Source organism: Mya arenaria, chromosome 7 (genome assembly GCF_026914265.1).
Source record: "Mya arenaria isolate MELC-2E11 chromosome 7, ASM2691426v1".
NCBI classification, from domain to species: Eukaryota; Metazoa; Mollusca; class Bivalvia; order Myida; family Myidae; genus Mya; species Mya arenaria.
The window spans coordinates 10,136,166-10,258,758 of NC_069128.1; the positions used below are offsets into that span (position 1 = coordinate 10,136,166).

The following is a 122,593-nucleotide window of genomic DNA, read 5'->3' on the forward strand; positions in this document are numbered from 1 at the left end:
TCTTACGAAAATAAAGGGGGATGGCGAGCGCCGGATGCGCCCTCACCCGCAGGAGGTAACCTACAGATGTAACAACCAAACAAGACATGTCTGTTTAAGTGATTTAATTACCGATAGGCCACACAAAATTGATGTTTCGTTGTACGCGTCTATCGCATCTTTGTTTTAGAAAATGCAAAACAAATATAATATGCGGAAGTCGGTGACAAGTATATAAAATGAAGATATGTGGGGTATTAACCTTTACTTACACTTCGTACGGTTAAAGATGTTGTTACTATTCAGGATTGTCATTATAAATTCACACGCTTTTGATTTTGTGCGAAATGGAAAATAAAAATATTTATGTCGACCGCTCGCTTAATGTTAACTCGGACGAAATCCGTAGAATAAAATAGAATTGCTACCGGTTTCCGAACTTGCCCTAACTTCAAATAATTCGATCATGCAGTTATACACATGCAAAATACTTAAAAGCTTTACAGAGATAGGTTCTATCGAACAAAAACTTTCTTCTTGATCATAGTTACAAGCATGTCTTTGTCACCGTGTGCCTAGCCTTGAATTTCTCCTACCCGTGTAAGGAACATCTACACAAACTTGCATTATACTACTCTTCAATTGACGCATTTGCGTGCCACTGTATGCCTTCTTGAATTATCTTACATGGGTTTACGGCACAGATGAGAAATCTGACCAAAAGACATACTGATAACAAGGCTTGTCGGACGTTTTAGGCGTTTTTATCAACATTAATACGAAATGGTTTTCCGAATTCAGGTACAATAATAAAGAGGTATTCCGGATTCATTTTTTTTTTTTTTGGGGGGGGGGGGGTACCTCATTTGTTGGCCATAATTTTTGTAAAATTAAAAGCTTTATTAACGTTATGTTATGTGTTATGTTTATTTTGTTTAATGTTGTTTGATGTTATGTTATGTTATGGTAAACCGATATATTGTAATCCTGAAAGGGTTATGATATGTTCTGTTTTGTTAGGATACTGAAAGAAGCGGTATGTGTCAAAACGAAGTGACAATAATTTCGATATTTCCTGGTGCGTTGTGCGACACATCTAATGCCCGTTTTGAATGATAATGATGATGATGGTTTTCTGATAGCTGTAATCAATGACATATTTGTAATACGAAACAATCAACTTGTATACAGTAAATGACAACAGTACACTTTCATCAATTTCATTCGTCATAACATAATTATTGTGAACAGCCTGATGCATAGTAAAGATGTTAAGCCAATAAAGACAAATAAATGCATATCTAATATATCATATTGACGTGTTATAAAATAGAAAGTGAAATAATGGCAATATGAACATAAATACTACATTCAGTACAGGCGACTATTCATTTTAATTTCAAACGGTATATGGCGATATATGTTGTGCTTCGATTATATAATATCGTGATGTATCGCATTTGCATCGTGGTATGCATACATTTGTGCCAATAATACCAAAATCACAACGTTTTATTAGCAATTTCTGATCAGTACATTACCCTAAACAAATGGAAACTCACTTCCTGTGTTTCCCTGTGATATCATTTCAGATTATGTTTAATAGAAACATGAGACATATAATAGACATATAATGATTAACGATATATTATTTTAACTTCACTGAAATGCAAAGCCTTTTATTAAATGATATTTTGTTAGTATGCAATATTCATGGTTTGTTTTAAAAATACATTTCTGAACTATTTTTCGGATATTTGAACTTCTACCACAGCGAAAATTTCGACGTAAGAAACCAAATTAAAAGAAATGCGATAAAAAGAATACCCAACACAGAGCGAGCAGAACAGGATCCAACAAAGGTAGGATAGCATAACTTCACTAAAATGTATCTAATCTGAAGGATAATTATCTAGCAATAATGTTAATCATATAACAATGAAAGATACTAGTATATGAAGGTACTTCATTTTTTTTTTCACAATGTTGAATCAATAGAAGTAATGTCAAATAAATAATTGAGAAAAACTATTTTAAAAACATATAATATGTTTAAAAGCAATTCTTACCTAAAGGAAATATCCATATAACAGTACAAGATGTATCATTTTTATAACTTTCTTTGTCAATGAAGGACCTCTTGCTACTTGAACGACCCTATTCGCATAGTGAGTGAAGTGCAGACACGAAAAAAAATCTTGCACAAATCTAGGTCAAAATTGTAAAGATAAAAGCATTTGCATGATATCAAAATGCGCAGCAAACTGCACTGAAATTACATTGTATGTAATTGTCCGACATCTTGATACTTATTTTATCTAATAAACCGATGTGAAGTAGATCAATAAAGATATTTGTACCGGTAACTTAAGGTCCCGCTTAACAAATGAGTTAAATGATTTAACACAAACACAACCAAACAGTTCATATAAAATGTGCATGTTTGCGTGTGTGTGTGTGTGTGTGTGTCTGTGTGTGTGTGTGTGTGTGTGTGTGTGTGTGTGAAAGTTTATTAATTGCTCTTTCCACATAAACTATTTTAACCGCAATACTTCTGGTCCTTTTCGCTTCAATGTCAGTCATTTGGCACGTATTTCAGCATGGCACGTTGTATGACTTTCAGGAACACAACAGATTCTAAAAGACTCCAAAACGAAAGACAAAACTAAAGGAAAACATCAGATATTGCATGGAGATATGTGTCAAGTGTTATAGTATAACAATAAAATATGGTGTGAAACCATGACTGGGCTTGATCAATGTTTATTTACTTGTTATTTTTATTATGCTTGTTTTGGACAATGATGCCTATGCACTTTGAAAATTTGCACCGTATTTTATAAACACTATTTCCTAAGATATCAAACGGCCGATCTTATCATTGGTCGTTCATATGTAAGCATCAATTAAAAAATGTTGTGTGATATGCACCATACTGCTAATAGAACTCGAAAGGTTTTCATAATATATTACATAAAGTATAAAGAAAATCAAAAGTCAGTTGTTTAGCCAACACCAAACCAAAACACTTTATAATGTTGCGTTTAGTTTATTAACGATTTTTCTACCAATTCAAATGATAACGAATGAATAAAGCATCACCATTCATCAGCTTTACTGATTTCGGTAAATTGCACGATGAAACGTTATTTTAATTCCGTTGTACATTTACAGCCAATGGTATACAACCGGTTATTTCTTAAGTCAGGCTAAAACTTGCCAAAAAGTTTATCTATGGGTCAATAGTTACTTTATAACGAAAGTTTAACAGTCAAATTATTCTATTATTAGTACGAACTTGCTAAAGATAACATATGGCTAACAAATCCAGGTTTATGTACTTGGCTACTGATTCATAAATTGTCGCCGATTTATGTCAAACAGTCTTTAGCACTCGGAGCTTAATCAGCTCAATAGCACCCAAAACAACATAAATGGCTACGTTTTATGATTTGCAAAACAGTTAATTACCATAAAGCAATCACAACCGAAACAAAACTAAAAAAATATCAACTACACTCAAATCCGTTAATTTCATTAAACATATCAAAACGTGTGCATAGCAAATACATAATGTACAACAACAACAAAAAACAGTATGAAATGGAAACAAACGTAAGAACATCAAATTAAAAAACATTAAAAATATTATAATGCATATTGTTCACCTAAATCAATATCGATGTAAAGCTATCAGGACAACAGCAAACACATTTTATCTTTATCACTTCAAAACATATCGATGACATGAAGGGATCCAAATCCATAATCAATGCTAAAATCTAAAATATGCTTAATTTAAAGCAAAAATCAATAATGTATACATGTAAGCAAATGATCCATTATTGCTTATCTTAAATATAATAATGGATATTTCATTTAATATCTATATGTATATAAAGAACTATATAAGATGGTATTATATGCAACAAATGTACACATTCATACGGATTGTTAAGTGTTTATCGTTGAAGAAATATTTATAAAAATGTTATTAATCTATCTCCGCTTTTCCGGGAGGAACTTTTTATAGTGTTTTACTGCGTCTTTAACATGTTTTTTTTCAGTTGAATTTGGGTGTTTTATAACAAAGACCGGGTCAATTCTATTTATGACAAGATTTACTAGCACAACTCCTATTTCAAAATACAAGACTCACAGTAGTAAATTTCGAATCATGCTGCCGAACATAAATTATTCTCTTATTTTTCTTTGTCATTATAAAACTACTAATTTTGTTTCCAGGACTAACATACAATAGTGTTTTAGCAATTTTTTTTTTAATTTCATTTTACGACAACTAAACTTTAAGTTTCTTGAGTTTCAGCTCGCAAAACATGGCGAATTTATACCTCCTTACAGAACTTATAAAACATTTATGTTTACCAATATTTATATTGACAACACTTATAATCTAAAAGTATCAAACACTGTCTGACGTGAAAAAAGGGAAACAGTATTTCTTTGTGCTTGACAGCAGTATTAATAAGTAGTTGAACTCTCTCAATATATCTGAAACATCGGTTTGGAAAGACTTATCAAGCTTGTTCGTCTGGCGTAAACAAACGTCCAACAAAGCGACCAAAGCATTGTCCAATCGCTTTGCCAACTGGCCTAGCTACCGCCGGTCCTAAAATTATTACAATTACAATACCAACACATCCAACAACTATGGCCCCTTTGTGGCCAAATAGACCCCCTATTTCATATCCTACCAATGCAAACAATGACCCTCCTGCACTAACCCCACCAATTGTTGCTAAACTACCGAGAGCACCTTCACACGTGCGTTCTGCGACTTTGTTGTTAAAATCCCCCTTTGATATTTTTCCAGCATCTTTAAGATCTTTTAATTGCAAGATATCTATACCAGTTGAAAATATGTCTACTGTTGCCGTACTTATGTCGCCGCTAGCAGTCCCTACTTGGGTGATTAGTTTTCCAGTTTTTGTTTTACTAAACATATTGGATAATCTTCGATTTTTTCTGCCGATTTTGGTGTTTCAAAAACAACATGGTTCACAGATTCTTTTTCAGTTTCTTGTAATGCTCGCTTCAGTGCTTTCCATGCAAATGGTTTGTTAACCTCTTTTAAACCTCATACATTCGATAGAACTGTAGAACCTATAACTTTATCGAATAACCTTTTTGTTTGACAATAACTAAGTTCACCCGTTTTGCAAAGTGCTTGCAATTGTTACTGAACGTATTGTATCATTTTAGTTTGTCAGAAAGTTGTGTGCCCTTAGGAAAATACTTTCGGTGGATTTTATTAAGTCCATGATGCAAACAGATAAACAGAAAAAAAACCGGTTTTTATAATTGCCTGTTTCTTCTTTCAATATTTTGGTACGTCCGTCTTTTCGTCCTTGCTAACATGAAATACTTTAATACTTTTAGACTTTACGTTGGTAGCGTGATGAATATGGTATAAGATTTTTCTCATCCGATATGATCACCTCGTTGCAGTTTGTAAATGTTTTGCACCATGTGATCACTGGCTAGTACAATGAATTCTCTTGCAGACTTTTCATCCCTGTTTTCCAAAACATTGTCTCTGCATATTTAAACCTAAACACGGTAAGATCTGAAATAAAATTAAAAAAAACTTGGTTTTTAAACAAAATATGAATTATCATTATTTTTATTTATAGCACTACTCTTAAACTTAACTACCGGTGTGATGAGTATGACGATGGCCATACCCATTGTTGGCAATGTCACTTCGTTTATAAACAAAATATGAATTATCATTAATATTATTTATAGCACTACTCTTAAACTTAACTACCGGTGTGATGAGTATGACGATGACCATGCCCATTGTTGGCAATGTCATGTAAAACGCAAAAGTGCGTTAATAATCAGATAGAAGCATTTCTTCAAATACCTTGCCCCGTTCAAGCGATAAAATTACTATTAGAAGTAAAGCATCCTATAAGGCGCGCAATTTCGATTTTTTATTCCAAAATCACATATTAAGAGTGTATTTTGGTTGGAAGAGTTAAAACTTTAGTGTCGAAGTGTAGGAGGTGAACCCATCAAAGCAAAGGTTTTAATTTCATCTTCTTCACCAAAATACAATATTGATTGTTCTTTAAAATTCCATGGAATGATTTAATTTTTTAGAAACCTCGTTTGAGACTTACTGCAAACACTTTATACGTTTTTTTGTACACATAAAACTATATGAATTGTTCCAGTGCAACAGTTTTGAAAGGAATTATAAGAATGAAATATGCAATTATGGAAACTGTATTTATATAGATAATCCAGAACAAGATGTGCCGCTCAGTCGAAAGCATTGTAGATGATTGAATAAAGATGTTTTAAAATAAAACGAACAATGAAATAAACATTTAGGGTAAAATCTTGACAAAAACGTTTCCAACCTTCACCAACCGAAATAAAATGCGATGGAAAGTATGACCAACAAAGATCGACCTTTAAAGAGATAAAAACTATCTAACTTTAACAAGAAATTATGATTTATATCAACATCCAATCTGTGTGTGGATCTCAGGGCGACCCATAGACTATCGCTTTGTGAACTCCTTTCGTCAGCCAATCAGTAGAGTTAACAGGTATCCGATATTCCGCCGAGATACTAAACTATTAAGCCTTCACATTAAAGCACACGTTTAACTTTGGTTTGTGTTATCTTGAACAGCAGATTTGTTAGCGCCTCCGATTATAAAGCTTAAGGACAATTACGACGTCACTTCGAATATCACAAGAATCATTATTTGTTTTAAATGATATTTTTCTACAGAAAATTATTTAAAAGAAACTTTGTCAGCCAAATATCACACGGTTATTGTTTACGGCGGATGCCTAAAGTAAATCTAGTTCAAAATACAAAGCTAAACAATGAAACTGACGTGAACAAGTTCATTGTTTAGGTTTGCGACCCAATTCCTTCATATGCAAATGCGTTAACTAGGTTTTATTAACCTCCAAACAGCAAACCACAACAACAAATGTTTATGTACCTTGACACCTGATTATTATTATTATTGTGGTACTATAAAAATGAAATCTAAATGTTAAAAAACAATTGATTTATTATGTCGAATGCCTGGTGCATACCTGATGAATTATAAAAAATGTCTTGCAGATCTATTCAACCGAGTAACCATTTCGGCATGAATTTTAGGCCCAGTTCAATTATCAGAATATTTTTATATTGATATGATTTATAACTAAATTGTTGTAAGGAATTATTTATATTTTCATAGGAAACCGCTTATCGGATTACCAAAAGACAGTTTTGTATATCTATTCCTATTTTACGAAAATGTGTGTGAAATACCTGCCGTAATGCGCAAACATAGGTATATTCATGTTTTTAAACATCTATTTTTTGACATCTGAAACATTAATATTGACCTTAGAATATAGTTATTTTTATTTGAAGTTATGGTATTATATAATTTCCTGTGTTATAAAAGGCAACATTTGGCCTGGCCTAATTTCTCTAAATGTCTTAAGTCCCTTATAAGAGACTTGAGCTAATCTAACTATTTTTGTGTGGGTATGGTTATGTTTTTTTTCTCATTAAGACGAGTTTTGAGACACTTGATAAAAACATAATATCATATTAATCCGTAAAACCAAGATTAGGTAACATGTTTGACCAAGTGATTTTGAAACGTTAGTCTGGCATGCCTAATTTGTTTCTGGATATTAGGGTAATGACACATGACCGACGAATAGGAAACCTTTCGTGCAAGGTCAAATTGAATATCACTCGTCATTATACAAAGATGTCTTTCTGCGGCATTTTGCTGTCACGTTTGTGAAAAATGAGGACGATTTGATAATATTTTTACCACTATCATTAGTTGCTTTAATGTCGACCATGATTGCGTATTATGAGCTAAGTGTCGCCATTGGATCATTATGCAAGAAAAGTAGGTCGTGCGTTTCAGTCATGTGTCTCAAGAATATTTTAACACTGTTGTAAAAGTTTAAATTAAATTCAAAATAACTAAAATGTATTCACAACGTTTATTTCACTTTATCATTACAATAAGTGTTGTTAGGTAAACGATCATGTTTATATAAATAAACAAATGCCGAAGTATAACTTGTAAATTAGTATAATAATCCAAACAAAGTTAGAATCAATTGTTGTCAATATATTAAGGTAAATGCGCAGTTGAAAACCATAAACCTGCCACGATCTAGGTTAAAGAAGTTCAGATTTATTCACAGATTAAATTGCTCAACAAGATAAACTAAAGAGGTTTCTTTGCAAATATCATTGATTGGCAGCATAAATACATACTTTATCTGATTATATGCAAGGTAGCATATAGCATGGTGTCATTCCTTATCTGCCGGGATCTAGGTCAAAATAGTTCAGCAATATAAGACCTTGCAGATTAGATTGCGTTAGAAGATGATGTGTTTTGTCATAAATTGATAGCATGAATACATATTTAATCGGAGCATATCTAGAGTTGGCAGATACCCCAAAAACTTAAATCGTCTCGACAAAATTGCCTTACAAAACATATTAGTGAGTAAACATGTACACAGACTCGGACAATATGTTTCATGATTCATTATACGTCAAGGCCCTTTAAAGCGCAGTATACACAAACAACTTGTATTCCACTAATCGGATGCGTATTTTGTCGGGACCGCTAACTTCGACAAGAAGTTTACCTACTGAACTCAAAATTAATATTAGTGATAAACATGCTCCAATTTATCGAAACTTCTTAAGTCCTTTATAACAGGATTAAGCTTAGCTCACACTTTTTGTCTTTTAATAATTTCCGTAACATTTAATATTTCTTTTTATTTATAACACTTAAGATAGGAATTATGTTGATGATAAATACTATAAACCATTTTTTATTAATCAAAATCCAACTTCAGTATGTATTTTGGCTAACTATAATAAGCTACTTAAACCTGTTAAGCTTAAGAAGTTTCGAGAAATTGGGGCCATGGTCTTTGGCGTGCCACCGACAGATACCAGTTTTTGAGGCATCGCCCCCTGAGTAAAACCAATGAGCATGTTAAGTGTGACTTACCGATTATGCTATGTCGTGCATTTGTCTGTATGTACGTGTTTGTGGTATGTTTGTCCGTTTTGACACTCGTTGATTGTAGTTTTTGTCCATGCTCTGTGCCTCCAAGCAGGGGTCATTGTAACATAAAAGCGCTTTTTGTTCATAAGGAGGACTGTATGCAGGTATATGCAGGATATCGTATTTTACATTGTTTTAGGAAACCACATTTTAAGCCTTGTTATGCTCATAACATGCAATTTTAAATGACGTTGCCGGGCACTGTGCATACCAAAAAAATACTGGTGCTAGTGTTATTGACTATCAATTATTTTGAAGTGTAAGCTATTTCAGATGACTGTGAATTTCGCTTTTACTACTACTGAAATGTAATTGCAATTTATTCATATCCGACTATTAGTCAAAATAAAACTAACGTAATTTAATTTAGAATCGCTGCGTATATACGATCATCATTGGTCTTAAAAAGGCGCCCTTGTAAATATAACAGTGTATAAATACATGGGGCTTATTTGCACGCCAAAATAATTTTGGCCTATGTAAAAAGAACTTGCTGGGTCCGGGAATCAATCTATGCTCTTACCAGTGACCTTTTTATTGTTCTTTTACTGAATATTTTATTTGATTCGATGGTAAAGCCCTTATTATATTATGGAGCCGAAATTTGCAGAACATAACCTTCTGATATTCTTGAGCTTTATCATATTGTTATGATTTTCACGAAGTGTATAATACTGTTAATGATTGTGTTGTATTCACATAATGCGGCAGGCGTCCGTTATGTATTAATCATCATGTTCTGGAGCAATCTTCCACGTAGGCTAAAAAGGTTATTTAGGAAATGCCCTCGTGATTGAAACTCTATAATTTTGGAAATTATAAATTCAGTTAACCATTATTTATCATCGGTATACCTCTTGCGAAAGATGAATAATCCCTTATGTTACTTTTTGCGAACGAATATGGAAAAGGTTGTGGTTAAAATGGTCCAAATACGAATATAAAACGCTATAACGTTATTGCAGTTACCACCACGCTTAAAACTTTGGTCTATTTACTACACAATTATGATACCTTGACTTAAAACTCACTTTCAGCAGATTGCGTACCCACGCCAATAATTGCTTTCAAGAAAAATCACGTTGTCTAAAGTTCACGAACATATGTAACTACGCGGACAGTGGACAATAGCTCGTTATCATCATTTAAAGTCCCTATATTCTCTTTTTTGTATTTTAACTTTAAGTTCTTCATTCATTGAAACGCTTTATCACATGAGTTTATTCGTACATTATAACAATATGTGTACGTGTTATCAGTATTTTCCTGATATTTTTAACAATACGCGACTGTCAAATTTGGGCCGTATGAAACCAACCGACTGATAATGTGAAGGAAATTATGCCCTATAAAGCGAGCATCATCAATTAAACAAAAAATGAAGTGTAACATAACTTGACTTAAAATGTTTTTAAACTATATGCCAACTCATAAAACAATCAAGAAATGAAAAGTTTCTTAATTTAACACAAATGCGAACTTTTTTTTTTTTATTTCAAACAATTTTAAAATACAAATCCTACCTGTAAATAAACAAAGTCCAGCTAACAGCGCAGTACGAATTGTAATAGCTGATGATTCTTTGTCAAGAAAGAACCTCTTGTTACTTGAAGGACCTTTACAAATTGTGAGGAAAATGTAGACCAAAAAATCGTAATCTGGGTTAAGCTTTTTAAAGATAAAAGTATTTGAAGATATTAAATTGCGCAGCTAAATCCACTGAACATATATTGCGTGTCCTTCTATGATTTCATGATACCTAATTCATCAAATAAACCTACGTGAAGTGGAAAGATTTATACATTAAAGCATGCCGCCTTCCCTCCCCAGAACCGGCTAAATTAAGCTTCTGTTTAACAAACATAAAAAATGAGTTTCATTAAGCAAAATCCAAAATGAACCAATATCTTTATTTTAAAATGTATGTATGTGTCCATTTGTGTTTGTGAGTAGGGTATGGCGTGTACGTGAGTACGAGTGATTGTTCAAGGTTCATGAAAATAAGACCATATGTAAACATATTAACAAATCCTAAATATCAGATTCAATACAAGATGCTTTATATTTCCTGAAGGGCAGTATAAAAAACACGCAATGTCCGTTCATTTGTCGGTCCCTTACATATGATTTCTTGGCAATAATTTATGACTCAGATAAAGCTTTTTTACTATTATGTGAATGAAATAAATTCTTAACATATTTAAGTGCACTATCGGTTAAGATGTGCCGCGCATTTTATTCATGCTCAAGCTCCTTTAGAAGGATTACTGAGCTTGACATGCGTACACTCATCTCGAAGGTCAAGGCCACGCTCATTACCGCACAATAATTCGTAACTCAGTCATAGCTGGTAATTGATTTGTTGATTAGTAAATGGACAATGGATGGCTTAGTAGAACATAACAAAGAATTTTTCCTGAGTTATGTAGATATTGGAACAACTGTTCCTATGGACTTTGCAACCACTGTGAGTATTGCCCCAACACGATCACTGCGGAAAGTTTGCGCCTTGCAACATCCAAGATGAATTCACCAAGTACAGTTGATTGGCAATAAATGTAGCTTCCATGTGGGTTACATACCAATTATATTAAAACATCAGACTGCGGTCCTTCAAGGGGAAAACATGCAAGTGACCTGCATTTTTCAATGACGTATAATATAGCAAACGTCCATTGCAAACGCACCAACAACAATCCTGAATAAATTTAATCACAGACGAATGAACAGCATGTAAAACAAACATCATGTTTTGGACATATTTGCAACTAGTAATGATCATAATTTACAACATATTACTAGGCTCATGCCAATTGAGATTTAACTATTATACGATCATGTATTACTCGACAACATTGACCTGATCCTGATGACCTCTATTGTTCGTGATTATTATTATAACAAAACACGTGATGAATAAATAAACACATGGTCATTAGTATAAATAGTATTTATAGAAATACTATGGTCTGGCATAAAAGCTCGAATGATAACGAGCTTATCTATACGCAAACGCAGTTTTAGCACCCGAACCAACCACTGACCTGACCTGTCCACATCCCCCAATCCCATCGCTTTCCCTTTCTCACCCTTCGTATGATTTCCATATTATCGCTTCCTTTACTGTAGCATTTTTGCCGTCATATCAATCAAAACAAAAAAACGCTTTGGTATGATTAACTAAAGATAATGTTATCGCATAACTTTGTTGAGTGGTTTTGTCGAGATAAAGGATCCATAAACGTGCAGACTACCTGTTTTGCAATTACTGATTGTAATACTTCCAAAATGAATGTTTCTATTAATAGGTTATATATCATTCAAGGCCAGGATAAATCTCATTTCTATACGTGTATAATTTGCAATGAGGTCATCAAATTGGTTTTCGCTAAAATTAAGTTATGTCTCAACAGAAAACAATATCGAAAACATGTTTGTAGTGAACAAGAAAAGGAAATCAATCGGATTTCCTCAGTTCCTATTTTGCGTTTTTATAAAAAAAATATACACAAAAGATATGTATGATGTCTTAATGAGGTTATAAAATATGCATGGAGCAATTAATACGGCTGCTTCATTTTCAAAACGTAATATAGTTTGTTTTACCAAACCTACTCTGTCATAATACCTACTAGCTATCTACCAGCTACGTCGCGTCAATACATTACCCTTCATGCGCAAAAAGATTACGTCACGCCTTGCATATGTAAAAACGTTTCTTTGGACTTGACACATAGCAAAGGCCGATCAGATAAAAGTGAAACATGTGGACAAATAAGAGCAGACAGAATAGTGTCACTTTATTGCGTTAAAATATAAGTATTGGTAAAATCCCCTGTAAAACCTTCCTTCGTCAGAATTGCTTATGACGGACAGAAATATGATATTGAACCATTAAAGTTTATAAAATTAGATTTTTTGTAGTGTTGGTTATGCTTTTCGCTTTATTCAGGGTACGTAACACAACAAATATAGTTGTTTAATATAAACCGTAGTTACCTTCCCTAGACTTAAAGACGTTTGAAAAGTCCATGCATATTAGTTTCTGCTAGTTATAAATATATTTTATGTAATAAACACATTAAACAGTGATATTCTAACTGTTTTTAATTCTCTGATATAAGTTACGTTCTAAAAGTGAGGCTAATGGCGATTTTGCCAGTGAAAAATATTTTATTCTGGATGAATATTGTCTTGGTTTCCATAAATATGTAAATAAAGGATACAATAGGAAGACCTTGCTTTAACGTACAATTTCATAGGTATACATCACGATGTGATTGTTCCTATGTCTGATATTAAATTAATAACTTTTATATCAAATAACCATTTTTAGCCAACAACTGTTCTTTGTTCTTCCCGTCCACCACGACTTCCTTTTCTTCGCTTGCTTTTGGCAACAAAAGTTTCGAATTAGTCCCTGATATCGTTTTCGTTATTCGCGTCATCTCCGTCAATCGAGATCAATTCCAAGCGGCGTGACTTGCTTGTCGGTTCATCATCGAAAGTAGCCTCGTCTTTCAATGACCTTTTCCCCGCACAACTCATTTTAACGTAATTGCAAGTTATGAGTGTCCGTAAGAAAGGCTCCGCAATAGTCGAACGAAACCATTGCGTCGTTGTTTTCCACATTTTGAAGCAGAGTACAATTGACTATCCTGTCCTAAAAGAGGGTTGCGTTATACAATGGACCCATGTTGATCAAAGTGATGGTTGCAACGTCTCTTATGTCGTCTTATATTTGCGTGCGCATTTTCAGTTATTCAGGTGTCAAAATTACGAAAAGTTAACCGTATGGTATAGTAACGGCTTCTTTGAAGCATTTTACCAAATCCTGCAATTTATTCGGACTCATATCTCTAGATAAAGTCATGAACTGTTAATTGTCCATGGGGTTTATTAGGTAGGTACAAGTGCCTCGTTGCGTTGGAGGTTAGTAAAAGACAAGTTCTGTTTCAATACGATGACAGATAAATTTCTATGACGAGTGCCTTTCTTAGACAGATCAGTCACAACCGGATCTTTAGCGCTTTTGTAACCACATCATCCAGCACAATAACGTTCCGCACAAAGGTTGCCAAAAATCGTCGTTTTCCTGATTCCAACCAACGCCCTTCCTAAATTCAACTGAGTGAAACACTGATATGCCTTCGTAGAGAAATAAAGCTCGTTATTAAAGCCATATGATACAGTGTATGGCGGCTGAATCGTTTGCACATTTTTATGCATGTCTGATAATTATGATGCTCTGCAGCACGCGGTGGGTTCAGACACGATGCACTTAAACGGAGGTTAAAATGTGAAATGCTTCTGCTGCTGCTGTTGCTGCTAGTGGTATGGTGGCTAGTGAGTTAATGCTGTTGGAAAAGCCGCTCCAGTCCCTGTGGCGGTTGTTTCTGTTGTTACTGCAGCTGCTGATGCGGCTGTTGCTGCTGCTGTTGTTGTGGTAATATGGTTGCTGATATAGTTGTTCATACATGTTTGTTGATTGTATATGCTGCTTCTGTTGTTGCTGTTGATGTAATTGTTACTGTTGTGTATACGGCTACTGGAATAGCTGTTTCTGTCATTGTGGTGATGGTATCTGCTTTTGCAGTTGTTGTTGTTGCAGTTGTTAATGATGCTGTTGTTTTTGTTATAACTGCTTCTACTGCATACAAACCAAACCTGTCGAACAATGTCTTAGACATTAATTTACATTTGTTTGTTTGTTTGTTATTTTTCTTATAAAAAATATTTAGTTAAAGATCAGGCAACTGTGGGTATCCTTGCTTTGTTTCCATTGGTTTTGTTCTAACATACATGTGTAACGCTGTCTGATATTTATTGCATGGTATGCTATTTCGTTAGGCTGAAACCTCCTTACCGGTACATGATATTCTCAATAATCAAGACTCAAAAGCTCGGTATGTGGTACGCAGTTATCACTGCATATCATAATTAAGTAGTATTTGATACGCAGGATTTATGTATAAAATGAAGTATACGGTGCTTAATGGGAAGAAATTACACAATCTTTACAATTGTCTTATTCTTTTAAGGTTTTGTTATTGACGTTTTCGAAGAATTAATTGTTTGCAAAGACAATAATTATAGACATAAGAAACATGATGTTATAGTCAAACAAACATGTTATAGGGTAGTTTATCGCTAACATTAAATTGCAAACTCGGTTTTGATTTAATACAGATGATATCGTTCCCAATAAGACATGGTCGGTATTGTTTTATTGATGTGTGCTTCAATCGTTTATGTTCACGATTTACAACTGTCTTTCTTTCTGTGTATATGTGCAATAAAGATACGTTGACTTCAAATCCTTGTATCCGGGTAAACCCTTTATTACCTTATCTCCCGGTCTCAACTTTAATAGAATCTTACATTTTACTGATTTATCACAACACAGGGGCCTTCTTTCAAACACTGATTTATATTTTTATCAGCTGGGTTGTCATTGAAAGTATTAGATTCACGAACGACTACATATCAGGCAAATGTGCTTTCATGTATGACCTTGTTATTTATGAGTCACAATATACATACAAATTTTGTTGAGAAATAAATACCAGATCGCTTGGAAAAAAAACTAAATTATTTAAGATATGTAAAAAACGTACTTCTTCCAAATAAGGTTAAGCATATGCAAATGTACGTGAAAAACGTCTAAAATCAAACCCGGAACCTTGGTAAGAAACGAGTTAATTAGACACCGTCATTGCCGCCTACAGATATTTTGCTAGTCACAAAATATATATATCAAAACCTGAGCATAATACTGTTTCAAAACATTACTTTAGTGTGAATGATCGGTAGAGTGGTTCCATTTTCCCGATATGCCAACACTAATATCAGTATTGATTTGTCTCAAAACAGGAAATACTCAAACGAAAAATGCAGTGAAAATTATTTGAATGTTATTGGAATTGACAATAGCTTCTTTCTCACAACTAGTCTTTTGCTATAAATTTACTCATTTTCCATCCATGCATTACTTAATAAACAAAGATAACTTGTATCCATATGTGTTTGCTTATCGTCAAGTGAATCAGTGAATTTAATTTTCAGTTCAACTGGTGCCTATAGGTTTCTTAACAATGAAACAAATAAACTCGCAGATGTTCGAAGACGATGTAGGTTAACATAGGCCAAAATGTATCATAAATTCCTTAATTAATTGCGAATTTTACTAGATATAAAGAAAAATGATTCAGAAATGCATTTATTTTGAGGGACTCAGAAAATGTTCGTGAATATAAATTGCACACCCTCAATATAACTCTAATAGTATACTGTTTTAGAACCTATCAATGGAATTAAACATATTAAGACTTACATTTCTTCATTTTTGCGACTTAAAAGAAGTTCATGTTCGTTTCATACACTTGTCCAGTGTTCTTATTAATGAATTTCACAATAAGTTCTGTCTCCCCGACAATAAGCTGTGTCTCACAATTCCAATAGTTTGGCCACCCCTCGTGCGGCGGTTTAATGACGAACTTTCCCATCTTCTCACAGAACTGGTCCTCTATCCCCAGCAGCTCGCTGCCCTCCTTGTCAAGGCAGAAGCGTGGGTTCGAGTGGCAAGAACGCCAAAGTGCGGTTTCCCTTGGTACATGTTTATTGTGCATATCTACTGCTGAGTAGTGTCCCTCCCATGTGAAGGTGTCGCCATACTTCACCAGCTGATTCTTCTCTATCATCTTCACGAACACCCCCCTACACATTTCTTCACCATCATTGATCAATCTTAATTCCTTCGGATGCTCGCCCGGTAAAAATGCCTCGTTACAACAAAACCCATATGTGAACCGGGACCTCCGTTCTACGATGTTTCTCGGCTTGTATCCCATCATAACGGTGCCTTTCAACACGGCCAGTCGCGAGTCAGAAGGAAGCATAATTCTGAAGTTCGGAAATGCTGACTTGATTTTCTCCCTTACGTACTGAGACTCAGCGTAACCTCCAACGAGCAACAATGTTGTGATATTGTCTGTTTTACAAGATTGTACAATATGACGTAATGTCTGAATGATTCCGCACAAAGAATGATCGAAAAATTGTTCCATTTTAGATCTGTTGATAAAAAGTTTTCCTAGATTGGTTTTATACTCAACACTGGCACTGTGTTTACATTTAGAAACTATTGAACTAAACGTTTCATTTGAGGATGTTTCACACAATGAAATAAGTGACGGTTCTAATTTAAAAATTACATTTGTAGTATCCATACGAAATTCTCGCTTTTTAGTTTCAAAACATAGTTTGAAGTCACAATAGCACGCCCGATGTGTTTTCTTAAACTCCTTCCAAACTCCACATCCTACAACGTTTGATATAAATATTTCAAACTCCTTGTTCACCGTATTTCCCCCGAAGTCTCCGCCTGTGGCCCTGTACAATTCCCTCAGTCTTCCTGCGCTCATGATCTCGTGAACACAAATGTCCGCCGTGCCGCCTCCAAGGTCAGCCAGGATGTACTTGTGACCAACCGGAAGTCTATCTAATGTGTTCCCAGACGCCACAACTGCGTGCTCTTCACAGAAAAGAGAGGCCGCCTCTGGTTCAAGGACGAGTCGTAGGTTTTCAGGACGCATGCCGGCGTCCTTTGCTGCCTGACGCATGAAATGTTTGGCTGTGTCTGACCAGACAGCTGGAATGCCGATCATCCACTGAATGTACTTTTCATTCAGACCATGTGTTGACAGGTCCACTGTTTCCACTGCAAGATCTCTAAAGTACTTGAATGCTAGAGAGAATAATTGTTGTGCATCTATTTCTTTTTTTAAAGTGTCCTTTATTCTTAAAAAGTGAGAGTGTGAATTGTGTTTGATATCTGAATCGATATATGTTTGTAGGTACTTTGGCCACTGGTTATAAGGAAGCTGTTCCAGCTGCGCCACATCCTTCAGCCCCATCTCCTTCACGGCCCGCAGGTTTAGTGTGTACAAGTTCACCGTGGCCTTTCCGTGCATGGTCTCGTACAGGAACATCTTAAAATTCTCAAAGTAAAAGTAACGTGGTCTCACATCCACAGAAAGGCCACTGTAAGTCTCAATGGCATCGTACCCGAACGAGTTAAACGTCTGGTCGGGGTTGAGCAGTATTACCGTCGGAACCCGGTCCTTTGGAAGTCTGCCGCCATGCTTCTGTGTGCTGATGACGTCACGGGAACCTTTTAACGAGAAAGCGTATCCGGAGTAAGATGTTCCAAAATCAATTCCAGCAACAACTGCAAGTCCGTTATCTTCATTCCATCTATCAATGTTATCAGTTGTCATCGAATAAGCGTATTTATTTTCTGTGTTCCGATTTGCCGAGGCGCCAGCTCCCATTTTACTGTAAAATACAAGAATGCATGTGCCGTATAAAATCTTATCAGTTACAGTTAGTATATAATAATAGGAGCGCATGTTATTTCATTTGTATTTCAAAGTGTGAAATCCGCACAGGGAGAGGTTGTTGCCAGGGAGGGCTCGTGGGTTCAATCCCAAGTAGATTCAAATAACAGCTTTTGCACTATTTGAAATTTGTAAAGGGAGCATGTTTCAAGAGACATTGAATAAAGAAGAAAACAAAATCATTTTCACTAACAGGACCGCCGCTAGCGTTTACTGCTTATCCTAAAGTTATTGTTTACCATCTAGTGTCCCATCTATATCTTTTGTTTGTTTGTCCATTAAGTATGTGTATATGAAACATATAGAAGAAGTCTTTAAGAATATACAGGAGTGTGTGCATTCCAAGCGCACAAACGAACATACATGACAATTACTTATGCCGTGACTGAAATATATTTAATTCCATCTATCGTTGACGTGAATGGAGATAATCGTTTCAGTTGGGTATGTGTTTATTCTTAACATCGGTAGAGGAGCTCATGTAAAAGACGTTAAATACAGCGATATTTGTTTAGCCACTGTCTATATATCGCCAAAACAATCGTCATTTTTTTAGACTCATGTGTATGAATTTGTATTTGCGTTTTATAGATTTATATGAAGAGATGAGTTGTTGCATAAGACAACATAAACTTCTGATCTGTTCTGATGTTTTTTATTACAAGCTTCAAATTTCAGAAACATCACGATGCGTTTATTTAAATGAATGGTATACATTTATAGTTTTCCTTTCATATATGTATGTTTGTGTTACCTTTAACATTGAATTAACTCGAATAAAACGTCACATTTGTTCCGACGGTCATAAAACGTACTGACTGGTCAAGCTATCATATACCTACATTTTACTTTCCAAAAAGGATAACATATATTAGTACGATTCATACAATTACTGAAGACGAACATGTATATGTCTTTTAAAGTTATCTTAATTAGTTTACCAACTATTTCATCTACAAATGGTATGTGCAACTGACATGCAATACAGTTAGTTACCATTACCCGGAGTCTACTGCTTGTGTTCTTCACTGCTTGTGTTCGAAATTCGACATTTACAATTATGCGATATTTTCACTTTGAACGTTCCAGTGTTATCCTGTTCTTATGGTAACCAAGTAGAATGGTTTATGAGTTATATTCATACATATATTTACACATTTTTGTTACACTTCCTATCATCTGCATATCATATCTTTCTTGTCATCTTTTGAACATAGTATTCTAATATTTGAACGGTTTGAAAGAGAGTTAAGGATTGATAAGGGATACCTTCGACAAGCACTTACTGAAATTCTAATTTAAAACCGTAGTTTAAAAGATATAGAGATTTACACACCTCAATAATTCTTTTTACCAAAATGACATTTTCGAGGACAAATCCGTTGAAATGTTTCAATCTCATGCAAAGGTTTTTTTTCTCTCAAGTACTATTGCGCTATAAACATAATTCAAAATGTTAATTAAGAAAATATCTTTGCAAATAAGGATTGAAAATCGACCAACATAACCGAGTATCAGCAAAAAGGTTTAGAGGAATATTTTCATTTTTCATTTTTATAATAAAAACAGGGCATGCATAAAACAAAAAGCATACTTTTCAGGGAAGGTTCTTTCACGAAAAAAGCAAATTATTACCTAGTAGTATTAGTTAGTGTATCAAATGCTTCAACTTTAAAATACAATTCTTGTTGTGAATATGTGAACATTTATGTAACTTTATAATGTTTATAAACATTTAATTACTGACTTATAAGAATGAACTATGAAAGAGTTACATTATGCCAATGATAAATCTACATATTTAACTTTTGACGGTCATTGAGAGAGCACGAGTCGTAAGGGTTTAAGTTTTGGGTTAAAAACAAAAATGTTATGCGTTTCAATAGAGCAATAACATCATTTAAGTAAAACAAATCAAACGCTCAATTTTACAGGACGGTTGTTTACAAGCATAAAATGAAAATAATATTATGAAATTAACAGTTGTTGTTTTATTTATTTGCACAGCAACCTATTACCGCATCGTAACACTTAGTTTAAACACTATTTATTTTATAACAATTATGAGGAAAAGTTAAAATGACTTATGCTTAGTCACTCCTACTGGCATATTGTTGCGCGAGAGAGTAATCTTTTTTTATTTACCGAATATCCATTCAGCGAATGTTGTACTAGTTCAATGACACAATTATAATCGGAACGGAACAATTATTAACCCTTAGGCATATTGATATGTTTATGTTTATGCCACTCAATCTATTTTTAAGATTATAAGATAGATGAATTCAAGGTAGATATAAACAAAACCTATGGCATAGACTAGCCTTATATATTAAGAAACATGGGAGTATTTTAGTTTAAATTTATGAAATTTACGATGAAATTTATTTATTAAAAAATGTTTAGAACGAATAAAAACGATAATTGGTACTCGTAACTATCATTGATTTAGTTTCGAAGAAATTTTGTTAGAAACCTTATTGCCATCTGTTGTCTTAGTGCAGAATTGGGATCACGGTGAGAAATTAAACTGGAAAATAATGCATAGTAAGCTGCCTATCCCCGACAAAAACAATTGACAATAAGTGAACGTTAGTGCACAATATACAAAACATGATGAATATATTTGACTATTTCAGAGAGGGGACATATTTTTGGCAAATTGTTTAAAATTAGTTTCATACCACAGGATAACTGATGTGGGATTATAAATGATTCAAAATATTTGTAATATGTTTGCCTTTTGGTGTTTGGCGACATAATCGCGTTGTGAATGATTACAGTTTAAACGAAAGTCGTGCTTCAGACGTGTTTAATAACGAAAGAAATATGCCATGATACCATATTATATAATATTGAGTAATTGCACACTAAAACAACTAAATCCGAGCGCTAGGGGAAAGCTTAAACTGATATTTGTTTTCAGTTCATTTAAAAACATTCTCCTTGAAAATGTTATATCTGTTAAAAAAATCACAAGAATCCACTGACTAGGTATTTATTGAACGCTTATGTTGATATAGTGTATGCAAATGACTCAAACTACGTCACCGAATATATTTGATATAGATACAATAAAAGATCATCATTGAAAATATTAGTTTTTCAAAAGTTCATGTGTATTTGCATATGTACATGTGTGTTAACATCACTTAAAGGCAGCATGGATTTTCAAAACAGAGAGATTTATTAAATGTAAGATAAACACATTCTCATTCATCAAAGGTTTGACAATCATAAACCTGACGACATTTGCATGTATCAAACACTGTTAAATAAAGCGTTAATAAAGGAGAAGTTATTGTTACTTCCAGACGTTAATACATTAAATGAGACCACTGTATCAGTACTAGTATCAACGTGTGACAAATATCTACCAACACATAACCCGATACAAACAAAAGACTGGAATGATACTATAAAACAATTGTTTTAACTGCTAAACACGAACGATTACAATTGGTGCGACATGGTCGTCCGCGTAATCCAAACGATGATTCATTTAAAAGATTTAAGCGAGCAAAATCCCGTTTTAGAGCTACACAGCGGAGGCTCGCCGAATCATATGTGCATAATGTTTTCGATGAAATCGATAACTCAGAAAGAACAGATGACAAGTTATTCTGGCGCCTCCTTGGAAAAATAAAAAATAAAAACCCTAACAGTGTTTCAAAACTCGAGGTTGATGGCGTAAACTACGAGGGTGAGATGATAAAGGATGGTTTTGCTAGTTTTTACCGATCCGTTTTTGATGTTGGCTATAATGAGCCGCTTTCAGAGTTTGAGCGTGAAGTAAGAGACAGAATTAATGAAAAGAATCGCGAATTTCTACCAGATAACACTACATTTAAAGAAATTTCAGAACATGAAATTAGGGTCGAGATTAAAAGATTAAAACGTAAAAAAGCGTCAGGTCCAGACTCGGTGTTAAATGAACACGTTTTATACGAAGGGCAACCAGTTATTATGGCCCTTAAGGTTTTGTTTAATGATATAATACGCTACGAAGAGTATACAGCGTCATGGAAACGTAGTTACATCATCCCTATTTACAAAGGAAATGGCAAGCCACGGTCAAGTTACAGGCCGATTTCACTTATTTCTACGTTTTGCAAAATATTCGAGCGTGTCATCGTAAATAGATTTGATAAAATGTCATTTTCTAAATTTCCGAATAAACAACAACAAGGATTTCAAAAAGGACAGAGTTGTATAACTGCAGCTTTTATTCTTCAGGAAGAAATTACACAAACTCGCAATAGTGGAAGTAATGTATATGTAGCTCAGTTAGATATGAAAGACGCCATTGATTTTGTCTGGCACGACTCCTTATTTTTGAAATTGTACGATCTTGGCATTCAAGGGAAGCTATGGAAAACGCTACTTAATGGTTACCAAAACCATATAACATACGTGAGGGGGTCTGGTTCAACGTCCGACTCTTTAAATGTACGTAGATCTGTTCGCCAAGCGGGCGTATTATCAGGGTTATTTTATTTAGTGTATATTAACGACTTGCTTAATCGATTAGAAAAATACGGATATGGCCCCAAAGCTGGTACAATTGCTGCAGGGAATCCTACCCTCGCCGATGACATTACACTCGTTGCTTTAACGCCCCCCCCCCGGTCTTCAGAATATGCTTGATATCGTACAAGACTATGCAGTTCTTCACAAATTTGAATAAATCCTACAATGTCCTGTTGCTTGTCGTTCTCCACAAAACGCTTGTCAGTTCCTTTATAAGTAACATTTACCGGACAATCGCTTAGTTACGTCGAATCGTCCACTCATTTAGGGATATTAGTTAACTCTCAATATGGGATGCGGTCTACGACACATATAGAAGAACGGTGCCAAAAGGGCAAAGAAAACATTCCATGCTATGAAAGGTTATGGACTATATGGCGAAGGTCTTAGTGCATTAATTCCGGTTACTCATGTCGAGTAACCGAGGTTATCAACAAGTGAAATGTTAGTTGTTATTAACCGAAGGTCAACGAAGGGTCAATTCGTATGAGTTGCTTATCGCTCTTCTAAATTTCTATTGGTCAAGTAAATTCTCGCTTTACAATTAATAATCCTTTGTGGTAAAGCTTTCTTTCGGATCAAGCCATCGTCAGTACAAGGTGTGTTAAAAGTTATGGAATTAATTTCATCGCTATTTAAAAAAAAAAAATATATATATTACAACTATTTGATATAAATTATATTGCTTCGTCAAAATTAATTTTATAAGTGATATGTCAGTATCAGCAAAATATTTATCGACTTCACATTGTTATTGGTTTTCATATGTCTAGTCACGATCGATATCTGCTCATCGGTTTTTGACAGAGCGCACGTGGTCACCGGTATACTACGTAACTATACCTTAGTTTGTTATTGTAAAGCTGTATCTAAAACAGAATGGTAATGATAGCTACCGCATAATTATCTGAGCTGAGAGGACGCGTTCTGTCATTCGGGTTTTTGTTTTCAATACTTGACTTCAATATGCATCTTTTCAGCTCAAGGGAAATTAAAATTTATAACTGTGTGGGATAAGTATATTTAGTATGCAATAGTGATTTAGTGGTTCCGGCCTTGTCATAAAATAAATATTAACTATAAGAACTGTAAGTGATATAAGCTGTGGTTAAAATAGACTTACTCGCTAATGGTTAATCATGCTGTCATTTTCTTGTTTACTTTTCTTTATCGATTTATTGACATGTCTGAGACGGATCTTCGCGATATCATACACGAGCTGCGGACGGCCAAGCGCGCCAGGATCGAGACGGCCACGCCGGTAACAGGGACACAGTCCACGTGCACACAGATGAACACGATGAACGCACCGCCTGCCAGCCACGTGGCTCAGCCGTCAGGAGCACCGACAAGCGCCGCGACATTTAGTGCCACATCATACAGCGACGCGCTACCCATGAGGTATTCGGACGTGCAGGCCGCCCAAAGCCAGAGCCCGGAGTTTACTACGCCCTTGGTGAATCAGGCACATTGTGAGCAAGGTATAACCCTCATAGCTAATGTACCTTTTGATCAGGATGCAACCATGTATATGTCGCCAAGCATACACAGCCATTTGGGAGACTCAGTATCGGCTTCCATTAAATCTAAGATTATTTCTGGTAGCTTTGTCGATTTTGCTCAATTATTAGACCAATATAAGCCCGTAAACGCCCTAGATGATGTGAAACAATTATCACTAGGCCCGAACGGCGAATTTGCGCTTAGAGCCAAACCAAATACGTCCAAAATATCAAACATTGAACAATGGACCGACGCCTTTTTTGTATATAGCTCTTTATTCTTAACCGTTCACCCTAATAAAACCCAAGAGTTGCTGAAATACGGGCGAGATATAAGGCTGGCAGCTAAGAAATTTGCTGGATTTGGCTGGCTCGAATATGACCAGCAATTTTGAATGCGCCTCGCAATTGACCCATTGAGCTTTTCATTTGGTAAAATTGACAATGAGTTGTGGCTTTTGTCTATGGGCCCGTCACTCGCTGTCGGGAATAATGTAGGAAAACAAAATTCCACCAAATGTTTTGATTATAATTACAGGCAATGTTACAACACAGCATGCAAATATCAACACTTTTGCCTGATATGTAACAATCATCACCCTTCTAGGTACTGTGCTTCGAATGGAAGAGGCTATAGTCACAACAGTGGCCCAGCACAGTTCCGTGGCGCAGCCTATCACGCGCGGCCCGCTTTCAACCGCGGTTAATTGCGCTCCGCCTTAAAGCAGTACTCTCGCTTCCCCCAATTAGGCAGACCACGTTATTGAATATCAAAAGTTAAAATCCCCTGGCTACTCGCCTATTAATGTTGAACAATTATCGGTTTTTCTTTTACAATGCCCAAATAGAGAGCACGCACAGTTATTAGAAAATGGTTTTAAACATGTTTCGAGATAGAATAATATGGAGTGCGGAAATTCTTTGACTCAAAAAATCTAAAGTCCGCTGAAGTTAATCCGGCAATTGTTTTAGATAAAATTAAAAAAGTTAAAGAAATTCAAGCAGGCAGAATGGCAGGGTCTTTCACTGAGCTACCCTTTTCAGATCTCCATATTTCGCCATAAGGGCTCGTCCCAAAATCGGACGAAGAGCACCGTCTTATTACCCATCTCAGCTTTCCGAGAAAAACCGGTGGTATAAATGGGGGTATTAAAGATGAAATCAAAACTGTGTCGTATACGTCATTCGATAAGGTGGTTGATATGATTCTCGATTTAGGCCCAAATTGCTTATTGGCTAAAATAGACATAAAATCAGCATTTCGGCTATTGCCTATTAATCCGTGTGATTTTAACTTACTGGGAATGAAAGTACAAGGGGCAATATACATCGACCTTAATCTTCCGTTCGGTGTCAGCTGCGCCCCTTTCTATTTTGAGATTTTCTCAACATTTATCCATTGGCTTGTAAAAACATTATCAGGACTACCATCTCTTGACCACTATCTAGACGATTTTATTTTCGGCGGGCCCGATGAAACAAACAATTGTGGTATATTACTAAAAACATTTCATACAATTTGCAACGAAATTGGTGTCCCGATAAATGAAGAGAAAAGCGTAGGACCCACAACTGTTTTAATATTCATTGGCCTTGAGATCGACTCTTGCAAAGTTATTATAAGGATCCCACTCGTTAAAATTGAGGAATTGAAGCCCTTGCTGTCACGTTATGTTAACGAGATAAAAATCACATTAGGTGATCTTCAGTCATTGGTAGGAAAATTGTGTTTCTTTGGCCAAGCTATTCGCTCGAGTAGAGCTTTTTTACGGCGCTTTTATGACTCAATTGGATTGGAAATTAAATTTTACAAATTAAGGATAACGCAAGGCATGCGCGAAGACTTTCTTATGTGGCTTGGTTTTTTTGTCAGAATTTAACGGCCTTTGTCCCATTTCTGAAAAGGATTGCAATGAAAATGAAAACTTGCAACTCTTAACCGATAGTGCGGGTAGCGTCGAGTTATTCTGCAAAAATTACATTTCAAAGAAAGGGGGGTGCTTCTTGGCCCACAATATTTCAACCAAGTATCTATTGCAAGATGGCGTCCATTTAACAGACGATGGCAACGAGTTATTCAACCAGAATTTGGCAATTTGTATCAGAAACACGCTTAGCTAAACTCACTGTGCCTGAAATATAACAGTCATATACGAACTGCTGCTTAGTAGAATAATGCTGATCATATTGAAAGCTACTATCTCGTATCAAGAAGGCGGGGCTCCCCTTGTGCTGCCGCCCCAAATTTGTTCTTTGGGGAGATCAGCTCAGATTATCTTCGCTTCACATTGGCGCTCGGCAGCACCTTTCTATCCAAATCTTAAGCAAATTTATCATTAACCATTTTAAAGTGCTTTCCGAACATTGCTTTTCCGTTACGGAATTCACTTACATTTGCTAAAGAATGAATACTTGTAATTGATAGTTGATACTGATTTGCATATTTGCTGAGCTGAACTAAATTGTATTGTTTAACTGCTGCAATAATTGATTGCTTATTTTCAACCCCAAGGCTTTGGGGTAGGTCGCCATGGAAGACGCCAATGTTTAGCAGGTGACCAGTTGGCCTTTAATCGGGTCAACATTTTCGGACCATTTTTTTTCAAAATTCATTTTGGGTCAAGTGGGCCCAAAATTAGTTTTTTTGCGCTATGGCCATTTCGGCCTAAATAATTTGTGCTGTGGTCAATTTGGCCCAGATATTTATATATGTGAAAGGGGAGTCTCGCCAAACATCCCAAACCTTTTAAATGTAAATGAACAAAAATAAATATAATGAAATGGACAGCTAAATTGTTTTTCTTCATTTAAGAAATTTAATGTGTAACATGGAAATAAATTTAATAAAGCGCCGCCTTATTCAGGTTTAGGAAGAGAATGGTGTCAAAATTAAATTGGTTTTGGTCAAATTTGTTGATAACTGCCACAAGCATATATAAAAAAAATCATTATCCAAACTATTTTGTATGGAAGCGAATTGTGGAATAACCTGAAGTCATCGGATCTCGATATTATCAATAGAACTTAAAATTATGTTGTCAAAATGATTCAAGGCTTTAATGAATACACTCGTTCCGACATGTGTGAGTCAATGGTGGGACTATATCTTCTTATAAGCTTAGTAAAGATCCGCAAATGATGTTTTCTGCAAAAGATAATGACATTGCCTTCCGATAGTTTAACGCGACACCTTTTTATAGGAAATATTTAACATTTCTTAATCGCCGCACAAGTTATCCAATGATAGGCTTTATTCCTCCCATATGCGCTTTGGTAAACAAATACCGCTTACAAGATAGCCTAAACAATTTCATATTGCATAATGTAGCGCGTTTGAAGTCGAGCTGGAAAAGCTCTATTCAAAAAACCGTAAAACAGATAGAACTGACTTTATGGTGCGAAAGACTTATTAGTGACAGGGATTTTTACTATTAAAAAATCACCGTTAAGAAATTGAGCCATGTGTTGTGTGGCAGTCCGCAAATAATATCTCGGACTTAAAACTTGCGCACTTTATTGTTTACTTGTGGCTAGACAAGCCCTCTTTACTGCACTCCGTATGTTTAATTTGCAAACGCGTCTTCTTTGACAAAACCGAGCATATCGTTTTTGCTTGTCCGTACACAGCAGCTCTACGCGAAAGTTTTTATTGTGATTTAAACATGGTATTTGGTCAACATACAAGTAAATACAAAATGAAGACTGTAATCAATTGCTGTTATGCAAGCTCAGTTTTCGTTATGTACAGGATGCGTTTAATGTATATAATACCTTCGATAGTGTTTAAATAATACTGAAACAGTGGCAGTTGTGCATATATTGCGTTAGATGGTTATGTGTATATTGTATGGTCATACAATTGCTGTTACTTTGCCATTAATATTGTGTTTGACTAGAACCCATTGTATACGTGTTCGTATTACACTCATGCTACTTCATGCATAAAATAACTTTTTTTTACTTACATATTTAAACATGCTCATAAATATAACATTGTGATCAAATCTCCCTTGCGGAAGATATATTGGAATAAATGAATGAATTAATTAACAATAGTAAAAATTGCTTTATATGAGTTGCATACTATATTGCTTGAACAATTGTCCAGTAATAAAAATGAAAAAATACCATATACTTATATAGTTAACTGAAAATATAACATTAAATCCTAGCCGAAATATGATATACAAGATGAGGATGGTTATTGTGGACTTCTTCATTCTATTAATACGTGTTCCTTTTCCAGTGAAGTACGATATCATGTTATATCAACAGGAGTGTTTGAAATGTGATGAATTGAACTGCCTCAGAATATTCGATGATTATGTTTGTTTGTTCTCAAGGAAACAACACACGTTTGTTTCAGTTATTTTATCAGTTAAGAAAGGGCAAAACTTAACAATTAACAATTAAAGAGATACGTAAACAGTTATTTGTACGTATTGGTTGTGTTTTGTGCTCGGACAAAAATGTTTATTATTGCCAAATGTCATGGAATTTCTTAGCGAGTTTTGGTGTACTGTGAGGACATCAATTCGGATATTTTGGTCACATCTCCTTATCGACATTCTATGCTGTTTCATCCAAGACCAAGAGTAAAAATCTCTTAAAGGTAGAGGCGTCGCCGGGATAAACCACAGGCCAACCGGACAATTGTCAAATAATATCGAATAAAACCCCGTCGCCTTCCGGAACCGTTACCACGGAGGCGTTGACGCCCCCCGTTTTTCTCCCCAGTCATAGGAGCCTCTCCCATGGTAGTCCCATTACTCCCCATATCCAATTCATTTCACCACAACCCCGGCCGTCGGCATTTCCCTACGTGCAGTCTCTGCTAGCGGCTTCGACACCACCCCCGCCCGCTGAACAAGGCTTATATTTAGTTATTATGAATAAACTTGGCGAAATTGAATCAAGGCAGAAAACGATCAAACCAAATATAATAATTTTACAAAATTGAATCGGACATGAAAACTATTTCTGCTAAAGTGTCTTAAAGTGAAGCTATGGTGATTTCTTTAGAATCCAAGGTGACTACAAGTTGAATGAAATTGAAGCAAGCCGAAGTTTTGATAGTCAGATAAGTTAAAAACCAAATTAAACAATGTTGAAAAAAAGTTGACCAAAAAGAAAAGATTGCAGATTTGTCTGAGTGAATAAAATCTTTTTTTAAGCATTGAAATTCTCAGTAAAATGAAGATATTATTGATTTCCAATCACGCTCAAGGAGAGGCACACTTTTTTTAACATCACCGAAGAAATCTAATCTGCGAAAGACAAAAATTGATATAATTATAACGTTTTGTGAAAAATTTAGAAATTAATAACAGTTGACAGTTATGAACAGTGTAATACACGCCCAATTGTTGTTAAATTTCACTATTACGCGGACAAACTAACAGTAAAAGAAGAGGCCCGTACGATGCTAAAAGCGACCTGGGGTGCGTTTCAGAGACGATCGTTAAGGCGATCGTTAGCTGATTTTGGTAGTACGACCAAAATTACTGATCGGCACCGTTTCAGAGACGCAACGTGCACCTGCTTTATCGTTAATTTTGCTCGTAAACCTACGACCGGTAAGAGGCACTCGTTAACTTAACGATCAAGATGGCGGATGAAGATTTTCTCCATATCAAAGTATATTTTTACTTTTTATCAACATTTGAGAGTTTAATAATGCGCGTAGCATGTTCGCTGGTGTGGAATTTTCCAACCATGTCTAAAAATAGCTGAAAACAGTACGAAAATGTTCTATTTCCGCCGTTCTATCAAAAAAGGATTTTAACTGTAGAAGATGTAAGCTTTTTGTTATATCTAGTTAATGTGCTGATATTGTGTACATCTAAAACATGGAATATGATGTAGAATTTAATTTGGTTTCATTGCTGTTTAATATGTCATGTAAAACATTTTCTTGAAATTCTTCTATTTCGGATGGTTTTTAATTCGGATAAATAAATGCCTGTGCATATTTTGTTGCAATATTACCGGTCTTTGTGGCATGTAGTCAGTGAATTATTAAACTGTGTTACCATTTTATCATGTCATAATATAACATAATTATTTTTCTTATTTTTACACATCTAAAACCGATGCTAAATATGTAAATATATTGTATAGTAATGTAAACAACACTGTCACAACAAATAAGTTGATTATTGGCACTTTAATACCATGGACACTATCAGGTGACAATGTATTCATTTTGTTTCACCTTTACTTGTAATTGAAATTTGTTTTAGTAAGGTATCATATGGTTTATGTAGAACTTTGTAGTATATGTACATATCTGAGTTTTCAACTGACAAAGGTTAAATCTTGTCTTTTTCAGTCATACCATTTGATGCCAAGTGTACAATAAAAACTGAAATGAAAATTGACAACGGAAGTGTCATGGTCTTGGTGGAAAATGCTGTGTTCTTCATTGAACTCTGGTTTAATAATGGTATGGAAAAGGGAATTAAATTCTAATGTTGGTTTTATGAATAATAATGGAGGTATATCCAACATATGAACACATTGTCATAGGGACTAATGTAGAAACTAAACTGCAAAACCATATTATGTACCTACAGTTAATGCACAGGCTATGTACAGATGCTTATTGATATTCTATGTTTTCATTTTTTTAGTTGGTTTGCTTTTTAAATATTTGTTTTAGTTAATTATTTCAGGCTGGTGATAGAAAATTATCAAGAATGCTTCAAGCTGGCAATGGAGGGAAATGTAAAAGTAGGTAGGAAATGATAAAATGCAATAGGATATAAACCAATTTTATGAATAATACAATAAGATAAATTTTTATATTGATACAATGTTGGGCATCTTACTTTGAGCAGTTAACTTGTATAACATAATTGTTATTTAACTTATATGAACATTAAACTAGAAATAAAATGTGACCAGAATGGTGTTTTTCATGTTTCTTAAAAACCCTACTTATTTTTTTTTTAAAAAGACAATAATTTTCATAAAATATGCAAACTATTTCAGTGGAAAAATGGGAATGTAAATTATGTGTTAGTTGTAGTTTAACCATTAAAAGGCGTTTTCATAAATGTATTATATTGTGCTGTATTAAACAATATTTTATAACTTTTTGTCTTTTCAGGACACTGAGAAATCACAAGGTTTCAAACATCTAGAATATGCTCAGAGTCAGTCTTCAAGATACTCACCTTAATGGTTCCAGTGTGTTTTAGGAGACTTTGTCAGAACAGTACTTTATACCAACATACACTGGAGATACCAGACCCAGCAGATAACTACAGATATATTGACACAGAACATGAAATTAATTGCATATCAAAACACAACATAAGACTTTAAACTGTTAAATAGGCATTGAGGCATTTGTGTGTAACCTTCATTATTTGAAATAAAATTTCTTATATTTATTTAAATTTGACTTTGCATTTAAAAGCCATTAGAGTAGCATTAGATTTTCCAAATATATATATTTTTATACAGTTTCAACTGTGATGTATATCCAGTTGTGCATGTTTCCTGTAAGGATTAAAACACTTTTGAATTATATAGGAAAATTTAAATGATACATTTATTCAAACTTATGATATTATATAAAACACACACTACCATGGTTGATCATGTAAACCGCCATACTATCTTTTTATAGAAATTAAGTGAATCTTTTGATATTTCTGAATACATTTATTTTTACTTTGACTGGCTCATGTTTAAACACAGAATGCTACATAAAGTGTATACTCCAGTGTATACCGTAACATGATTGAAATAGATAATAGATAATATTTGCATGAAACTCTGAACACTTAACCACTATGGCAATCTACACCAGTTAAGACACTTTTTGTTGAACGATGTGTTTTGATGAGACGAGCTTGTAAAATAGCTGTATTTCTTTTAGTCATTTTGTGTATTTGAAGCATGTCTGCAAATATAAATTTTATCATGTATTTTGAATGGATCTGAAATACTGTTTATTTAACTGTTATTACAACGATTGACACAATAAAGATGGATTTATGAATTGTCTTCATACAAAAAATCCAACCAGTCAAAATTGTATTTTCGAACTGTTTCCCAATACAATAACTCTCAGTCACAGTTTTGGTAAATAAACGTATGAACTTTACTTGTTATCTGAACTAAGGCCGGTTGTTGATGATTGTAATCAGTCATCATCATCACCCTCATCATCATCATCCACCACACCCACAACCACCACCACCAACTTCACCACCTTCATCATCATCCACATCATCAATCATCAGCAACATCTACGCATCATCGTCATGCTCATTGTCGTCATCGTCACATCGTAGTTAGTATCATCATCGTCGTCGCATATTCATTATAATAATCATAATATTCGTCTTCGTCGTCGCCGCATTATCACTATCGTCGTCATCGCATCATCATTATAGTTTCGTTGTCGCATTATTATTATTATTAAATCATCATTGTCGTTGTCGTCGCATCATCGTGACCATCATCATCAGCACAACGCTTCACGTTTGCTTTTACTTTACAAAACATACATAATACGCATACTATAATATTTCCCTTATCAAAGACGAATTTAAAGTAAAATCACCAGCCTGAAAAAAACAACGCATTTTGTTGTTGTCCAATTTTCATTTTAATTACACAAATTTTAAAAGGAGCGTCGGAACCCGCCACTGCCTCCATCACAAAAAAATCCCGGATGATGATGTCCTTAAGATACAATTGTAACATAAATACAATACAATACAATACGTTTATTTCGACTTTAAACTTACAAAGTTTATAGCAGTGAAAAATAACAGATGAAAAGTGGTAAACAGAACTTAACAAAGGGATGTTAATATGTATAAAAGACATATGCATGAGATGTTATTTAATTTACATACATGTATATTATTCTAATATAACAGTACAAAAAGTCAGAAGAAGGTATAATTTCAGGTTTAATATTTAATTAATATATTAGGTCGTTGGTAAAATTTCATTTCTTAATTTCATTGCAAAAAATATGTATTTCGCAATATTCATTTGACATTTTTTGATTTGGAGGACATAAGCATTGGGTCTATATACAGGACAGACAAGCAAAAAGTGAAATTCTGTTTCATTAAACAGACTTTACAAAGTCGTTCGTTTCTTGGTGTATTATCATACCTCCCAGTCTCTAGTGCTAGTGTATGTGCAGATACTCTAAATTTTGTTAAGGTATTAGCCGCGTAATACACACTTTTTTAAAAGCTTTAACCGACAACATAGTTATAATCACGGTACACTATGGGACTTTTATCCAAATTTTGAAGATTTTTTACCGTGAATTAAAAAAGTTATTTATGTTTCATTACACCCACCCCCAAACTCCAAGGGCTACACAGAGCGACAAGTAAATATTTTTGTCTATATTTGATTTTTTTTCGCATTATCAGAGATAATGAAATAAACACAACAGTTTCTGGTAAAATAAACTTCAGTTAACAGAAAACTAAAGTTCAAATGAACACATTATTGATACATATGGAAAAACATCATTTTGATTGATCTTATGATTCTTCGGAAAAGAGCAGTTTTTCGATGTTTGAAAATATATAGCAGTTTTATAAAATTCAGAAAAAATAGTTAACTATAAGGCAAGCTGCTGAAATCATTTTAGATATTATCTATGATGTCTATTGAACAATTTAAAAGACAATTTATGATAGTTTACCGTCCAGTTTTGAAGAAAATATACATAATGTCATGTTACCATACATTTTTATAGCCAATAAAATACTTAAAAATCAACCTTTTTCTTGTAAAAATTTATAAAGCTTAATTGGACTTATTCATAAAATGTACTCTTTCAAATAAATGAATTTTACTTATGATACTAACTCAGAATACAGAGTTTAAAACAAATGAGTGTACTTTTAAACTAAAATATGTGAAGAAACAAGAACACTAAGTGGGCTCGCCCCTCCAAAAATATCAGAGTGAAAGTTCTCAACTAATGTTGTTGTTTTCTTAATATTATAACATGTAAACAATCTCTGTGGGTAATTTGATGTCTATCTGTTTTATTTTGTCATTGGTATTCTAACATTTAGTTCTTTTCACAATAATTCTTCACTTTTCAACATGTGCACAGATGATAACTACTCAATGCTGAGTCAATGCTGATTTGGTTTTCATGCACCTTCAGGTACTTTACCCATCAAGAATGTTTAGTGCTGTAAAGGAAAAAAGTTGTACTTTAAAGCCTTTCTAACTAATAAGTATAGATAATTATACTGCCATACATATAGAAAATAAAATATAAACAGTTTAATATTTCTCGACATTATTTTGAAAAAACAACAACAAGCTGATGCATACATGTATATATATAAAGAAAATTATTAAATTTATCAATAAAATTCATCATCATCATCATCATCATCATCATCATCATCATCATCATCATCATCATCATCATCATCATCACCACCACCACCACCATCACCACCACCACCACTTGACAACCACCACCACCACCACCACCACCACCACTTGATTATTGAATACAGTGTGTTTATAAAAACAAAAAACAAGTCAAATATGTTTTATATGAAATACTCACATCATCTCGATCAGATGCGATTGCCTTGTGGATGGACATGGCTGTCAAATCCGCTCTCAATGATCCATCATAAATAAAAATATGTAACATGTACATAAGTACATGTAAAATATGAACATGCTGTCTAAACATTAAGCTAATAAAAATGATTTAAGAATTCCAAAGATAAATTAAAAAACAAACGTTTTTGAACATATCAACGTACAAAACTGCCCAAGGATACTTACATTCAGAGCCCTTTGATACAAATATCTGAATATCCCAGTTCCATGCCGATTGTTGACAGTTCGTTTTTTTTTTGAGAGAAAATCTTCTCTTACGCGTATATTTCACTTATAATCCATGTTTTACTGTAATGACTCAAATTGTTAGATGTATCGTAATCAACTGTCAGCGTGTACTTTTAGTGTTTATTTATTTTAAACGTATATTCATGAGAAAAACATCACACTGTTTCCAAATCCTACGATGTAGAAATTCCATTATTGACCTATGAATAGCCGGGAAATACCTTCTGTTTCTAAAAATAGCAACATCCGGTACAGGCCGAATACGCCCGATGTTCGTCGCGATCTGTTACGGCGAGTGGCAATATATGTCGATGTTACCCGATGTTTCCCGAGTTGTATTACATGGCTAATACCTTAAAACGACTCTATATTTTAAGACAGAGACATTGTCTATATAATTCTCTAACACGAAGGTTTGTTTAAACGTACAATATGACTCTAATGTACGAGAGTTATTTATATCGGCATACCAAGATTGATAATACATATCAGACAATCGTTGTTTTATTTTCGGTATTGGTATATCTATGTCGTTTTGGTTAGTCCAAATATATTCTAAGCCATGCTCTTGTAGTATAATTTTAACTTGGTAAGCCCAGTTGTTGCCACCATACGTAATATTATTGTCTGAGTCACATTTTAACATTGTATAAGTTCGGCGTATAAGTAAATTTTCGTCTGATTTTAGTATTTTGGCCCAATTTTTAAGTATTCGGAGCTTACGGATAACTATCAACGGATCTCTACCAAGTTCACCATATAATGCGGACCTGTTAGTTGATTTCTCAACATTTAATAATATTCTTAAATAGCAGATGGTTAATCAGAATAGAGACCACGAGTTTGTATCATTTGTGTCAATTATTATAAAAAGGAGAGTTACATTAATTGATTCCCTTCAAGAGATTATCATAATTATTATTTTTAGTAGTAGTAGAAGTAGTAGTAGTAGTAGTAGTAGTAGTAGTAGTAGTAGTAGTAGTAGTAGTAGTAGTAGTAGTAGTAGTAGTAGTAGTAGTAGTAGTAGTATAGTAGTAGTAGTAGTAGTAGTAGTAGTAGTAGTAGTAGTAGTAGTAGTAGTAGTAGTAGTAGTAGTAGTAGTAGTAATATTACTATAATTATCATTAGTACAAAAGACAAGTGCGCTTATCAGATTAATATGACGTAACGCCATTTTACTTCAGACTGGGTCACTCACTTTAACGCTGTGCTTTATCGTTAGTTTTTACGTACGACCGGAGAGTTTACGAGACGTTTCTGAAACGCCTTTATGATTATCGTTAAGTTGGTCGTTATTACGATCGTAAATTTACGATAATGGCAGATCGTAAAATCTATCTGAAACGCACCCCAGGTTTCAAAGGCCATCAAGGGCCGACGGAGGAAGCTTATCATGCAAGGAAACACGGATAGGATGTGTCATTGGTATATGACGCTCTATGTAAAGACAGAGTTCGCTACACTCACGACCGCCCCCAGGTCCTATCCCGATGCTACCCCCGCAACCCCCGGAACCAAACGCGCCTGGCCTTCGGAGCGAGTGACAGATTCTAGGATCTCGACGGAAAGCAGCTTCTTTGTCTTTCGGGGAGCGTACACGGACTCATAACTTAGTTAAAGTGATTTTATAAATTTGATTAACAAATATGACATATTCTTTTCTGAAACGTGGAATTCTTAAACTACTAATGTAGACATAGATCATTTTCATTGTTTTTCTTGCCCTCGTACAAAATGTAATAAGATAGCTAAATATAATAGCTAAGGTGTACTTATTTACTATAAACAGAACATATTTTGGTTAAATTAAACTTGTTTCTGTTAAAGCGATGGATAAGTTTGGATTAGAAAAGACAAAAAGTCTTCGGAACAGATCATATTATATCTAGTATATATGTAGTTGCAACATTCCGCCTGAAGATTATTATGTCTATAAAAACATGAATTCTCTATCATTGACAAGTATTGATCAATTTGTTCATCATTTCAAAAATATGTCAAATACATCCCATCCCAGAAATGTCGATGCTAACAATTATCCTGATTCCTGTGAATACTATTTAAATTAATGAATTGGACTGTGATTTCACTGTTGATAAGACATGTAAAATCATTTCAAGTCTGAAACGTAATAAGAGCTGTGACATATATAATATTGTTGCTGATATTATTCATTGATTCCAAAGTATTTATAGCACCATATTTTACAAAAAAATATTTAATTACATATTTCTATCCGGAAGCATGGAGTAAATGGGCTTTTGTCCCAATTTTCAAAAAGATGATCGTTCTGATCCGAAAAAGGGTTGAGTGTTCCGGTGGTTCCCACACTTCGGCCGCTTTCGCTAATCGTTGAAGGCGAGCCGGGTACTACGTCATTTTGGCATAACAATATCTGGCTAGCGTTTGTGATAAATCGCACTCTGAAGCATTTTCGTCGTAGTCTGTTTCTCTCGACAAGGATACTGGTACATAACGGGCCACTGCATCTATTAAGTATTTTGTTTGTAGCTTACGATGAAGTTACAATTTTCAACGAAAATGGTCTTTGTTTACATTTTCGTAGGGCGAACATCTTCACATGTTTCATATTACAGTATAGGGTACTTTTGATTTTTTTCAAATCTCATTTTATGTTTAAGGCAATGTATCATATTGATGATATAAATGTTCAAGTGTGTGTAAAATAAAAAAAAATGTTGAACAGATTCATTATGACTTTAATGAGCATCAAGCCACTGTTTTATGTTATTTAGGTATGAAATTTTCTTATACTGGATATACACATACTGCTGTTAAAATGCTAAATAAACAGGACTGAAAGGCATACAACCATCTACTATATCTTTTTGGTAGATTAACACTAGGTACCAACTATTTTAAATGGATCGGAGATTTAATAAGCATATGATTATAGCGAGCTAGACGAACTCCATTTAAGTTCTGCAAACATATTCTTTGTGTTATACAACATACATCAAACGCCGCCATTTTCCCATTGTCAGTAATCTGTAAAGAAAGGCATTAAAATACGAATCCAAATTCATTCACCGTGTGTTAGCAAAATAATCCAATATGTATCATAATAATAGCATACGTCTTGCAAGAAATATAAATTATGGTACTCAGCAATGTCTCATTTATTAAACAGAATGGGTTTTGGTAGCTTGTTTGTATATTTTAATATTGATCACAATTATTTTTCTTTACTAACCGAAAAATTACGAGAGCAACTTGTTTAAACGTGGTATGATAACTTTCATCTCAACCAAAAATGCAATACTATTGTAGATTCAAACATTTGTTTTTATTGGAAGAATATTTAACGTGTGTCAAAAATGATAAACACCGACAAGAATTGTCAAGATTTAGATAATCTCATTCACTGGAAATAGAGACTGGTCGATATATTAAAATTAACAGAGAAAACAGAAAAAATGTAAACTTTGTTCACATTACACTGTGGAGTCTGAATACCATTTTATACTTTGTTGTATAGCCTATTCAGATCTTAGAAAAAAATCGTATTCAATTTAATTGACAAAATATGGCTTAATATATATGATGTCAGTAAAGAGGGATTTATTTTACAAACCTTAGCTAAGTTTGGATTAACTATGAAATTAAGACAAGAATTTCGAGAAGTTTAGCTGCTTATTTTGGTTATATTTAGTATGTGTCATGGGATATTGCTTTCATAAATATATATGTTATTTCTCCCACCTCAGATAAGTAGATCCAAAATTTTAAGTTACCGTTAAGGACTTCTTTTTTATCATCATGGAAATCTTGTCTTGTGGCAATATTTAGAATGCTAATTAATTATTTCTCGCATCAAATGTCACCATAAAAATGGTTTTTACGCACCTTTCAAGAAATTATGTTTCACTCTCGTCAGAATTATTTAAAGATCGATTTGACTAGGAACATAATCTGAATCACTGCGCGCATATCCATGACAACCACAAATTATAACATTTCCAAACGCATTATTTTCACTAAGCACAAAAGGGTTCTGGCAAATATACGAGGAAAAGTGATTTTATACTGTGTTTGTCGCAAAGATACATATGTGTACATGCATAAAGAAACATTTGGCGATTAATTTTTCCATATGTGACCTTTAAAACCATACATATAGACATATTCTGATTCCTCAACTACTGACTGGCTTGCAGTTGAACATTCGCGAATAATCGACTGGAAATGGTCGAATATCCGACTGGCGAATATACGAATAAAAGTGAATTAAAACAGTAATTGTCGAATCCCCAACTGGCAACTAGCAGGTTGTTGAATATTCGAATCCCCAACTGACAACTGGTAAGTAGCTGAATATTCGAATCCCCACCTACCAACTACCTTTCAACTTTACCGTCATATCTTCTATAGCATCTTACTCGCGCAGGGAGTTTTGCGGAAACTAGGTAAACCTCGTTTCCACAAAACACCCTACGCTCGCGTCGGGATGAACCGATCTTAGACTCTCAGCCATGGACGAAATTAATAGTCATCACATAATTGCGTTATCACTTTTGTGTTTTGGCCATAAATAGATGTTCGTAAATAGCCAAAGGCAACCATGCCAATTCGCCAATCAACTCTTATAAACTCTTGTCAAAAGTGAGAATTATCATTCATTCATACCTTAATGAGCTACCTTGTCTTTGAATATACTCGAAACAAGAATTCATAAATAAGCCCCCTATGCTTTCCTGTAAACCAGTGTTGATTACGAGTCACTATCGAACAACAGAAGTCTGAAATGATAAAAACCGGTTCCCTTGCATAACAAAAATGATTTATATAACACATGTCGTGCATTTTTCATAAAAATGATAGGCAAATGCAAAAACATGAAGACAATGTCAGAGGATCTTGCAACAATAGTTTCGGGCAAATATTTTTGGTAAAGTTTTACATAATTAACATTTCAAAAAGACACGATGTTGGCGAGCATATTTTGCTTGGCTTGAAATCCGTAAGTCTTTTTTGCAGAGTATCGTGATAAAAAATGCTAAAAATATTTCGATTTTAATTTGCAATTTTCATTCACTCATATCACGTTAAAATACGCAGAATACATAATATTTGGTATGCTAAAGAATTAAAGCTGTTTTATGTCGGACACAATGATAACCAGCGAGTGTTATACTTAGGATGAAGTATAAAAGCAACATTTGTACAAAACCATGACCAAACCATTTTATTTGAAATTAAGGCATTAATTTTAGATGAGGAGGTTTTAATCGTGTGCTTCTATCTGAATCGATGTAGAATTTGTCACTTCCCCTGGCCGCTTTGTTTTCCAGTAGTATTTGTCTTCGTAGTCCTGTTAGAGAACACTCATTTTTGATTGATTTTGAAACCCCAAATGTTTCCAACACCGACACTCTCATGGCAAGAGGTACATTCCGGACGCACTTTCAAGACGGTTACTCGCAAATCCTGAATAGAATGTAAACTATGTTTTTGAGCAGTTCAAATTCATATTAAGCAGTCGAGATCAAGTGTGAATATATCTTGAAATGACGTTTTAACATAGTCATATGTAAGTTGATGGTCTGGTTTCCATCTGTCAGAATATACAATACTTATTGGTTTATATCGAGCGAATGCTCACAGTATGTGTCTTGAAGCAATGTTGGCATTAAGTACTAGTGTTGATGATTCAAATGATTTATCCTTTGATGACATAATGAATTGACCTTTTCAAGAAACTTTCGCCTGAATTTTCTGGAATGACACTACTGACGTTATAATACCTCCATTGTGTTAGACATGTTCAGATGCCACACGTCTAGGCCATCAATTGCAGTGACACCCTTGGTATGTCACCTAGCACCTGAAGAGAAAGGGACCTCGGTTCTCCTATGGGAGCAATAGCTTTGTGTTTCATATCTGAACATGACACATTTTAAATGCTTGAAACATAGTGTGCATCTCGATGTTACACCCTAGCTTACATTGGCTGTTACCTGAATGGCATATTAAGCCGGGATAACTATTTAAAAGATATCTGTGACAACTGGTTATCATCGGTGAACTACAGTCTGAGACTCTCAGCACTTGATGCTAATGTATAATCGGGTATCCCTTTTAGTATTTCTTCTTTTCAATACTCGATTTAATACGTTAAGGTATATACCATTAATCGGTTTTAAACTTTTCATAAACATGTACTATTTGTCCATCAAAGCATTTTCCTACTTCATCATAACATCTATCATACTTTGCATCACAACCATTCATTGGTCTCATATCTAGCACTATTTTGGGGGAAATCACTTCCAAAAATATAATAATATCTGCTTACTCCTCATTTATATTCTTCGGCTTATTATTTTCAGCAGTTTGTTCCAATCCTGAGACATCAAAAATCATTTATGTACATCGATTTGGGTCATTTTACATGTCAATATACAATAATCTCTTTTCAATTGACGAGATAAAAAAACAATGCTTCACTATTACTACTGATAATACGAGCATTCTTTTTCAACTTTTTCTTGTGAATCAGTGCATGGTACATGGTTTTTGATAAAATTGAATTTCTTCACACATCCGGCATGCTAGCCGTATTATATTATATTTAGACATGTTTGATTAGAAAAATATCATAAAGGTCAAAATATTCATACTCTTCTTGATGTCTAGTGTCAAGGTAAGCAATATGTTTTGACAGGCTCGAACTCAATGAAATCCACATATATTTTGTTTAAATTTTCCATCATTTAATAAATGTTCAAGTAACTTTGGACAATAATTATATCGTCATTGGCACGATTGAGTTCTCGAACACTGTTACTGTGGTAAGATATCTGTCAAGTTGTAAATAATTCTGAATTTTGCACTGATCGCGCCTCACTTAAACCTTGTACACTTACACTGTACAAAAATCATTTGCAAGCATAAAAACACAAGCATAAAAACACAGCTTGTTATGTTTCATAATTTGCACGAAAACGAAATACTGTAAAACAAACATAAAGCATACAACAACTCAACGTCACTCAAATCTGTTTATTGCATCAAACACACCAAAACCTTCTTATAGCAAATTAAACATGTGTGCATTAACACTGAACATGAATATTAAAACAAGATTGGTACTTAATACATACGATCCATTGTTTATATATTACACGTACCAAAATCAATATCAGCTATCAAGAAAATTAAAATTGTTGTATTTGTAATAGATTTATTTGAAATCTAAAGCAGTTTTCAAGCTAAATTGTATGAGGAAAGCTTAGTATTTCGTCTTGATTTTGTGACAAACTTTTTTTTGACGGTCGGACATTATACGTTGAAACCTTCACTGACGTCATGAGAATATCAGAAAATATGACGTCATCTAAGCGAATATGACGTCACAATATGAAAGAAAGCAAATTAGTTCATAGCATAGTGTTTTTGTTTTAATTCTTATTGGATATCTTAGTAAGTACAAGTTTTCTAAACATAATTAAAATGATTGGTAGAATAAATTGGTCTAAATTATGTCGGGTATTATATTTCTGCAATGCATAGAGCAAGGAAAATGGCGTTGCTTTTTGATATTCGGTTCTTCACTTGAGCTGTTGAAACAGGTAGGTCGTGTTTCCCAAATTTTTTTTTGGAAAAAACATGTGATAAAAAATCTGGCACTCGTTATAAAATAATACACAATTTTATTTTACTCGTCCAAAAATTATGTTAGTAAGCTCGCCTAAGGCTCGCTTTCTAACATGTTTCCTGGACTCGTTTAATAAATTTGTGTAGTATATGACAACTTGTGCCAGATGCCTTATTTATCAAAAGAATCAATCTTAAGTCAAAACTGTTGTTAAGGCTTGTTATAGACATGCTTAATCTAAGACAAAGCACAAAACTTACCATACGTATTTATATAAACAAATTATTCATTTAATCTTTAGTCGTTGATATTATACGAAACATAACAGTATATCGATGGCACTGTTTTAAAATGCCGAACCTACAATTACTTTGGTTTACCGAACACTCATTGGACTGGGATATGATACCAAAACAAACGAACCTACCCTTTGTTATGTCTATTTTGCGGTTATTATTGGTAGCTTGTTTACCTAATAAAGCATACAAATAAACTTAGTAATACAGCTAAACTAAGGTAAGTTTTATAGTTTTAATATTTCTAACTATGAACAAGGCACTGATTAATTTAATGACGATTGTTTTAGTTTTGTTGGGATTGACATTGCATTTTTTCTGCTTCTGGAATGTTTATATAGAAATGTTTTCTAAATGTCTTTAAACACTGTTATCAAATAAAATGTGCTGTTATATATTAGTACTGGTGTCTTGTTAATGTCATATTACTTTTGCCACTGATACCAATGCGGATTGTGTTGGTTCGGCATTTTTCAGACTCAGAAATTATGTTATGTGCTAGCGTCCAAAATCATTGACATACATTTAAATAACATAAAAATCCTGAACAAAATATTTAACTTTACCATCGAGGAAAAAAGGTAGTTCCTTTGTATGACATGAAATTTTTACCGGAGGTTTAGATATAGGGGCATATTTGCACCCAGAGTAGATTCACCACATTGTTGTTTTTTTTTGTTTTTTTTGGTTAATATATAGAATTATATGTTGTTGACCAAAGACCAAAGATGTTGGTTGATATGTTTTACACTTGAGCAGTTAACAACTAAACGCAATGGTGAATAATAGCTTGTCCTGTTAAATACACATGATTTTGGTTCTGTGTTGTCGTTTATATATTCAAACATTTGGTTAATAATAATAATTAATCGTTTCTTATTTGAATGACTTATGGAGTGGTTATTAGCACATCAAACACTTACAATAAGTGACGATGGGGAACAATAAGGTAACACATGTATATTTATAATTGGCACATATTAACCATAGAGTTTAACTTGCCGACAGTGGCATATTTTTCTTCAATATCTCGTTATATGTGAGCAACATAAGACGTTAAGGTACAGACATTTAATGAAATATGATATGCCATAGTATATTATATGGGGAAATAAACTAAGTAACAAGAACGAAAAATAATAAAGCAAACCAGCAGGACAACGATCAAAAATATATTATCTAAGGGCAAACGAGAAGTATAAACATATGCTGAGTACATTTAAAGAAATTATGGCCGCAAATTGTATCCTTATACAATCATTAAGTACCATATCAATATACGACGAGAACTTAATTATTATTTCATGATTATGTAAAAATTTAGTACTTACTTGATGAAATACATTTACATATGGTAAGTTACATAAATTAACATTTAGTTCAATAACAAAACAACATTTTTTTATAAAAAAAAAATAGCTATCACTCACAATATCTTTTATGCAATTGCAGCTAACAATATAAAACAATTTATAAGTCTAAACATTTTAGACGTGTTTCCACCTATTTATGTAGAAAGCCTCAGCAAACAGCCATACAGTAACATATAATATTTATAAGCAGATACATGCTTAAGTGGTTGCAAAACAAGACGTTTACGTGTAGCTAAAGGTTTATTTAAAAGTTGAAGTTTCGTTTTAAAAGTTGTGAAAATGTGTACTTGCAGGCCCTCAGATATTCGAACAAATCACTGTTCTCGTCCTTTGGTACATGCCATTCTCAATCATGTATAAATACCTTGATGACCTTGTGCACAGCGTGCCAATTACAAATATCATTTATCAAGACATTTTGTTAAGATTAATTCACATCATAAAGCAGGTAAGCATTACATTTATTCGTAAATCATTAATCAAACATGTATGACAAGTGTAGCATGATCTGTGATGACGCACGCATCGGTTGATATGAACTTCTGTGCGGTATTACACCATACTACACAGCTGTTAAATAAAGAAATATAACTTAAATGAATAAAACTGGCACATTATATACAATTTACCTAACCGATGAAGCTGCTTGTGTTTTTATATTGAAATTAAGGCTCTAAACGTCAAGTTTTCGCGCAACGGTTATCATGGCAATAAGAGGTTCTAAGTTATATTTTCTACTTTTCGCCTTACACATAAATTTGGCAAGTTTACAGTTGTGGATAATCATTGTGAAGTTGTAAACGTTTAAGGGTGTATAATTCTGATTTTAACATTTAAATGTTAATCATATCATTTTTATCTGTTTGACAATTGAGCTTAATTAATGAAGTATGAATTAAACAATTGTTAAATTGATTATATTCGTTTTGGGATGTTTGTAATTGGAAAGATATTACAACATTAAAGACTTAATTACTATCCAAGAAAGACTTGATATCTATTAGCATTATTGAATTTGTAATGTATTGATATTTATCACAGGACAATTAATACTACACGGTACTGATTGCAGACAAACAAATCATTGAAAAAAGTTTAAGAAAAAGTTAGTTCTAAAATCTTATCAGTGAAATTAACGTTTTCTATCTCAGCTGTGTCGTTGGCAAAAGTTATCCAAATGCAATTGCTTGGGTGATATGTCAGTTATGTTTCCTACAAACGCTGATGGTAACATAAACCTTTGCATTTTATACAATTATCGTATCATGTCAAATACTTTTCAATCGAATTAAATTTTCAATGACATTAAAACATTTGTAGAAATAAGCTGAAGAATATTTTATTGAAATTTAAAATATCAGCTGGTTTATATCGTTTTCATTAACATAACTGATAGCTTTTTTGTCAAATACGGACATTTTGCCAACATATGTGTATATATAAAACAAGAACTTGCTTTTCAAGCTGTTTTATAATCTGTAATCATGATGAAATACGTCTCCAGTTATTAATGTGTAATGTTACCTTGTCGATTTTGAAGATAGCGTTATGATGCTTTGTTTTTTTGTAACTGAGAACTAATGAATTTGAGTGAGATTGTTAAATATGACTTTATTTCTTTCAGACATAATTTCAGCAGTGAAACGTCCGACCCAATCCTTCATCATTTCTTTTTAAATTTAAGAGCGTGTTAACATTTATACTCGGTATTATGTTCGGGATACGTGTTTTCAGCAGTAATATTGTTTGAAATGTTCGTCAAAAGACTTTGTTGACACTTTTATATTTTCGTCTTGTTTGTTCAAATTTTATAATATGATTTAACCTACGATGATATTCTATATTTACATGAAAAATTACTATGTTTATCAGTTTCAATGAATGTGTCAGTGCATGTTTTCTAAATTAGCAAAATAGTTTGTGTTCATTTCAGCACTTTCGATTCATTCTGCCTTGGACCTTAGTTATATACATTTTTTTCTTCAATGATATATTTTTTTTGTTTTTCTTGATTTAGTTGTATGTAGAACATTTCGTCGTCATTCGATCTTAGAAGTTCTTGATAAATTTTAGTTATATCTTTTCAATATTTTGTTTTCTTTTTGTATCGATGTTTTCTTTTTATTGCTTGTGTATAGTGTATTCGGGATCGATTCTCTTTTAAATTATGCATGGTCTTTAATACGGTCTTGATTTTATTTTTGTAAGTCGTAATCTGCAAGATAAGGATTTATTGTTTTTATTTAAAATATCATTGACCTCGAGAACTTATGAGATTTACGTTAAAAGTACATACATCTACTGGAATGGTTGTTATAACTGGTAGTCAAGTACACAACGATTTCCCTTATACGTAGTATTCGCACGAATAAAAACTCCCCACTAAAAATAAATGTGCTGATCAAAATTTGAAGCAAGTAAAGACAAAAAAGAAACAAGCATAGCACTTATATAGAAATGAGGTGTAGTGAAAAGGGTTGCCATATTATTTTAAGTATGCATTTTTGATATAAAGTAGTTATACATTTTATGTATGTATCATTTCGTAATGTTAAAAACTTTATAATGAGGACGATGTGATGAGTATTTATCAGTATCTGAAAAACGTTCTCATTTTGTTGAGCGATTGGTCAAATAACGTACAAATACAACATGAAATCACAATGATCATTGTACAAATAAACAAAAACTGCATCATAGGTAATTAATTATTAGTAATAGAACTATGTATTACTAAAACCTACTAAAAATAAATACAATAAAATTTTCAATCTTGTTCACAATATTTAAGATTCTCAATATACTTGTAGCAACAGACAATACAAGATACTAGAATTTCAGAATGTATAATATGATCAACATATTGTATCAATATATCTATGTATCAAGCATGATACATTCATTTATAAATGAGAGCTAATCATTATTTGCTTGCGTAGGTTTGCATATCTTGGCCGAAAAAGATGACTTGCAAATGAAATATTGATGTACGCACGAACGTACCAAATCTGCATTAGGGAAATGTTTTACTTTAATTCAAACAGTCTATGTTATGTAAAGTTCCGCATTGTGTTCATTCTTGCTGATTTACCAAGATTAAAAAACTAAAGTAAAAAGTGAGGTAAAGTAAATTCATTATATCAATTAAATATCATTCAAATATCATTTTGCTCAAATGTTTTATATTAGTATCTAGTAGTTCTATGTTTATAGCATGTATTTTCACCAGAATTTCAGAACAATCAGGCTAACTAGCCGTTCTACATCTTCTTTAGTATCATTCGCTTGGTATTCAATGCACAGAATACATTTATGAACAATTCATTCATACCTTGTATAATACACCATTCCATGAATATTTTCCAGCAAAGCGTTCTTTTGGCCAATTCTTTCGTATGCTGAAATCAGGATCATAAAGGAAATATGTCCAAATTTTTTTGAGACAAGCACAGGCCTGTCTAGCCGTTTAAGCCACTCAAGGAAATCTGCGGATGCTTTCGTCCATGTCTGAAATTCAACAACTTCCCCGTTCATCCTCATGACCTTGTTACTGTCCATGGTTATCCCATTCCTACGCTGGGCATCATCTGATATTGGAATGACCGGCCGGATGTAGCACTGGAATGGTTTCGACGTTTCGTCAACAGCAACCAGTTGGGTTATTTGAGGTATGTGCCCATCGCTTGCATATACTATAAGGTAAATAACTTTGATCATCACAAAGAATAACGATAAGATACTAATTATATATCTATAAACAATTCTTAATAAATTACGATTTTTGAACATAAGCGAACAATGAAATTTGAGATGTTCTAATAACATCGACAGCAATGCTCTGACAAAGTTGGTATGGATAAAGTAGAGTATCTAAATATTATATCGAAGGTGTATCTAAGTGCGTATAAGCTTGGTGCACATACTTAGATCCGTTGTCTGTATGTCGATATGTATGGGAGAATAAGGAGGAGGCGACACACCAACTTTCATTAAATTTTGCCATGAACCAGGCTCATCCGTAAATCGCCATGAATCAGACTCATCCACGTCATGAAGATATCTTGCAAAATAATGATAAGAAATTTCGAGTTTGTACAGCAATCAAACTCTCACTAAGCACTTAATCTTAACAAACAAGCTAAAACATAATATATGACTTACATATGGGTATAAATTCAAAAAACGCCTAAGTTTCACCAGATGGTTATATTTGCACGTTTTCATAAACTTTCAACAAACAGATTTAGAAAATAGTTTCTATAAAATAGATCAATTTTTCTTCGAAATGAAATCCAAGTTCACGGACCGGAAACAGTATGCGGCGCCAATGAGGCTATCATCGCATCTTAATGAAAAACTACGTTTAATGGAGGATTGGTTAAAAAACAACTCGTTACAATAATAGCTATGTCGCGCTTATAATCATTGTTTGCAAGTTTTTGTTTGGATTTTATAGAGTTGTTTTGTCGATTTATTCTTATTTTTGAAAAATATAGAACAGTAACATGAATGGCTTTATCAGCAAAGCGTCATAAATCTCCATAGCATTATGTTGTTTCAAGCTGTGCTCAATATTATGTACTTTTAAGCGTCGCAAATCAGATGTTTTCAGACGGTACCTTTAATGAATGTTAAGTTTATTTATATATTTACATTATATCCTTATTGTAAAAACCAGACGTAGTTGTTTGTTGTCTGTCGAATACCAGTAAATACCTGTCCATTTGTGGGATTGCAAATGAAACTGTCTTATAAAAGATGCAAATGAAACAGTCTCATGAAAAGAACCAAATCTTTCTGGTTTTGAAAACCTGCCCGTTTTTTGTACCCTTGCTCATTTGTTAGTCATATATTGTAACTATTATTATGAAAGTAGTTATGAATCAACAGTCAGAGTCCACGTGGACAGTACGAAAAACAAGGCTAACTGGCCTTTCTACATCTTCTTTAGTATCATTTGCTTGGTATTCAATACACAGAATACATTTATGAACAATTCATTCATACCTTGTATAATACACCATTCCATGAATATTTTCACGCAAAGCGTTCCCTTGGTCAATACTTTCGTATGCTGCAATCAGGACCCTTAAGGAAAGAGGTCCACATTTTTTTGAGACAAGCACAGGCCTTTCTCGCCGTTTAAGCCACTTAAGGAAATCTGCGGATGCTTTCGTCCATGTCTTAAATTCAACAACTTCCCCGTTCTTCTTCATGACCTTGTTACTGTCCATGGTTATCCCATTCCTACGCTGGGCATCATCTGATATTGGAATGACCGGCCGGATGTAGCACTGGAATGGTTTCGACCTTTCGTCGTCAACAGCAACCAGTTGGGTTATTTGAGGCATGAGTCCCCCGTTTGCATATACTATAAGGTAGATAACGTTGGTCATTACATAGAATGACGATAAAATACTTAATAAATATTTGTAAACAACTCTTAATAAATTAATTTTTCGAACATAAGCGAACAATGAAATTTGGGATGCTCTAGTAGTATCAACACCAATGCTATGACATAGTTTGTATGGATAAAGTATAGTATCTAAATATCAAATAGAAGGTGTATGTAAGTGTGTATAGCCTTGGTGCACGTACTTAGATCCGTTGTTTGTATGTCGATATGTATGGGAGAATAAGGATGAGGCGGCCCCCTCCTCTTCATGAGATCTCGCCATGAACCAGGCTCATCCGTAAATCGCCACGAATCAGACTCATCCACGTCATGAAGATATCTTGCAAAATAATGATAAGAAATTTCGAGTTTGTACAGCAATCAAACTCTCACTAAGCACTTAATCTTAACACACAAGCTAAAACATAATATATGACTTATATATGGGTATAAATTCAAACAACGCCTAAGTTTCACCAGATTGTTATATTTGCACTTTTTCATAAACTTTCAACAAACAGATTTAGAAAATAGTTTCTATAAAATAGATCAATTTTTCTTCGAAATGAAATCCAAGTTCACGGACCGGAAACAGTATGCGGCGCCAATGAGGCTATCATCCCATCTTACTGAAAACTACGTTTAATGGAGGATTGGTTAAAAACAACTCGTTACAATAATAGCTATGTCGCGCTTATAATCATTGTTTGCAAGTTTTTGTTTGGATTTTATAGTGTTGTTTTGTCGATTTATTCTTATTTTTGAAAAATATAGAACAGTAACATGAATGGCTTTATCAGCAAAGCGTCATAAATCTCCATAGCATTATGTTGTTTCAAGCTGTGCTCAATATTATGTACTTTTAAGCGTCGCAAATCAGATGTTTTCAGACGGTACCTTTAATGAATGTTAAGTTTATTGATATATTTACATTATATCCTTATTGTAAAAACCAGACGTAGTTGTTTGTTGTCTGTCGAATACCAGTAAATACCTGTCCATTTGTGGGATTGCAAATGAAACTGTCTTATAAAAGATGCAAATGAAACAGTCTCATGAAAAGAACCAAATCTTTCTGGTTTTGAAAACCTGCCCGTTTTTTGTACCCTTGCTCATTTGTTAGTCATATATTGTAACTATTATTATGAAAGTAGTTATGAATCAACAGTCAGAGTCCACGTGGACAGTACGAAAAACAAGGCTAACTGGCCTTTCTACATCTTCTTTAGTATCATTCGCTTGGTATTCAATACACAGAATACATTTATGAACAATTCATTCATACCTTGTATAATACACCATGCCATGAATATTTTCAAGCAAAGCGTTCTCTTGGTCAATACTTTCGCATGCTGAAATCAGGATCCTTAAGGAAAGAGGTCCACATTTTTCTGAGACAAGCACAGGCCTTTCTCGCCGTTTAAGCCACTTAAGGAAATCTGCGCATGCTTCTTTCCATGTCTTAAATTCAACAACTTCCCCGTTCATCCTCATGACCATGTTACTGTCCATGGTTATCCCATTCCTACGCTGGGCATCAGCTGATATGGGAATGACCGGCAGGATATAGCACTGGAACATTTTCGACGTTTCGTCGTCATCAGCAAACAGTTGAGTTATTTGAGGCATGTGTCCCCCGTTTGCATATACTATAAGGTAGATAACGTTGGTCATTACATAGAATGACGATAAAATACTTAATAAATATTTGTAAACAACTCTTAATTAATTACGATTTTCGAACATAAGCGAACAATGAAATTTGGGATGCTTTAGTAGTATCGACACCAATGCTATGACATAGTTTGTATGGATAAAGTATAGTATCTAAATATCAAATAGAAGGTGTATGTAAGTGCGTATAGCCTTGGTGCACGTACTTAGATCCGTTGTTTGTATGTCGATATGTATGGGAGAATAAGGATGAGGCGGCCCCCTCCTCTTCATGAGATCTCGCCATGAACCAGGCTCATCCGTAAATCGCCATGAATCAGACTCATCCACGTCATGAAGATATCTTGCAAAATAATGATAAGAAATTTCGAGTTTGTACAGCAATCAAACTCTCACTAAGCACTTAATCTTAACAAACAAGCTAAAACATAATATATGACTTACATATGGGTATAAATTCAAAAAACGCCTAAGTTTCACCAGATGGTTATATTTGCACTTTTTCATAAACTTTCAACAAACAGATTTAGAAAATAGTTTCTATAAAATAGATCAATTTTTCTTCGAAATGAAATCCAAGTTCACGGACCGGAAACAGTATGCGGCGCCAATGAGGCTATCATCGCATCTTAATGAAAAACTACGTTTAATGGAGGATTGGTTAAAAAACAACTCGTTACAATAATAGCTATGTCGCGCTTATAATCATTGTTTGCAAGTTTTTGTTTGGATTTTATAGAGTTGTTTTGTCGATTTATTCTTATTTTTGAAAAATATAGAACAGTAACATGAATGGCTTTATCAGCAAAGCGTCATAAATCTCCATAGCATTATGTTGTTTCAAGCTGTGCTCAATATTATGTACTTTTAAGCGTCGCAAATCAGATGTTTTCAGACGGTACCTTTAATGAATGTTAAGTTTATTGATATATTTACATTATATCCTTATTGTAAAAACCAGACGTAGTTGTTTGTTGTCTGTCGAATACCAGTAAATACTTGTCCATTTGTGGGATTGCAAATGAAACTGTCTTATAAAAAGACCCAAATCTTTCTAGTTTTGGAAATCGTCACGTTTCTTGGGTCTTGCTCATTTGTAAGTCATATATAACAAGAGATGTTTGTCAAACATTATGCCCCCCCCCCCCCTAAGCGCCATGTTGTCAGGATTATATGGACAATTGAATGAAATATGCATGGACCGAAATGCTGATTTGTTGCCGTTAAGGCAGTTTTAAGATTATGACTATTAAAGTGTGAGAATAGAGTGTGTTTTGTCCATGACCTTTGATTCTATGAACTCAAAATTCAGAGTCATCAGCTGGTCACCAGAAACCTAAATGTCAAGTTCGAGGGCCATGGGTGAAGGCATTGTCAAGTTATCACACAGACAAGTTTTTTTCGTTCAAGGTCACTGTGACCTTGACCTTTGACCCAATGACCCCTTAAATCATAAGGGGTCATCTACAAGTCAGATGCAACTCCAAGTCAAGTATGAAGGCCATGGGTTCAGGCATTGTTGAGTTATCACTCAGACAACCTTTTACCATTCAAGATCACTGTAACCTTGACCTTTGGCTCTATGAATCCTAAAATCAATAAGGGTGATCTACTGGTCAGGCTTAACATCCATGTCAAGTTTAATGATCATAGGTTCAGGCATTGTTGAGATATCAGTGGGAGAAGATTTGTTAACTTTTTTGCGTTAAAGGTTACTGTGACATTGACCTTGGCCTGATGACCCCCAAACTCGATAGGGGTCATCTACTGGGCAGGCCAAACCTTCATGTCAAGTTTGATGACCATAGGTCCAGGAATTGTCGAGTTCGCTTTCAAGGTCACTGTGACCTTGACCATTGACCCCTAAAATCAACAGGGGTCATCTACTGGTTAGGCCCAACCTCCATGTCAAGTTTGAGGGCCATGGGTGCAGGCATTGTCGAATTATTACTCGGACAACCTTTTACCATTCAAGGTCACCGTGACCTTGACCTTTGGCCCGATGACCCCCAAAAACAATAGGGGTCATCTACTGGTCAGGCCCAACCTCCAATTCAATCATGAGGGCCATGGGTGCCGGCATTGTTGAGGTATCACTCGGACAACCTTTTACCATTCAAGGTCACTGTGAACTTGACCTTTGACCCGATCAGCCCCAAAAACAATAGGGGTCAGCTACTGGTCAGGCCAATTGTCCAAGTCAAGTTTGAGGGCCATGGGTGCAGGCATTGTCAAGTTATCACTCGGACGACCTTTTACCATTCAAGGTCACTGTGACCTTGACCTTTGGACTGATGACCACCCAAAACAATAGGGGTCATCTACTGGTCAGGCCCAACCTTCATGTCAAATTTGAGGGCCATGGGTGCAGGCATTGTTGAGTTAACACTCGGAAAAGCTTTAAAATTATTTTACCATTAAAGGTCACTGTGACCTTGACCATCGACCCGATGACCCCCAAAATCAATAGGGGACATCTACTGGTCAGGCCCAACCTTCATGTGAAGTTTGATGACCATACGTCCAGGAATTGTTGAGTTATCACTCGGACAAGCTTTGGTCTACCGACGGACCGACCGACCGACATACCGACATGCCTGTGCAAAGCAATATACCCCTCTTCTTCGAAGGGGGGCATAATAATTATCATTATAAAATTAGTTATGAATTAACAGTGACGATCCCCGTGGACAGTCGGATATTTGTTGACGTTAAGCCTTGTGAATTGAAAACGATTTCGACAGATAAGAATCACACTTTTTGCTGATCATTTCTTTTTTTATAAAAGAATCTAGTTTGTATCAGTAAGCTACTTGTATGGTATTCAATAATGTAGGATACAACTGTAGGAATTTAATTCATAAATTTATAAGACTTTTCGGAATAATGTTCTAGATAGCACTAAACAATATGTGATTATTGGTCAACCTACTGAACATCACGAGTGTTATCCGGAATGACTGGTAGTATTTTTTCTCCAACACTCTGCCCCATCATATAGCCAAGACAACACCCTCCAAAACCACCAATGACAGCTCCAACGGTCGCTCCAACCGCACCACCAAATGCGCCAATCTTTGCTCCTAATATTCCACCTGCTTTAAAACCAAAATAATCTCCAGCAAATGTTGCTGCTCCACCAACAACGCTTGCAGTGACACGACCTTGACAGAGCCTGTTATAATCATCCTTTGAAATTTCCTTTTTATCAAAAACTTGCTTGTACTTTTCAAAATCCTTTCTCGTTGCTTGTACTTCATTGTGGGCAATTAAACCAAGGGTAAAAATAGAAGAAACAGCATTTACACCTTTGAAAAATGTGTTCCTTCGGCCAAGTTTATTTGCAGTATCCATCGTTTTGCTCCCATTTCTTGAATATCTCGATACAGATGAAGAACCCTTCATGACTTTGCTTCCAATTTTAGTCGATCTCGATACAGATGAAGTCGCTTCCATCGCTTTGCTCCCTGCTCTGGCCGAACTTGATACAGATGAGGAACCCTTCATGACTTTGCTTCCAATTGTAGCCGATCTCGATACAGATGAAGTCGCTTCCATCGCTTTGCTCCCTGCTCTGGCTGAACTTGATACATATGAAGTCGTTTCAATCGCTTTGCTCCCTGCTCTGGCCGATTTTGATACAGATGAAGTTGCTTCCATCGCTTTGCTCCCTGCTCTGACCGATTTTGATACAGATGATGTCGCTTCAATCGTTTTGCTCCCTGCTCTGGCCGATTTTGATACAGATGAAGTCACTTCTATCGCTTTGCTCCCTGCTCTGGCCGATTTTGATACATATGAAGTCGCTTCCATCGCTTTGCTCCCTGCTCTGGCCGATTTTGATACAGATGAAGTCGCTTCCATCGCTTTGCTCCCTGCTCTGGCCGATTTTGATACAGATGAAGTCGCTTCCATCGCTTTGCTCCCTGCTTGGGCCGAACTTGATATTGATGCATTTAAAGACATCGCTTTTTGCCCATGCTTTGATGGATCATGCTTTGCATATATCGCTGTGATATTAACTACACTGATTTGATTGCAAACGGTAAAAGCATGTTTTACCCGTCCTTCTACGCACAGTGTTTGGCAGCAAAAACCTTTCCCTGTTTTACAGTAGGTTGCAAAATGCTCGCAGTTATTTCTTAACAGGCAGTAACTCTGAGGTTCTCTTAGTGCAGCTTTTGCTCTTTCGATAACGATCTTTGCCGGATTTTTGTCCAGTATGGTTTGTGGATAGTTAAAACAATATAGTTCTTTATTTGTTTCGTTTGTGTTCATTATATTTTCACTGATAACATTCATAGATTGATCGTTTTCGTTCTTATCGCATTTTTCCTTGTCTAGATCGTTGCCCTCTTTTTTATGTACATTTTTCTTGCAAATGGTTTTGGTCTTGGTAAAATGAATAACTTCAAATCCTGCTTCATTTACGGAGATGTAAATTGCATGGTGCCAATATCCGATACGTCTCCAACCAATGTGATCGCCCTCTTTCAATTGGAAAATGTTTCGCCCAATAAGTGTACGCGTTAATATGGTTTGATCAGTTTGAAACAACTCATGTTGTTTTTTAAGTTTCTCCTCATTTTCGACATCTAAGTCATCATTTGGCATGTTTGAACTGAAACGTTAGCATAAAACTTATATCTGGCTGATTCTACAGCATATTCTGAAATTCGACATATCAATGTATTTATGTATGTTTAAAGGTCAATATTAAGTAATTTAATTAGTGTATTTTGTTTTACTGTAACTAGTATAAAACATACACATTGCAACTTTTTTCAGCTAAATCAGCAATGTTAAAATATTTAATATCAACTATCCCATTATCGCTTCTTTATTTATTTGTTGTATCAAAATTAAGGTCGGATTAAAATATATATCATTTAACAACGTTACGTATACATTTGATATGTGCCCATATACATGTGATATATACATTTCCAAAAAAAAGGAAAGAAATATGGACTACGCTGACGATTTTAGATAACAACGAATTTTGAAAAAAAAATTGTCAAGAAATAACACACGAAAGAAAATAATATAGTTGTATAGTACGAATATTTCATTATTATATGACGTTACGAAAACCCAGAAAATATCTTGCAAAGCTACTTGACGGTATGTCGTAGATTTCATTTACCAAAATATATTTAATAACAGGAATTTTAACAGTGTTATGTAAAGGTAAAACATAACAAAAATCTTAACCTTTATTTGGCCTTATTTCCTTGTACGACAGTTTGTAAACTGTTTCAAAAGTAAAGTAGTTAAAATCTACGGCAAGTGCAAATTACTGTAAATATTTCTAAGGTAATTTGCAGAGATTTTTTAATCAGACCAAGGAAAAGTGATTCGAAGTTTGTCATAATATTATATTTTTTGATGCGCAAGTGTACAATAAATCTCGTCGCCTTAAACATGTTGACACAGTATTCTTTAAGCTTCAATCTGACATTAAACATATTGATTGATACAATTACAGAGATAACATGCATGTGTGATATGAAAGTAGACATCTACTACAATAGTATGTGCTGTAAGATTTCATCAAATCGAAAGACAATGTTATCATGAATATTTTGGGAAGACATGGAAATGTATAATGCTATTATTGATCACATTTATAAACAATATAGTGAAAATGGAATGGTTTCATGCCTTAATACACATCAGGACACAATTCACAAAATTTATGAAATTAAGCAACATGTAACACTTTGTCCAAAATATAAATGTAAGATTTAACTACACTACGAAGTGTATTTCAACCTTATATTTTATATGGATTTAAAAAGTATGTAATTAATTCCTCAAAGTAGTCTTCCACAAAAAGACACCATTTTCAAACAAGTATATAAATTGTACATTCCTTTCTATCTTCTTTCATGATTTACACAGTAAAATATATCGATTGAGTGCCCCAAAACTGTAGAAACGCTTTTGCATTGAGTGAGGAAACATGCGCTATCGGGTGCTTCTTCCTAACTGGGTGTCTGGTCGAGGCTTTTTGAAAAGCCTTCGTCGCTACCTCAAATGAAAATTTTGAAAAGGATCTAAAGTAAATTGTATTTAACTAGGTAGAACCTCATTTGAGAACAAAAATGAAAATTGAACTTTTTAAACAATCGTAGATAGCTGCCACTGGTGTTATTCGTCAAAACCGTTCTTGCGTTCACAATATTTCGCTCATTCAAAAACTAAATGCAAAGCCAGACACCATGAATTTTGTTTGCGCTCAAAGTTTTACCGTACAAACTGTAAAAACCATGCTTCAAATTTTCACAAAAATGATTTTATCATTTCACACAAAACCTTAATCTTGCAAATGTCGAGATAGAAAAGAAAAGAAAATGTCCATCTACCAGCAAGTCTCAACATTTTCTTTTTAAATCCTAGAACACTCAAGCAAAATCATAAAAACTAACACTCAAACATTTGTAGTTTTGAAATTAAGTCACACGATCAGCAAAATGAATAGAAAATGTAGCATATTACATAGTTTTGGTCACGCATCAACATGCATTCATAAAACTGAAATTCACGACTTCTTTTGCTCTTCAATCAAATTAAAGCCCACTTTTAAACCGATTTTAAAATATTGAATGAATATTTAAAATAATTTCCTCTTATAGTACGTTCCTGAAAAATAAATCATTTTAAGAAAAGCAAGCTACATACTTGGTTTTGGTCTCGCATCATCATACAATCAAAAATGTTTATTTTACAAAAGTTTGAGCATTATGATAGCAAAAAAAATGAAAACGTTAAACATGAGCTTGTATCAAAATGTTCAACATCCAAATAAAAACTTTGAAAACGACATTTTACACAAATCGGAAACATCAATCTTTTTGAAAAGCTTAGAGTTAACTAAGGATCTCAAGATTTTAGAAAACAAAGGCTCCAATTTTAAATAGTATAGGCTACATGCAACACACTTAACAAAAGGCAAATTTAAATAATGCGGACTCACATCCACGCAGTACGACGAAAATGTTTCTGCTTAAAAATACTGAAACAAGCAGGCATCATACTCTCAAGTAACACGAACAGATTTAATTTTCTTCAAAATGCTTATGCTGGCTTTCACATAATTTGTTCATGAACACAGTAAAAAACTTCATGTTCAGTTTTTATTTTGCAAACATTATAGAGTTCTTGAAACTCACTCAAACACTCACATATTTCAAAACCTGAAAAAATGGTATTTTTCTGTGTTTTTGGAAAAGTTTAAATCTTCATAATGTTCCATAGATCAATATTTTGCAGCATATATCACATATGTCACAATCGTAAGCCGTTTGTACAAAATAATGCGGAATAAAGTCCAATCAACCTTAAAAAAGTTTTACGATTGAAACTGATTGTCACATTTTTTCATGAAAAAAAAAACAAATCAACATTTCATGTTCATGGAATATACAGGCAACCATCACATATTTCATATATGAGTCCTTCGTCAAAATTGAGTCATACTCAGTACAATTTTCCTGATATAGGTCTCCTGTCGGAATACCGAAAATTACTAAAATTTAATGAAAAATTAAAATGATCTTAAAACTTAATCAAACACTCACAAATTTTAAAATATTGAGCAATTTGTACAAAAATGCTGCAAATTCAAGTCCATGAAAAAAAACGACTTATGTTGGTCTCATCATGTCAAAAAGCTCGAAAGGCTTAAAGGGACTGTGTCACAGATTTGCACCAAAAAGTGTTTTTCTGTAACGAATATTAGGACCTTTATCTAAAAGAATGTGTTACGCGTTGATGTTATTGTAAAAAAAGTTCCTAAATGTAAAAAAAAGAAAGATTGTGTCGGAGACCGGGTTCGAACCCGCGTCGCCAAAATTGAAGTCCAGCGTCTTCCTTTCTGAGCTATCAAGGCTTCCACTAAACGAGTGACCTAATTAAGCTATAAACCTACCTCGGTAATATCACGTGATAACACCGACTAGCCAATCACGCATAAGGAATGAATTATACATGGTGGACATACTCCATAAACATTTTTAATGGAAAAATACGAAATCAGTGCTTAACTTAAATAAATTGTAAACTATGTAATACTTCAATTAGTAAGTTGCAATGCATTGTACACATCGATGCCAAGTTTATGTCATTATTCGACAATTTTTTTTCTCTATTTTATCATCTGTGAGACAGTCCCTTTAACAATTTTGTACAATTATAATGCAGTGCATTATCTTTGCCATCGGGTATTTAAGCTGCACAGTATCAGTACTCGTCATTTTAGTAGCAAGCTCTTAGCTCAAACGTTTTGTTTGTCTGCTTGAAGACAAAAATGGCAATAACGTTTCCTTGCACTTCTTGATGCTAAGTGTTATCACGTTATCAACTTGCATCATAATCAAATAACTGGAAATGATTTGAAGGAACTCAAAGGCGTATGTACGGAAGAAGGTGTTCACCAACGCTTTACATAATTATATCATTATTAAATAAGTATTTCATATAACTAACTGCAATAACACGTAAAGCGCTCGACATGTTTTGTTATAACGTTTGCTTTTTTCAGACATGCATACAACTAAATCATGCAGTCATACTATTATATAAACGCATTTAAGTTGTTTAGATATGTTGGCACATGGCACAAACATGTTTATATTCGGAGTAAATTTACAAAATATGGTACAGGACTGGCTGACTAACTGACTGACTGACATACAAACTGACTGACAGATATACTGACTACTGACTGACTGACAGACATACTGACAGACATACTGACTGACTGACTGACTGGCTGAATGAGTATCATACTGATGGACAGTCTGACTGACTGACTGACTGACTGACTGACCGACCGACCGACCGACCGACCAAACAACATTTGGCTGAAAGTGATTTCTTTATGAATTATACATACAAATTTGAATATTTTACACATTGTAGTAAATAAATGTTAAAAAACAACATGATGACAAATGATAACATATGATAATATTGAGAAAATATAAAAACATGTAAAAGTATATTTCATCTTTTTATTTTCCTTTAGATCATGCTGATTTAAAACCTGGTTACTTAAAGGCCGGTAACATATAGTTGTGATGGACGAGAGGTTACGATTCGGTTTTGGCCGTGTCAATGTTGACGCTTTTTCAACTTTGTAATAAATTAAATTCATATGTGGAAATATTGAGCAGTAGTGTGTAAAACAAAACAATGTGACATCTTAAAAAAGCTACACATACATAAACATTATATATTCAATTGGTGACCTGGTTTGATTTATGACATTTCAAGCAAGTAAAACTTGATACGTAGTATGAATTTAAACGTACACAACGTTTACTATGATGAAGTAATAAATTCAGGTTGAGTTAAAATTGCTTGATAGTATGACCGACATGTTATTGAAGAGTAATTGGTTAAACGAATTATAAAACTCTTTGCTAGGTCCTAGAATAAGTTTACTTTGTCCGTAAATCATCTCCTTGATTTTTTTTGCAAATACATACCAATTAGTAAGCTAATGTACAGTGCAAGTACTTTTTCATTAAAATATGTTTTTAAGGAAAAGATAAATCTTTCAATAAAGTAACTGCAAACTGTGCACAGAAAAGTCAACGAAACGATTGAAATGCTTTATTTATATGTAAATTTACGAAAACGTCAAAAGAAGTTTGTGGACAACACATGGTTTGTCCGCAACAGATATATTGAAATAAAACTAAATTGAGTTTCTTAAATTAGGTTTGATCATTGCCCTACCTCTCACACGCACAAACTTTCAAAAACTCGAGTCAGTAAGAACATAATGTAAACGTTTGTAAGCATGTACAACGTTTTACCGCTGAAGCTTCTACAACTGCAAAACCAAACCCGGTCATGGTAAAGATTTTGGAAAATTATCTTGATATTATATTTACATTAAAAAGCCTAGCCTGCAATGCTTTGGGAAAAAGTTATATGTACCGCTATAAATAATGGCTGATAATTTAACATTTAAGAACCGTTTGATGCCTCATTTCGTAACCAGCCATGCCCTTTTAACACGTTTCGTAATTAATATTGATTTTAACGAAATGTCCCATATCTGACACTTTAAACCATGCAACAAGACCTGACATGTTTTATAGTTTCTATAGCGGCAAATAATAAGGAGGTACTAAACCATGTTTCTTTTAAAAGTCAATGAAGACCGCATAACATATTAATGTTTTCTCTGAACTGAGAGAAGTTTACGACACATTAACAATGTCCACATTTATGTTGTTGTTTTTTCAAAACAAACTCAAAACTAATATAAATTGTAAGAAAATTAGAAAAGCTGTAATTATCAATGTAAGGATAATAGCCCGTCCTATATTACACATACTGTCCTTCCTTCAGTATGGTTGTAAACAACTACCACAAACTGTTAATATACATCAAATAAGTTAAGATATACTCAGAGTTTTAATTTGACGGAAAGTAAACACATTGCATTTAGATATCGGCAAAAAATAAAACAAACATATTTTAACCTTAACACGATTTCATAATTGTCGAGTGGACTGGGTATGATAACTAGTGATATACAAACACAAACACCAGAAAGGTAACGTGACCTTCCTTAAGCGTAATAGTGTTTACTGAATAAACTTGAAACTTGAATAGGATTGTTTAGGATATTGTATGTATTGTGCTTTTGTATATGTGACATATTGTGATAGTTGTATTCGGACATAATATATTAATTGCTATCTCAAGCACCTTGACGCGTATGGTGCTTGAAAAGTAAACTTGAAATTCCGTGTTTGTAACACTAAGTGTATAACAGCCATAACCCATTCCCCGAAAAATAGAAAATATAAGACACTGTAAACATGAAAATAATCTAAATTGCAAGAGCATGTTTTAGTTTCACTGCAATTGACGTTTATATTATAAAACATTTTAATAAAATAGTCTGTGACATATTCAAATTATTCATTTTAGTCATTTTTCGCTAGTTTTTTTTACAGGAAATGTATAATAGGAAAACAATATGTCACTCGACTTCATATCATACATATTATTATTGAACATGTCTTGGAAATATGGAAACTTGACTTGATCGTGTTAATATGAATTAATTTGCTACAATACTAAACAGGTTGATCAAAACCTAAATTTCAACAGCATAGTAGAAAACATTGTTTAAGGTTTGAAATACTGTACACAAGATCCAACGTACATTACAGTATTTGCAAATATTTGAAAGAAGGTCTATCCAAATGCCGTTCATTTGTCAGAATTCAAATTTCAAATCTGTGTAATGGTCATGGTAAAGGTCATCAGAAGGCAAACACATTTTTTATATAAATTGATTACTGTTTCAAAGGCGTAGTTGCGTAATTCTCATTACGGACATTTTCTGAGCTATCACCCCGAGACAACAATGAATGATTACCTTTATGTTTTAGTAGTGTATTTCAAAGCAAACATAGTATAAATGAAAAATGGATTACGAAATATCGAGCATGCATTTCAACCATCAAGATCAAAGCAAATCTTTCATTTCAACATCCCTTTTTCGGCCTTACATCCTAGTCCTTTTAGTATATTTAGATAATACAGTGTAACATACCTTACATAATGATATATTCCAAGATTTTTATACTAGGAAATAAATTTAATTTTTCATCACTCCAAGAAAAGATGAAATAAACCAACTCCAGTTGCCATGGGTATTAAACAATTGATAATATGTATGTTGGCTCACAGGCATTAACGATCCCTTGACCATCATGACGATTTGTGTTATTGTGTGATCAACTAACATTTAAATCAAATAAATGTTATGTCTTTAACGGAAATCACTTACGTACGGCCGAAGGTGTTCACCAACGCTTTCTTTAGATCAACATAAAATAGGTGTTCACAAAACTCCAATATTACGTTTACCGCTCATCTATTTTTTTAAAAAAACGTTCGCATTTATTTTCCAGAAATGCATACATCTAAATCATGCCGATATAGTATTATATACACGGATTAAAGCTGTTTGGATATAGTGCATGGCACAAACATGTTAAATTACGGTGCATATTTTCAATATATGGTACATTCACACGCTCGCTCGCTCCCTCACTTTATTCAACTGGTCAGTCCTCAATTCATTCATTCACTCTCCATGCAGTCAAATTGTACAAAATCCTGAATGAATCTTATTGTTTTACTGCATAAAACATTTGACAGCCCCGATGTAGAGATTACTTATTATCGCATCTCAGATAAGTAGATCCAATAATTTAACCATGCTAGAAATTTATCTTGCCCACGGGCGAAGACTAAATGCCCGTATGGAACTCCTTTTTAATGGTTACCACATTGTAATTACCTCCCTTGTTGGAGACTGTCGTCTGTAGTATCATGGAAACCTTGTCTTGTGGCAATATTTATAATGCTATGTAATTATTTCTTGCTTAAAATGTCACCATAAAACAGTTTTCAAGCACCTTTCAAGAAATAACGCTTCACTTTCCTTAGAACTTTTTAAATTCCGATTTGACTATTAACATAATCTAAATCTAAGGTTGTCCGGTTAGCGCAATCGCTTCTCACCAAGGCGACCCGGATTCGATTCCCGGCCTGGGCGCATGTGAGTTTGGTTAGTGTTCACCAAGCCGGACAAGTGTGTTTTCTCCGGGCACTTCGGTTTCCCTCACAACACAAGACCACACTCCCGTACAACATCGTGCCAACGAGTGTGATTAATATAAGTCGTAATAGCTTGTTTTACAATTGTTGTAAATTTAAATAAAGTTTGAACTAAATCACTGCGCGCATATCCATGACAACCACAAACTTTCGCATATCCGTACGCATTTATGATCACTAAGCACAAAAAAGTTCCAGCGAAAATAAGTTTTTACTTAATTTTGATTAACTGAGGAGGGGGAGAAAAATCATCTACCATAGCCGCTCGTGAACGATATGTTCATCTCGACCCCCGCGCAGGGTGTTTTGCGGTTACTCGGTAAACCTAGTTTCCGCAAATACCCTACGCTAGGTTCGGAATGAACCTGTCTTACACTCTCGGCAACTTTATTTGTAAATTGTGGCCTCGATGAACGAGTAAGCAATTCGTGACCACGACTTAACATAGTCTTTGGGAAACGAATGAAAAAACTCACACTTGTAAACACTCTGCATTTCCTTCAGGTTATGATTAATTCGGCTTGTATTGTCATGTTAGGCGAAGGCAGTCGGAGAGATACAACAAACGATTTTATTCAACTGTTGCTGAATTAAACACGACTGTTAATATAAATGGCTCTGTTGACGATTATCCTTTCAGACAAAATACTAATGGATGTTGATTTTCATACAAAACAACAAGACACTGTCACGGCTTTCGATTTCTGGTGAAATATTAAGGCACCTTTAAGATTGACGGCATAACCTGATTGAGTATGCTAAGCATTCAATGCGAACCATATTAAAGTGTGTATTTACAAACTGTGAAAACAGCCTGTAATATGGTAATTCAATGTTAAATGCACACAAATATACGTACCCAGAAGTATCCTCACCGCTGGCCATTTTACCCACAAATTTTGACCTGAAATAAATAGACATTATATATCGTAATTTGTATCAATTAAAATATTGATGTGACATTAATTCTGATATCGCTTGTAGCGAAAAGAATGTGTATGTAAAATGTTTTATTTTCTTTTTCTTAATTTGAATAATGAAGGGCAATGACATGGTCTTTTACGCTACACGTATTACATTTGGCTCAGTGCTCACATTTAACGACCATTACAGCAACAACCAAAATATCAACAACAACATCAAACATCATAAACAACAACAACAACAAAACACATGAAACAGCAACACAAATAAATAAATAACAATACAGTTCATTACCTCTCCTAATGCATGTTGTTCACGAGCAGAGCCATGAAATCGTTAGACACGTTGGTTTCTGCAAATGAAATTTTACGTGTTACATAGTGATATACTTTCGCTGAAACGTTTAAGCTTCAGCCTTTTGAATCATTACATTGCGATCATTTAACGTAGAATTAATCCAGGAACTAAACGTCCCATTGGCCGAAACCGAAAAAACCGAGAGCCCTACTGAGATCTTAGTTTTCCTAGGTCTCAAACTTGACACAGGGGGAATGGTAGTACGCATACCTAAGGTAAAGATCTAAACAGTAGTGGGGTATATCCAAAATATCATAGCCAATTAGTCAACTACTCTGAAAGAAATGCAATCACTGATCGGGTCTCTCATTTTTTGTTGCTGCGCCATACCGTTAAGGCGCCCCTTCTGCAGGAGACTGGTGAACTCAACATGCGGTCTAACCAAACCCTTCCATCACATCCGTTAAAAAAGGTCTGTTTAGTTAGACTTAGAATTGTGGCTCAATTTCTTAAGAAAATTCAACGGCGTTTCGGTATCCCATGACCAATTCTTGATAACAAACGGCATCGGAGAGTTTTATACAGTTAGTGCTGGGGGAACAGAGTCTTAGGAATCTACTCCCAGTGCCACTTGGCATGCGCCCGCTGGCCCGAATCATTGAAAAGGTAAGGCGTACTCAAAGATATCACCGTTCTAGAGATTTTCCCAATTATGGTTGCTATTTTTATTTTGGGGGAGGGGCTCAGAAACAAAAAAGTAAGATTCAATTGCGATAATATAAGTGTCGTCCACATCCTAAACTCTTTTTAATCCAAGTCGGATAAAATGATGGATATTCTTCGGGTTTTGACATTAAAATGCCTCAAGTTCAATATTCTTTTGAGTGCGTCTCACGTACCCCATTAAAAAAGCTCAATATGTGATGCCCTTCACGCTTCCAGATCGCGCGTTCCGTCAGCAAGCACCGGAAGCGAACGAGGAGCCCCAACCCATCCCGCCGAATCTTTGACGGAAGCAGACACACTTTTGCAATGTTCGTTAGCAGACAACACACGCAGGACATATATCACATCGTTTAACGCGTTCCAAGCATTCCTGACTAAATATAACTTGAGACAACACATGCCGATACCCGCACATTATTTAGTGTGATTCCGTTTTGAATAAGCGTTTGACTACACACTTTCTGTAGAAATATATATTTTTACTATACAACAGTTGCAAAATAAGTTTTAACATATAAATATTTCTTTTCTTAAATAGCATTTGTTATAAAATATGTCAAAGTATGCATATAACAATTAACAGGAAAGTTCAGTAACTTCTGTAAAATTTAACATTAAGCTTTGAATAGTTACAACTGTACAGTATTGCAGAACACTGTTAAAAGAACATTTGAAAGAAATAAGAGTTTGATGACAATAACAAACAGTTCCTCTGAACACCATTCGACTTCATACATTCCAATTACCCAACTTCTATTATAATAAGCTATTATAATATATTGATTCTCACAAATATTTCAGATTCAAAGAAGTTTGAGTGTTTTACCCTTCATTATTATCATTACGCTTAACAGTGCACTGTAGGACCTTATTATTCCCAGATCATATTCTTTACAGATCTGGAAAAACAGAATCCTATTCTTCACAGTTTCAAACTGTGTAATATATGATTGACCAAAACGTCGGTAAGCAAGAGAATCATATTTTTCACAGATTTTGTCGATGACATTGCTGTGTGATACATTTGATATTTAAAATGTTATAATAAAAAGAAATAAAAAATAATAAAAATAAAATAATAATAACATGATAAAAGTACTACTACTACTACTAGTACTACAATTACGACTACTACTACTACTACAACTGCTTCTTATAATAGTAAATATTATCAGCGTCGGATCCAGTAAGTGTTTTTGTCCTATTATGTTGTTTGCATTGAAGCTAGTCATTTAAAGCACTGTCATATGGGACCTCCTTTAAACGGGCTAACCCTTTATAGACAGTGGTGTTACAAATATTCCTTGTTCGTTATATATGTTGTAAAGAACACCACCAAATATAGATGCAAAATTAATACAAAGTTGGGATTACCGGGGAAAATGATATTTATCCTAGATTTGGAAATAATTACATTTATTTCAATAATACCATCTTATGTGTGAATATCACTGTCATCTTCAACAGCAAAATGCAGTCAATGGTACGGCTCCTTATATAGGTATCATTTGTTTACTTGATTGATATGAATAAATTCTTCTCAATATTTAGGATCTTGTAGTTAGTAAAGACAATATAGTACAATAAAGATTAATGACCTTTTATATGTAAAGTAATTACTTATCCAAACAAAGGAATCGGAAACTAAACGTTTAACAAATTGTCTTGTTTAGTTACGTTAAGTCCAAGAGACACCGAGTGTCTAATTACGTATCGCTTAAACTAGCAGAGTAATACGTAAATATTGGATCCCAGTGTATGTTTTATTGAGTATACTCAGTAAACTTCAGTATAATATTTCACGCAATTCATATAATACACCTGTCATTTACGACCCTCTTTAAAAATAGGGACATGTCAAGGCAATGGTCGGATTAAAATCAAGTTGTATAAAGCAAATAGCTTAAAAATAGTTTTGAAAAACATGCAATGAACCTTATTAAGCATTTTCGAAATAGCCTCCGCATCGTTAACAGTACGTATTTAGCAGCGTTCCGTTGTATCTTTATAAAGTAACACTCAGTACCAAACTGTTGTCCTACAATGATTCTGCCATAAAATGAATACGTATGTTTTGTTACAATCTGTTATTATATATGGAGGATTAATCACTTTATAACTGAATGATACATATTGTTAGCTAGTCAAACGTCAAAAGACACCGCTTTCAGTGCCGTGTTAAAACATATTGTATAGATAATTGCATACCCCAACCTGGACTCTCAATGGAAGAAACGCTAAGATAATTGTATAACTCAACGGAAGAAAACGCTGGAATGTCCCTAAAATAATGATAAGGTGACAATACGCATTATGTATAAATCAAGGAGCTTTAGCCTTAAAAACTACATTACAGCTCTCCTTAATATCGTAACCCGATACTCAAAGTATGTAACCCTGTTTGTATGGTTTTAAGAAAAGCTTTAGTATCTTACAGAAGGTTTTGATAAAACAAATCCACCGGCTTCAGACAAGTAAAATATGTTTCAAAAAACTATGTAATAGCAAATTGTCAATGACTTATACAGATGTCGCTTGTTTACCTTTTACAGAAAAAAACTCAAAACGCTCTCTCTAACTTACTGTTCTTAAGCTAAAAACATAGCCATAGTTCAAACGTAACTACATGATGTTTAAATCACAATGATAATGACAATGATGATGACAATGATGATGATGATGATGATGATGATGATGATGATGATGATGATGATTATATATTTTCTCGGTAACGTGCCAACTATTACTGCGAATTAATTTATATTCATTTAAAATCTTCTTTTTTTTCGATCAGTGATGATAGATCAGTTTCAGTCATAATTATTCATTCAATCTGTTCAATCTGTTCATCAAGTATGTGTTAATTTTACTCTTTGTTTCTGAACACCATCCATTGTTCACGAGCCTATAAACATTTATTTTGTTTAATCAAATACTAGCCAGAGACAACAAAGAGAGAGGAGCCTAGGCTAGATCAAACCTAAATGAATGCGTACTCTTTGAATACCCCGGAGACAACGAAGGGAGAGGAGCCTAGGCTAGAACAACCCTAAATGGATGCGTACACTTTGAATACACCAGAGACAACGAAGGGAGAGGAGCCTAGGCTAGATCAACCCTAAATGTATGCGTACTCTTTGAATACCCCGGAGACAACAAAGGGAGAGGAGCCTAAGCTAGATCAACCCTAAATGTATGCGTACTCTTTGAATACCCCGGAGACAACAAAGGGAGAGGAGCCTAGGCTAGATCAAACCTAAATGTATGCGTACTCTTTGAATACCCCGGAGACAATAAAGAGAGATGAGCCTAGGCTAGATCAAACCTAAATGTATGCGTACTCTTTGAATACCCCAGAGACAACAAAGGGAGAGGAGTCTGGCCTTGATCAACCCTAAATGTATGCGTACTCTTTGAATACCCCAGAGACAACAAAGGGAGAGGAGCCTGGCCTTGATCAACTCTAAATGTATGCGTACTCTTTAAATACCCCGGAGACAACGAAGGGAGAGCAGCCTAGGCTAGATCAACCCTAAATGTATGCGTACTCTTTGAATACCCCGGAGACAATAAAGAGAGAGGAGCCTAGGCTAGATCAACCCTAAATGTATGCGTACTCTTTGAATACCCCGGAGACAATAAAGAGAGAGGAACCTAGGCTAGATCAACCCTAAATGTATGCGTACTCTTTGAATACCCCGGAGACAACGAATGGAGAGGAGCCTGGCCTTGATCAACCCTAAATGTATGCGTACTCTTTGAATATCCCGGAGACAACGAAGGGAGAGGAGCCTGGCCTTGATCAACCCTAAATGTATGCGTACTCTTTGAATACCCCGGAGACAACAAAGAGAGTGGAGCCTGGCCTTGATCAACCCTAAATGTATGCGTACTCTTTGAATACCCCGGAGACAGCAAAGAGAGAGGAGCCTGGCCTTGATCAACCCTAAATATATGCGTACTCTTTGAATACCCCGGAGACAACAAAGAGAGAGGAGCCTGGCCTTGATCAACCCTAAATGTATGCGTACTCTTTGAATACCCCGGAGACAACAAAGAGAGAGGAGCCTGGCCTTGATCAACCCTAAATGTATGCGTACTCTTTGAATACCCCGGAGGCAACAAAGAGAGAGGAGCCTGGCATTGATCAACCCTAAATGTATGCGTACTCTTTGAATACCCCGGAGACAACGAAGGTAGAGGAGCCTGGGCTTGATCAACCCTAAATATATGCGTACTCTTTGAATACCCCGGAGACAACGAAGGGAGAGGAGCATAGGCTAGATCAACCCTAAATGTATGCGTACTCTTTGAATACCCCGGAGACAACGAAGGGAGAGCAGCCTAGGCTAGATCAACCCTAAATGTATGCGTACTCTTTGAATACACCGGAGACAACGAAGGGAGAGGAGCCTAGGCTAGATCAACCCTAAATGTATGCGTACACTTTGAATACCCCGGAGACAACAAAGGGAGAGGAGCCTAGGCTAGATCAACCCTAAATGTATGCGTACTCTTTGAATACGCCGGAGACAACGAAGGGTGAGCAGCCTAGGCTATATCAACCCTTAATGTATGGGTTCTCCCTAAAGGCCCCAGTGACAACGAAAGGAGAGGAGCCTACCCTGGATCCACCCTAAATGTATGCGTGCTCCCTAAATGCCCTTGTGATAACGAAGCAAGAGGAGCCGTCAACAGGCAATTATTTGGACTTATCGCAATGGTACTTAAATGACAATGTTAATAATGTTCACAAATTGTCCGAACGCATAAATGGCGAAAATTAAGAACTTTTGTTATATAATATAACCGCATTAAAGCTGTACCCGCCAAGACTTTACCGGAGACAGTATTCGCGTCACGTGCCATGTTTATATTTTGATGGTTCATACACACTTTTTCATCCTTATGAGCAAATTGTACTTTTATAAATGGAATTTGATCAATTGTCAAATAAAGATAAATTATATTTTGAAAAAAAATGATCAATTGTGTTGAATGGATACTTTCTACTAATGTATTCGGCTACGTGTTTGAATGTACATGTATTTGCAACCAGGGCCAATTGGGTACAAAAGAAAACCATTGGGGACGATGAAACGATGAAATTATGAAATTTATTGGGTGATATTATATAAGGTTTGTTAGTATCTCGTTATATCCTTGGTGATGATGATGATGATGATGATGATGATGATGATGATGATGATGATGATGATGAATGAATTATTTATTATCTGAAATTAAATATTCTGGTCTCGTATTTAACATTATTCAACAGACAATTTAGGTAACACACTTATTATGGACACTGGTTATTTACGTTGCCCTGCCCAATTCATAGATAAGCGAGGATAACTGTGAGTGCGCGTTTGAGTATTAAAAACATTGACGAATGGGTACAAATTTATTCGATAAAAATCAACATCTATACAAAATGGTGGACTGCAACAATCATTTCGTGTCCGGGAAAGTACTTATGTGAAAATAACGACTCTGTTGACAAATTCAGTTTAAATCGCTGTCGAAGATATATTGAACAATTTTGTCATTATCATTCGACACCGATGCATAATAATAACTAAATATCATTTTGCCCGATGTTAAATTGAAGAGCGATGTAACGTTACAACAGTGATTTTTTTAATCATCTTTACCGCCCGTGTCTTGCAAACTGGGAAAAAATGTCGAGTTCGGGAAACATACACAATCATGTCAAAATAGCTAATATAATGGCAAATATACATGTGTTCACTTTTTTATGCATACATTATGCTGTGAAAGAGTTAGTCTTGTCAAGATTTTGTTTATTTTTTCTAGAAATTCGTTGCTTTTTTATTCATTTACGTATACTGCATTTATCAAATTTTGAAAAATTTCATTTTTGGGGGAAAATGGACATTTTTCCGCAAGGGGAAACAGCCTTAAAAGGCACTACCAAAAATCACCGTACAGGGATACACAAGAAATGTCAAAATAATAAAAAAAAGTATCTCTGAGTGCTCATTATTGTAGCTTAAACAGGTTTGTGAGAAAACGGGGTATTATGAAAAGTATTGAGATTGCATTTAGAGAACTATTCGATGCTTGTTTTTGATTATTTTTAGGATATTTTTCCTTTTTGTAATTGTAAAAGCACTTTGCACAAAATAAGCATTAATGATAACGTATGGGACTTATAACAACTGCTTCTCCCAAATTGCCTATGTAATCTGCAGGTTGGCGCATGATTGTAATGGCGTATTTAGCTGACTGCAGTTGTCAAAAATTGTACCAAGCATTAGTATAAGTAGTCGGGCTTGTACCTATAAAAGTCTAATTGGATGACTGTGACTCAGTATGTGCATGTTTTGTCAGATTTATGAACTGTTTGGACGTTCCTGTAAGTTAGATGTAATATCCTTCCCTCATAATAACTGTAGATATGGTGTTTGTTTTTTCAACGTAAATGTCCTCATTACAATTACTATAGTATGTGCCACTGTTTTGTCGGTCCCTGAATAATTGTTTCCAAGATGTGATTATTTTCAATGTTCATGTCCTCAGAACTATAAATTTATACTGAAAGTGTATACATAAATGTCAATGTAAAGTCCGTTCCTGAATTACTGTCCCCATGGGGAGTATCTCTGCATTGTACTTGTCCTTATAAATCTTAGTATATGTTAATATAATGTTCGTCCCTAAACAACTGTCCCCGTGGCGTATGTCTTTGTAATGTACCATTCATTTTACAATGACTATAACTATATTGGAAGCCAATTTTATGTCCATCCCTGAAAAACTGTCGCTATGGTGTCATTCTTTGTAAAGTACATTTTAGAATAAATATTTAAACTATACTGCATGTCAATGTAATACTCGTCTCTGAATAACTGTCCCCATGGTGTCATTCTTTGTAAGGTACATTTCAGAATAACTATTACTGGAGTGTGTGTCAATGTTATGTCCGTCCCTGAATAACTGTCACCATGGTGTGTGTCTTTACAATGTACATGTCAGAATTACTATAACAGTACTATGGTATATGTCAATGTATGTTTGTCCCTGAATAACTGTCTCAATAGTGCAGTGCTATGTAAATATCAGGATAACTATTGGTATATGGTATTTAAGTGTCATGTCCGTTCCTAAATAAGTCTCCCTATGACGTGTGTTCTTGCATTGGTCATGTCAGAATAACTATTACTATAGTGTATGTCAAGGTAATGTCCGTCCCTTTATAGCTCTACTCATGGGGTTTCTCTTAACATGTTCATGTCAAAATAACTAGTACTATAGTGTATGTCAGTTAAATGTCCGTCCCTGAATAATTGTCCCCATGGCGTTTGTCTTAACAATGTTCATGTCAGAATGACTATTATTTTAGTGCATGTCAAAGATATTATTTGTCAACTTAGTTACTTTGATCTTTGATTGGTCTTAATTAAAATTACAAGCGTCGGCTACAATGCAATGAGACACTCTGATTATGAAGTGTCATAGAGATGCTAACTTTCGATAATAGGTTGTGAAGTTTTAAAATGTATTTAATAACATGTGTTTTGATAAAATGTACCTCAGTGTCAGACATGTTTTCATGAATTCAGTCATTAGCTTTCAACAAGATAGTAATTTCGGTCTTCTGTTAATTTGAAGAAGTGAGTATCAATATTAAAGCCTTTTATGGGTTCATTGAGATATATATTAAAGTAATTATTAATTAGCACATTAATTCTTACCTGTCGAAAAATCCTCTATGAAAATATAATCACTAATGCCATGGCCTGTTCGTTTCGTTTTAAGACTTCCTGAACGACCGCGTCTACTGACTTGTTGATAGAAAATAAACACATAAAATCCATTGACTGAGATATTTTATCGTAGATTTAAATACAAATATCGATTAACAGAATAATTGTTTAGACAGTCAATACAATTTAGATGTAAAGTAACAGTAACTTGACGCACTCGTTCAGAAATGTATACAATTTGACGAACTGAAACGATTTATAAGACCTCCTTGTGAGTACGCTTAAGTACCATGTGTTATGTTCACATTATTTCTTTTATGATTAGATGTTAATTATAAATTCTGCCTAGTATTAGCAAGTTAAATATTACACTCAAAAATCTATGGCGTCAAATTCATAGTATCATTAAAGTAGCGCTTCACATGTGTAATTATATCATTTTGAAGAAAGTAATGATTTCACTTGCTAAAACAAAACATGTAGTACAAGATGTGTAAATTTAATTGTTTTTACCATAAATGTCTAATACGTAAATAACGCATTCAAAATGAAAAACAGCAGTGTATTTGTATTAACATATATTGTGCGACTATAACAAAATGAATTGCGTCGCACAAATATTTAAATACGTAATAGGTGGAAGCCTCTCCGGAACGGACAGTCCATGAATAATAATAAAGGCTTTTTCTGATGTTTGTGAAATCAGTTTAAATGACAATTCCGTCACGAATAAAAAACCTCATTCATTTATTCGAACTGTGAGTAAATTAGGGCGTGCTTTACTAACCAAATGATTTAAAATGATGAATCAAAAGTTTCCCTGTTTGTTCATGTAAAGTTCAATTATTCCGTCTGGCGAAAACATTAAAAGCTGACTTTGCGGGTTTATATCTTGCTCCGGTAACTCAAAAACGAATTTCTAAATTAACGTCATTCCTTTAAACCCACCATATTTGTGTCAGACAGTATTTTATGTGTTATATGTTAACCAGACATGCATCAATAGGTTCAAAATTAAATAAAACATCTACGTACATTTAATCATCTCTAGTTTGCTTCTTTTTTATTAAACACTTGTGGGTTTTGTTCGCGTATGTCTTGGTTGTATAACCCTCGTAGCTTGTTCGGATCATCCCTAGTACGTCATGTTCCGATCACCCCTAGTACGTCTTGTTCTTATCACCCTTAGTACGTCTTATTCTGATCACCCCTAGTGTTACATGATAGCTTTATCATCGAAGGGTTATCTGCCCTAGTAAGTTAAATACCTAGGCACAGCCACTTGCTTATCGGTTCTAGTTTAGATATCGTACAATACATGTCGCAATAAATAGTTAGAGCATATTTAGTGTCGTTCTTATATTTATATGTATTCCTCAATAACATAACACATAGTACGTCTTGTTATGATCACCCCTAGTACGTCTTGTTCTTATCACCTCTGTTACGTCTTGTTCTTATCACCCCTAGTACGTCTTGTTCTGATCACCCCTAGTGTGTCTTGTTCTGATCACCCCTAGTACGTCTTGTTCTTATCACCCCTAATGTGTCTTGTTCTTATCACACCTAGTACGTCTTGTTCTTATCACCCCTAGTGTGACTTGTACTTATCACCCCTAGTACGTTTTGTTCTGATCACCCCTAGTGTGTCATGTTCTTATCACCCCTAGTGTGTCTTGTTCTTATCACCCCTAGTGTGTCATGTTATGATCACCCCTAGTGTGTCTTTTTCTGATCACCCCTAGTACGTCTTGTTCTTATCAACCCTAATATGTCTTGTTCTTATCACCCCTAGTATATCTTGTTCTTATCACCCCTAGTGTGTCTTGTTCTTAACACCCCTTGTACCTCTTGTTCTGATCACCCCTAGTATGTCTTGTTATGATCACCCCTAGTAAGTCTTGTTCTTATCACCCTAGTATGTCTTGTTCTGATCAGCCCTAGTATGTCTTGTTCTGATCAACCCTAGTACGTCTTGTTTATATCACCCCTGGTGCGTCTTGTTCCGATCACCCCTTGTACGTCTTGTTTTGATTACCATTGTTCGTCTTCTTCTGATCAACCCTAGTACGTCTTGTTCTGATCATCCTTGTACGTCTTGTTCTGATCACCTCTTATACGTCCTGTTCTGATCACCTCTTTTACATGTTAATCTTATCACTCCTTGTAAGTCTTCTTCTTATCACCCAGAGTACGTTTAGTTCTGATCAGCCCTAGTGCGTCTTGTTTTTATCACCTATTGTACGTCTTTTCCTGATGAACTCTTGTACGTCTTGTTCTTATCACCCCTAGTACGTCTTGTTCTTATCACCCCGAGTATGTCTATTTATTATTCATAAATATTAGTTTTACTGTTTGAAGTCATGAAATTATTTCTTTTGAAAATTATAATGTTTAGACACGTGGCATTGATTTGTGTATACTATTATGTATTAAGACGATATACTATTGTATAAGTCTAATAAACTGTCTGTTCTGTTCTGTTCTTGTTTTTATCACCTCGTGTACGTCTTTTTCTGATCACCTCTTGTACGTCTTTATTATATAGCAATACGCTAAGGTCAAATTTGGTTGATTTTAATCCGAAAAATCTGATTGAATGGTTTTAAATCTGGCAAATCTGACTGAAATGTTTTATTCAAAATGTATCATGTTCAGTCCTTTCAGTCCTTTTATTATCTTGTATACTCTAAACAATAGCAAAGATGGATCAACAAATCGATCAATAAATTATTGGTAATTTTTTCGTAAGGCTACAATTTATTTATAAGACATTAGTATCAGTTACAACTGTAACAATGACGTACTATTGATGATTTACATTTACAATAGGATTAAAGACATCTTTTGTTTAGGTCTTGAGGAACATGCAATCACACATGCGGCGATACAATGGATTTCAAGAAGAACACCATGAAGAAAAATAATCATACAGGATTGATACAGACAATTATAAACGATCGGACCATGCTTCATCGTCCCATGTTCTAAACTATATTACAACCTTTAGCCGCGGCAATCGTATCGTATTGAATGTAAACGTTGTATAACAATTGGTATAAATGCTTGTCCCATAGAGTGTATTTTCATCCAAATCACCAATGTCAAAGATATGAACGGATAAATATAAATTACTAGATATATATAAGAACCAGAACTCGACAGTTAACAATAAATACGTTTTGTTTTCCGTTTTATTATCCAACTATCATACTAGAAGGGAGTCCACAAGAAGCCGTCATCTAAAGTGCCTAAGGTCGACCAAGCCTTGATCAAAAGTAGCATTTCTTGAACAACAATTACAAGCAGTTGTCAACCTATTTTGAAGAAGTAAGAACGATTGTGCTGGCAAGCTGCAGCTCGTTCAGGTGCAGGAGGCTTTAATGTACATACAGACTGCTGAAACTAGTGATCATGTGAGTGGCGACAAGAACTTACCTTATTAAAGTAGCTACACGTAATTCAGGGAGAAACAATGGTAGGAGATGCCGGATACAAACGTTTTAAAAGTTTAAGTATGTACCTGCAATATCAGCATAAATGTTAAAAAAATATTTCGTCAGAAAAAGATATCTACAATTGCGAGAAACAAAAATGAGGGTGTAATATCAAATGACGAATTGAAGGGATTATGCTGTAATGAAATACGGAGTCATATGGCGTTCCAATTTTGGGGTCGCTATTTTAATCTGGCGTTGGGACAGAAGCCGGTTAGGTTTTAGAGGTTTTGGTTGAGCCATTTTTAGCCCGAGCAGCAGGGCAGATTTACGGAGGATTGTTTTTGGGAAGGAAGTTTTTCCTAATACTGAAATCTGTATTGTTAAATGCATGGTTATATATACATTTAATCAATTACTTATATTGGCTTTGAATGTATTTGTATTTGTTAGCTCAAGATAGACAATACATTTTCCGCTTTATTACACGTAAATATTCCATTTGTATTGATTTGAATAGATCAAGTTTAATTCTGTCCTGATGGTAAATAAAGATTGACAATATATTTGTGTCACCAAATGACAATCATTTTGCCGATATCTTATTTCATTTGCATGCCTAAAGTCATTATATTATCGTGAGATTTCATAAGTTAGTAGCTGAAACCATACCAGGTCAGAGCGGGGTCCAGAAATGGCCCCAATATGTCGAAAATACTTAAGTTAAATCTCAAACTCAATCTATACTCATTTTACCAAATAACATCAAAATGTATTGGATTTTTTACACATTTTTAAACCGCATTCTATACTTAAATATGATGATTAAAACCTTTGGTCTAGATTCAAAGGGAAAATATTCTGAAGCCAAAAAATGTACTCGAGTTCAATGTATGGCCTTTTAACAATTACTCAAGTATATTGTTTGCTCTAGAATTTTTTTCTTTGAAATATTGTTTAAATCTTTCAATAACACATTCAATCAGAAAATACGTTTTCAAAAAGTATAAAAACATGCCAGATTTTTAATAATACTATGTTTTTGTGTGGTAAAATGAGTTCAGATTGAGATTGAGATTTGACTTAAGTATTTTCGTATTATTTGGGCCTGCATGCTTCCCACGTATATCCCATATCGGGTCACCTATAAGCCCTGTATATATCACGTAAATACAACCTTCTTACACCGGTCGTCTTATGGTGAAAGATTCATTTATTTACCGGAATCGGAAAAAGACACCATTATGGTATGATATAAAGACTAGTTATCCAATATGGAAAATATGGGGAGTCACCGAGTGATCAGTCCTGGACCAATGGCGTTGCATTATTAGAATGCTTATAATAATGACAAGTTGTTACATATTTGCGCTCTCTTAGTTCATCATTATCATCATCATCATAATCGTCGTCGTTGTCGTCGTCATCATCGTAATCATCATCGTCTTCGTCGTCGTCATCGTCATCATCATCATCATCATCATCATCATCATCATAATCATCATCATCATCATCATCATCATCATCATCATCATCATCATCATCATCATCATCATAAATAATAATTATAATTTATGTTTAAGAATAACGACTTGTGATTTTTTGACTCTCATCAATATAGGTTAAAAGTCACCTAGTCCTTTGACCTATCTTGTAAGTTAAATTACGGCCACAGATCGCTGTCCTGATTAAAAGTATTAAAAGGGGCTTGTCGCGTTATATTTCCTTCTTAAGCCCGACATTTTCTCGCTCCTCGGAGATATTTTATCATCTTGGCACCAATCATATATATTATTTTCGCGGATAATGGATAACTAAACCATAGAACTAACCGGTTTTAGTGTGAAGCCATGAACAGTATTGATTTTGTTGATGACAGCTCAACGTGTGCAAATGATTCAACATTGTAAGACTTTACTTATGGTACATTTTTTATCATACTGGGAACGCAACCGACAGTTCAATTTTGTTGAATGTATGTATGTGAATTATTTCCCCTAACAGAACTTATGAAATAAAGTATCTTTTTAATGTATCATTGAATGATACAGACGTGTATATAGAGAATATTTATTGATTTCAGTGGAAGATCGGAATTTATTTCCCGAGAGTCATGCAAAACATATTTTCACGAGTGGCGAATTGATGTGAAAGTCTTACATTAAATATGCATTTAGAAAATATACTAACTCCAGATTCTTCATTATATGTTTTCTTTGCATTTTCATACACTTATGGTATCGACAATGTTTTAATATAAAAATGCAAAAGAAAAGAATACATCTATACTTGACGGTCGTGATCAAGTGAATTATACCTGGTAATATGCATCCGTGATTTAGAATGTAAATCATAGGTTAATAGCAGGTATTTAAAGGGATTTCCTTTCGAATACTATTGCCACCTGAGTTCTTCTTGGATTAAATTCTTAAAGAAACTTTTATACAGAATTTTATACAGTACTTTTATAATCAGAATAAAATGTCAGAAACGTTTTGTTTTAAATTAAAATATTAGTTTACGACTAGAATAAATTCAATGGGTTTCTACCAAAAGCGATGAAGAACTAGCAATGCCGCCTTGTGGCTATGCTTTTCAACGCATCTACTCATTTTATCGTGTAATAGAATCTTTGAGCATCGCATAGAGAAGACTGTGCTAGGATGTTCGTGTCGAAAACGAACGACTTAGTCGGACACTCCAATCTTAAAAGTCCTCACCATGATTAGTTGGCTTGGGTTATCTTTTGCATATCGTCATAGTTCGGAAACAAAACCTATTTGGTTGCATGAACACTTTTGAGTGTTTACAGGCAGCAAACTTCACTGCAACAGTCTGATTTAGAAAGTATATTACATATATGGACCTAGGGTGAGCGTCTATTAAACATTTGCAGCCAATAAAACTAGTTTATTCTTTGGTTTGGCTAAAGCTAGCCATAATGTTAATTTATTGATTAATGTTTGTCCAATATTAAATGTTTTCAATCAAAATGATCCTTCATTCACACTTGCTAAAATCAACCTGTGGATATCTTATCCAGATTGATACAATGAGCTGCTGATACTTTGTCGACGATCAGTATCAAACAATCCTGAGCATTGCTGAACTTAAAGAGCTAAGTTGCAAGCCAAAACAAAACACATTTTAACGTTGAATTATATTGAAACGAAATGAAATAGCCGTGAAACAAACAAAGCAGAAATGGAAACGTACGCCTTAACTACATTCAAATTCGTTTATTGTGTTAAACATATCACAGCATGTGTATAGCAAATACAGAAACACACAACAGCATCACATATAAAACAGCCCACCAATACTGAATAGAAATACAACAGCATTCAATATACTATGCTCCCTAGTTCACATATATTAAAATTGTTATCAACTATTATGAAAACCTGTACTTTCCACTTTTCATCTAGAAACATATAGTATTATAAAACAAAGTGTTGACATGAATTGACCACAAGTCAAAATCATGTAAACATAGGTTATAAATCCTAACAACAAATCAAACATGGCATACCATTGTATATACAAAATATGTTATCTTGCATAAAACATATTTAGAAGTCATATAATAATTCGACACGCAAATCCAACATAGAGGAAACGAAGATGTAACTGTTACCATCCAGTTAAAATACTAGTATATGATATGGAGTTAAACCATAACATGGTTTCTTTGTCAACGAAAACGAAAAGGCTAAATTATATAGTATAGGCTAGCAGTTGAACAACAAACACACATTTGCCGAAACATGAACTAATATATCTATTTTATTTAGAGCAGTAGAAACAGCAGTTTGATAAGAGCATGTGTTACATTTTATGGCTGATTTTATATTCAAGCATTGATTACAAAGATGTGTATCATGACGTTGGTAGGACATTGTTTTTGGGACAATATTTGGTCAGTAAAACCTTTTTTTTTCTTTCCTAAAATGACTAAAAGGTTTAGTTTCCAAAAATGTTATGCTTTTTATGATGTTATGCCTTTATGCAATATGTATTGCTTTTTCATGTCTAACAGTTTTATAATAAAAAGCTATGGACATACTGGCAAACTGCGATCGTGTCACGTGATGTGTCAGATGAATGGAATGGTCTAGACGTACATGTAGCATGATAAACAATACACGTATAAAAGGAACATATGCATTGTCACTGAAAATAAGCAAGAAATAGTCTGAATTAAATACATTACACATAATAATAAAAGAAATGCATCTATACAACATTAAACGTAATATAGTGATATGCCCCAGCATATGTACGGTCACATCTTGTACAAATAACAGCAATATAAGTGAGTATAACAGTAGTAACTCAAGGAACAAGTGCAATGAAGGTAAGCATATTTCAGGTCAGGCCTGTAACGCAGATGCCTCCTCTTATGTGCGCTGGGGGGTGACGTACAACGGTGCCGGCCGAGCGGAAGGGGGTGCTGACCACATGTGGGACGCGGGTAACCAGACCGGGGCGCCATATGGCTACCACGCGACGGAGTCAACGGGATGGGATGGGTATGCGATATCCAGCTCCAGGAACACGGAAGTAGGCGGTAGTAATTGGGAAACGGACCGGATGTACCAAAGGTCATACGCTCAGCCTGATAGGACACGCGGCGCCCCCTATTTTCGCGAAAGCACTCCGAGGTACCCACCAGTTAAGTTGCCGGTGTTCACTGGTAAAGATGACTGGACCACCTGGCTGTCGCAGTTCGAAGCCATAGCCGGACGTTTCCGCTGGTCCGAGGACGATATGCTAGACCAGCTATTGCCTAGGCTGGAGGGTGCAGCAGCACAATTCGTATTTTCACAATTAAAGCCTAACACCATGAACGACTACAAAGAACTTATTTTTGAGCTTAATAGAAGGTTCAGGGCCGTTGAAACGCCCCGGTCATATGCCGCGATATTCAGCAGACGGACGCAACGACAGGGGGAGACGAAGAGTAGAAGAGTACGCATCGGACCTCAAGCTGCTGTATGACAAGGCACATGGGTTCAGAGACCGGAAGACCAGGGACGAGGACCTCGTGCGGCGGTTCTTGGACGGGGTCACAGACGAGGACATGCGGTTCGAACTTGAATTTAATAAAAAAAACCTAGGACGGTCGATGAGGCGGTGTACTTTGCTGTCAACTGGATACAGATCATGGGACGAGACAGAGCTGACGGAAGAGGGAGTGTTCAAGCAAGGCGGGCGTACGAACCACATTGGGACACGCACGATAGTGACCATTACGGACCTGAGCGGCAAAATACGGTCATACGTTTCAAGGGGCAGGGAAATGAAAACGGGACCGAACTAATGCCAGATGAGCTACAAAATGACCTACTGAAGGAATTTATAACCCGACTTGAGCGTTTAGAAGGTCGAGTGAACGAAGACCCCAAGACGAAGGTCGAGTGTTACAACTGTCATGGGCAAGGTCACTACGCACGGAAGTGCCCGGATCGGAAGGAGCGGAGGACTAAAGCAATGACCAACCGCGACCAGTACCCAAGCGAAGTCGGCGTTGATGACGGCTACACTGCAACCCGAGAGGTTCCGAACGGGTTAAGCAGATTAGACGCCATTAGTGATTCGAATTCGGCAGACACTGACGGAATCTATGACGAGGTTGGGAAAAAATACCACGATGGTCAAGGGGGACATTTAAACTTCCCGGGACCAGCCCTTGTGACCGGATGGTGGTCCATGTAAGTGTGAAAGGTCATGACTCGGATGAGACGATCGACAACACAACTAGATTTAAGGAAGGAGAACCATGTAGCGCAGCATGGGTAAAAGGGCAAGCACCAAAATGGTACATCTAGGGATCTGTAAACGCAACACAGACGGCGTTTGTGGTGGACATTGGTGCCCCCTGTTCGGTTATTTCGATCCGTTTATTTTTGTCGTTGTACGAGTGGAATCGTCCTAAGCTAAGGCAGGTGGGCATTTGCCTGACCGGGGCAGATGGTGTGCCTTTGGAGGTAAAGGGCGTTTCCACGTTGCAACTGGATATAGGTCCTGTGGCTTTCGACCATGATTTCATTGTGGCGGACATTGGGGATGACGCCTGGATTGGTCGCGACGTATTGGTGTGCCATGGAACGGGACCGGTAGACATTCTGTATAGCAAGCAAAAGTTGGTTTTCGGTGGGGCGGAGGTCCCCTTGATTCAGGCCGGAAATTGTAATCTAGTTAGGCGCGTGATCGTCGACGATACAGAAATATTGTCCAAGGTAGATAGACCTGAATGTAAAACGGTAAATAACGGTGGAGCCCCTTTAAATAAAAAGGGCACAAAGAAAAAGTGTGCCAAAACAAACCAGAATAAAATACGCCAACAATCTTGTTTTTCTTCGGCATCGCGCCAATCACGAACGCGCCTACTTGTAAGGGAGAGCCGTCGCCAAGGGAAACATCGCACGCGCAAGGGATGCGCGCTAGCGGTTGCCATTCCCGTTTCACGTACAATGAAACGGTCGAAGAGGACGTCATCGAATGGGACGAGAAGGCAGCACCATTGCCATGGATCACCACGAGGATACCGGACGACTACTGCGATTTCTGCAGTAGTTCCGTGCCGAGACCGGCTATGTATGGGGTCTCCGTGCGGATACGGGGGATGTGAGCGGCGCACCCCCTTTCACGGCCCAGGACCACCGTCAGCTCGGAGCTTCTAACTACTGACGGATCTCGACGGAAACGAAATTCAGGATTCTTATGAAGACAAATAATGAACACTTTACTAGTGATTATTTGTGAACTGATAGTAATTAACAAAAAAGTGATATTGTGCAAAGTGAAATTAATAACTATTGATAAAAGCGACGTTAATTGCAAATAAGTTTGTGTTTAAGCTTTACCGTGGCGTAATTCAATTACAGTATGGTATTAACCTTTAGCTTTGTTGATGTTTAATTGTAGGCAGCGGGAGCTTTGCCTATTTGCCAGGGGGTATTGATATGCCCCAGCATATGTACGGTTGTGTTAGAAAAATATGCACGTACCTTATTCTTTGTATAATATGTATTATTGTTGTTATCGGTCAATGGCAAATCACACAAGAAACTAGCAACGCCCCGACATTCCAGGCGCGCCAGCCTTGTTTGAATTTTGCCACCGCCGAGTGAGCAATCATTCCACAGGGATAAAAGTTATTACAAATGCTACACAAAGCTATCTACATTTATTTTATTCAGATTTCATTGCTCACAAACCTGATAAACTTGGGTAAAGACACAGAATATCAGACGTGAATATCCTCGTGTTCATGTAGAGAAGATTGTTTATTTACTTTTTCAATAGTTCACGATCTATGACGACGCCATCTTGGATTGGCTGTCAGCCAATATTTTTGGGTCATTTGACCCAAATATATGGGTCGTTTTCGGTCGGGTCATTTTCGGTCGGGTCATATGACCATGATTTTCGGTCATTTGACCATGTGTGTATATAAGGCGGGGTTTTCCAGAATCGAGAGGAGACGTAACTTGGACATAGCTTGAAGCACATCCCGTACGATTCGCCCTCGGGCGTTTCGTCCATTTTGGCATTTGGTTTTGACATTTAACTGGAAATAGAAAACGATACCAAATGAAACGATTGTTATTATTTGTCTCCTTGATAAAATCTAAAAAGAATTATATAGGAAATTCGCGGAAAATTAATGTTTAAAGGACTTATAAAATTCAACACCATGGTATAGCGTTTTCCTGTGTCTACCCAGCGATTGCATACTGTACCTATTCTTCTTTTGATGTTTAAATGATGATTTATTCCGCTGGTGTACTGTTTTCCAACGTTTATTAAACTTGTAAACATCGATTTGAGTTGTCTTCCCGGTGAACTAGTTTTTGACACGCAATGGTTAGACTACATACAATTTAACTGCCAGTGAGAGGTTTCGCTACCAGTACCTGAGGGGCAGTCATGAGGGGAACACTTCAAATACTTGGTCACCCTAAAAGGGACAGTTGATAGCGTCGACGGACCACGGGGCTAGGTCGTAACAATAGTATGAAGAAGCTAATGCTTGTATTCTTTTTCATTGCATTATGTAAATTTACATTTTTATTACTCATTTTTGTAAGAATTATAACAAGTCGCCGATTTCTGTTTGACATAAGTAGGCATGAGAAGCTCACCTAGACCTTGAACTATAATGTTTCTTAGCTCAGACTTTGCAGTACAATTGCAAAGAAAAGGATATTTTGATTATATAGCGAGAGAGAGAGAGAGAGAGAGAGAGAGAGAGAGAGAATGTGATGAGAATCTAATTTTGATATTTATTTACTTTCATCAATATAGTTTTGATGTACAAGGTCATTATTATATAAACAAAGTACATAAGCATTCTCCATTTTAAGTTGATTTGGGTAGTTTGCCATGTTTAAAAAATGATAAATTATTCGTTGCGATGACATAGGTGAGTAATTATCTTTAGATTTAAAATCATTAAGTACATACTATAAAACCAAGACTATTAAAAATTTATGATTGGAATGAAATACAGCGAAATTTATATTTGTTGAATTATAATTTACAAACAAGCTTCTATGATCAACAAATATATGATGTATTAGTGAATATGTTTTTCATGACTTTCAACCAAAAGTTAAGTGATCTTTCCTGTCATAGAATTGACAATGGAAATCGTGCCTAAACACATGCTTGTAAAACTTGAGATGTAGCTTATCGATTTCTTTGTAATAAAATACACATCAGATCCATATGCGATTATTGATTAAAATAGAGAATAAAAAATAAATATATTTGCTTTACATCAAAAGGAACTCTACGTAAAATAGTAAATACACTGCTCACTTAAATGTATAAACAATAAATCAAACTGGGGATTCATACTAAAATAATAGTTTACAATAAAGCAATATCATCAGCAAACGTAACATAATTATAGATATAGAATATATTTTAAAGCAGACACTCATTCTAAAGCTGAACTCTCACAGATTGAACGTTTTGACAACTTTTTGTATTTATTTTTTTGTCTTGGAATGAGCCAATTCATGGGAAAAAGCATATAAACCAGTGATATAAGACTGCTGAGATAATACCAGATCGCAGATTTTCATATTAAAGTTAAAAAAATATGTTTTATGCATTTTCTTAAATCGTTAGTAATGCTTTTAGCAACAAACATAAATTTCCGAACGGAAATATGAAAATCTGCCATCTGATTTTTGTCAACAAGTTGTCAAAACGGTAAACCTGTGAGAGTAAAGCTTTAAAATATCAATGTGTCCTTTGCGTCGTTCTAGAGCACTATGAAGAGAAAGGGTTTTCTATGCTTGGCACCTAGCGATACATCAAACAATTCAGAATGAGACATGATACATGGGTCTATTATGTATACTCTAATAGTTATTGTCATACATTCAGCATATATATCATCTTGAAGCTTATACCAAATTTTATTAATCAACAATAATGTATTTCACGCGTTCAATGTCAAACCAAATGTCAAAGGCGGCCAGTATGAGTTTCCGCCGTTTTGATTGGCTACTAAACGCGCTAAATATAAGATTTGAGAAATGGAACATTTTCGTTGGCTTTCGGAACTCGCCCAATATGAGAAATATGCTGGAAATAATTTTAAAGGTGTGCTTCGTAAAACACACTTGGAATTATAAGCCTATTAAATATTTCAACCACAATGTACGGTTTGATTTCAGTATAGTTGTATTTAACCTGTTGGTGAGTTTTACGACAATTATGTTTTTGTACACCAACAAAATAGACGACGAAGGTGAAAAAAGCGACGTTTTCCATAACGTTTTACGAAATAAAAACGAGGCATGCTTCCTTAGACTGTACAGTGCTTTATGCATAAGTATATTCAATGTCACTTAAAGATACATGTCAAAATGAACGAATAAGGGATAGATAAACTTCAAGATGAACTAATGGTAAGTCATTTGAATGTGTTTACCAAAATGTCGTACCATACGTAATAGTTAATAAATAAATACTTATTAATTAGGTGATTTCATATTGGCCGAGTTATTTTTCCTCGGTCAGAGCTCTGTATTTGATAAAGCATTCATTTCAGGTAATCTCGGACAAATAACTTGGGTTATATGAAATCACCTAATTAAAAACATTGTAGCATTATTATTTTTTTTATTTTCAAGTGTATCGATTGTGCTTTATTTAGATAAAGTGTTTTACTTTAATATCTAACTTCCACCTGTTTCCACCTTTTTGTCTATCAACTTCCTTTTCCATATCCTACAGTGAAAATACAGCACGCCGATTTTAAAATTCCGTATCACGATACTGTCGTTTTCAAAACCTACATCAGCATAGTTGCATGTGTTGAGCGCTACCTTTTAAAGACTGATATTTATTTACAATAATTACTTACTATTTCAGGAAAATATTTTGTCTTGAACAAACTATATTTACTGAAGAAAATATTTCGAGTGTAATTTATTGTTGTTTTTAGTTGGTGTTATAGTTTTGAAAAAATGCACTAAATCATTAATGCGATTGATTATAAACACATATAAAAATACATATTAACATCAAAAACTTCCATTCCTTAAATGAACGGCCTATCGGCAATTGCGAATATTTTCCGATGAACTTTTCATATTCGGATACATTTGGATTGCAAATCATCGCGTATTAATATAAATCGAAAATTGTTTTCCTTGTTATTGTTTGTAATGTGTAATTAAACCACAAATCACTTAAATCAACATGTTGAAAAGTGTTAATTTATGGTATGTTAAATGTATTCTTGTCATTGGCGTTTCAATTTTACGTTAAAAAGTGATTTAACATTTCAATTATGAAGCGATTCAATTTTTCCCGCGTTATTATGACGTCATATGATAAACTTTTTCAGATAAAAGTCGGGTCGTTCTTTTTATAGAATTGGTGAATAAACATTACTGTAAAGTTTCTTAAATGAAATTAATTTTGTTAACAGTTCTGGTAAGAACGAATGAAATGTTGGTGTAAATATAATTATGTAATTAATTGCTTGGTTGGTGTCATTATCGGGGATATTAACGCAATTGGGCTGGTTGCAGAACGCGTGAAGGCCTTCCTGAAATGAATATGACTATTATATTTACACATGGTAGTTAACAGAATTATCCACAAAGGAATGTTACGAATTTGAGTACAAATAGAACAAACACATTAACGATAAACTAAACAAGATAATAGTGTAATAGCTTTATAACCAAACTGTTGCCTTACTCTTGTATAGTCATATAAAAGTGAGTAATATAATAACGAAAATAATGCAAAACGATAATTTCAATGAACTTCTAAAACGGATTAAGGTATGAACGACAAAGAAGGACGTCAATATCACATTTTCATAAGCACGTTTACGCCAAAATGACAACTTTGAGGCGCCAGCTAGCCGAAGCGACATATATATGGAAAACAAAGTAGTTCTGGTAGAAAATAGCCTCAATAGTTCACAGACTGTCAAATTGTGACAAAACTTATAAAGCATGATTGCAATTATATGATTACTCGATACGCCCAGGGAATTAAGGTTACGACTACGTGAACTATTTCGTATAACATTGTTATATATGTTTAATGCACCTTAAACTAAAACAAAAGACATAAACATTGACAAATTCCATCGCAGTTACAAAATAGTTTGATCCGCTATACAGATTAACCATCCTTTACGTATACGTCGTCCACATTAGCTAAGTCGATGGGCATTGACTTTTGACCCAGAGTAATTGAATTCGAAAATTTCCGCTGAAATGAAATCTTCTAGGTTTTTAAAGTCAATTCTTATAGTTAAATAGTTAAGCTCATGTCTAACCGATTAACCTCACTTTTTTCAATAGTTTTAGTAAATATTTGGTTATTGAAGAGAGCAGTTAATTGGGATTGAAGTTTCGTGCGTTTCAGTGCGCTATGCTTCTGTCAACTTGTGTAGCATATGGTGGATGAAATGATGCATCATAACATTAAATCGTTTATGTTTACCAAAGTCACAAACTTTGATTAAGACAATGTTCCAGCTTCTTAAAGAAATGTCCATCATGTCAAACATTTACTCCCTGCCATTATGATTGAGAAGGTAAAACGAATCCTGAAATAATGAAACTGTGTTTCTTCTTTCACAGTAAGTGACGTCCCATCAATAAAAAAATATGAGTTTAGAAAGACTTCTCAGGCTTTTTGTCTTTCAGAAAAAACGTCCAATAAGACGACCAAAAAACCGTCCAATCGTTTTGCCAACTCCTCTAGCAACCAACGATCCTATAATCGCCCCACTTACAGCACCAATTCCAGCACCAACTACGGCCCCCACAGGACCAAAAAAACAGCCTATTCCAGCTCCTGCTAACGCACCCACTTTCATTCCTCCTAAATCTCCAGCAATTGTTGCTATACTACCGATAGCACCTTCACACACGCGTTCAGTGACATTTTTCTTAAAATCTTCCTTTGACATTTTTCCGGCATCTTTAAGCTTCTTGTAATTGTAAATATCGTAACCAGTTGAAACTATGTCTACAACTGCTGTTACTACTGCGCCTACAACAGTCCCTACTCGGGTGCATATTTTTCCAGCTTTTGTTGCACCTCCCCATATTCTGCCGGTATCTCTTGTTGCATACTCTATCATGGCTCCTTTTGACGTCGACGCAAACTTTGCTGTTACCTTTCCGCCTACTTCAATGCTTGATTTTGACGCTATCTCGGATGCAGTTTTTTGTGCATCGACTATTGGCCTTTCCGACAATGTTGATGCTCCAAAAACAACACGTTTTGTAGGACATTTCCCCGTTTCCCTTAACGTTTGGTATACAGAAGGTTTTGTATATCGCTCTAGGCCGTCCCTTGCAACTTGTCTCCCAATCTGTTCCCACCCTAATCCAGAAGAAAGAACTTCAGCTTCTTCAACGTTTTTCATTAACCATTGGATTTGGCAAGAATGACTTTTTCCCGTTTTACAAAACGTTGCAAAATGCTCACAATTGTTACTGTAAAGATTGTAGGATTCCTGATGCGAAGACAGCATTAAACATGTTGCTCTTTGGAAAACAACATGCGGTGGATTTCTTTTTAGCACATACGATGGATAATTAAATCTATACAAAAAGCAGTTTTCTGAATTATTTTTTTCTTCTTTCAATATTTTGATACGTTTCTCTTTTTTGTCCTTGCTAAAATGAAATACTTCAATGCTTTCAGACTTTACCTCGATAACGATTGCGTGATGAAATATGATATAGAATCGTTCCCAACCGATATGATCACCTGGTTGAAGTTTGTGAATGTTTCGGCCGATGTGATCGCGGGCCAATAATGTCTGTTCCTGTGCTAAATCCAGATATGGGTTATACTCATCTTCTTCTGGGAATGCTTCCCGTGATCTTCGAACTTGTTTCTGCATATTTCATTGTTTCTAAAAATATATCTGAAATAAAACAAAATTTATTGTATCTTAGGCCACTACTTTTATATAAATTGGTTTACAAAACCGGCGGGTCTAATTTTCCGAAAAGTACAAAAAAAAATAAAAAATGAATTTCACTTTTTTTTCCAAATTATTTTCCCGACCGTATTGATTTTGGTGCGAAACGAAAGAAAAACGAACGGTAAGTGTACGAATGCAGTCGATTTTGACTGGTTTGTTGTTCCGTAGCCGTATTCGCCAATTTATAGTGATATTATGTGAGCCAGTCAACTGTTATGGCAGCGCCGTTGGCAATGGCGGAATTGACGATAGCAGTCATTCTTTGTATGAAATAATTAATTAAAATATGCAGGAGCTGTTAAAATAACAATAGCAATAAACACTGGCAAATTTAACAGCCGACACAAACAATAGCTGTCACGTGATTGTTGTTTTTCCCCGCAAATTTAGGTCATGAAAATATTTTTGTTTATAGATAAAAAATAAAAGTGTCAGCGGCTGCCATCGAATTAGTAGACACAAATATCTGTAAATTATGTGTGAGAAAAACATTTTATAACATTTTATGGTTAAATATCAAATAACAGTGCACTAAGTGGGAATGGTGAAATCGAAAGTTAATTTTCTAAGTTGACACCGGTGACCTAGATTCACAAGTTAGGTCGGTGGTGTTTATGGATTTTAAATCACAAAATGGTTTGGAAATACTTGTCATTGAGTCAATGTAAAGCTTGTGTTTATTTTAGATTACATTTTTATTCATGTTTGGGTTAATAGTAGAGTAAACACAATGAAAGAGTTGAACACATGTGTCAATGCCAGGAGTTTTGTGCAAAACATTTAGATAAAACAACACGGAAAACTATTTTGAATAAGTCCATTTCAATTTGTAATGAACTTGATATTTCACTATAAATGAGATTTGTTGTTGTAACCAAGGAATACTCTTTAAAATGAAAAATAAACAAGCATGAAGTATAGATAGATGCACTGTGAACGCATGTTTACACAAAATGGCGGAGTTGGGAGAAGATGAAAATGTCCTATACATAATTATGGATTTCTCTGTTACTATCATTGGTACATAAAGTTAAGTCACATGCAAGATTTAATATTTTGCTATGTGTTTTTTATGTACTGATGTGGTAATTTGCTGCAAGATTTGAATTTGAAATGGATTTGGTGAACATCCCATGGTAAATATCCCGGTCCGAAAATATCCGGACTTAGCATGGATCGGGTTACACACAACTAGGACCCCTCATGGTATAGGTTATATATACTCAAATCTAGGTCTAGTTTGGTTTTTAGTTTTTCAGGAATTGTTTTCGCAATATTAAAGCTCAAATGCCTTTATAAAATGCTACCTCCTTATTTACAAAATTGGTAATTATTTCACTTTATTGACAAAATCCAATATTGAAATAACTTAAACAATGTTTAGAAAATGTTATATATTGTTTTAATACAGCGCAATTTTTGTGTATTTTAATGCGTAAAATTCGCCTCCTCTTTTTTTCAATTTAATATTGGTAAGTTTTTAAGTGTTCTGCATTTACTTTTGCTTTAGCATACTCTTAAAGCTAAACAAATGTCTTGCTGAGTGATATTCAATGTATCTTTGATTAAAAGTGTAGTTTATACATGTAAACATGTTTTATAGTCAATATCATTGATGTTTTATATGCACAGTATGTAAGATTTAAAATGTGTGTTTAATAAGAACTTTGAAACTTTGAGTGTATTAAAACATGCATTAATAGCAGTTTAAGGATTTAAAATGACAAGTAAATGATATAAATTTTGACTGTGTTTATGTTGTTTTCTGATTTTCACCCTTTAAGAGTATGTTTTGTGACTTTTTTCCTTTTTTTTTTTTTTTTTTTTTTCGACCACCCAGTGGACATTTTTCCCAAAAATTCTTGTAAACCAAAAAATAAAAAAGGAGTGGCCTTAGATCATAACGTACATACTCAATGTAATAAATATTATGATGATGGTCATGACAATAATTGTGAATTTGATGACTATAAATGAAAATAATATAATTATTTCCGTTAAACGCTTTACGCAAATAGCGTTATCAATTATATATAAGCACTTGTTCCTATCGCTTGCCTCGCTATACAGATAAATTGACTATAAAAAGCAATATGAAATGAAGAAAGGCAGGCGTCTTTGAACAATGCTCATAAAAAGCTTAAACAAAGTGATAATACATACTGTTAGTGAATAGTACATTGAAAATTATAAGAGACAAATCCCACTATATTTTTGGCATGTTTGCTTCGAAAACTGTTGTTGTTGTTTTGTTTTCAAACAGATACTGTATTTTTACTGTGTGGAATAATTGTAATTTACCTACACCAAATTTGGATACTAATTGATTTGGCATAGATAGAAAACGTTTCTGTCCAAATGAAGGAGATGACCTTTGCATCATTCCTTTAGTGCATATTTTAGCTGTTCCTTCGTGCACATGAATATTTAGTGGCCAACAGATCTGAAAAAGAGAGAGGTTGTTCCAATGCAAGAGTCTTGAATAGAATAATTAGAAATAAATAATAAAACTTTCCTGATGAAAAGTATACACGTATATAGATAATTCAGAACAAGGGATGTTTGTCAATCAGTATGCCATCAAAGCGCCGTTCTGTCAAAAACATGTGGATGATTATATAAAAATGTTGTGAGAAAATAAGCAGTGACTTTAAAAGGTTTCATTTTTTATGATTGTAAGGACAAATATTTCAAATTTAAATTTCAGTCTAAGTTTTCATGAGACTGTGCTCTTTGATTAGCTGACACCCCGCAATAAATATGGCTTAAACTATTAACGGGCAGCCTAGCACTGAAGTTGTACTATCCTAGGTCACACCGTCATCGAGGTATTTTAAAGACGAAGTTTTCATAAGACTGTTATAAGTGAACTTTGACATACGGAACTCAACAACCATAAAGGTCATCAGCTGGTCAAGAGAAACATACCAATAAACTAAACTGTTCCTAGGTAAAGCAGTTCTTTGATTATTGTAACTTTTAACAAGACAGTTGACTGTGACCTTTATCTTTTACCTACTAACCTTAAATTAATAGAGGCCATCTTGTGGTCAATAGCAACATACCAGTGATCTTTTATAATCCTAGGTATAAACGTTCTGGTGTTAATGTGCGGACGAAACTTTTATAATACTGTTTATCATGACCATTGATCTACTGACCTAAGAAAAGAACAGCAGACATACGTTGGCCAATGGCAACCTGCAACTGACGTTTCTTGCTTAAACTGTTGCTGAGTAATTGTGCCTTCCGAAAACTGTTGATTTTCGACCTACTGCCCTCCAAAGCAATTTGTGTTGAGAACATTAGAGGATATTTTATTTCACCAGTGGTCAAATGAAAAATTTGATCACGAGAGGTGCAACCACTAGTGATTTTCTTTCATATGACCACGAGTAAAATACAAGACGATCACTCAAATCAACACATTTTATGTTAATTTCATGCATATATCGTGCTTTTTTAATTTCCTTCTCCGTTTTGATGACAGACCCTCTGAGAAGCCTCCCCCAAAGGGAAGTAACCACTGCGATGAGTTTGCTTGAATACGTTTGAGCAGTTGGTTTACTAAAACAAATTTGTCCCGGGCTCATTGAAACTGGATGTTTAAATTTATGTATCCAGTATTGTAACGCATCCCACCCGCACCCCCCACCCCCCACCCCCCCCCAAAAAAAAATGATAATAATTAAATAAATAAAAAGCAATAGTACAAAATACACTTTTTAGACTAAAAATTATTGGAACAGGGTCTAACGATCGAAAAATTGTTGAAACACATATTCCGATGGTATTTAGGAATTGCCAACATAGGCCTTTTTGGAGCTTGTCAGAGTTTAGGCTTGAAAAATATATTTTGTTGATAGCAGTGAATTGATTTTGTACATTTACTAAACCCTTATTATATTCTGAGACGAATGCATGTTAGTTACGAGCTTAACAAAAATACCATCTTCCTTACTTGATGTTTAGGTTTTTGTGATTAATGATCATGTTCCAGTTACCCCTTGGTGTTGATTTTTATTATTGTGTTGTTGTTGTTGGTTTTTTTTTTTGGGGGGGGGGGTGTCATGGCAATAGGATGGGTCCATTCAACGTAACTGTCGCCTGTGTATCCAGCCAGATTGAAATGATTGAAACGATTACGGTATCATTCACCAATATTTTCCCTCACACAAGACATATTTGAAATGGGCGCACATGACCCGTGATCAAACTTTTAGAAAAGAAAGGCTTACATATAATATCGAAAATGTAAACAAGTATATTTGTATCAAAGTGTTAACAACTATATCTATAGAACTGTGCTTTAACTATTTTGTCAACACAATATAATAGCATAGCTATGCACTGAATGTCATATATTTATAAAAGAAAAAATACGTCTAATGCTCTTATCTTACTAGTTATACATTCAGGCTAACCTAAATAACTTGACATCTGAGTTATGACAGTGAAGTGAAAATGTTATTATTCCTCACAGCATAACGCAAAAAGTTTTATGAAAGAATAACCGGAAATGAGCTTTGTAAAATATGAAAACGAACACATGATTCAAACTGACAAGGCAGGTCAACTCAATTTCTCTGACATGATCTTGTCAATTTACTATTTTAACGTGTAATATTATGACTTAAAATAAATCTGACAAATAAATGATTAATCCCTCCGGTCACTTTGTCCCGACATTTTATTTAACTGTAATCAACTCAAAAAGCTTTTTACAAAGTATATTTTGTGAAACAAATAGCTGGATCTTTAGTACTGATAGGACAACGAACGCTTTGTTTCCCCCCAAAAAGGCAAATGATATAAGATTATCTTAAAATATAATTAAACATTATATTGGTCTCATCTTAAGGTGTTTCTGTTATTCTGTATACGCTATATCTTGAGATATATTATGATTTGCTAAGTTAAATAATTCAACTTTCAGCACATTTTGTGATTAGCCATAAGGCTCCTTTATGTTTCCATGATATGAAACGAATGTGCTGTTTAACTAAAATGTATTAACGAGTATATTCATCAAGCAATGTTAAATTACTTCAGTCCACATAATAAATACGAACTATTGAAATGTAAACACAAACTAGTTCGCTTAAATTTTCACTTTAATAAGTATTGTCAAATAAACGATGAAGAAAAATACTAAGTTTTAAATATAAAGCAAATCTTACCTAAATTATTAGCCTTAAATAACTTATTAACTCAAAACGAAGAACACAGTTAAAATGTTTAATTTTAAATGTGTCATTTTTCTTTATTGATATGTATAGCTTCCTTTTAGTTAAATGCAACCATGCAATCTATAAATCCATATTTTTTTTACGATCAAGGAAGTCCTTGCATTGCGTTTTAAAGTAAACTGACGGATTTTGCATGCAATATATTGACAATATGAATGCACGTCTTATCTGCACCTATATTAAAGTGTTTCGCTCAAGGTCTTTAAAATGCACTCTTAAGTGTGGCAAATCATGACGAATATTAATACTAAGATACTGAAAACTGGAACCCTTCAACAAGTGTTGAGATTTGCTCAAACTCAACTGTTGTTTTTGAAGTTCTCAATGTTGAAAAATGTTAGTAACGCGATTCAGCAAAAAATGTTGTACCATGAAAAGTTGACGGACATGAACACGTGATGAAACCAATGTCCAGTAATGAGCAGCATCAACATATTGATATTTAGATTGTGTACCAAGCTAACAAAGTGGTTTGGGATAAATCAGGTAATAGAATAGTAAAGAACATAATTAACAGCGAATCAAATTACATTGATAACAAAATAAACAAAACCGCATTCAAATAAGTTTCGGTAATGAATATGCAGTTCAGCAAAGGTATGGGGTTTTTTAAATATCTTTTTTCTGTATCACATTAAATTTTCTCGAACAATGGTTTCAATGCGGCTGAATCTATAAAACAAGGGTAAATATAGGAAAGAAGTTTGAAACACGTATAACCAATAACCTGTTTAAGTTAAAGACAAGATGAGAAGAAGGAACGAAAGTAAAAATGCTACACATGATGATTGCATCCGCCAGGCTCGTAAAACTTCTCGGTCCTCCTTTAAACCTCTACTACATTTTGAGATCCAATTCCTCTAATACATCTCGAGCGATTAGTACTATGTATTAATTTTTGAATATTTTGAAGCGCTTGATTTACCATCTCTTAGCGTGTACGAGATGTTGGCTCTGCTACGTAAGCGTACGGTGGAATATGTTGATAATAACAGGGGGAAATGTACTGAGACGTGTTTAAAAAGAACAATACACCACTGGCCAATAGTATCTGAATAGGGCCGACGTGTGCAATGATTATTTACTTAATTTTGATTAGTTTATTTACCAAAAGAAACCTATAGTCATATTTATAATGCGAATAGCAACTACACAGCTAACACAAGATGCAATTTCTGAGTGATTTGACCCTCCCTAACTTCAACAAACGTGTGACAGATTCATGCATAACAGCGGGTATGGTCTGATCCGAATGTGAATGTGAAAAATTGAATGCACGGAATTGTCTATGAAACAAAGTGTCAATGAAATATTGCAAAGGTCCAATGAGAAACGTTATCACAAATTCACATCTCCAGAGCGTCGACCAATGACTCAGAATAAGTTGATTCCCCAAATAACAGGTTTGGGAACCAACTAAAAAATGGTCATAGAGTACCTTATCTTTGACACAGGTGTACATTAGCTACCAACGGATTTGCAGCAGTCTTCTCTGGTGACAAATTGCCTTTGTCTTTTAAGAATATAGTAGGGCGTTGTGATGTTGTATCGTCTTTATAATCGCCATCTTGCTTGTTGGGGGTATCTCAGGGAAGAAAATTGAATTGTTTGTGTACACTACTACCCCCCCCCCCCCACACACACACATACACACACACCCTGAGCTTTTAGTAAAACAGTGCGTTACTCAAAAAGTAGAAGTCTTCGAAGGCCAACGCCTATCTGTTGTTTAGCAGTCGAAAAACTGCATTACTGAATCAATTTTAGAGCCCGAAATTCGTCTCGGTTCAGTCCGTGATATTTTGAATTAAGATTAGGAGAAAGGGGCATGAGCTTAATTTATCAATGTGTCGGTGCTGACTAGAGTGCGAACTTACGCAATAATTACATCGTCATCTTCGCAGTCCTTATTGCGAGTAGGAGTTTCTACGTATGGTCTGAGAGAAAGAGCATTTTCATCCTTTTCTTGTCATGTTTGATATCATTAAGAAATTTCAAGGAAAGTAAGTAGTATCAATGAACTATTTAATTATTCGCTTTATGGTGAGTAAGATTAAATAATGATACAATCATTTGACATCTGTTGTACGTTAACATTGACTAAATATCTACAAGTTAGGGTTGGACTTTATGGCTTCTGAAGGGAGCAAGATCTACCGTTGTCATTCCGTAAGTGAAAACATGATTACGACCAATACCACTTCTACAGTTGGAAAAATGCCATGAATATAATTGAGACTAAATATCTAACAATTGTGTTGCAAAAAAAAAATCAATCTCAAGTATAACATTGATATTCACCAACAACCCCGTAAGTACGAGCGAAGTACTTCAGCAGTTCTGCCATAACGTATTATGTATACGATGTGTGTTCTCTTTGAAAGAAATAATCATGGCTCCTGTGTCCACAGTATTTGACATGAATACCAAAAGGTTTAACATAAACCAAGTTTCAGTCTTATGAAGTTGAAACGTTTACATTTTTGATGCATGGACCTTTCACTGCTTCGCAATTTCTATAGAAAAAAAAACACTATAGAAATGTTAACAAAATTTGTTTCACTGAACTTTTCACTAAATAAGAAGTGTCCGATTAATAATAAAGAGACATTACACGTATAATGTTTACAGAATGATTACCTGTACAACAATCAAAACAAAGATCACAGTTGAAAGAGGATATTTAGAATGTTTGTTCGATAAGGTTTAAAGCCTCTGTTTAGTTAAATGCACTCATGAACATCATAAATCTACCTCGATCTCGGTTAAGGAAGTATTTGCACATACGCTGCACAACGAATTAAACTGAGAAGTTTTTGTATGTCATCTATTGAAAGCATGAACACATAATTCATTTACGAATATATTAAGTGGGCAGATTTAAGCACGGTATAATTCCTATTTGAACCGGTTCCCGCTGAATGAACATGAGAAGTGAGTTTAATTGAACACGGACGCAATCAAACAGTTTCGTTATGTAGTTATTTACGACAATAAAAAAAGAGAAAACAAATATACACAAACAAACATGATTCCAAAGATCGGATGCGTTTCATGTCGGGAACGCAACAATCTCTGTGCTTTGACCTTTGAGCTCCTCACGGCAAAATTATTAAGCATGATACTGACCAATGAGAATGGCTTTACAATAAGTAATTCCACATTTATCGATCGTAAACAAAAGATTGACGCTGCGGACGGTAATGACGGACAAAGTAATCAGCCATGGTTTGCAGGTGGCACAAAATAAGGTACATTCATGACGTATGTAAAACAAATACAAATTAATGTTAACATAAGAACAAATATAAAACTTTGATTAAGCTTTAGCATAATATACGATAGAAGATATTTGTATATGTTGAAGTCTTGCCAATAATGATGAATTGCACTGTCCAATAATGTGCAGCACACTATTGACCTGTGGCACTGGTTAATTGTCCGTAATTTGTTATAAAACCATAGTAGGGGCAACTTACCTAAGACTGTTGTTTACATACACTTATTTGCTTCAAAATATATAATTGTTCTGCTTACTACAGTACAAACACACCAGTTAGCATAATTATACTTGTTTGCATTAAATACAATCCAATTTGTACAGAAACTTAATTGAAAAGTACAGCTGCTGATTCTACTGGATGTTCTTGACCATGTACTATCGGTAATCATTATAAAATATCTAGTGTAGTTTTTTTTTCTTTCTTTTTTATATAGTTTGATAAAATATGAACTCACCTTTTAAATGTAACTTATACAGTTTGTTTAGTTAGCCTACGAAATTCCTCTTATTTGGTCTATGTTATTGCTTTCAGCATTCACAAAGAAACAAATTATTTAATCATATGAGTAGCAACGTTTTTATATTTCTTATACTGAGGAAATAAAACTATAATAAGAAATAGTAAACATACCCAACACGACTTTCCTCTAAGGAACATTATAACGTATAATATTTCCGGTAACAGCCTATGTGATATCAGTCAAAACAAACACATCCATTGGCTTAGACACGCAATGGTATTTTTAACTTTAAATAACCATGAACAAATAGGTTATCGCATAAGGTTTTTCAGTGGTTTTCTTGAAGACGTTATTTCATGCACGTGCGGATTACATGATCGGCAAATTTAAAGTTAACTGGATCTATTAATAAATTCTACGTAACAATAAGGCCAAGGTTGATCGCTATACTACGCGTACATTTTTTTCTTTCAGGTAAACTTATAGTGTTATACTCGATTCAATTAACAATTATCGACTTAGATCCCTGGCTGATTCAACGAAATATCTAAAAAGAGTATAACCGATCATGCAGGAATAGTAACAATCTAATGAGGTAGCCGAAAAGGCATCGGTATGCCTGTGTTATGCGAATTACAAATGTTAAACCAGGCCTTGCCACAATATCACGATTAAGTAATGTATAACAAAAATCGCGTTTATAGAGGATAGGAAATAAATGTATCAAACGGATTTTCTTGTTTTCAATGATATATACCTATAATATGTATCTGCGTAATGCAAAAGATAATCAGAGTACAGAATTAATCTAAATATGTATTTGATATGATAGCATTGTGATTAAAAGTGTAAAAGCATTTTGATACCGAAGTTTCTGGTATTCTACCCATGATTCCTTTGGAGTGTGTGTGGGAGGTTGCGGTAGGCGGTCTTTCGACAATTATACAGTTTTTAACTAGTCCCACCCCTTATCGCTAACCTTTATGATACGCGGCAAAAAGAAATGCGGGCGTTTTAAAGCAGGACGGGAAATGGATAGACGAGCTTGCAAGTAATGATCCCTTTTACATTTCTTATCATTAAAGAATATTGCGCTATACCAACGCTTAAGAGTCCCAATACGTATAACAAACGTCACACAACTTATCACTTAAACAGAACTCTCCGAGTGCAATGCTGTATGCCCCTTTTATTTTATTTTCTCCCGTCTGGCAAGTATTTTTATTAAGAGTTAACATAAATCATCCCGATATCTCAGTGGTTCAAATCGCAGCTAAGTCAAACCATAAAACGTTCGAATATGGTACCATTTGTGCTTGGAAAATGGTGAACTAAGTACTGGTTTAACCAAGAAAAATTATATCCCGTGAATCGGTGTTTATCAACGAGCACGTTGAAGAAAAAAGCCGTCCCTTCGCAAAGAGGTCGGGTATTGCAACCGGATTTTGTGTATCTCACACTGTTTCTTCAAGTCTTTTAAAATTCGGATTCGTCTGCAACTTATAGTCACTTCTATATTATGCCATTTATGACATTAAACACAATTACGGTCGTGATGGTGTCATAATGCAGTAAAAGGCCCGAGTAGATCTTAATCAAGGATTGTTAAACTCAAATAAACAAAGAAACTAACAGTGTACATAGTACCATACAACGAAAGAAGTTCTTATACCATATACTCAATATATAACTGATAAGCTACCACAAAGATAACACTTTTTGTAACGTTAAATATATTTTCTTAGTATGAAATTAAATTGTTTGACGATGTGCAGGTATTGCATAGGCACGCTTTTCGAGATCGCAGTCCGGAGATGAAAAAAAAGGAAAATGTTTATTGATCTATTCTGTGTCTTCACCCGGCATGGGTATCTGATCCGTATTCGCGTGAAAGAACGCAGAGAACGCGGATATGGATCAAAGTCAGTCGTTGTTTGGCTTGAAAAACATACAAAAACAGTGGCCAAAAATCCACTTCACGATCAATATAATCACTTGACAACAAAAGAAGATGAACATACAGCATTTTGTTCTGGGTTCTTGATTTCATAATTTCAAATATGAAAGATATTCAATAAAATAATGAAAAAATGGTTTAAATTCATTTCCTGGTTGCAAAGATCCAAATAAAATTCTTAAAATAGATGCAATCGCCACAAACGCCATAATACATTGTTGCTTGGGTAGTACGGACTATTTATCACAAACAAATATTCATTTGTATACAAACATTTTCGTAAAAAGGCAAATGCTTTTTTTGCTTTGTACTTCTAATAAACTCTTATTTCGTAAAATCTGCTCAATCCCAAATAAATTTGAAATAATGTTGCCGATAGCGTTCCGTAGATTGAAAAATCGACGGCATTGCTATAAATTCGGGATATTTTTTGCCAAACATTTTATATTATATAAATTTATTATGATTAGGGACATAACAGATTCATTTATGGTTTGTATTACGTTTTATCTGATAAAGCCCAAGCATCAAGTATAAACAAGTCGCGAAAAAGATTTTATCTGCATGAAGCATCTGCTTGTTCCTTGTTTGTTTATCATTTTAAAATGTGTTTATATTGATCGCGCTTGTTGAAATAAATGCGTGACGTCATAAATAAAGCGAAGCAACGGTATGGTGCAGAAGCAAGTGGCGAGCGAAAAAAAAAACAAATCCTTGAATAAAAGTGCACTATGTATAATTATCATTGTATTTATGGTGTATTTGAAAAATCGATGGAATTGATAAGGCTGTGGAACGTGGTAAAGTATATATTAGTGTCGGCAATTGTGTTGCAAAAGTATCTCGGGCCATTTTGACAATTGAAACATTAAAAGTTCTGAATCTATGAACAGATGGAAAGAAGGGCTAAGACCGATAATCCAGTAGCAGGGTTAGGTATGAAATGAACGGTTAGAAATGCCTCGCATAGTAAGTCTATAAACAAGGGTGTCGAGTTTAGGAAAAACCATACCACAAAAATCATGATAGATCCTTACTCCATTGACGTAATGACGAATAGACTGTTCTGATTTAAAGGATCTACTTATAGGCTGAACATACTAACATAAAGTATCTATTGAAACCGGCAAAGATTAAAATATACACATAATAGAAGAAAAGCTTTTATCTGAGTTCGTAAATTTCTATAAGTTCCTACGGCAACGGGAAGTTCAGAAGATGGAATCAAAATTAAAAACTATAACTCCTTAAAATTCATTTTCTCTGCTGCATCTTGATTGATTAAAATAGAAAAGTCATGCTTAAATATTTGAAGGGCCTAATTCATCATATCTAGGCGTGCATGAGATGGGTGTTCTGATACGTGTACGCAGGGTAGAATATATGGAGAATTTTAGTGGTAAACGTACCAAAATTGTTTAACATAACAACACCAATGTAGTGCAGTTGTAAGATACCTGATAGTGTTATACAATTTGTGACCTATATCATTGTGCCATTAATTGCATCACAGACGTATCGATTCGATATGTGAATTCGCGTCAATTTTACCATGTGTTTGAAAACGGCACTGCAGCTACTGTTGACTATTAGAATTAGCAGCAAAAAGAATGAAAAGAAAGAACGTACTTGAGAAGTTATGTAAAGTAAGCATATTGACAAAAGAAGATACAGTCGGATAATTTCCATAGCGCAGACATGCATGACATTACGGATTTTTCCTTATTTTCACGGCGAAAACTTAAGTTCGTCAAATACTGAACTTAAGTATCGTTCGTCTGGAATGGGGATGAAGATCAGCAGGTCATGTTGTAGCCTTAATGCTTTGCCTTGCCTGATTGAGTTACCCGTGTGTCTGTGTGTTTTATATTGTTAACCATCAATATGACTGTGGTGATGTCGTTAACTCGAATAATTTTATTGTCACTGTAGCCGTTGGAGGACCTATTATAGCCACCCGAATTGTGTGTATGGTGACAGCGTTTGATGTATGAAGACTTTTTGCAGTTTGATTCATTGTTCGAACCGCACGGTTGGAGAAAGTTGTTGTGGTTGTTGCACTGTTGTGGTTCTAGAACTATAGTGGGTATTTGGCATACATCATATGTTTATGTAATGTTAGCTGTTGTTAATGACAATCGTGTAGTGTTTCTGAGTTATGTGTTTATTTCTGCTAAAATTCCATGTTAAATATTGTTTCTGTTGCATAAAGTTGAATGTGTTATTTCTTATTTACCAGTTTCTAGAAAGTCATTAAGCGAGTTTGGTTGTAAGCATGGGATTTAGGCTTTAAGAGTAGGAATACATTGCCTTTAAGAGTATGTTTATATAGAACTTGATTGCTTCAACACGCCAATACTTTAAAAAGTATTTTCATTTTTATGACTCATTGTGTACAAAACAAAAAGTAAAGTTGCTGATTTAAGAACATGTTCTAGACCAGGTTCTATTTTAAGTGTTTACTATAAAAAAAAATGTCTAGCTCTTTATTGCGCCATAAGTAATTGCAAGATATCTGCATGAATAATTGGTAAACGTGTGTACATCTTTACTGAAAGCATGATTATGTGGTGATTTTGTTAACAAGACACAAAGTTTGCTTGCCTGACTTTCTTGCTTGAGTTCCTAAATAGTTCTTGTATAAAAAGATGAAAATGTCCGAAATGCCCATCAACATTGTAACATGTATTTTAAGTTTGTAAGTTATTCGTTGTTTCATTACTTGGTTCCATTGTTCCATAATTATTTTGATTTCGTGAAACTTTAGAACAAAAAAAAAATATTTTTTAAACTATTAGAAAGACAAAGCTTGATAAATATTGCAGTTTTTTGCAGTATGTTAACAATTGACGTGTATGTGTATGTATGTGTTATGAACACCGTGAACTTTGATTCAGTTAATAGACATGTATTATGAGTTCTCAACATAGCCAAATAACATTGAATAAATATAAATCGTAATTACGTCTACGAGTGTCAATTAAAATGATTATCTGACGCAACCGGCATTATAATAGAAGTAGATAGGGTAGAAGATATATCATTAAACTTGCCAAAAAGCATGGACAACGCGTAGTGATTTACAAATCAATATGAATATAAATCTTTAACAAGGTTTTCAAACAAAAGGATAGACAAATATTGTTTTAGAATTTGATATTGTATTGGTAAGTTTTAACAAATTTCTGCCGTATCGGTCGTCAAACTTAGTTATTGTTGTTGTTTTTTTAGAAAAGATAGGAAGTTATATTATTGCCAGTTCTAGTTGTAGTAGCTGTCGTTAATGCATCATTTTCCTGGTCCTTACGATGAAATTAAATATACTTTCAGTACCCATTATACGCAGTCATATGCGGCTATATACATAACCAATGCATGATTACTGTTTGATCAATCTTAAATAATGTCCGACAGTATGTAATATTCAATTAAAAAGTATATCATATGATATTAATTCATTCTCACATGTATATCCCAGAAACAATCAAATCAAATGTATTTAGCGTATACTATGCTATGTGTTAAAATTGTTGCATGCCATATATATATATATATGTATTTTTTGTTTGTATATGCTATTATGACGATAAGCTTGTTATGCTTAAGTCTAATAAATATTCTGTTCTGTTCTGTTCTGTTAATCGCTCTTCTAAGCCTCTTTGTAAATGTTAGAGTTTATTTTGGTGACATACAGAAAACGAAGCGAAAGTAGGCCGAAAATTAGCACCATTTTCTGTAGAACGTCAACATAAACTTTAACTTATTTGGTGTTCTTATTCATTTTACTCGCTAGCTACGCTATTTAAATGTAGTCATATGGTATTTTTTGGGGTGCAAGATGAAACGCCCAGGCATTATAACTCAATTAAATCAGTAAATGGGTGTCATTGGAGGGTTAATAGATGTGACTTTGAGAATATTTCATAATAGCATATGAAATCAATTGCTGATTGTGCAAATTATGAGAAGCACACAAAAGTTTTTGTTGGTACAGTTCATTAAAAATCAATACATGTTAAATATAAGGATTAGTAAAATTACCTCGATACGTATGCATAGTACAGCTACTCGGACGACATCGTTTATTTGGTCATTCAAAATTATGACGTTACAGTATGCTCTTCTCGCTGACGCTAGTATGGTCTCTTATCGCAAAACAATGAATATTTCTATTAGAAGAATATCTAACGTTAAGGCTTGATTTTTATTTTGAATATTGTCAGATAAATATTTTAAATGTGTACTGAAAAGTCAATACGATTCGGACCTTCTTACACGTCAATTTTAAATTCGGATCCAAAGCGTATGCTTCAACAAACTGCCTCCAGAAACGGCTCCCCCTTAGCTGTCATCATCAAATCTGCTTGACATGATATAGAGCTACAAGAAATGGGGAAAATACTCGGTTGTCATTGGCCAACAATTATGAGCGGATAAAGCCGAAATAAATGCTTTCTATCAATAATATTTTGTGTTGTGTACTTTAAGTAATGGTTAAAATGAGTTGTATGTATTACAAACATAAATGGATCAGGCGAGCCACAGCACGCGGTACTTTTACTGCTGTAAATACATACTTGGACCTTAAACAATTTTAGTGTTATAGATTATTGTTTGGTTTTAAAGGGCCCTTTTTGCACAAACCAAAGTCAGTGATGTCAGTTTAACGAATAAAAAGCGAAGGAGTTGCAAGAAATACTTCAACGTACACCACAGTATCTACTTTATTGCACATGCGCAAACGTACCAATAAAAATACTGATTAAAGTGACAATCTTAATCAAAATCAATACATACTCATGCATGATGTTATGTGTGGAAATAAACTTGTGTTCATGCATAACAAACAACAATTTTGACTGATCCGTTTTTCATTGTTTTACAATTGAAAGTCCTTTTTTGTTTTTCTACTGATTGAATTGTACCAAAACGGAAAAGCAAAACGCCTATAAATGTCAATGCTATTTATTAATTTATTTTTGGTAAATAAAAATATTTGTTTTAATTGTAGTAAACCTCATTTAGGAGTAAGAGTTTATCTTTAAATGAAACTAAACACAATTGATGGATCATCAGGCAATGTCCAGTTTACAACAGTGCAATGATATAACTCTTGGGTTATTCATTAAGACATAACCTCCCATTGTTTATTTTTAATGTTTATTTTAAGAGCAAATTTGTGCGGATCATTTCTCAAAAAAAATATTTTAAGCATTGAGTTCCTCTTATGGAAATATGTGCGCGATCCAAAAAAGATAAATCTGGAATCTGTGCTTGTAAAGTTATATCGCATTGTACACACAGTGTGTGCATACCACGTGATAAAGGCTACGTCGAACGGCAATACTTTGCTTCATATGATGACTTTAAACTAACTTGACTATTTCTTCACCGTTTTAAAGAAACATAGGGCAGTTTACGCCGCTTACAAATCCCCGCCTTCGATCTTTTACCCGAGTTTGATTTAGAGTGAAGTTCTTTTTAAACACTTCGACAAACCTTGTCACGAACGGCCGTCTGGAAACAGGTTTGTCTAAATATTTCATAAAAATAGTTATTATAGCAAACTCCGGTAATAAAACGAAGGCGGGGCTCTATAAGCGGCATAGAATGCCCTTTGTTTCATTAAAATTTGTATTGTAAAAGAAAAGTTATCTTTGTTTTAAGTCTTTACTTAAAGCAAAATGTTGCCTTCAGATGTAGCATTTATGACGTAATTTACCACGTGGTATACACACACTGACATGTATCGGTAAATTTTCCTTCTAGACCCAGGGGAAATATTTTGTCCAAATTATATTGGTTTAGATATATAGATATTTGTATTTTATTTTATAAACAAAAACGGGTTCATGGTGAATTTTTCCCTTGGCAGGTCTATTTATTCCGATGGCAAAGTCAGTCGAAATCGATCTTTCATTGGACGCACTTGCAAATATGTCGGTGAAAAGCAAAAGTGCCGAAAATGCAGGGATTATCGATCCAGTGGGCGTGGGTTATGCAGCAAAACATGTCCTAAAAACAGTACAAGAAATTCATAAACACAAGAAAGACAAAGATGAAGGGAAAATGACGGAAAAAGACTTTAGGGAAAACGTAACAAGAAGTGCAAAAGAAGGTATCAGCCGTGCTGGTGGTAGCGTAATCGGAGGAAGTGTTGGTGCTATTGTTGGAACAACAATGGGATCGCTTGCTGGTCCAGGAGGGGCGGCTTTTGGGCACCAAGTTGGCGCGACTTGTGGAGCAAATATCGGCAGCAAAGTACCAGAACATGCAGAAAAAGCCTTAAATGCGCTTCGGGGTAGATTTTCAACAAAAGAGTTTTCCGGTCCCCGGTATATTGCAACTTTTTTGCGAATTATTTTTGGCCTTAGCGAATGTAATCAGCTTTGAAAACTACGTACACTTTTATGATATTGAGCGTTAAAACTAAATAAAAATGACCTTTTGAAGAGTTTGTGTTAGCTTATCACTAAAAGTACGTAACACGCTGAATCAGTGTTGCTTAATATAAACAGTAGTTACCTGCCCTAGCCTTAAAAGTCGTTGTGAACATTTGTAGTTGTTTCTTTCTAATTTGCTACGTACACATTTATGATATTGAACCTAAGAAATATATAAAATTTGACTTTAAATGGTTTGGTTTTGCTTTTCACTTAAAACAGGGTACGTAACACGCAGATTCGAGTTGTTTAATATGAACAGTAATTACCTTCCTTAGGCTCAAAGTCGTTATGAAAAAAACAACAATAATATTTGCTCAGCTTGGAAAACTAAGGACACATATATGATATAGAATTTTAAAAGTATATAGAATTTTGTCTTTTCGAAGAGTTTGGGTTTCGTTTTTCACTTAATACAGGGGACGTAACTCATGGAACAAAGTTGTTTACTATTTATAGTGATTACCTCCCCTAGTCTTTAAAAGACATCTAGAGTCGTGAAAATATCATGGATGTTTGGATCTGTTAGTTGTATAATAAGTATAAATTTTATTTAACTCAGTACTGTCTTAATAATATCATTTCACGAAATGGCGTTATATATCAGCGAGATGTAAATAATACAGTTTTAATGCAACCCTATTATTTGTTACTTATTAAACGAGCAGGGTTTGATTTGACAAAGCGGATAATGCTACAAAATTATTATCGTTATAAACGTCTTAAGGTAGAAACCTATATTTTATATAAACATTATTGTAAATCTTGACAAACAGCTAGTGTTGGGTTTGGTATAAATGTCGATGCAATACAAATTTTGGAATAAGCGCGTCAATAATTCCGAAGAAAACAATTCGATGTATTATTGTGATATCGTTCGCGTCGTAGTTAGCGTTGAGCAAAACCTTGGTTACAAATCACAAACGTTCAAGATACTCACCCCAAATATAATTGTTGCTAGAAAATATACGCACATATAAAATTATAGCAATTAAGTACCACACCTCTGGATTTAATTATTGTACAGTTGCGAAAAAACCGTTAACACTTTAAAAGCGAGTACATTTTAGATACGTTAGGAACAAGGATGTAATATATATGTAAAGCATTCACTTGTGTCATGATATTTCTTATCCTCATTCGTTGGTTAAAAATAAAACGTCATTGAAAATGATATGCAATTATATTCAGTAAAGGAAAATGGGTACGATAGACTTGTAGGTATCCGTATAACTTTATCGTTAATCTTATTGCTGCAGAAAAATAAAACTCCTTCTCATCGCATTAAAAAGTCTGCTGACAATGATGATGATGATGATGATGATGATGATGATGATGATAATGACAATGATGATGATGATGATGATGATGATGATGATGACGACGACAACAACGACGACGACGACTACGACGACGATGGCGATAATGACGATGATGGTGGTGGTGGTGGTGGTGGTGGTGGTGATAATGATGATGATCATAATGGTTGTCGTGGTGGTCGTGGTGATGATGATGATGATGATGATGATGATGATGATGATGACGATGATGATGATGATTATGCTGATGCTGCTGCTGCTGCTGCTGCTGCTGCTGATGATGATGATGATGAAGAAGATGATGATGATGATGATGATGATGATGATGATGATGATGATGATGATGATAATGACGATGATGATGATGATGATGATGATGATGATGATGATGATGATGATGATGATGATGATGACGACGACGACGACAACGACGACGACTACGACGACGATGGCGATAATGACGAAGATGATGGTGGTGGTGGTGGTGGTGGTGATAATGATGATGATCATAATGGTGGTCGTGGTGGTCGTGGTGATGATGATGATGATGATGATGATGATTATGCTGATGCTGCTGCTGCTGCTTCTGCTGCTGCTGCTGCTGCTGCTGCTGCTGATGATGATGATGATGATGATGATGATGATGATGACTCGGATCATGATCTTTCGAATAATGGAAAAATGCATTCCTATCATAACTTCCAACTGATCGTTATTCAAGAATGTGTCCCCTTTCACGTATGCAGTTAATCAGTTATAGACCACATGGGGGTGGGGAATTTGTTCACTTCAAGTGCGTCGAAATGTAGGAGTTTTCTGTTTATTTGCACTTCTATTACCTACATTTCAGATTTTGTATGCATGTTTTATTACCCAAATGTGTACAAAGTTCTAGATAGAAAGAAAAAAAGCTGAATCTAGTATATGTTCTAGACCACGTTCTGTAAAATGTCTTGTTTTCATGTTTCTTTAAAAAATATACATGTTTAATATATAAGATTTATAGTAACTCAGCTTACTTTGACGTTCTGCTATTTAACTTGTTCTGTTGTGAGTGTGTGTGTGCGTGTGTGTGTGTGTGTGTTTATTCGCTTAAAATATTTCATATTTATCTGTTCTTAATAAAATGGGTAGAAACACAACTAGAGCAAAATTTCAAAATACTAAAATGCGCACATATTTCAGAACTCACTGCTTAAATATTCATGTATAAAGAGAGTCCTAAAATATAGGACTTTAAATCACCCAATACACTAATGACTTGTCGATATCGGCAAAGATCAAGAGATTGAAAAACAATGTAAATATTGGATGTAGATAAACGCAAGATTTATCAAACATTTTACTTTGTTCCAAATCTCTTAAATATTACTCCACTCCATCAAAGGTTGTTTTAAAGCGGGGCGTGGATGATTGATTTGCCAAGGTGAATATATGAGGAAAGTGTCATTGAAGTTTCAACAAGTCTGTTGCAATATGCATTTAATGTTAAAAATACACTCTTACTCCCAAATAAGATTTACCACAATTAATGATATTGTTTTAATATTCCAAAAAGATGAATAAATGTCGAAAACAATGGTTTTTATGAAAGACATCGAGTTTAATTTGAAAGAAATGAGCATAAGACATGGTATTTTAACTTATGAGACTATAGTATACCACAATAACTATTTTAGCATTCACCAAACTGTATGTATATATGTAATATTTGTTGCGCTTTCTGCTATTATATACACGCTTACAATCTTGTTATCAGTAATTAAAATTTTCGGTAAATACATTATTAAGTAAATAGTTAAAGGTTTTACAGCCAAAATTGATGTATGTAATACATGTGTATGTATTGATTTTGAATAAGTGTGTCACTTTAATGTTAGAACAATAATTTTCAATTTCACACATGAAGTATATTGTTTTTTATATATTTAATTACATCCTGAAATGAAATACTTTTGAATGCGGATGATTTTTTTTTCATCTGTTTTGCAATTAGATATTACACTCGTCATTAACATGAAAAAACATACATACAATAAAACACTTAATGCATTTACACGTGGAGATTGTGTGTGTCGAATGGCAAATTATCTATCAGGCGGAATAAATTGTTGGTTATTTTGGTAAAGTATTAACAATGTTATGGTCTATTTTTCACACAAATGATGGTGATATTAAGAAAACTTTTCTACATTTCCGATCAGCAAGAAAAACGTGCACAACATTTTAATATCAGACTACCCTTTATTTCTACTTTAACTTCTTGCTAAAACCATATTTTTTCTGTCAAAATAGTGTGAAAGAAGAGAGTATTCTTAATGTTTCCATGCGTAAAAAAGTCCGGCAGGTCAATTCACAGATCTTTAACAAACCGTGGCATTAGAAGAGAAAGATAACAAATTTAAATAAAACAAAAAGCCATACGAGAACAGGGGTTCACTAGAACGAGACACAATGAGAAGACAGAGCAAGTGATGTTAGAATGAGAAGGATTTAAGTAAAGGGGAAAGAGAGAGATTTAGAAGAGGGGATGGAGAACACTTAAAAGAGGGACGAAGATAAAAAGGTAGAATACTTAGTGATTAAGGAACGAGAAAACATAGTTTAAAAAGTAAAGTAGGGGACGCGGGGAAAGAAGTTAGTAATTAGGAAAAGGCAAGGAATTTTAAGAAGTGGAAGAATGAAAGATAAAGATAAAATATGCAGGAGATACATGTATGTAGATGATAGAGGGAGTCAGTGGAGGTGTGGAGGGGTTTATAAGATAGGGGTAGGAATTGTTAGGAGACGAGGCATAAAGAAAGGGAAGACCAGATTTGTTACGAGTTAGGCGAGGGAGAAAGAACATAAAACGTAGTAGAGGTAGGAAATAGAAATAGAAATTAATTCGAAAAGGGTTAGAAAGCTAAACGAACAAAGAAATAATGGTTCGCAAAGGAATTGGAAAGAAAGAGAGTAAGCAGAGGACGTTAGGGTGAAAGATGATGTGGGAGAGGAATGTTAAGAAGAGTTAACGAAAGAGAGATACAGGGATATGAAAATCAGGGAGACGGAAAAGTTGAAAATGGAGTTATAGAAACAGCTAGAAAAACGCATAGTGGAAGAAAAGGAATTGTTAGAAAAGTGACAATAAGAATGTGTAGATAGATCGAAAGTTTGAACAATGGTTAAACGGACAGCTAATTAAAAAGAGAAAAGGAAGGTAAACGAAGAAGAACGAATGCCTTTAATAATTTGGAAAATATAACAAGCTACAGGAGGGAAAATGGGAAAAGGGAGCGAATAAATTTTAGAAGGAAGAAGAACAAAATGCTCACTTTTTAGTGTTAGGGGTATATGTGTGAGGGAGTCATAGTTAAAGCTATTAAAACAACCCAATGGTTAAATGCTTTCGGGGAGGAACGTGATGGTACCACGGTAAAAGCTATAGAAAACATCACAATTTATGATTTAAAAAAATGCTGAAGGGGTCAACGAGTTTGAACAATGGTTAAAACTATTCAAAACGTCACAATTGATGTTGACAAGAGGGGGATCAAACCATATAGTTAATGTTGTATGAAGCTGCCCTATTTATGGTGACAATAAACACGTGTAAGAGGATCAACGTGTGTGTACGATACTTTAAGCTATATGAAACCTGAAAATGATAAAAGCAAAATATAACTCTGTGAGGGGATCCATGTGTTTATTCCATAGTTAAAGCTAAGGTGATGAATCACATGACTTAAAGGAGTCCTCACATGGGTCATCACGGGTCACAACCGATCACACGTGTGTAATATTTTATATTTGCTTGTATTTTAATAATGCAACCCTTAGCCAGTATGTCAAATAGATGGAGTTTTGAAGGTCGATGCAACGCTGAAATTTTAGCAAATGATTGCATCATTACAATAAAAGCAAATCTAAAATATTTCACGCGTGTTGAAGCAGAAAATAGCATAGTCTTGCATTGTAAACCTCACAATGTTAGTGGTTAATGTGTGGGAAGGGATTTAAGTGTTGGTTATTTATCATTAAACGCCTTTTTGAGCGACTCCTCCCACAGTCCGAGGTTTAACATATGGCTGTGTCTTGTTCCTGTTCTTAATCCCTCTCTGGTGTCTGATGTTATAGATCAGAAATAAGATATTATGAACAATGATCCGTCAAAGCATAACCGGCGCAACCACCTTATCTTTTAACACAGCCTAAATGACAATTACGCAAAATAATACATAGGAAATTTCGCATCCTGTTATGAGTCAAGGGAATTTAACATCGGATGGTAAGTTTTTAGGATTAACGAGAAAGACATTCCTTAAACTAGGCCTTTAACATTACAATGCAACTTCCTTATTGTCACAGAGAATTTCTAAAACGAAAAATAAATATATTATAAAGATGCAATGGCCTATGATGTTATCGGGTATATTTGCAATATAGATGTAATATATTATGTCCCCGTTTTTCAACCTGAATATAATATATTTGTATCCGGGTATAATTGTATCATCTAATCTTGCATATTTTAAGAATAAAGGTCGACCTGAATAGAATCGGTATCGTTTTACCTTGACATCAAAACACAGAGGCGGTAAGTTTTCTTCAAATTAATTCAACCATTTGATACTTGAATTAAAATTATTCATACAAATATGTATGTAAGTTTTATTGCATTTATTAGCATATGAAATTTGAATTCACAATTATTCATAATAGAATATAAGTTGAAAGCCAGTTTTATTGCAACTATTAGCATTTGAAATTTGAATTCACAATTATTCCAAAAATATTTAAGTTGAAAGCCAGTTTTATTGCATTATTAGCATTTGAAATTTGAAATCACAATTATTCATAATAGTACATACGTAGGGGCCAGTTTTATTGCATATATTAGCAAACACAAACGCCTGTATACGGTTACCTGGTATCTGTCGTTTCACTTGTAAAGTGAATTTCGAGGTGTTGTGATAACATTTGTGTCGTCGTGGTCGGGAGAGTCGTCGTTGTAAAAAAATCTTAATTTTTGACTGAGCCACACGTTTACCAATGGCCATAACTGGGTTTTATAGATCATAAGAGCATTAACATTCGCGTCTATCAATGGCCATAACTGGGTTTTTATAGAACATATGAGCATTAACATTCGCGTCTATCAATGGCCATAACTGGGTTAAATAGATCATATGAGCATTAACATTCGCGTCTGTCAATGGCCATAACTGGGTTTTATAGATCATATGAGCATTAACATTCGCGTCTATCAATGGCCATAACTGGGTTTTATAGATCATATGAGCTTTAACATTCGCGTCTGTCAATGGCCATAACTGGGTTTTATAGATCATATGAGCATTAACATTCGCGTCTATCAATGCCCATTACTGGGTTGAATAGATCATATTAGCATTAACATTCGCGTCTATCAATGCCCATAACTGGGTTTAATAGATCATATGAGCATTAACATTCGCGTCTACGAATGACCATAACTGGGTTTAATAGATCATATGAGCATTAACATTCGCGTCTATGAATGCCCATAACTAGGTTTAATAGATCATATGAGCATTAACATTTGCGTTTATCAATGGCCATAACAGGGTTTAATAGATCATATGAGCATTAACATTCGCGTCTATCAATGCCCATAACTGGGTTTAATAGATCATATGAGCATTAACATTCGCGTCTATCAATGCCCATAAATGGGTTTAATAGATCATATGAGCATTAACATTCGCGTCTACGAATGACCATGACTGGGTTTAATAGATCATATGAGCATTAACATTCGCGTCTATGAATGCCCATAACTAGGTTTAATAGATCATATGAGCATTAACATTCGCGTTTATCAATGGCCATAACTGGGTTTAATAGATCATATGAGCATTAACATTCGCGTCTATGAATGGCCATAACTGGGTTTAATAGTTCATATGAGCATTAACATTCGCGTCTATGAATGACCATAACTGGGTTTAATAGATCATATGAGCATTAACATTCGCGTCTATGAATGCCCATTACTATCTTTAATAGATCATATGAGCATTAACATTCGCGTCTATCATGGCCATAATTGGGTTTAATAGATCATATGAGCATTAACATTCGCGTCTATCAATGGCAATAACTGGGTTTAATAGCTCATATCATTAACATTCGCGTCTATGAATGCCCACAACTGGGTTTAATAGATCATATGATCATTAACATTTGAGTCTACCATTGCCCATAACTGGGTTAAATAGATCATATGAGCATTAACATTCACGTCTATCATTGCCCATAACTGGGTTTAATAGATCTTATGAGCATTAACATTCGCGTCTACCATTGCCAATAACTGGGTTTAATAGATCATATGAGCATTAACATTCGTGTCTATCAGTGCCCATAACTGGGATTAATAGATCATATGAGCATTAACATTCGCGTCTATAAATAGCCATAACTGGGTTAAATAGATCATATGAACATTAACATTCGCGTCTATCAATGGCCATAACTGGGTTTAATAGATCATATGTGCATGAACATTCGCGTCTATCAATGCCCATAATTGGGTTTAATAGATCATATGAGCATTAACATTCGCGTCTATCAATGGCAATAACTGGGTTTAATAGCTCATATCATTAACATTCGCGTCAATGAATGCCCATAACTGGGTTTAATAGATCATATGATCATTAACATTTGAGTCTATCATTGCCCATAACTGGGTTAAATAGATCATATGAGCATTAACATTCGCGTCTATCATTGCCCATAACTGGGTTTAATAGATCTTATGAGCATTAACATTCGCGTCTACCATTGCCAATACTGGGTTTAATAGATCATATGAGCATTAACATTCGCGTCTATCAATGCCCATAACTGGGATTAATAGATCATATGAGCATTTACATTCGCGTCTATCAATGGCCATAACTGGGTTAAATAGATCATATGAACATTAACATTCGCGTCTATCAATGGCCATAACTGGGTTAAATAGATCATATGAGCATTAACATTCGCGTCTATCAATGCCCATAAATGGGTTTAATCGATCATATGAGCATTAACATTCGCGTCTACGAATGACCATAACTGGGTTTAATAGATCATATGAGCATTAACAATCGCGTCTATGAATGCCCATAACTAGGTTTAATAGATCATATGAGCATTAACATTCGCGTTTATCAATGGCCATAACTGGGTTTAATAGATCATATGAGCATTAACATTCGCGTCTATGAATGGCCATAACTGGGTTTAATAGTTCATATGAGCATTAACATTCGCGTCTATGAATGACCATAACTGGGTTTAATAGATCATATGAGCATTAACATTCGCGTCTATGAATGCCCATTACTATCTTTAATAGATCATATGAGCATTAACATTCGCGTCTATCAATGGCCATAATTGGGTTTAATAGATCATATGAGCATTAACATTCGCGTCTATCAATGGCAATAACTGGGTTTAATAGCTCATATCATTAACATTCGCGTCTATGAATGCCCACAACTGGGTTTAATAGATCATATGATCATTAACATTTGAGTCTACCATTGCCCATAACTGGGTTAAATAGATCATTAGAGCATTAACATTCGCGTCTATCATTGCCCATAACTGGGTTTAATAGATCTTATGAGCATTAACATTCGCGTCTACCATTGCCAATAACTGGGTTTAATAGATCATATGAGCATTAACATTCGTGTCTATCAGTGCCCATAACTGGGATCAATAGATCATATGAGCATTAACATTCGCGTCTATCAATGGCCATAACTGGGTTAAATAGATCATATGAACATTAACATTCGCGTCTAGCAATGGCCATAACTGGGTTTAATAGATCATATGTGCATTGACATTCGCGTCTATCAATGGCCATAATTGGGTTTAATAGATCATATGAGCATTAACATTCGCGTCTATCAATGGCAATAACTGGGTTTAATAGCTCATATCATTAACATTCGCGTCAATGAATGCCCATAACTGGGTTTAATAGATCATATGATCATTAACATTTGAGTCTATCATTGCCCATAACTGGGTTAAATAGATCATATGAGCATTAACATTCGCGTCTATCATTGCCCATAACTGGGTTTAATAGATCTTATGAGCATTAACATTCGCGTCTACCATTGCCAATGACTGGGTTTAATAGATCATATGAGCATTAACATTCGCGTCTATCAATGCCCATAACTGGGATTAATAGATCATATGAGCATTTACATTCGCGTCTATCAATGGCCATAACTGGGTTAAATAGATCATATGAACATTAACATTCGCGTCTATCAATGGCCATAACTGGGTTAAATAGATCATATGAGCATTAACATTCGCGTCTATCAATGCCCATAAATGGGTTTAATAGATCATATGAGCATTAACATTCGCGTCTACGAATGACCATAACTGGGTTTAATAGATCATATGAGCATTAACATTCGCGTCTATGAATGCCCATAACTAGGTTTAATAGATCATATGAGCATTAACATTCGCGTTTATCAATGGCCATAACTGGGTTTAATAGATAATATGAGCATTAACATTCGCGTCTATCACCATAACTGGGTTTTATAGATCATATGAGCATTAACATTCGCGTCTATCAATGGCCATAACTGGGTTTTATAGATCATATGAGCTTTAACATTCGCGTCTGTCAATGGCCATAACTGGGTTTTATAGATCATATGAGCATTAACATTCGCGTCTATCAATGCCCATTACTGGGTTGAATAGATCATATTAGCATTAACATTCGCGTCTATCAATGCCCATAACTGGGTTTAATAGATCATATGAGCATTAACATTCGCGTCTACGAATGACCATAACTGGGTTTTATAGATCATATGAGCATTAACATTCGCGTCTATCAATGGCCATAACTGGGTTTAATAGATCATAAGAGCATTAACATTCGCAAGCGGTGTTATTTTGTTACTTTCAAGTAAAATCGAACCACATTTGTATTTAGGTGAAAGATGTACATTCAATTGAAAATTAATATAATAATCATTTGTATGTGTGTATCGAACTATATTCTGTATATATAGGAATAAATACACCTAAACATGCCAAATATACGTCGCAACAACGCTAAGAATATGAAGTAGTTCTTGTGGTAAAGGTGTCCGCCTCTCACCTTATAGCAGGTTGTGGGATCATTCCCATCCTCGGCGCCCCAGTGTATTTTAATACCATTATTATTAGGTTATAATACACTGGGGCGCCGAGGATGGTTCATTTCCAGACCGACGTACCTTCTCATGGTCTATGACAATGTACACACAGTACTTAATTTCTACCTATGGAATTGTATCGAGCGTGTTTCTATAAGCTGTCAGCTTTCGTCAAACTCCTCACATTCGAATTTAAGCTCTAAAATAAACTACATGTAACACTTATCTCAGCTGTTTAAGGTACATCACAGGCGGCAGTATGTCAAAACGGAATATCTGTTAGAGGGAAGCTTTAAATATGTTATTTCATTTTTAAAAAAAATTGACTTTTTGAAAAGTTTTGAGGGTGTTTTTTTCATGTATAACAGGGTACGTAACTCATAGAAACAAGGTTGTTTATTATATATAGTAATTACCTCCCCTAGCCTTTTAAAAAGGTCTTCTAGAGTCGTCAAAATATCATGGATGTTTGGATCTGTTAGTTGTATAATAAGTATCAATTTTAATTAACTGTCTTAATAATATATTTCTCGAAATCGCGTTATATATCAGCGATATGTAAATAATACAGCTTTAATGCAACCCTATAATTTGTTACTTATTAAACGAGCAGGGTTTGATTTGACAAAGCAGATAATGCTACAAAATTATTACCGTTACAAACGTCTTAAGATATAAACCTATATTTAATATAAACATCTTTGTTAGTCTGGACAAACAGCCAGTGTTGGGTTTGTTATAAATGTCGATGGACAAAATTTAGCGCGTCGATAATTCCGAAGAAAACTATTCGATGTATTGTGATATCGTTCGCGTCGTTGTCAGCGTTGAGAAAACCTTGGTCACGAATCACAAACGTACAAGATACTCAGACCAAATATAAGTGTTGCTAGAAATATACGCACATGTAAAGCAATTAAGTATCACACCTCTGGGTTGAATTATTACAGTTGCGAAAATAAGACTGTTGTTGACAGTCCCTTCGCGGCGCTTTTGTTATGCAATATATTATGACAAAGTAAACCGTAGATTTACCGTAGGAACCTAACAAAGAGAGTATATTTTAGATAAGCTAGGAACAAGGATGTAAGATAGTATGACAAAGATTTTAAAGCATTCAAATGTGACATAGCATTCCGTATCCTTATTCATTGGTTCAAATAAGACGTCATTGAATATGATATGCAATTGTATTCAGTCACGGAAGATGGGTACAATAGACTTGTAGGTATCCGTATAAGTGTATTGTCATTCTCATTGCTGCAGAAAAATAAATCTCTAGTTGTTTTTTATGTCCTCATAGCATTTAAAAGCCTGCTGACGATAATGATGATGATGATGAGATGATGATGATGATGATTATGATGATGATGAGGAGGAGGAGGAGGAGGAGGAGGTGGATGATGATGATGATGAATGATGATGATGATGTAAAGATGATGATGATGATGATAATAGGGGTGGTGGTGGTGGTGGTGGTGGTGGTGGTGGTGGTGGTAACGAGGACGACGACGAGGACGGCGATGACTCTGATCATGATCTTTATCCAATAATGGAAAGATTGCATTCCTATCATAACTTCCGTATATTTTTTTCTTTTGTTTTGTTTGCCAACCATCTAATAGTCATTTTAGAATGTGTGCCCTTTCACGGATGCAGTTAATCAGCTGTAGACCACATGGGTGTGGGGAATTTGTTCACTTCAAGTGCGTCAAAATGTAGGAGTTTTCTGTTAATTTGCACTTCTATTACCTACATTTCAGATTTTGTATGCATGTTTTATTACCCAAATGTGTACAAAGTTCTAAATAGAAAGAAAAAAAGTTGAATCTAGTATATGTTCTAGACCTTGTTCTATAAAATGTCTTGTTTTCATGGTTTTATCCAAAAAAACATACACCTTTTAAATTTTCGTTATATAATAGCTTAGCTTATTATGAAATTATGTTGTTTAACTTGTTCTGGGTATTTTTGCTTTAAAATAAATCATTTTTCACTGACAGAGTACTTAATAAAATGGGAAGGAACACAAAAAGAGTAAAATTTCAAAATACTAAAATGTGCCCATATTTCATAACTCACTACTTAAATATTCATGTAAGACAGACTAAAGATATTGGACTTTAAATCACCCAATACACTAATGACTTCGTCAATATCGGCGAAGATCAAGCGATTGATAAACAATGTAAATATTGGATGTAGATAAACGCAGGATTTATCAAACATTTTACTTTGTTCTAAATCTCTTAAATATTACTCCACTTTACTCCACTCCATCATTAAAGGTTGTTTAAAGCGGGGCATGGATGATCGCTTTGTCAAGGTGAATATATGAGGAAAGTGTCATTGAAGTTTCAACAAGTCTGTTGCAATATGCATAAAAAATGTTAAAGATGCATACTTACTCCCAATAAGATTTACCACAATTTATCAGTTTTGATATTCAAAAATGGATGAATAAATGTCGATAACAATTGTCTTTATGAAGGACACCGAGTTTAATTTGAAGGAAATGAGCATAAGACATTAAGTTTTTACCTTATGAGACTAAAATATACCACAGTAAATCTTTTATCATTCACCAAACATTTAATATTTATTGCGCTTTCTGCTTTTATATACACGGTTACAATATTGTTATCAGAAATGAAAATTTTCGATAAATGCATAATTTAGTAAATAGTTAAAGGTTTAACAGTCAAAATGGATGTGTGTTATACATGTGTATGTATTGATTTTGAATAAGTGCGTCACTTTAATGTAAGAACTATAATCTTTTTCACACATGACATATATTGTAATGTTATATATTTCAATTACATCCTGAAAATAAATACTTATTAATGCGGATGATTTTTTGCATCTGTTTTGCAATTAGATATCACACTCGTCATAAAGATGAATAAACACACATGCAATTAAACACTTAATGCATTTACACGTGAAGATTGTGTTTGTCGAATGGCAAATTATCTATCAGGCGGAATAAATTGTTGGTTATTTTGGTAAAGTATTAACAATGTCATAGTCTATTTTTCACACAAATGATGGTGATATTAAGAAAACTATTCTACATTTCCGATCTACAAGAAAATCGTGCACAACATTTTAATATCGGACTACCCTTTATTTCTAGTTTTATTTCTTCACCCAAACCATTTTTTGTTTATCAAAATATTGAAGAAAAAACAACAACAGTAACATACTTTGTCTAAATGCTTCCATAGGGAAAAAAGGTCCGACAAACTTTGAATTCACAGATCTTTAACAAACCGAAAAATTAGAAGAGAATGAGCACACATTCAAAAATAAAGAAATATAGTCGGGTGAGGAAAATGGGACACTAGAAGGAAATAGAATAAGAGGACAGAGTAAGTGATGTCAGAATGAGAAGTTAGGAAAAGGGAAAGGAGGGAGCGTTTCACAAGGAGGAAGGAGGAAAGTTAGGAGGGGGACGAAGATAAACAGCTGACAGACTAAGTGACTGGATATATTTAAAATGAAAGTAGGGGACGCAGGGAAAGGAGGGTACGAAAATCGAAAAGAGAAAGGAATAATAAGCAGTGGAAGAACATGGAGATGAGAAGTGGAGATTAGATATGCATGAGATAGATGATGGAGTGAGATAGTCGAGGGGAAGAGGTATACATAAG

At 34.6% G+C, this 122,593-nt stretch overlaps 3 protein-coding genes across 9 annotated transcripts; all 3 read right to left on the reverse strand.

Annotated features, from left to right (window-relative positions):
• Nucleotides 1–16,435: 16,435 nt before the first annotated feature.
• Nucleotides 16,436–18,415, reverse strand: LOC128240494 (heat shock 70 kDa protein 12A-like). The gene has a single exon (XM_052957145.1). The coding sequence runs from the start codon at nt 18,413–18,415 to the stop codon at nt 16,436–16,438; it is 1,980 nt and encodes a 659-aa protein (XP_052813105.1).
• Nucleotides 18,416–42,394: 23,979 nt separating this feature from the next.
• Nucleotides 42,395–74,169, reverse strand: LOC128239771 (uncharacterized). 3 transcript variants are annotated; one of them, XM_052956192.1, is made up of 10 exons: nt 74,073–74,169; nt 65,623–65,680; nt 65,264–65,308; nt 54,677–56,365; nt 51,951–52,087; nt 51,356–51,719; nt 50,274–50,410; nt 49,680–50,043; nt 48,596–48,732; nt 42,395–48,364 (listed from the first exon to the last, which is right to left on the reverse strand). In XM_052956192.1, exons 3-10 carry the CDS (start codon nt 65,287–65,289, stop codon nt 47,994–47,996), a joined length of 3,225 nt encoding a protein of 1,074 aa, XP_052812152.1. In that variant the 5' UTR covers nt 65,290–65,308; nt 65,623–65,680; nt 74,073–74,169; the 3' UTR covers nt 42,395–47,993. The 3 variants fall into 3 exon arrangements, with proteins under 3 accessions (XP_052812152.1, XP_052812154.1, XP_052812153.1); XM_052956194.1 differs by lacking the exon at nt 54,677–56,365; XM_052956193.1 differs by lacking the exons at nt 49,680–50,043; nt 50,274–50,410.
• Nucleotides 74,170–85,798: 11,629 nt separating this feature from the next.
• On the reverse strand, nt 85,799–100,366 carry LOC128241713 (uncharacterized). Of its 5 annotated transcripts, none has more exons than XM_052958752.1 (2): nt 100,180–100,366; nt 85,799–90,956 (listed from the first exon to the last, which is right to left on the reverse strand). In XM_052958752.1, exon 2 carries the CDS (start codon nt 90,930–90,932, stop codon nt 89,718–89,720), a length of 1,215 nt encoding a protein of 404 aa, XP_052814712.1. In that variant the 5' UTR covers nt 90,933–90,956; nt 100,180–100,366; the 3' UTR covers nt 85,799–89,717. The 5 variants fall into 5 exon arrangements, with proteins under 5 accessions (XP_052814712.1, XP_052814713.1, XP_052814714.1 ...); XM_052958753.1 differs by lacking the exon at nt 100,180–100,366 and adding an exon at nt 100,004–100,153; XM_052958754.1 differs by lacking the exon at nt 100,180–100,366 and adding an exon at nt 96,197–96,742.
• Nucleotides 100,367–122,593: the final 22,227 nt, after the last annotated feature.

What these genes read in the sequence shown, in the direction of transcription:
- LOC128241713 (XM_052958752.1), bottom strand. Translation starts at nt 90,932, where the DNA reads ATGCAGAAACAAGTTCGAAGATCACGGGAAGCATTCCCAGAAGAAGAT.
- LOC128239771 (XM_052956192.1), bottom strand. Translation starts at nt 65,289, where the DNA reads ATGGCCAGCGGTGAGGATACTTCTGG. An exon ending in CATACAAACAACGGATCTAA is followed by an intron (nt 51,720 to 51,950) that starts GTACGTGCACCA and finishes TCTACCTTATAG; the next exon opens with TATATGCAAACGGGGGACAC. An exon ending in CATACAGACAACGGATCTAA is followed by an intron (nt 48,365 to 48,595) that starts GTATGTGCACCA and finishes TTTACCTTATAG; the next exon opens with TATATGCAAGCGATGGGCAC.
- LOC128240494 (XM_052957145.1), bottom strand. Translation starts at nt 18,415, where the DNA reads ATGGGAGCTGGCGCCTCGGCAAATCGGAACACAGAAAATAAATACGCT.